The sequence below is a fragment of the Bubalus bubalis genome, chromosome 2, assembly GCF_019923935.1.
Source record: "Bubalus bubalis isolate 160015118507 breed Murrah chromosome 2, NDDB_SH_1, whole genome shotgun sequence".
In the NCBI taxonomy this organism is placed as follows: domain Eukaryota; kingdom Metazoa; phylum Chordata; class Mammalia; order Artiodactyla; family Bovidae; genus Bubalus; species Bubalus bubalis.
Window position 1 is genome coordinate 174303945 of NC_059158.1, and position 128973 is coordinate 174432917.

The 128973-nt window shown below is 43.5% G+C and overlaps 3 protein-coding genes and 1 long non-coding RNA gene across 8 annotated transcripts; 3 read left to right on the forward strand and 1 right to left on the reverse strand.

The window, feature by feature from the left end:
• The first annotated feature begins 23523 nt into the window (after positions 1–23523).
• Positions 23524–31042, forward strand: FABP3 (fatty acid binding protein 3). Of its 2 annotated transcripts, XM_025295194.2 has the most exons (5): positions 23928–23992; positions 26295–26443; positions 27094–27266; positions 29161–29262; positions 30756–31042. In XM_025295194.2, exons 1-5 carry the CDS (start codon positions 23943–23945, stop codon positions 30807–30809), a joined length of 528 nt encoding a protein of 175 aa, XP_025150979.2. In that variant the 5' UTR covers positions 23928–23942; the 3' UTR covers positions 30810–31042.
• Positions 31043–31737: 695 nt separating this feature from the next.
• ZCCHC17 (zinc finger CCHC-type containing 17) lies at positions 31738–83186 on the reverse strand. Of its 3 annotated transcripts, none has more exons than XM_006054590.3 (8): positions 83032–83186; positions 73375–73495; positions 64880–64937; positions 55718–55818; positions 54182–54273; positions 46658–46758; positions 44542–44687; positions 31738–32646 (listed from the first exon to the last, which is right to left on the reverse strand). In XM_006054590.3, exons 2-8 carry the CDS (start codon positions 73438–73440, stop codon positions 32485–32487), a joined length of 726 nt encoding a protein of 241 aa, XP_006054652.2. In that variant the 5' UTR covers positions 73441–73495; positions 83032–83186; the 3' UTR covers positions 31738–32484. The 3 variants fall into 3 exon arrangements, with proteins under 3 accessions (XP_006054652.2, XP_025134347.2, XP_044793926.1); XM_025278562.2 differs by having other exon boundaries at positions 83026–83136; XM_044937991.1 differs by lacking the exon at positions 83032–83186 and adding an exon at positions 73696–73796.
• LOC112582953 lies at positions 36789–58202 on the forward strand. The gene is made up of 2 exons (XR_003107304.3): positions 36789–37643; positions 55167–58202. It is a non-coding gene; the product is annotated as an uncharacterized LOC112582953 (long non-coding RNA).
• Positions 83187–83288: 102 nt separating the features above from the next.
• Positions 83289–108989, forward strand: SNRNP40 (small nuclear ribonucleoprotein U5 subunit 40). 2 transcript variants are annotated; one of them, XM_025278560.2, is made up of 10 exons: positions 83289–83497; positions 86324–86453; positions 88090–88183; positions 89771–89936; positions 90991–91113; positions 99046–99166; positions 101382–101464; positions 102574–102635; positions 107808–107943; positions 108474–108989. In XM_025278560.2, exons 1-10 carry the CDS (start codon positions 83354–83356, stop codon positions 108579–108581), a joined length of 1167 nt encoding a protein of 388 aa, XP_025134345.1. In that variant the 5' UTR covers positions 83289–83353; the 3' UTR covers positions 108582–108989. The 2 variants fall into 2 exon arrangements, with proteins under 2 accessions (XP_025134345.1, XP_006054650.1); XM_006054588.3 differs by having other exon boundaries at positions 83292–83497; positions 107840–107943.
• The last annotated feature ends 19984 nt before the right edge of the window (positions 108990–128973 follow it).

Genomic DNA, 128973 nt, shown 5'->3' on the forward strand with positions numbered 1-128973 from the left:
GGGAGCCGGTGGGGACAGCGTGGCTCAAATCTAGGCCATCAAGGCTCAGTGATCTTAGTGACTCCAATTGAAACGCCTTTGCCACCACTGGGACAGACGTCAGGGCTTTGACTCAGGGCTCTGCACCTCCTGCCTGGTGCTCTAGCAGCAACAAGGCTTCTCGGGGCCCCAGGCCCCCCACTCCAGCCCACCTTGGCAGCTAGATAGTTCTCAGGGTTCCAGGACTAGTGAGAGGTCAGAAGAAGCCTTGGCAGGGGAGTCCCAGCTGCCTGCAGGGACAGGAGATAATGACCTCTTGGGGTTTATGGGCATAGGACTTGGCCCTGCCAAGCTCAAGAGAAGAGGCCCAGATAGCTGCAACCCGCCTCCGCCCCAGAGGGTTTAATATTGCTAATCTGGGTCCGTCTACTCCTCCCCTCCCCTCCTGACCTCCCAGCCACAGTGACTTTCTTTCCGGCCCTTGATGAGTCAAGTTCATTCTTGCCTCAGAGCCTTTGGACTTGCTGTTCTCTCTGCCTGGAACGTTCATCCCCTAGATCCAGGCTTGCCTGCTTCTTATCATTAGTGGGGTCTTGCCTCAAACTCCACCTCCTCACTCTGGAACGTTGGAAGGGTCCACTCCAGCTGGACCCATGACCAGCCCTTCTCCACTCCATGACCTTGTTTAATTTTCAGACTGCCAGGCTCAGAATCCTCCCCCCTATTATTTACTAGCTGGGGCAAGTTTCTGAACCTCTCTGCTTCTATTTCCTCACCTATAAAATGCAGATAATAGTAACACTTATGTCATTATGTTGTTGGGAGGAGTGAGATGGCACAGGCACACAGCAGGATTCCATAAATGGTAGCCCTTGTGACCATTACCGTCTGCCCGCCCCAACTCCCCCTGAGAGGAGAGCCTGTGTCTGGCTTGCTCATAGCTGCAACCCCAGGGCCCAGAACCGTGCTTTGTACAGAAAAGCCATTTCAGCAATAGGTTTTGATGTAACTGATCTCTTTGTTTCTCTCTTAATATTTTCCCCTTTTCCTATTCTCCCCACTCCCCATGCAAGAGAGGCTGTTAAGCGGACTAAAGGCCTCCCAAGGCTAGAATGAGAGGAAGGATGGACAGAGTGATGAGAGCAGAGACATCGTGGGTGCAGAGAGGCCCCTGCAGGTGGCAGCCGGAGCCCAAAGGAGGACCTACCAGAAGGACCCCCAGACCACAGTGTGACCCCAACTCAGCAGAATGATTCTGTACCCTCCACAGAAGAAGTGGAGAGGGGTGTTGGCCCCCAAAAGCACCAAGGCGACCCATGCAGACTCATGGCTGGAAGACCCACAGGCCTACCCAAGCCTTAGCTCTATGTACATTCCTCTCCCTGACACCAACTCAGACACACCCGTGGGCTAACGAGAGAGAAAGTTCTACTTCTCACACCCTTGAGTCCTGGCCTGGCAACCATACCTGGCCCTCAGCTAGGAAGTTGCATCATTGTGGCTCACTGAGCTCTCTGGGTCTCAGCCTGTCATCTGTAAGGGGGGGCAGTTTCTCCCAGATGCTACTCAGTTTTCAGGCTTGATAAAAAGCCTGGCAAAACTTTATGTGCTATCTCATCTAAGCCTCTTAAAACCCCTGAGAGATCAGAACTACTATATTCTCTGCCTGACAGATAAGGAAACTAAGGCCCCAAAAGACTTGCAACAAAACAAACCTGGTCTGGGGTTGAGTGGCTGGTCTGACCGGAATCCACTTCACCTAACCCCAGGCCCACCCTGGGTAAGCAGAGCGTGACAATGTTTTCTAAAGCACACAGACCTGTGCTAGTGACAGGGGGCAGTGGGGCGGGGCAGAGAAGGGGGAGGGCCGCGGGCCGTACAGAACAGGAAAGAAGCAGAGTGTGACTCAGCCCTGGCCAGTGTGTTGCAGGGAGATGTGCAATGTCATGCCACTTGGGGGGTGTGGCGCCGCACAGCCTGGTCTGAGTGGTCAGCAAAAGGGCAGAGAAGCCTCGCCCCCTCCAGGCCCCAGTCAGCTGCCCAGGGAAGGCACCTGACTGGTCTCAGGAAGCCCGGATCAAGTGCCAGCTCTGCCTCTGGCGCTCAGAGTGACCTCTGCAAGTCTCTCTCCGCCCAGGGCCTCAGTTTTCCCACTGGGCCCAAGTACACAAGAACCTTGGCTGGAGGCTCAGAGAGCTGACAGCTATTCTAGTTGGGCTCTCTATTGCCCCCTAGTGGACAAACTGATGCATGCTTCCATCAGTTCCCAGGTGAGAACCTGCAGAATCGCCCCTCCCCAGTCTTGATCCCTGACCTTGAGTAGGTAGAGGCGGCACCCACAAGTCTCACTGTCAAGCCTCAGAGGAAGGGAAAGGTCCAAAGGAGATCTGGATGGGGCAGGAGAATTCCCACGCCCTGGTTCTGCTCCTCAATCGCTGTGTGAGCTTGTACTCACCTTCCTCTCTCTAAGCCTGCTTCTCTAAGGACGAGAGTTACAGGATGAAGCCTGATCTGGGAAGCATAAGGCTTGGTTTCCATCCTTCTAAGGAGCTGTGTGTGTGTGTGCTAAGTCGCTTCAGTCGTGTTTGACTCTTTGCGACCCTATGGACCATAGCCCACCAGGCTCCTCTGTCCCTGGGATTCTCCAAGCTAGAATACTGCTGTGGGTTGCCATGCCCTCTTCCAGGGGGTTTTCCTCACCCAGGGATTGAACTCTATTGAACCCGTTTCTCTTATGTCTCCTGCATTGGCAGGCGGGTTCTTTAGCACCAGCACCACCTGGGAAACTCTTAATGAGCCATGTGAGCTCAGGCAATTGCCTGCACTTCCCTGGGTTTCAGTTTCCCCATCTGCACAACAAGCTGATGGGACCACATGGTCTCAGGACCTCTCTGGCTCTGACATTTAGGGATCTAAGTGGGAAATATGTGTTTAGGGAGATTAAGAGGAGGTGCAAGGGGCCGCAAGGAGAGCTTCCTTGAAGGAAGGACTAGGTCAAAATTATCTCCCAGGGCTTATAGAGGGTCACATGGCATTGAATATATATTCAGGTTTTTTAATCTGACATATTTACTGAAAAAACCCACACCTAGGACCAGACCCTGTACTGGTCACTGGTCATACGATAGCATACAAAACAGACACAATCCTTGTGCTTGAGGAAAAATTCACAGCCAAGTCAGGGGCACTGATTAGTAAACAAACATTCACACTCTTGTCTGAACAGGGATGATAAGATTATGGACAAGTCATAGCCATAGCAGTGTTGGAAAATGAAACATCAGAAGGGAGGTAACATGTGAGTAGGGTTTTGAATGGTGAGGATGAGTAAAACAGGTGCTGAATTCTTCTAAAATTAAACAATTTTTCCTGTCACATTGGCTTGTGCAAAGATAGTGATCTTAGTGAAAATTCTGCTTTTACCTGGGAAAGAGGGACAAGCAAGTTGTTGATGGAGACAGAAAAATGTAACAAAAAGGGCTTCTTCTCTGGGTGCCTAAGTTGAAAATAGATATCAACAGACTGTGACAAATGAAGTGAGTCTCAGACACAGAGTGGGATGCAGAGAGGGGCTGAGGTCAAGGGTCAGAGATGTCTGGTGAGCCTTAATAATAAAAGAGAAACCTCATATTTTGATATGAAGGACTCAAAATGGCCAAGCCAAACTGGCTGTGTCTATGTGGCCTTGAATTTGACAGAGTCATTGCTTCAAGTTTCTTCCTCTGCTCCAAGGCACAGGCCAGCTCAGATTTTCCAGGGTAAACAGCTTCACCACAGTCTCTCTAGTCATGGGGCCTCTTTTATTGGCAATGTCCCATGGGATGTGTTTGGATGCGACAAGAAAAGCAGCACACCCAGCTGGCTCACACCAGCTCACAGGAGTCAGCTGCTAGAGTTTTGGGAATTCTGCAATTTCAGGTTGTTGAAGAGTCATTGTCTTAAAAAATTAAATGATATGAATTTACAATTAAGAGATATTAAAATACAGATAAACAACAAGGTCCTAATGTATAGCAAAGGGAGCTATATTCAATATCCTGGGATAAACCAGAATGAAAAAGAATATATATAATTGAATCACTTTGCAGCATGGAAGAAATTAACACATGGTAAATCAACTACAATTCAGTTAAAAAGAAGAAATGTTAAAATAAAGGTAATACTCAAAACTCATGACTACCTAATGATTTTACTACACTTTACTATTCTTTTAAGGTTATCTGCATCCACTGTAGCTAAATAGCGGAATTCTGGCATAAAGATGTACTTCCGCACACCTCTTTCCAAGTCAGCTTGGTGATTCATTACATTGGTAACTTGAAGTTGGCCACACTAGGAACTGGCAAATGTTATAAACTGGGACTTGATTTGCCGTTTTGTTGACTTTCTGGATTAAAGTGATGGGCAAAATATTAACAAAAGTGCTGAAGCTGAAAGAGGTCTCGGTTTAATGAATGTATTTAGAGGGGACTGAGAGAGAGTAGTGTAACAGTAGATCACATATCAGATTTAATGACAATAAATTTATTGGGAGGAGAGTTAGCCTCACAGACTAAAATGCAACTCCATTTCAAACTGTGGTTGAATTGCAACCACAGATTAACTAGACATACAAGAGTTCAGCTCTCTCTCCCGCGTGCGTGTGTGCACGTTCTCTCTCTCTCTCTCTCCCTCCCTGCACACTCCTCCACTCTCTTCTCTTCAAGTCTTTGGGTTGGCATGCCCTCACACTTCAAGAATGGATTCTCCTGCTATCTTCTAAATAAAATAGAGCTGTAACACTGATTTGCCTAAGAGCTATAACACGGTTTGTCCAAGACCCGAGAGCTGTGACGTGCCGAGGACTTTAATGTCTGTCGCTCCAATTCTTTGTTGTGACGAGACAAAGAACCGAGGAACGTACACTCGCATGACATCTATGGTGCCGTGACTCAGATTTAACCTGGCTGAAACAACCTCTGCACGGAAGAGGCCAAGCACAGCAGGAGCCCAACTCAGTAAGCTCCCGCACTAGAAGCAGAAGGCGAAGAAACCCAGCACAGGGGAAGGCCCATCGTGCTGGAAACCAGGACAGCGAAAAACGAACTCAGCAGAAAGCTCACATGGCCCAGTCTCAGATTCCAGAAGACCTCTGGTAAAGATGGGAAATAACCAATCCACTTCCCAGTAGACGCCCTTGAGATTCATCCTTGATAACTGGAAGCTGTTTGAGGCTCTAGCTCTAAGGAGAAGTTGTTTGAAATTCTTTTGTGCCACTGTGTGGCCACAGTATCCACTGGGGGACAAGGAACACTGGCCTGAGGATGGAACTTTAAATTACAATACCATCCTGCAATTAGAATTATTCTGCAAAAGACAAGGGAAATGGACAGAGATCCCCTATGTCCAAATTTTCTTCGGACTAAGAGATATGAAGGAACTCTGTCTTAAGTATGGGATTGTTGTACGCCCTAAAAGTGAGCCCACTAGGCAAATGGTGTTAGGCACAGGCAACCAAGAAAAGGAACCCCCTCGTGAAGGCTCACTTCCCACAGCTCCTGAGTTGCCTAGTGCTCCTTCCTCATACCCAAATGTGCCCCCATATCCAGGAGCACCCCCCTCCACAAAAGCCAGCTCGAGTATGTCCCTTAGTTCAAACTGGAGGAGAATTAGGACCAACCCGGATGGAAGCAACCTAGATGTCCATCAACAGATGAATGGATAAGAAAGCTGTGGTACATATACACAATGGGGTATTACTCAGCCATTAAAAAGAATACATTTGAATCAGTTCTAATGAGGTGGATGAAACTGGAGCCTATTATACAGAGTGAAGTAAGCCAGAAAAAAAAACACCAATACAGTATACTAATGCATATATATGGAATTTAGAAAGATGGTAACAATAACCCTGTATACGAGACAGCAAAAGAGACACTGATGTATAGAACAGTCTTTCGGACTCTGTGGGAGAGGGAGAGGGTGGGATGATTTGGGAGAATGGCATTGAAACATGTATAATATCATATATGAAACGAGTTGCCAGTCCAGGTTCGATGCATGATACTGGATGCTTGGGGCTGGTGCACTGGGACAACCCAGAGGGATGGTACGGGGAGGGAGGAAGGAGGAGGGTTCAGGATGGGGAACACGTGTATACCTGTGGCGGATTCATGTTGATATATGGCAAAACCAATACAATATTGTAAGGTTAAAAAAAAAAGTTCAGCAAAAATTAAAACCTGGAGAATCAATTGACTACATGGAATTTACAATCAAGAGTTCCTACATTGTGCTATTTGTACATTTTGTTCTGCTCATCCATTTTATCAGTAAAATTTATAACAAACATATGTGTATATGTATATAATGTATACACCTGGATTTCTAAAGAACCAGTTGTCAACTATTTGCTGGCACACCCTTGGACAGCCCAAGTTTAATAAAATCCTTTGCAAAGCTCATTTCTGAAACTGAGCAAAGGGCTGGTGTGCTAGCAATGCAGAAAGACAAACTCTGACAGAGGAAGTTTGCAGCAAAGTAAGGGTTTATTTCAGGGCATCAAGAAGGAGGAAGAGACAAGACTCAGATCCACCCAACATGGTCTTTGAGTTAGGGATTCTTTTTAAAGCGGAAGAACAAAGAGGCTGGGATTAATCATTGCCTAGTGAAGGTTCTTTGTGCCTCAGCTGGTCAAGAATCCACCTCCAATGTGGGAGACCTGGATTGGATTTCTGGGTTGGGACGATCCTCTGTAGAAGGGAAAGGCTACCCACTCCACTATTCTAGCCTGGAGAATTCCATAGACTGTATAGTCCATGAGATCGCAGAGTCGGACATGACTGAGCGACTTTCACTTTCAGTGACGGTTCTGTAGCATTTCTTAATTGTAGTTTCGGAAGTCAAGATGTCTCTAGTTTATGATTATTTGACCAGGTGGTCCACAGCTGGGGTGGAGGTAGGGGTCAGTTGACTCATCTTACCCTGGAAAAACAACCTAAATTTGTACATTAATGAGCATATCTTGTAATCACAACTGTAGTACATTAACAAAATGCTATCGACTACAGCAGCTTTAGTCATCTGACTCTGGTTGATGAGTGTTCAATTAGCACAGGATTGAGGTCGGAGGGAACAAGAAAGGGAATAAAGTTTTGGACAGAGAGATTAATCATAAACTCGATAAAGGAACTCGGCTTCATTTCCACTTGGGGAAGCCCTCTCCACAATGGGAAGCATTTTCAAGACAAAAGACAGATGACTTCATGCTTCCACTGGGGACACTCCCAGGACATAGGGTAGCTCTGTGGCTTTGGGATCTGTCCTCTTCAACAACGACTGTAAGACCAACACGTTCAGGGGCTTTGTGGTACTTTGCCGTTTTCCAGTTTAAACTTAAATAAGGCTATTTGGCTGCACGTAACAGCCATTTCTCAAGCTAACTCACACGACAGCAAGAGTCATCCTAAGGATGAACGTAGGGGAGGAAGAGAAATGATGGTCACTAGAGGAAGGGGCAGCTCCCCTTTCCCTCCACTCATCCCTTGGAGGCTACTTCATCCCTCTCTGCCCCTGTACACAGCTTCCTGCATCTTTTCTTTTGTGCAAACAGCAGTGAAGGTGAAGGCAGCTGGTGTAGTCTACAAGTTTACCTGTTCTTAGGTCCGAGATCATCCTGAGTGGGTTGACAGGCGGGTCCACAATTCTCAAAGGATCTGATTGGGTGGCTTGGAGCGTGTAGGCATTCCTGGACCAATCAGTCAAGGCCAGGGGTACGGGTGGGCGGGGCCAAGGCTTCAGACCAGGCCTCAAGGGCCACACTGAGTGGGGAGTGTGAGCTGGGGCTGTGCAGACTCTTAAGTGATATTTAAGGAGGCCAGTTGGAGGCCCAGGACTCACTGGCAGGGCCGGTTTCCCTTCATTCCAGTTCGTGAGAAAGTCTTCTAGATTAATTGGCCGCCACGTGGGGTCTACGATCCAAGCATGTAACTGACACCATTGTCGGTGAAAATGCCTTCATTACATATATGATGTTTTTCTTTGCAACAAGATTTTGAAAAGGAGTTAAGTCTCTAGCTCAGGCATCTTCTATATAGTGAGCTTGGAATAAAGACAGTCATCTCTATGTGTCTGCAACCTGGTGACCATCACGGGGCTTCCGGGGTTGTCCATGGATCCCAGTCAAGGTGATGCTACATCATAATCATCTTTTTTCTTCATTTCACAAGAGGCCCCAAGAGCCCTGGGTCCACAGTGCCTGGTACATTCCTGGTCCAGCACCATGGCAACCACTGACAGACAAGGCTCTCTGGAGCAGACAGCCTGGGCTAAAATCTCAGCACCCTTACTAGCTGAGTGATCTCAGACAGGTGACTCAACTTTTCTGTGCCTGAATTGCCTTATATGTAAAATGGTGATACATGACCATACCTCTCGTCAAATTGTGAGGACTAAATGAATGAATATAAAGTGTTAGAAGTGCCTAGCACATGGTAAATGTTTAACAAGTGTTAGGTATTATTGTTACTGGCATTTCAACCTCAGCTGTGCCCTTGCAGGCCGGCACACAGCATGGGTAAAGGAGCTGGCTTTGCCCTCCTATCATTCACCCCCAAGCCCGCAGGCAGAGTGGTAAGTGCAGGGGGGAGTTGTGTGGAGTAGGAAGGGTAGGAGAGATTATGCAGCCTAGATGAAGGGCGGCTGGACCTACCCAGCTGGGAGGGGCGCTGGCTCAGTGTGAAGCTCAACAACCCAGGGGCCGGTGCTCTTGTGTGTTTCTGGAGGGAGAGGTGTGTGCGCCTCGGTGGTGGTGGGTCTAGGCATGCAGCCAGCTTCCCAGGTGTGAGACCTATGCAGCCCAACAGGGCCCTGCACTCAGAAGGGCCTCCCTTGTGGTTTAATGCTTGGAATTCTTACTAATTTTATTTTTCTTTTTAAATTTTCTTAGTAACTTTTTAAACAATGGGGCCAGTTTGCATTGCTACTGCTGCTGCTAAGTTGCTTCAGTCATGTCTGACTCTGTGCGACCCCATGGACGGCAGCCCACCAGGCTCCACTGTCCCTGGGATTCTCCAGGCAAGAACATTGGAGTGGGTTGCCATTTCCTTCTCCAATGCATGAAAGTGAAAAGTGGAAGTGAAGTCGCTCAGTCGTGTCCGACTCTTCGCGACCCCATGGACTGCAGCCCACCAGGCTCCACTTTGCATTGGGCCCCACCAATTATGTCACCAGTCAAGGGTTGGGGATATGTGAGCAGGCATCTGGGTATGTATGTGAGGTCACATGCAGCTGAGTTACTGACGGGTTCCTGGACTGTGTAATCTATAGCAACTGATAAAGAGGCCAGATGAGAAATTCAGGCAAAGTTTTACTGGGACTTGTGCTGCAACAAGAGGGAGCAAAAACAAGAAACAGGTTCCCTTGCTCACTCCCTGAAGGAGGGCAAGCTGGTCCCTTAAATGGGGTGAGGGTAGGGGTAGGTTCATGGGTCAGGTCAGAGGGGTGGCTTGGGTGGTCTGCTCACCCCCCTCGGTGGTGCTGTGTGCAGGGACCATGCACAATACCCTGATTTTTGCTCTTGACACCTCAGATGTAGCAGCTGGGTTTCTGGCATTTTTGTATCTTGTTTTTCATAATTTGCCCCAACTGTGCATGTACACAGTTATTTTTAGTCTCTTATAGTTTGTATTTTGTCGCTTGAGGAGACATTTGTCCAGGTATAAGCACTGCAACAAAGGGTCTCAGGTCCCTGGTCCCAGCAGTGTGTGTCTGAGGTGTCTCTTCCTCTGGACTTGGGGACTAGAATGGTGGTCTTTGTGAGAATTTCAGAAATACACAGAAGAACTACAAAAAAGATCTTCATGACCCAGATAATCATGATGGTGTGATCACTCACCTAGAGCCAGGCATCCTGAAATGTGAAGTCAAGTGGGCCTTAGGAAGCATCGCTATGAACAAAGCTAGTGGAGGTGATGGAATTCCAGTTGAGCTATTCCAAATCCTAAAAGATGATGCTGTGAAAGTGCTGCACTCAATATGTCAGCAAATTTGGAAAACTCATCAGTGACCACAGAACTGGAAAAGGTCAGTTTTCATTTCAATCGCTAAGAAAGGCAATGCCAAAGAATGCTCAAAGTACCTCACAATTGCACTCATCTCACACGCTAGTAAAGTAATGCTCAAAATTCTCCAGCCAGGCCTCAACAATACATGAACTGTGAGCTTCCAGATGCTCATGCATAAAAAAGGCAGAGGACCAGAGATCAAATTGCCAACACCTGCTGGATCATTGAAAAAGCAAGAGAGTTCCAGAAAAACATCTGCTTTATTGACTATGCCAAAGCCTTTGACTGTGTGGATCACCACAAACTGTGGAAAATTCTTAAAGAGATAGGAATACCAGACCACCTGACCTGCCTCTTGAGAATTCTGTATGCAGGTCAGGAAGCAACAGTTAGAACTGGATGTGGAACAACAGGCTGGTTCCAAATAGGGAAAGAAGTACGTCAAGGCTGTATACTGTCGCTCTGCTTCTTTAACTTATATGCAGAGTACATCATGAGAAACACTGGGCTGGATGAAGCACAAGCTGGAATCAAGATTGCTGGGAGAAATATCAATAACCTCAGATATGCAGATAACACCACCCTTATGGCAGAAAGTGAAGAAGAACTAAAGAGCCTCTTGATGAAAGTGAAAGAGGAGAGTGAAATAGTTGGCTCAAATCTCAACAGTCAGAAAACTAAGATCATGGCATCTGGTCCCATCACTTCATGGGAAATAGATGGGGAAACAGTGGAAACAGTGACAGACTTCATTTTTTTGGGCTCCAAAATCACTGCAGATGGTGACTGCAGCCATGAAATTAAAAGACACTTACTCCTTGGAAGGAAAGTTATGACCAACCTAGACAGCTATTAAAAAGCAGAGACATTACTTTGCCAACAAGGGTCCTTCTAGTCAAAGCTATGGTTTTCCCAATAGTCATGTATGGATGTGAGAGTTGGACTATAAAGAAAGCTGAGAGCTGAAGAATTGATGCTTTTGAACTGTGGTGTTGAAGAAGACTCTTGAGAGTCCCTTGGACTGCAAGGAGATCCAACCAGTCCACCCTAAAGGAAATCGGTCCTGAATAATCATTGGAAGGACTGATGCTGAAGCTGAAACTCCAATACTTTGGCCACCTGATGTGAAGAACTGACTCATTGGAAAAGACCCTGATGCTGGGAAAGATTGAAGGCAGGAGGAGAAGGAGACGACAGAGGATGAGATGGTTGGATGGCATCACTGACTCAATGGACATGAGTTTGAGTAAACTCCAGGAGTTAGTGATGGACAGGTGTCAGGAAGCATTTAACAGGAGGCTTCCTGTGTGCTGTTTTGGGTCTGTCAGGAATTCTCTGCTCCTTATTAATTCCTGAAGCCTCTCCCAGGACTGAAGAATCCAGGCATTTCCTTCATTAGCGTTTCTATATGGTGATAAGTACCCTCCTCCTTCTTGTGAACCATACAGTAAAAGTGATTGTTCACAAATCTCTCTCTTTAATATGGATTGCCTATGTTTTGTAAGTCTGGAATTTTAATCTTTATCTTTGACGGTATATATGCCCACACCATGTTGATTAAAAGACCTTTGCTCCATCAGAGCACTGGTCCCCGTGTGTGTGTGTGTGTGTGTGTGTGTGTGTGTGTGTGTCTCTCTCTCTTGCAGGCTGATCCCTGAGTTCACTTTCCTGCCCGGGCTTCTAAGACCCTCTCGAGAAGGCGCTCTACGCCTTCACCCCATCAAGAGGGCGCCTGAGGCCTTCATGAACAGAGCAAGCCCCGTGCCAGGGGCTTTATTGGCTTTCTGCATAAACCAAGGAATATCAGCCTCTTTCTCTCCTTTACTTTCCTATCGTCGACTCCGGACCACCAGGTTCCGGTCCATTAAAGGACCTCAACAGACAGGGAGCCTGGCATGTTGCAATCCATGGGGTCGCAAAAAGTCGGACACAACTGAGCAACGAAACTGCACCGAACTGAACAAGGAGGTAACCACCCCAGCCCAGACACAGGGAATAGCCTGTCTCCAGTTCCTCCCTACACCCCCCAGGCCAGACTCACCCCCACCTCTGTCTCTGCAAAACTCCAGTGTCCCACAGCACCCCTCCTCCCACCCCTGCGGGAAGATAGGAAGGGCAATGGACCTTAGATCACCAGTCCCAGGGAGAGAGAAGCGGAAGCCATGCCGGCTGGGCTAACATTACGCGCCATCATCTCCAGATGTGTCATCTCTGTTCTTCTCATCTCTCCAGCCCCGGAGATCAGGGAAGGGCCCGTCTCCCCACTTCCCAGGTTGCTCTGTACCTCTTGATCAGGGCTTCTTATGGAGAGAAGCTGAAACAGGTGATCAGGAGTCCCTGTTTGGGGCCTGGCTTCGTCCCCAACTCATTCTGGGACCCTGGTTGCCCTTCTGGAAACCCCAAAAAGTTGATGTTATAACCCTGAAATTCTCTCCAGCAGTTGCATCTTACCTCTTGGGTTCCCATGGCCTGTGACGGCCACTCTCAGCTCTGCACAGTGGGACCCTGACCCCAGGCCAGCTCCAAATCCCTGCCCAGTCTGACCTAGATAGTCACTGACTCCTGGATCTGACAGCACCTGGTCCCCTTAGACTGGGAAAGTGTGGTCCCGAGAGGGAATATGGTGGCAGTGGCTTAGTTGCTAACTTGTGTCAGACTCTTGTAACCCTGTGGACTGTAGCCCATTAGGCTTCTCTGTCTATGGGATTTCCCAGGCAAGAATACTGGAGTGGGTTACCATTTCCTTCTCCAGGGCATCTTTCTGACCCAGGGATCGAACCCACGTCTCTTGCATGGCAGGTAGATTCTTTACCACTGGGCCATGAGGGAAGCCCCATGAGAAGAAATAAAACACACCAGTTTAGTTGCAGAGCCCAGGATCAGGGTAAATCTTCCTGCCAGACCACCTCACCCCACCCCACCCTCTCCAAGCCTCTGATGCCACACCCACCATCCCTGCCTCTGAATTCCAAGCAGGATTCCATCTCTCTTGGGAAACCCAGCGCCAACAGCACCATCTCCAGCCCCACCCCCATCTTTCCTCCAGTCACGGAGGGTTTAAGGACATCACTGCATTCATCCATTGTACAGATGGGAAAAATGAGACTCAGAGAGGGGCAGTGGCTGCTCCAGATCACCACTGGGAGTACCAGGAGCCTCCTGATACCAAATCGTGTGGCTCCCCTTCATTTCTCCTCTCATCCTCTTACGTGGGACTCTAAACCCAGTTAAGCATCCAGAGACCCTGGAATCCAAATCCCTCCCTCCAGCACAGGAACTCCGGGGTGGGGGGGGGGGGGGGGGCAGGGAACACTCTATCTTTGGGAGTGGGGCTGGGACAGAAAGGTAACCTGGGATGGGCTCTGCCTCTTCTTTGCCAAAACTCCTTAGACACCCACCTCCCCACCACCATCCCCGCCCCCACCTCCAGGCTGCAGGAAGAACAGGCAGGAGTGGGGCAGCCAGCCCTGCCAGGCCCAGAGATCCAAGTGTCCACCCTGGCACTCTTTACATCAGCCTCGCCAGCCCCCTGGACAACACAAGTACATACCAGGCCCCTTCCCGGCTTCCACCAGTTCAGGTCCCTTTTACTTGTTTCATCTCCTGGACTTCTACCTAAAAATGTGTTTGTGGTGTTCTCTGTTGTAAAATGGCTCTTAAACCACATTGCCTCCTCATGCTATTCAGATGGGGAGACCACTCCAGAAGGCAAGTGGTTTGTCCCAGGTCACAGAGCAGAGGGTGCCTTGTCTGGGACCCCATCTCCTGCCTTCCAGGGCATTCTTTCCTCCCAGGGCTGCCTTTCAGATTTTCCCCTAAGCAGAGTCTGGAAGCGTGTGTGTGTGTGTTTGGGGCAGCAGGGGTTGGGGGGGCGCATAGAGGGCTTCATGACGGCCAAGGGTGGGTGCTGAGTCAACCAACGAACTCTGACAGCAGACCTGTTTTTTGTGGGGGACTATCGGTGCCCTGGAAGAGGACAGAGGGATCAGAGAGGCACAGCGCCTGCCCTCAGCAAGCTCTGCATCTGGGCCTGAATATGGGGAACAGGAGTATCTCCAAAGCTAACTCTAGACACCTCCCCACTCACACTAAGCTTCTCATCCCCGCCCAGGAGCCCTCAATCTTACCACTCTGCCTTTTTCCTGAAGTTGCTGTATCTTCCTCCCTCCCACTCCAATCTTTCTAGGCTCTTCTCCTCTCCCTCCCACATCAGCGTTTATCCCACCCTGTTTCACAGCCAGTAGCCTGGGAAAAGGAGCACAGGCCAAACAAGGGAAGAGGTAGGACAGGCAAGTGGCCCAGCAGGACCGGACTGCAACGCCCCCCCTTCCCAGGAGGGGGCGCACTGTCATGCACAGCCACCCATCCCTCCAGGAGCTCAGCCCTGGAGGTGCAACCCAGATTCCAGAGCCAGGACCGACATCTTCACAGTCACGCGGCAGGAAGGCAGAGAAAAGTGATCCCCAGCTTCCAAATGGAAAGACCCAGGTCCAGAGAAGGGTAAAGATGGCTGGAAACCTGGAGTGACAGAGCAGGTATGAGGCGGAGTCCATGAGCCCTGCTTCAAGTGCCCTGGACTCAAAACTACCTACCTCCTCCCGGTCCTGGCAGATCTACTCCTGCGAGTGGGACTCCATGCTGGGCTGCCTCTGGAGCTCCTGGGTCCAGGGGTACTTTTTCTTGAATTTCTTGAAGGGTACGTATTCTTGAATTCCTTCCAAGACTGACCTTTCTTTTCCCAGGACCCCCCTGTCCTGCTCCCAGCATCCTCTGCCTCAGCTAAACCATGGAGTTTAAAGTGGCTAAATAGTCCTGGGTGCCCCAGCTATACATCAGCCCTCAGGGGGATCTCAGCTCTGCCAGGGGACTCAGGCAGCACCTGTCCCCCAAACACTCACTTCTCTCAGAAGCCAAAGACAGCTCTGGGGCCTATGTACCAGGCTCTGCTCCAAGACAGTTAGCTCACTGAAACCTCAGGTGAGGCACAGAGAAGGCAAGTGACCTGCCCACATGGCCAGTGAGTGGCAAAGCAGGACTAAAAACTCAGGAAGTCTAATTTCAGAGAAAGACTGTTAACCACTGTGTCAGAGACCTCTGGCCCCCAGATACCCATTCTCTCCTGTTTCTAGACTAACAGGCAGTCCAGAATAACGACCACGTTTCTCAGTCTCGCTTGCACGTGGATGCGTGGCTAACATCTAACCCAGAGAGAGGAGATGGTGTAGCTGTCAGGTCGCACCGTTAATTAGGAGAGGTGTGTCCACTCTGCTTCTCCCCTTCTGTCTGTCTGCCGGCGTGGGTGAGCAGACTGATGGCTGCCACAGCCTCACATGAGTGCCGGAAAACTCCTCCCTTAAGATGAATCAGATCGTCGTGCTGCCCTGCTCCCAAACCTTCAATGGCTTCCCATTCCTTCAGAAGAAAAGCCACTTCCTCCATGATGGGCAAGGCCTTCTCCTGCCTAGCCCTAAGCTATCCTCCCTTCCCAGATCAATCAGCAGGAAAATCTCACCCTTGTTTAACTCTCCCCATGTCCCCTGCTTTCCCAATTCCTCTCCCCACCCGGATGACTCTGATGTATTCATCAAGACCCAGCCCAAAGGGTATCATGGGGTATCATCTATGTGAAGCCTCCCCTGGCCCTACTGGCAGAATGAGCGGCTCCCTGCTGTGGTCTCTCATGGTCTGTGTACAGCCCGCAGGAATAGTGACAGTCTTTCTGTATTGTCATAATCTGTAGATGCATCCACCTCTCCCATCTCTCAAGAATGAGAGTTACGTCTGGGATATCTGTTGGTTGTCAGTGACCTGCACAGGCCCAGGCATCATGCCAGTGGCAGTCAAGTTCAATGAGTGCGAGAGAGAAGGATACAGGGTGTGAGTGTGTGTGTGTGTGTGGTGTATGTGGGTGCCCTGAGCTGGCTGAAGGCCCAGGCCAAGGAGACAAAGAGGACGCCTAGAAATAGCCCTATCCTAAGCCCCAGGCCAGGCCTGGTGCCCAGATAGGCTGACCCTGAGTAAGGAGGCAGGGGCCCAGGAGAGGTGGGTGGAGAGGTGTGGCTCCAGTGGGCTGTGGCCCTGCTGTCCTCTAGAGTCTGCAAGCCGAGGCAGATGGGCCCTGCCTGCCTGTTGTCAGGTGTCCTGGCACTTGGATTTCAGTGACCGCCCCTTCAATGACCAGCGAGTATTTCAGGCTGGGGCTAAACATCACTTGCTCCCTTGGCCCCACAACTTGTAGGGCAAAGGGGAATCTACCAGTCCATCCACTAAGGAGGGGCAGAGTTGGGGCAAATGCTGGAAAAGTTTGTCCCTTCATCCCTCTAGCCCCACCTCACCCTCTTCCCCACTTGGAAGTTCCCTTCCTGAACTACTGACTGCCAAAGGTTGAAGGATTAAAGAGATCACCTGGCCCAAGTCCTGCCATGGAGTTGGGGACACTGAAAGGAAAAGCCTAGCCCAAGGCTGCAGAGCGAGACAGGGCAAAGATGGCCACAGGGAAAGGTGATGTGGAATAGCAGTTAAGTCATACAAACTCTGATGCTGAGGCTCCAATACTTTGGCCACCTGATGCGAAGAGCTGACTCACTGGAAAAGACCCTGATGCTGCAAAAGACTGAAGGCAGGAGGAGAAGGGAGCAACAGAGGATGAGACGGTTGGGTTGAATGGTATCAGCAAATCAATGGACATGAGTTTGAGCAAACTCCGAGAGATGGTGAAGGACGGGGAAGCCTGGCGTGCTGCAGTTGATGGGGTCGCAGAGTCGGACACTACCGAGTGACCAAACAACAATATACAAACTCCAAAGAAAGTATGCCTGGGTCCACATCCTCACTCTCAGGTGTAAACGGGTGATGGAGACAATGCACCTACATCCCTGAATCATCGTTAGAGTTGTAAGAGCTGAAAGATAGAAAGTTGTTAAGTCCAGTGCTCAGCACTTAGTAAGGCTGCACTGACTTTAGCGGTCATCTTCTGCACCACACTTTACAGCATACAAAGCTTCTCAACACCCACAGTCTTATTTGCTCCTTTCGGCAACCCTGAAAGGTAGGTATTATGAGCCCCATCACACAGAGAAGGAATCAGGCACAGACACTGACTGGCCAAGTTCACACAGCTGATATGTCTCAACTGCCCACCAGTGGTCTTTCCATACCCAGCCCCCTGCCTCTGGCAGTTCATACACTGGTTCATCAAATAGAGACGGTGACATGGAGAGCCGGCCCTTGGCTCCTGACGCCTCCCTGGGCTCGTCTTACCCCTGCACTGGATGTGCAGGGAAGACTAACGTGCTCATCTGACATCCCTCCTGCCTCTGATCCCAACTTTCTAATTCTTAGTCTTGCCACCACCCGCCCCAGAATGGGAAACCTCTCACTGCGGGCTCTGGTCCTGGTAGTCCCCCAGGCAACCCAGCCCTTCCGACAAAAGGCTCTCTCCTTTTCCTCTCTAGTGTCTCTGTTCACTACAGAGCCCAGGGGTGCTGCCCTTCACTGACCCCCAGCCAACCCCAGGATCCCAGGCCCCTAAAAAAAGGCCCAGCCAGGCTGACAGCCTTGGCTCTGTATCTGCTTCCTGTAACACGCCTGGCCCCAGACTCCCGAGGCCAACAGCAACTCCCTGCCAGGCCCCCTGCCATGGCCTGCCAGATCTCCTCACCTAAGGACGCAATACAGTGGTCACACGTCTGCACCACCCAGGTTCCCTGGGCCTCCTGGAGCTGCTGAAACTTCCCAGAATCTTGGGCAAGCTACTCCTAAATGAAGTGCACTCGAGGGAGTGACCATTGAACCACCTGTTTGGTGCCAGGTCACATGGCGCTCGGACATGACCCAGAACTTAGGGTGGTGTGAGGTGCTGTTTTTAAGCACTAGGCTTACCTAATTGTACTTTACTTAATCCAATCTTAATCATCTGTAATTTTTCAGAGGCACATTTTTCATCTGATAGAGGAGTAATCTGGGGAAGGAGCCAGGATCTGGTTTATTTCCTGGGAGCCTCCCTGTCCCCAAAGAGACTCAGGCTACACCTATGTGTCCAAAAGGGCACTTCTCCCCTGAGAAGACTTGGGGCCCTACTCTCCACCGGAAATGGCCCTCAGGAATGGAATGAGAAAAGAAAGAGGAGAGGAGATGGGATACTTTGGCAGGAAGAAAGCTGAGAGCAGTAGACGAGGTGGGGGTAGGAGGGGGGCTTTTCAAACAGAGAACACTGACAGGGACAAGTGGCTTTCTTTGCTGGAGAGAGATCGTTTGTCTACTCTATAAAGCCCTGCCCATCCCTGCACCAGGCCCTGTGGGCACAGTGGGGAGCCTTCACAGGGTTTCTGGCTTAATAGGAAGACAGTGTGTGTGCATGCTACGTTGCTTCAGTCCTGTCCAACTCGTTGTGACCATATGAACTGTATCCCGTCAGACTTCTCTGTCCATGGGATTCTCTAGGTGGAGTGGGTTGCCGTGCCCTCCTCCAAGGGATCTTCCTGATCCAGGGATCGAACCCGAGTCTCTCATGTCTCTGGCATTGGCAGGTGGGTTCTTTACCACTAGCGCCACCTGGAAAGCCCCAAGAGGAAGACAGGTTCTGAAGCAAAAGGATCCCATGAAAGTAGGTTAAGTGCTATGACAGGGAGCTTTAGGGCTTCCTAGAGGCAAAGAGAATTAAGCTTAAAAGCGAACAGGAATTAACTAAAAAAGCAGAGCCTGGGACTCCCTTGGTGGCCCAGTGGCTGAGATTCCACACTCCCAATGCAGGGGCCTGGGTTTAATTCCTGGTCAGGGAACTAGATCCTACATGCCGCAACTAAAAAAAAAAAAAAAGATCCCACAGGCCACAATGAAGACTGAAGATTTTGTAATGCCGCAACTAAGACTGCTGCTAAGTCGCTTCAGTCGTGTCCGACTCTGTGCGACCCCATAGATGGCAGCCCACCAGGCTCCCCCATCCTTGGGATTCTCTAGGCAAGAACACTGGAGTGGGTTGCCATTTCCTTCTCCAATGCATGACTGGGTGCAGCCAAATAAATAAAACTTAGGAAATAAAATAAAAAAGTGCAGGGCCTGGATGGAAGAGTATTCGAGGCAGATAGCAAGCGAGAAACATGGCGCCCCTTCAAGGCACAAAAAGGGCAGACTGGCTGCTGTGTAGGGGCCACAGCATGGGCGCTGTGGGGCCTGCCTCTCCAAGCAGGCTGAGAAGAGAAATAATTAACCTTTGTAATTGCATTCCCAAATCTACCTTATCTTCCCAGAGTCCTTGGGAGGTCAGCTGGGTGGGGCTTGCTTTTTGCAGATGGGGAAAGAGACCCAGAGAGATGGTGATCTGAGGCCACGGTTAGTAGATAAATAACAAGGGCAGGAGAGGAATGCAAGCGAGTCTCACTCCTGAGACCCTAAAGCTGGGGAGGCAAACAGATTCACTCACTCACTCATGCATTCATACGCTCACTCCCTCAGTGTTCAGTAGTCATTCATTCACGCCTACTATTTGCCAGGCATCCCCCCTAGAGCAGCACTTAAGTAATAAATTAGACTTATGAGACAAATGAGATAAGGCTAAAAGAGTTTGGGCTGATTCTACCAGCAACAGGGAGGATGGCCAGTTTCTGAGAAGGAAGAGTGACTGCCCTCCACCAGGAGCTGCAGCCCATCCACCCCACCCCACCCAACCTCCCACAAGAAAACCCATTGTTCTCCTTCCAGGGAGCACTCTGCCACAGGCAGCAGTTTCTCAAAAGCAAAGCAGTGTTGAGTAAATCTCTGTCTTCTGCCATCATTTGTTCTCTCAGACCCACAGTATCTAGAACTCTAGGGGAACGAGGAAGCGATTTCCTAGTGACAGAAAGAACACTCCATTCCTCCCACTGTGGCAGCTGTCCCTCTCACACTGTAAGTTCAGGGAGTGCAGAGCTGTGGCTCTCCTGTTCCCCCTGGGTCCCCACTGAGCCCAGCACAGTGCTGGGCACAGGCAATGATCAATTTATTTAGAGAGAGACAGAAAGGGAGAGATGAGGAAACTCCTCTGCAGCATCTGAAGGCACCCAGTGACATCAGAGAAGAGAAATAGATATATTTGGATCCTCTCCTATGGGTCTCAAAGAGCCTTGGTTTATTCTTGAGCACTGCTGGGTCAACTGCCCTCGGGAGGAGACCCAGAAAGGAGAAGGGGTGAGGGGTCACCATTCATTGTGTGTGAGGCTTACCATCTGTTATTTCTTTCCATCCTCATGACAATTCAGAAAAGTAGACGGCCTCCCTCCATTTGGGAGGAAAGGAGACTCAAGAGGGGGAAGGCACTAGTTCTGGGTCTCTAGCTAGTAAGTGGCAGGCTTGGGATTTAGAAGCCAGGCCTCTTCCCAAAGATACTGCTTCTCAACAGACCATGGACCAAAGGAGGGGTATGAGGGTGTGGAGGGAAAGGTTGTCTAAGACTTGATTTCATGGCAGGCAGAGGCAGAGAACCCCACCACCATAACTAGCCAAAGAGGAAAATTCCCAGTTATTGGGGGTGGGCTGAGGGTGGTCAGCATCCACAGACTTAGGCCCTGAAGGGGTAAAGGGAGGGTCTCCAAATCCCTGGGTCACTGGAGCCTCCGAGCTCAGCTTCTTTGGCCTCTACCTCTCGCATCTCTCCTGTGCCAGCAGCACATCCCCTAGCGGAGGCGTCCAGATGGCAGGGAGGGCCAGGGAACAGCTGAAGATGCTGAGTAGGCCTCCGTCGCCCGCCTTCCCATGGCCCCACGGATCATCCGGGGCTGCCGGCCCATCTCATTGGCTCTCTCCTGGTTACTCATCTCTCCTCTTCTTCATCTTTCCAGCCTGTGGTTGCTGTGGAAACACAGAACAGTGACATCACTATAGGGCGAGGGCTGGGGTGACGCTGCTCTTGGCAGGGACTGGTTCCTGCTGCCTGCTAGATGTTAAATCCACATCTGGATTTACCAAGGGTGACAAAACGGGGGGACAGGAAGAGGGACAGAGCTCACACATTCCCTCCCCTTGTCCCGCTTTTCCCCGCTTTTCCTGTGTAGTGAGCACAAGAGGGCGGGGAGGATGCAGGTAATCTGAGGGATGAGGAGAAGGCTGCACATACCTAGGAGGGAGGATAAAAGTAAGGAGACAGGGTGTGGCTTGGGAGTCAATTCCAGTGAGCCAGGTCTGACGGTGGGGCATGGGGCGGGTGAAGATGGGGGTAGAGCTGCGAGAATAAACGGGTCTGGGGCTTGTCTAGTTTCTCAAAGCACCGTGCTGCTCAGCTTAGACAGGGCCCACGAGAGGATGCAAAAGACTTCTGAAGATCTCTAGAGCCCCCTCCTCACAGCTACAGCAGTTTTTAATCCTGTCTCATAAATAAGAAAACTGAGGATCAGAGAAGCAAAGCAATCTGCCTTGTGTGGCCCGGCAGGTCAGGAGCAGAGCTGAGAGCAGGTCTCAGAAGACCAGTTCAGCACTAACCATGGAGATAATCATTATCCTATAATGATAATAACAGCAGCAGCATTGAACACTGATTCAGTCTACCCTGCTTAGCATTTAAGAGCCTCCAACACCTCTGTGTGGTAAACACTGTCATTTCTCCCATTTTTGAGAGGAAGCTGAGACTCAGTGTGGCTTAAGTGAATTGCCCACATCCACACACTTAGCACCCACTGAAATCAGAACTGGAACCCAGATCTATCTGCCAGGAGCTGCTCACCCACCCCAGATCTCCAGCACTGCTTCATAAGGACCATATAGGGAGAGCGCTCTGGTCCCTGGCTCTCCAGCCACTCTGTTTCTGAGAGAGGAGGTGGCCCTGTGTCTAAAGGTTGTGACCTTTAGTTGGAAACCAGCTCAATCCCCTCCTCCTCCTACACCTGCTCCGGCAGTGAGGTCACTGGGGCTCTGTGCCCAGGCCTGAGGCCTGTCCCTGCAGCTTTGGCAGAAATAGGCCTGCTCAGTTCTGGCAAGTGGACCTATCCAACAGAACCAAGAACTTGGGGGAGAAAGGGCTCTTCCTCCCTGGCCTGCTTCCCAGAACGTTAGGGGAAGGGAGGCAGATGTTCTCCACTTCCACATACAGAAGCAGAGGTCCAGGGAGGTGGCCCGCCACATTGTATGTGTGTGGCAGAGTTGGAGGGATCCCAGGGCTCCTGGGCCCCACCCTGCGGATCTCTGCTGGCTCAAGTGCAGTTGGGCACCATTCCCTTCTGTTTTGCGTTTTCCTTCATAAGTGTGTGTCATGTTCCCAGTTGTCTCTCCAGAGCCTAGCCCAGGGCCTGGCACAAAGTAGGTGCTTTAATAACTGTTGGATTTAAAAAAGGAAGGGTTCCTCTAAACCTCAAGTCTGCTCCTCTGTAAAAAGGATAATAATAACACCTACTTCAGGAACTTGGTTTTAAAAGTTCAATCAGACAATGCACTTAAAGCCCCCAGCATGCAATAAACAACAACACAAGGTGGATCTTATCATTAAAAGTGCTTTGGAAACTGTGGTGTCGAACAAGGTAGATTAAGGCCAGTCTCTGAAAGTGCAGGCTGCCTGCCGGTGGAAGGTCAGAGAAAGGACGGCAGCTGGGGGCCAGTGGCAGTCAGGCAGAACGGACCTGTCCTTGAGTCTTGAAGAGCCGGCTGAAAGGACGGAATTTCGGAAAGAGAGGAGGCAACGGGCCGACAGGAGCAAAAGGCTCGGAGCTGTGCGCAGAGGTCAGAAAAGCCTGGCGCACGGGCAGGGTGGAGGGGGAGCTGGACAGCTGGGCGGAAAGGCGCGCGGTAGACATTCCGCAGGGAGGGGCGAGCACGTGTAGGGCAGACGCGGCGCGTCGGACAGGGTCACGCTTTTGCCGGGGGCGAGCAGAGGGGCACACGCTGCCCCCCGTGCCTCTCCCCGCATCGGGCAGAGTGGGGAGCGGTGGGAGAGCACGGGCTCTGGGACCAGCTAGACCAGGCTCGCCATCTGGACTCTCCACTCACCGTCTCCTTATTTCCTGCGAACTTGTCAGCCCTACGCTGAGTATCGGCTCCCCTCACCTGTAAAATGAAGATCGAGATGATGCTTGCGCCGCCAAGAGTCGGCCAGCGCTTTCCTGGCGTGCCCAAGGGGGAGTTTCCTTTCTCCTCTGGTCTCTCATCTCTGTTCTGACCCCAAGCTCCGGGAGGGACCAGGGTACAGATGTCGGTGGCCTGCGCCCCAGCTCTCGGGCACCGTGCCCCCAACTGCTTCCTTCTCAGATTCCGAAGAGCGCCTTGAGACCAGGGAAGGGAGCAGAGCTTACCAGCCCGGGGCAGGGACTCGGAGCCCGGGACCCGCGCTGACGTAGGCAAACTGGGTGCCACCGGGGCCCCTTCGCCCCTGGGAGCATTGGGGGATGGGCGACCAGCCCCGGGCGAGAAAGGGCCCGCTTGGGGCTTCCTATTTCGGGCGCGGGGGTGTGGGCCACGCCCCGTCACGTGACACAGGGGCCTTTTAAAGCGGCAGCGCGGGCTGGGAGCTGCTGGTCCCAGAGTCCTTGAACGCGTTCTCGGTCGTCTTTCTCAACCTAGCCCAGCTTCACCATGGTGGACGCCTTCGTGGGTACCTGGAAGTTAGTGGACAGCAAGAATTTCGATGACTACATGAAGTCACTCGGTGAGGACGGCTCGGGATGCTGGGCTTGGGATGGATGCTCTGCTGGGGAGGGCTGGCCGCGTGCCCGATCGGAGCAGTTCTCTAGCCCTGGCTAGATCCTGCATGCCTGCTGCATCCCTCCTGGTCAACGTTGGGGAGCCAGGGGACGCGGAGAAGGTGGCAGCCTGGGCTAGGGCATGCGAGGCCTGCTGGGAGGGGGCTTTTTTTTTTTTTTTTGCCTCCCCGTGGCGCATGTGGGATCTTGGTTCCCCAACCCAGGATGAACGTTGCCCCGCTGCAGTGGAAGCGCGGAGTCCCAACCACTGGACCGCCAGGGAATGCTGGGAGGGGACTTTAACGATCTGAACTTGGTCAGAGAAATTCGCAGGCAAGGAGGCGCCAGGGGGCAGCTGTGTCGGTTGATGTGGGGGGAGGGCAGGGAGGCACTTTCGAGGAAGTAGGGCTTATGATCTGGAGGTAGGGGTTGTGGGTAAAAGAGGAGCACTGATTGAAGGTGAGGAGGGAGGAAAAGAAGCATGGGCAGTTTAGGAACTGGAAACTGAACCGTGAAAGGGAATAGAATGGATGGGAAGTGTCCTAAGGTCTAAAGTAGCTAAGTCCCCAGGAGAAAGATGGAAGGGGGAACAGCTGTGAACAAGAGGAGGAGGTAAGATGGGCCTGCAGAGTTAGCAAGAACCCCTGCTCCTCTTTGTTGGGTTAGTTAGGGTAAAGGATTGTTGCTGGAGGTTGCCCTTTCTCACCAACCAGCCTAGTGGTAGGGTAGGGCAAGAGGCCCCATCATCAGCTGCAGCCTAAGGATAACTGCTCATTGGAGAAGTATCTGGTTAGGGGGTGCAGCAAAGAGGCCTGAAGCAAAGCCAAGACCTAGTAACAGCAGGGAGGGTCTTTGGCCTAGGAGGGTGTGGTGCCAGGATGGAGGAGAATGAAGATTCAAAGAATCTTGCAGAGTAGGACTCCAGAGATCCCCATGCCTTGGTTCAACAGATGGAGAAGCCAAGATCCAGAAAGAGTAGAAACTTGTCAAATCAGTTCCACAGCAGAGCTGATGTGAATATCTAGATTTCTAAATCCCAACTCAGAGCAGTTCCCACTACAGGCCCTGGGGGTGGGAGTAGTAAGAACTGCTTAATTCATCATTGACCTCAGCTAGAGGGAGAAGGTCATATCCCTTCTCTGGAATCTCCAACTATGAGATGATCCCAGTTCCCCAAGCTGGGATGGGGAAAACTGGATGGTTGAGCTAGGCTCCATGCCTTCCTCCCAGGGGATGGCTGGATTACAGCAGTTAACCAAGGAGGGAGGGGCTGGGGGCTCGACCCCAGGCACTTCCCACCTGTTCCTGACCCCTGAAATAAGGACAAGTGTTGACTTTTGAGGCCAAAGTGCTCAACTGCCCCTCTATGCTAAGCACTATACCCAATGACTCCAGGAAGGCAATAATTCTTGAGAGAAGTAGGAGGCCCAGGGCAGTTCTTAGGGAAGATGGGATGCCCAGAGCTAGCTCCACACCCCCAATCCCCAAAGTCTCTCCTAGCAGACATTAGAACTGAAGACCTAGGTCCCTGAAGTGAGTTGCACCATCCTTACCACCCTTGCTCCCTTATTTTGCCCCAACTTGGATTAAGTCTAAGAATCCACCCATCCTGTTTGTACAGATGGAAAAAATGAGAGGCCAAAGGGAAGAAAAGACCCTCCTCAGCTCTCAGTAAATAGCTTCAGCTTCATTTCTAAGTGGAATCTGTCTCTTCCTGGGTCTCCTAATTCTGTAACTTGTTCTTAGCTCAGTCCCTCACTGACTCCACAGTGCCTTCCTTCCTCAAACACTCTACACCTCTGGGTAGGTCCTAAGTAAACAGAGCTCCTTGCACAGTGACAAGGTCCTGCTGTGTGCTGGGGAGTGGGATTAGCCTAACTTACTCTGATAACAGGTGCGTGATCAGTTGTGTCCAACTCTGCGACCCCATGGACTGTAGCCCACCAGACTCCTCTGTCTTTGGGATTTTCCAGGCAAGAATACTGGAGTGGATTGCCATTTCCTTTTCCAGGGGATCTTCCTGACCCGGGGATTGAACCTGCATGTCTTGCATCTTCTGCATTAGCAGGCAAATTGTTTACCATGCGTCACCTGGGAAGCCCCTGATAACAGGGGGCGAGGCCAAATCCCTCAGTGGCCAGGCAGGGTGGGCCAGCAGCAGCACAGCTGCAAAGGGTGCCTGAGCCTCTTTTATGTTAAACCAAAAGTTCTCAGAGGACGAAGAGGCCCAGCCTAGTTAGTGTCAGTGATCTCAGGCACACTTCGCGGCCTCAGACCTAGATGAAGTGCATGCTGGGGGACAGGATGGCCCAGGAGGAACAGTGAACAGTTTTGGAGCCTAAATTCAAATTTAGATAAACCACTCATCCTTTCACTTTGGACAATACTTCACTCTCAAAGCCTCGTTTGTAAATTGGGGATAATAAAGCCAACTGTTCAGAGCTTTTATAAACATTAAGTAAAACCACCCGTGTAGCCAGGCATATCCAGGGACTTTCCACCCACCACCTCACCAAAGCCTCTGCCCTTGGAGAACAGCTCAGCAGAGACTGTTCGAAGGGGAAGTTGGAGGCGAAAGGCCAGATATCAGGGAAACCATGACCTGCAGGGCTCTTTGTTCCACACTCTCTTGCAGCATTGGGGAAGACTTGCTGAGGCCCAGAGGGGAGTCCCCACAGGAGACCTGGACTGGAGGTCTGACTGCCTACCACTTCAGGCCTCTCCTAAAACTGAACGCTGACACCAACACCCCCTCCTGCCTACCTCCTAGATTATGGATAAGAGGTTTTGAAAATGTCTTTGTTATCATTTATGGGGGATGAGCACCAGTGCATCTCAGAGCAAAAACTTTCAGGAGTGGAAAATCCTTGTCCATAGGTTCCAGAAGGCAAAGTCCACATTTCTTTTCTTTCTTCCTCAGCCTGTGCTTGGAAAGCTGCTCAGGTGGCCTGGACGAGAGCCTTGGGCTCCAGCCTTTTTTAGCTGAGCAGTAAAGTGAGCTCTGCAGTCAAACATTCTGGATTTGAATCCCAGATTTGTGACCCTGGGCTTCACCTCACTCTCAGTTTTTGCATCTGTAGAGATACTAGCATCAATCCTGCAGGGAGACCGGAAGAACTGAGAGAGACTTAAACGTGTGGTTTTTACCACACAGGAGGCACTTAATAGTAGCTTATTCTACTCTCAGCTCTGCCACTAACTTACTGTGAGGCACGCTTGTCCGTTAAGTTTCTCATGTCTCATGGAATCAGTAATGTCTCTTTACTGCACAGAGCTAATGGGAAAAACTGAATTACAAAAAGCCATGAAACGTCTTTGAAGGTTCTCACCCGCCTCTTCTCCCTCCCCCACATTCTGGTCTGAGTTGGTCACTGAGCCCCTTGTACTTCGCCTCTCGCTCCAGCTCATGCTCATACCCTTCCCTCTGCCCTCAGGTGTCGGTTTTGCTACCAGGCAGGTGGGCAATATGACCAAGCCTACCACAATCATCGAAGTGAATGGGGACACAGTCATCATAAAAACACAAAGCACCTTCAAGAACACAGAGATCAGCTTTAAGCTGGGAGTCGAGTTCGATGAGACCACAGCAGATGACAGGAAGGTCAAGGTGAGTTGAGGAAGGGGCCATGAGGGATGGAAGGCCCTGAAGGGGAATAGGGTGTCACCCTATTGTTGCACCTTGAGGGGTGGGCTGTTGTGGGGGATTGAAGCCAGCCTGTGGGGTGCTGGGATGTCCCAAGTGCTAAAGGCATGAGTCCTGTCCTCTTGTTCTCTTCCCTGTCTTCTTGGGAAGCATCTACCTGTTGCCTGTGGGACTGGACTGCACAGAGCCAGGATATTCTGACCTCAGTGTCTACACCAGCTCCAGTTGGGTGACCTTGCACATGGCATGCAACAGCTCTGGCATTCCTTCCCCTTCCATAGATGGCGGGGAAGTTATGTGGACATGGCTGTGACCTCGAGTACTTTAGGAACAATGCCCAGAAGTCAGGGTCCTCAACTGAACAGGTGATCCCGGCCGCCAGGAGCCGAGGAGACAGCTGAAGGACAAGAGGTGGAGACCTACTCAGATGCTTCTTCAGCCTCCACCTCCTGGGTTTGGTCAGTGACCCTGAGAAACCATTTCTAGTGCTGCCAGCCTACAGGGAAGAAAAGTTATCTTCTGGATGGAGCATTGTCTTTGGTGTGTTTGTAGTGTCTTTTTGCCAAGCCTCCGCCCCTCTCCTTCCAGGGAGGAAGAGGACATCTGCGTCCAGTCTCAGGACTTCTTGGCAGCTTGTCTGCAGGTGGCTGTCTTGGCTGCTTGCCTCAGGCTTCCTGGCCCGAGCCAGGCATGGGAGAGAGAGAACAAAGGGGTTTTGCCCTCGACAAGGTGTTCCTCTAGCAGCACCTTTCCACTAGACCCTATCTCTTCTTCCTCACAGATGCCCCCGATGACAGGAGAGGGTCTAGTATCCTCCCTGTGGAGGAAGCTGGAGCCCAGCCCAGGATCACACGGGAAGCTGGCAGCATAGAGGGGATGGTACCCCCAAATCACAGCCCACCTTGGAAAGAAGTGCTTACCCTACCATAAACCTTCACCTCCTTGAGCTAGCCTATCTTCTTGAAGGGCAAGAACCCCAATTAAACACAATAGTAGCTCTTTGGGATGCCTCGGCTAAAAATAACTTGCTGAATGGACCAAAAACTAGAGGAATGGGAATGAGGAGGAAGGGGGTGGTAAGGGTGCACACCTACCACCCCTCTAGCCCCAAACACATACACACAGCCTCTTTAGATCTGCTGGTCCATCAGGGTCCCCCAGCCTGGCTTAAAGCCCCCAGATTTCTAGAGAGACCTGAGAAGAGTTGCCAGATGAGAGCCAGCTGATGTAGGCTGGCAGCACCCAGAAAGACAAAGTGGACATTTGACCAGGGCTATGGAACACCCCAAGGACACCCAGTCCCAGTACCTGGCAGTTGATGCTCACTTATCAGCTGGAGGGGAGAAGCCATAGGATATGGACCAGGGGGCACAGGAATACGGATGAGACAGTCTAATCTTCCAACACCTTGCATCCCCAAGGTTCTTTTAGACACTATGTGTGATCACCACCAGGAGTCTCAGGATTATTCCTCCTCACCGGTCTTTCCCAGGATTAGGCTGGTACCCCGCTCCTATATCTTAGAGGGACTGGGGCTGTGGGCATCACCCAGGGTATGGGATAAGTGCCCATCTTGAAGGCTGGTGGCACTTCTCAGAGCCAGGCTGTCTGACTTCACTGTACTGCCTGCTTCTCCCTTCTTGCCCAACAGCTGAAGGCCCCTCTTCCAGCCAAGCAGCAGTGGTGAACTAGATGTCTCATGGGACTAGGTTGGAGGTGGGCTGGCTGAGCTCTGGTTCTCACACCATCAATAGTTTGGGTTAGAAACTAAGTCCTTTGTGGCCCCGGTGACCAGACCTCTTCTTGCCCCTCAATCCTAGCTCAGATCTCAGCTCAGGCCTCTACCCTCTTTCCACAGTCCATCGTTACGCTGGATGGCGGCAAACTTGTCCACGTGCAAAAGTGGAATGGACAAGAGACATCACTTGTGCGGGAGATGGTTGACGGGAAACTCATTCTGGTAAGATGGATTAACTTTGACACCTTACCCAATTGGTTTCTATTGTTCCTTCAGCCAAGCCTATTGTGCAAAGCCAAGGTCATGCCCTGTGACCAACGGAGGGCGGAGGCAGGCCTGGGTGGTATTAGGACTCGTAATACTGTGGCTTTGGGCTTTGTACATGCCTCTGCATAAATCTCAGCTTATAGGGTGCATGACTTTGGACAAGTCACCTTCTCCAACTGTAAAGTGGGTACTAATAATGACAACCTTGTAGGACTGCTGGGAAGTCTGAAGGAGAGAATGGTTGCAGAGCACAAAGCCTTGCTGGTGTGGGAGGACTACAGTAGGCACACTCTACAGCCTTCGTTTCATCCTCCGCATGGGCCCATTGCCTTGCCCAGGGAGTAGAAAGCACAGCCAAATGTGATTCGTGCCCTGTAGGAAAGGCTCCCATCTCCTAACCCTTTGGGCAGGGACAGGCTGGTGATGGGTTGGGCCCTGACAGCGCAGTCCTTTCTACTTCATTCCAGGCTCACTCACCTCCTCTCACTGCTTTCCATGCCTGGCCTATTGCAAGTACCTGACTAAGGCCTGGGTTGAAAGCAACAACCAGGCTGTTGGATCTGTCTAAGGACCTCACTCAAAGAATGTAGCCTTGACTGAATACCCCCCAGGGGTAGAGACAGCAGTCACTTGTGGTCTCTGCCTCCTTATTCTGTAGGGTCTTAGGTTTTCACCTCAGCATCTTCATTGCAGACCTTTTTGGGTCAGTGTAACCTGCTCACTGCATTCTTGCACTCACACAGGGCAGGGGTCCCTGCAGTTTAGAATGAGGTACCTGGCTCTGGTGGGAATGTGATATACAGGACTAAATACTTGCTGGGCAATCAGGCTATGGTGAAACCATGGGCCTGGCTGTATGATGCCTGGAAGGATGATGGGGGCTTTGGCCTCTGGCCCTGGCACCACCCTAAGTTAGGGAAAGAATGGAGAATTGGTGGCCTAAGATAGTCCTTTCCCAAGAGTCTCTGGACATTTTTATTCACCTTTTTATCTACTATGTGCCAGGCACCTTCTTAGGCACTAAGGATGGAAAGGAATGGTACAAGGGAAAGAGAAACACTCTGGGATCTTGACCAAGTTGCTTCCTCCCTGAAAGCTCATTTTCCAAAATCTCTGCAAGAGGAATTACAATCCCTAACTTAAAGACTTGGGTGGATTCCCTGGCAGTCCAGTGCTTAGGACTCAGCACTTTCACTGCCGTGGTCCAGGTTCAATCCCTGGTATGGAACTAAGATCCTGCAAGCCACATGGCACAGCCAAAAAAAAAAAAAAAGACTTGGTATAAGCATTAGGAAAAAAAAATCTGTCAAGAACCTGGCACATAGTAGGTAGGCAGTAAATGAAAATTATTATCATGAAGTAGTAGAGGGCTCTCCCCATCAGAATAGAGCGTTCCCAATACCTTCCATGCCCACGCCCTTGCCCTAATCTGACTGTCTTTTTTCCAGACACTCACCCATGGCACTGCAGTTTGCACTCGTACTTACGAGAAACAGGCATGACCTGCCCTCTCCTTCCACTGACTGCTCTTCTGCCAGTTGGCTACTCCTGGACTCGGCACCAGATTGCCTCATTTTTCTCCTCTGGCATTTTGTATAAATCCACCTTGACTGGGGAAGTTCTCCTGGAGTCAGGTGGCACCGGCCTGGATCCAGTTCCGTTCTCATTGTGTCTGTTTGTTTTTTTAACTGCATCCAAAGGGTGCTCTGAGGTCAATAAAGCAGAGCCAAGGCCACCCAGTTGCCTTTCTGCCTTTGGTGACATGATTCTGGGATTCTCAGTTTCTGTGTGTGTCAGAGAGTAGGCAGAAAAGACTGCTACTCAGGAAGCAGCACTGGATGAGATTGAAATGGACAGTCTCAGGGACAGTGACAGCTGATCACCTTACATGTACAAAAAATACAGTAGGTGTAGCTGTACCTACACCCTGCCTTCACAGTGCCCCCTCCCTAAGTCCAAATGAGCTAGGCCAACCTGGAATAATCACTCAGTGACAGGACTTCTGAACCATCACCCCTGGCCCACCCTGCACTGAATGCCAGGGGGTCTAGACAGCTGCTCTTCTCTGTGGAATGCTGTGGTCTCTCTTCAGGCTTGTGCCAGTGGTGGTGGGAGAAAATGCCCACTGGCCAAGATGACTGCTGAGCTTCTGCACATGTGCCAGGCCATTACTCATGGTTACAAATTCTTACTGGTTCTCCAGTCAGCCCTGGGGGAGAGGTCATCTGATCATTACAGAAGTGAGGGCTTATAAGTGATCTCCTAAGAAGGCTGTGACCTGCTAGTGCCTCTGGCTCTGTACCTTAGCTGGGCCGCTCTCCAAGGTCTAAAGTGACATATTAAATGTTTTCCTGTCACCTAATGCAGCCTCAATGACTTTTAAGTCTGTAAGTTTACAGGAAGAGCGATTATACTAATAAGGACTCTCAGTAAGTTTAAAACCAGACACACTTCCATTTAGTACCAGGAATTTAAGCAGAAACCTGAAATGGAACCAATTGACTCACACTGTAGTAAATACAAAGTAAAGCAATGATTTCGGCTTGAGCTGTCTGGTTCAGTGGTCTGCTGGAATGTCACAAGCAAGCTAAGTCACTGCAAACAATGTTTTTCTGGCTGTGACCACTGGCTGTCACTTCTAACATAGCAGAATCATGTTGGGGGGATGGAGAAAGTGAGCACCACTTCTTACTGTGTTCTCCCTCATGCTGCCAGTCTCCCTCTGCCCGTGTGCTGGATGTCACAGAGACCATCCACCAGTCAGGCCAGGGTAGGTAGGCCAATAGGCAGGGGCCAATTACGCTGTTCAACTACAGCCAGACTCCCCCGCACAGCAGTTCCTGTGGCTCTAGCCTGGACTCCTGTACAGGAATCTGGCTCTGGCAGTGGCAGCTGGAGAGGGTAATACGACCTCCTGCTGAATGAAGTTGGGTGAATGAATGGGAGAGCTGCAGGGGTCACTTGCAAAGGGCCCAAGAGTGATAAGGGAACAACTCATTCAGGCAGATGCTTTTGATACCTAACTTCCAGACTTGCCTGTGACACAAGGGGACGCCATCTCCCATGGGAGAGAAGAGGGTGGGAGGCCATATTCTTACTACTGAGTCTTTCTAGGAGCCAGGGCTTCAAAGCACAGGCTCCAGATTCCTTCTCTCAACCACCCTCTACGCTCCGTTCTCACTCCTTGTGCTTCTTCTTGTGCTTCTTCTTCTTTTTTTTCTTCTTTGCTGCCTTGCTGTCCTTTGACGTGTGTCTTGGCCTCTTGCCTGTATCACTCTCAGAGTCTGAGCTGTCGGAGTCAGATGACTTCCTGTCTCTATGTTTCTTTTTCTTCTTTTCCTGAAAAAAAAAAAAAAAAAAAAAAATTAAGAACTCAACATTATATGTGTGTATTTGCTTTAAAAAAACATGGCATGTAATCATTAGGGGATAACAATAAATTAGAAAACATTCATAATAAAATAAACTACATCTTTAAGTACTAACAAGAAAAAGTGCTCAAAACAAATGGAAAAGGATCAAGTCATAATGCAGTAGGTATTCTAAGTTCCAAGGTATATAACATATATACATACCATATGTAATATACATTTACATATATAAATTATAATATTTTGCACAGTAAATTATAATACACATATTTAACATACTTGAATATACTTAAAATCACAGAAAACAGTGAAAACGACACAAACAGGCAACAACTGTTAGCTCAGGAATGAACTGAATACAGGGAAGCTGGGGCCCTTCACTGTCCTTTTTCATTTTTTTAAAATAAGCATTTACTACTTTCATTTTTAAAAAGCACAAGATATTAATGCTGAAAGTCAAGTCCTTAGAGATCACCTGGTCTCTCAAGAGACAGTACCTCACATGTCTGAGAATAAGAGAACAATAGATTGAGAACTCCTGACTCCCAGGCTGGTTTCTATCAGACCCAGCTGCCTGGGGAAATAACAGCCATCAATTAATAAGGCCCTACCTGCTGCCCTTGAATATTTATCATCTCTAACTTTCACAACCAACCTTACAAGAGTAAACTGATATAGAACTTTCTCAACACTCCAGACCCACCCCACCGTGCTGCCAAATTAACAGCACAAATGCACACAAAGAATGAGACACAGACCCGTGGGCTTCTGTAGGGTACTCAGAGCAATTTTTAAGCATTGCATAAACCTTTTCCTTGGACTGCAAATGTGTATGTTGCCTTGGTAAGGTTTCTAAGAGATTATGGGAGGAAAAAAGAGTAGATGAGGACAAGGCTGCTGCTTCTCCCATAGGCTTCCAGTCAGCATTCTGAGAGCTGTTAAGTCTGCCTGACAGACCAGGTCTTGGGAGCTGGCTGTGAGAAAACAGTGGACCAAACACAGAACCAGGTGTTACACCGAGACTTGAATTCTGGCTTTGCCACTTATATTACTCTCATGTAACCTTGGGCAAGTCATTTTACCTCAGGGTGGCCTAGTCTCCTCAAACGTAAAACAGAGATAAGACCAGCACCTATGTCATACGGCCATGATGAAGATTTAAAGAGACAGCATCTATGGCTGGAGAAGCTGATCACTTGCCCCTGATCACACAGGTAGGGTTGGGATATGCATATAGATCATTTGACTGGAAATCTGAATTTTTCTCTGTAGCACATGGCCCCTCTTCCTGAACAGTGATGGAGGCCTCATGGTAAATGGTGGTCAGAACAAGAATTTTGGAACAAGACGGAATTAGGCTCAAATTTCAACTCTGCCACTTACTATGTGACTTAGAACAAGACTTAACTTTTTTGAACTTAAGTTTTCTTTTCAGTAAACTACAAATAATAAATACCCACTTCAAAAGATGCTATGAGGATTAAACATAGTAAGAACTGTCATTAACTATAGTGCTAAGTAAGTACTCAGTGATAGCCAGAAGTATCACACTATTAGAGAATTCCCAGGATGTTTGGACAGTCTGGCCAAGTATCTACAGCAGATAAGTCAAAGTTCTAAGAGAAAATTAAACCAAAATTCTTTCTTGGGAGTCTCCAGTGGAGCAGAAAGCAGGGAAGCTTGCCAAGCCCATGTTACCAAGCTGTAGGAACCATGGCAGGGAGAAGCTGAGAATCGACAGATCCATGATTTGGCTTATGGTGTTGCAATCTCCTGGATGGCAAGATCATGGACACCAATCACAGGCTATCTGGGCTTGGCAGCCTTGTCAGTTTTTGCCCCTCAGGTAGGACAGAGTCCTGGAAAAGTAAATAAGCAAGTGCAGAGTCTGGCACCAATTCCCCCAAGCCTGGCCCACCCTTGATAAATAAATGAGAAAGGAGAGTAACAATACTACTTTACAACCGAATACTTTAGTTTATCTAGCTTTCCACATCTCATATCTAGTAATAGTAATCTGGTAAGGTCAAAATTCAGGAATTATTATTGCCATTTTACAGAGGTGAAAACAACTGAAAGAAGTGCATTAAGCTACACCAAAGACAAGAACAGGGCTTCCCTGGTAACTCAGCTGGTAAAGAATCTGTCTGCAGTGCAGGAGACTCTGGTTCAATTCTGGGTCAGGAAGATCCCCTAGAGAAGGGATAGCCTACTCACTCCAGTATTCTTGGGCTTCCTTGGTGGCTCAGACAGTAAAGAATCTGCCTGCAATGCTGCAGACCTGGGTTTGATCCCTGGGTTGGAAAGATCCCCTAGAGTAGGGCATCGCAACTCACTCCAGTATTCTTGCCTGGAGAATACCCATGGATGGAGGAGTCTGGCAAGCTGCAGTCTATGGGGTCGCAAAGAGTCGGACATGACTGAGCGACTAAGCACAGCACACACAGCAAAGACAAGAACATTAAACTTTCTAATCCAGAGTTTGGCATTATTTGTACTTTGCTCTCTCTCAATGATGAATGCTCAAAAGGAGGACAGAGAAGAACAAATCACTAGAGAACCCTGGCATGATAGAATGTGGCCTCTAGCTAGCAAGCAGGACTCAGGAAAATGGTCTTCTAGACCTCAGTCTTGACATAGAAGCTCTTTTGCACCCTGAACAAAGAAAATCTAGTCCTCCAGTAGGTTGGCACCGTTTTCATTGTGTGTCTATAATCTTGAACTGGGGAACAAAAATTACTTCATATGTTGTAGTTCAAGAGGAAAGTTGGGAGTTGGGGTAGAGGCGAAGATGGAAAGTCAGAGGTAAAACTAGCTTCTGGTTCCTCAACTGCATTCAATGGGAAAGAGCATAAGGTAAAGGGTAGTGAACCAGGGGTATGAGCTCATGGCAGACAGGCCAGAAGGACAGGGGAAAGAAGCCACTCTTCAAAACCATTCTCTCGGAAAAGCACATATCCTGTGCTACAGCAGTTAGTCCATCCACAGTCTCTATAGTTCTGAAAAAGGATAGCAGTAAACTAGCGTGAGATAAAAACAAAAGCTGAGAAAGGGGAAATAACAGCAGTTAACACTTACTGAGTACCTAGTTTTCTAGATATTGGGCTGGGCACTTAGCGTACATACCTCATGACCTTCACAACAAACCTATTAAGTGGGTATAATCATCTCTATATTTTCAGGAAAGAAAATTATAACTTCAGAAAGGTTTATTGAGATACAGTGCCTTGCCCAAGTGGTAGAACCTGGATTCAACTCAGGCTGGGCCCCAAATCAGATGTTCTTCACATGGGCTTCCCAGATGACTCGGTGGTAAAGAATCTGCCTACCAACGCAGGAGATGTTGGAGACACGGGTTCGATCCCTGGATCGGGAGGATCCCCTGGAGGAGGAAATGGCAACCCACTCCAGTATTGTTACCTGGAGAATCCCATGGACAGAAGAGCCTAGGATGCTACAGACCATGGGGTTGCAGAGTCAGACACAACTGAGCAAATCAGATGTTTTTTATAGCTCCGTGTATATTAAAGGTGGAGAAGGCAATGGCACCCCACTCCAGTACTCTTGCCTGGAAAATCCCATGGATGGAGGAGCCTGGTGGGCTGCCGTCTTTGGGGTCGCACAGAGTCGGACACAACTGAAGTGACTTAGCAGTAGCAGTATATTAAAGGCAGCACCTAAATTAGCATTTTTTAACCCAAAGGCACTGATTGGCCAGAAATCAAGCAAGCAAACATATATTCTTTTTTATTCTTTTCTCTTTTTGGTTGCACTGGGTCTTTGTTTCTGCACCCAGGCTTTCTCGAGTTGCAATCAACAGGATCTGCTCTTTGTTGCAGTGTGCAGGCTTCTCATTGTGGTGGCTTCTCCTGTTGCCAGCACAGGCTTGAGTAGTTGCAGCACAGAGCCTTGTTAGTTGTGGTCTGTGGGCCCTAGAGTGTGTGGGCTCCAGTAGCTGCAGCTTGCAGCCTCTAGAGCGAAGGCTCGGTAGTTGTGGCACCTTGGCTTAGCTGCCCACAGCATGTGGAAACTTCTCAGACCAGGGATCAAACCCATGTCCCCTGCACTGGCAGGCAGATTCCTATCCACTGTGTCACCAGGGAAGTCTTTTTCTATTTATTCTTAAGAACCACTCTTGAGAAAGCACTGGTTATTTATTTTCTTATTCTTGAGAAATGATTGATTCTCAAGAGAAAATTTGATTCTCAAACTGATTCTCCAGGGTGAATTTCTGTACAGTAGGATGGAAGGTGATTCCTGGTTAGAATCTGCCTATAAGACCCACTTTATCAAAGCTTGGAAAGGGTAAGACTGGAAGGAAAAGGTTTATTAATCAACTCACAAATATTTACTGAACTTTACTACCTACAAAGCATTTTAGAAAGCCATAGTTACATGAAATGTTGCTTAGGAGATAAGAATACACAGATTTTTAATATAATTCAGACAAACAGAGTACCTACTAAAGCCATAGTAGCAGATGCAAAGTAAACACATTTAGTAGCTCAGTAGTAGTGACTGGCACCATTCCTCCAAACCTAAGCTAACCTCGTCAAACAAGGGAAAGAATGACTCCCTATAACCATACAGTACACTCATTCAACAAATATTTGTTGAGTACCTTCTATAAGCCAGGAATATCTACTAATTTGTCTCTTGTAATACTTGAATGACATTAGAAATCAGGGATCAGAAGCCTTCAAGGTACACACTAATCAAGGAGAAACACTAATTAAGATACTAGGCAGTCCATGGAAGTGATGTAAGAAAAGTACAAGCAACATACCACAGACACATAAGGGAAAGAAATCAATTATATCTGAGGAATTTGGAATGGTCTCATGAAGGATAGGTAATGTGTTGTACTTCTAAAAGATGAATATGGCTTTGGCAGGTGGAGTATGGTGGTAATGCTGATGGAAGAAGGGAAGTGAGGGTCTTCCAGACAGAGGGAAGACAGATAAGGTAAATGCTTGAAAGCTCCCGTGTGGCTTATTTACCGTGTACTGGGTCCCATCACTTCTTTCTTACTCAAAGACATCAGTCCAAGAATTGTCCCCTCTTTTCTGCATCAAATTTTCCTTCTTTAGTGGCTCCCAACAGTAAACAAATGTGCTCTTATAGTTCCCATTAAAGAAAAAAACAAAACCCTCCTAAGCAATTTTAACCAGGTTAAAATTGTTAACCTGGTTAACACCACTATACTGAAACCGGTCTTGTCAAAGTTACCAATGATCTCCACACGGCCAAATTCATAGTTAATCCTTAGGCCTCATTTACTTGGTCGATCAGCTGCATTTGACCCAGTCTATTTTCCGTAAAATACACTCCTCACTTAACGTCCGCCACATTTTCTCACTCTCCACCAACTTCCCTAGCTGTTCTTTTTCAGACTCCCTTGCTCCATAACCTCTAAAAATTGAAACACTCTGGGGCTCAAGTCCTCAAACCTGTTCTCTTCCCTATATTTAGTCTCCAGGCAATCTCATATATGAACTCAAATACCATCTATCTATAGATGGCTCCCAAATTTATATCTCACCTGAGCCTTTCCTTTGACCTCCAAAACTACACATCTAACTGCTCTCTCTACACATCCATGTGTGTACCTGATAGGCTTCTATGCCTCACCCCCTCCCAAACCTACTCTCCTGCCCCTCCAGTTTTCTCTCCCATTTTCATTGATGACAACTCAAACTAAACCCAACTGCTCTCCATTCCCAAACCTACTTCTGCATTCCTTTTCTTAGCTCAGTTAACCCAAAACCTTGCAGTCATATTCAATTGTTCTCTTCCTTATCTTACATCTGATCACTCAACAAATTCTGTCAGCTCTGCCTTCAAAATATATCCACGCTTCAACTCCCTTCTCACCACCTCCACTACTATCATTCTAGTACAAGCCTCCATCATCTCTCATGTGGATTATTAATACTATTAACTAGCTTGCTACTTCCACCTTTGCCTTTTGACCATCTAATTTCCATACAGTAGCCAGAATAATTCACTTAAAAGAGAAGTCAGATCATGTCATGCTGCTGCTGCTAAGTCGCTTCAGTCATGTCCAACTCTGTGCGACCCCAGAGACGGCAGCCCACCAGGCTCCCCCATCCCTGGGATTCTCCAGGCAAGAACACTGGAGTGGGTTGCCAGTTCCTTCTCCAATGCATGAAAGTGAAAGTGAAGTCGCTCAGTTGTGTCCAACTCTTAGCGACCCCGTGGATTGCAGTGCACCAGGCTCCTCCGTCCATGGGATTTTCCAGGCCAGAGTACTGGAGTGGGGTGCCATTGCCTTCTCCGAGATCATGTCATCCCTCTACTCAAAACCCCTAATGACAACCATCTCATTCTAAGTGAAAGTTGAGGTCCTCATATTCTCATATAAGGTCCTGGTTTCCTTTAACTCATTCACTTCCTATACTGGCCTCCTTGCTGTTCCTTAAAAAGGCCAAGTTCATTCCCAATACCTAGCTAGCGTACCTGTTGAAGGGCTCACTCACCACTTCTCTGAGTAGCTTGCTTTCTCACTTCCTTCAAAGATCAACTCAAATGATGCTTTCTGAGAAAAGCCTGCCCTTACCATCCTGTCTAGAATGGGAAGTCACCTATTCCCTTACCCCATTCTACCATTCCCTACCTCTCATAACCAAATTAATTTTATCCATAGCACCTATCGGGCTTCCGTGGTGGCTCAGACAGCAAAGAACCTGCCTGCAGTGCAAGAGACTCAAGTTTGATCCCTGGGTTGGGAAGATCTCCTGGATAAAGGACTAGCTACCCACTCCAGTATTCTGCCTGGAGAATCCCATGGACAGAGGAGCCTGGCGGGATACAGTCCATGAGGTCGCAAAGAGTCAAACACAACTGAGCAGATTAATGCACAACACACAGGACTTATCAGTACTTGAAATGTTAGTATTTACTTACTAAGTTCATTGTCTGTAACCCTCATTAGAAAGAAAGTGCCATGAATTTTACCTGTTTGGTCACTATTGTACCTGCAATGACTAGAACAGAGCTTGGCATATAATAGAAATTCTTTTAATGAATGAGGTTGGAGTAGAGTGTGTGACAGAAGGGACTGGTAAAGAGATGATATTGTGATGTTGGACAAATCATGAAAAGTCTTAAAGGAACTCAGACTTTTCCATAGAAAAAGGGGAATCATAGAAGGCTTTTGAGCGGACTACACTGGATGACCCTCTGTGCTCCAGCAGATCGGGCCCAGGACTGGCAACCTCTCTCGAAGGTAGGCACCAGAAATTCTCTGGATAACAGAACAGAGCCAGCACTGCAGCCAAGGGATGGCTTTCTAGTTCTGTTTTCTATATATAGTACAGCAGAGAGTAATTATAGTAGCCGAATCAAAAGATGAAAATTATATTCTGGATCAAATATATAGCTAAACTTCACTATAATAAGCAGGCAGCCTAACCCCAAGGTAGATGCCTCCTCATAATAGAGCCTGATTTAGAAAGACCCATGATGGCATATGATAAGTGAAAGAGGCTAGCAAAGCACAGACAACAGGTTCATGGAAAGAGTATCCAGGGCTTCACTATAAAAGCCTCTATACCTATTTTACTAGCCTCTTCATGGCCCATTTCTATTTGCAACACAGAGGTTCCTCTTGTTCTAATTACAGCCAAAAAAATGACTTGCAATTTTCAGACACTGGGATGAAAACTGTCATGTAATGAACAGGTATAGCACTGAATTAAACCAATGCATACTAGATTTTTGTACAAGGCTTCCCTGGTGGTCCAGTGGTTAAGACTCAGCACTTTCACTACAGAGGGCACAGGTTTGATTCCCGGTTGGTTAACTAAGATCCCACATGGCATGCAGAGTGCCCCCAGAAAGGAAAAGGAAAAAAAATTAAGTTATTTTATAAATTGTAAATACTAAACAAATGTAAGGCATAAAAGATAATGAAGGGATTAACGACAAGGTGTGAAGACAATGGTGCTAGCTGCTTTCTTGGTAGAAACAATGGGCACCAAGGGGGGAGATTTTACATGTCAATTCCCTTAGAGCACCTTTTAATCAAAGAGGACTCATGAGTCAGAAGTTCATATACACAAAGGTACTTTAAAAAGTAGTAGGTATGATGACTGTTACTGCCACTGTTCATCAGACTATTTCTCTACTAAGTGAAGAGCAACAGAAGGTTGGATAATGGGTTGACTAAGCAGGTCATAAAGAGCCTCATACCTAGCAGATCCTTAATAATTATCTTGGAGAACTAAAACACACATCTCAAAGCAGCTTTAGAAACAAAGCAATAACTAATTGTACCAGCTGTATTAAGCAACACAAAAACACCCAAAGACCCACAGCAGTGAGAAAACCACAGAACCATTTTAGGAATCTGACAAACACCATTCAAATTCTAAAAGGTTAAAAGAGAATGAAAAAAATCCCTGCAACATATAAATAGAATTCAGTTTAAAATCAAGCTCTACTAAAGAAGTAAAATTATCTGTCTATAGATATAATCTTTATGTAAAAAATCTTTAAAGAGTCCACAAAAAACTATTAGAACTAATCGATGAATTCAGAAAAGTTGCAGGATACAAAATCAACATACAGAATCAGTTTCATTTCTATACACTAACAACTAGCAATCTGAAAAGGAATTAAGAAAACAATTCCATTTATAATAGGATCAAAAAGAATAAAATACTTAGGAATAAACTTAGCTAGGGAGGCAAAAATATTAATAATTCTACAATGAAAACTACAAAGCAATGCAGAAAGAAATTATTCCCTGGCAAATAGAAGGCGAAAAAGTAGCAGTGATAGATTTGATTTTCTTGGGCTCCAAAATCACTATGGACAGTGACTGCAGCCATGAAATTAAAAGATACTTGCTCCTTGGAAAGAAAGCTATGACAAACCTAGAGAGCAGAAATTAAAAAGCAGAGACATCACTTTGCCAACAAAGGTCTGTAGGTCTGCATAGTCAAAGCTATGGTTTTTCCAGTTGTCATGTATGGATGTGAGAGTTGGACCATAAAGAAGGCTGAGTACTGAAGAATTGATGTTTTCGAACTGTGGTGCGGGAGAAAACTCCTGAGAGTCCCTTGGACAGCAATGAGATCAAACTATTCAATTCTAAAGGAAATCAACCCTGAATATTTGTTTTAAGGACTGACGCTGAAGCTGAAGCTCCAATACTTTGGCTACCTAATGCAAAGAGCCGACTCACTGGAAAAGATCTGGATGCTGGGAAAGACTGAAGGCAAAAGGAGAAGCGGATGATAGAGGATGACATGAGACGGGGACGACAGAAGATGAGATGACAGATGAGATACAACATCACCAACTCAATGGACATGAATTTGACCAAAGTCCAAGAGATAATGAAAGACAGGAAAGTCTGGCATGCTGCAGTCCATGGGGTTGCAAAGAGTTGGACAAGATTTAGCCACTGAACAACAACAGTTACAGAAGAGAAGGGAGAAATACAACAGCCACAGCCTCAGAGCAGTCCACATTCAGAGTTTAAGCAGAGGGCAACAGAGAGTCAAGCAGTGAGATAAGGGTTTGTTTGTTTGTTTGTTTTTCAAAAAAATCAGATGTCCAGATCCAGGCCCTGTGAACTTGGTACTCAAGAGGTAGAAGGGAAACATGTATTTTAAAAATCTCCATGGGCTGGGACTTCCCTGGTGGTACAGTGGACAAGAATCTGCCTGCCAATGCAGGGGACTCGGGTTCGATTCCTGGTCTGGGAAGATTCCACATGCCGCAGGCAACTAAGGCCCATGCGCCACAAATATTGAGCCTGTGCTTTAGGGCCCACGAGCCACAACTAATGAGCCCCTGTGCCACAACTACTGAAGCCCACACACCTAGAGCCTATGCTCAGCAACAGGAGAAGCCTGCACACTGCAAACCAAGAGTAGCCCCACTCACTGCAACTACAGAAAACCTGCATGCAGCAAGGAAGACCCAGGGAAACCAAATATTAAAAAAAAAAATTTTTTTTTAAATCTCCTTGGGCTAGTTCAGTAGTCTGAATATAAGTGAGAGAGGTAAGGAGCAAAAATGCACAGTAGTAGTGGGAGGGGGAGGAAGGAAGAGAATTGATATTATAAGGCACCACAGACAGGACTTGGTGACTGACTATGTACAGGATAGAAAGGAGAAAAAAATTAATTGCACACTGTTTCTTTCTTGGAGACTGGAAGGTTACTGCTGTCATTAAAACTAGAAATACAAGAAACAAGGGTTTTGGTGGTTGTGTTTTTATGGGGCTTGGGGTAGAAGTGTGTGTATAGGGAGGAGGGCCAAAGAAGAGCTAATGATAGTCGTGACAGGTAACATTAATTAAAAACGTACTTGTCAGTGCTTTATATCTAATTTGAGGAGCTGGGCATCACTCTGCAAGGAGCACAATTATCAAAGATCCACAACAATCCTACTTTGCCAGTTACTGATGTTAGCAAATAGCACAGAAAGGTCTTATACTGTGTCTGACTGGCTCCAAGCCAGAGTTTGAGGTACCACTGGGATATTACTTAGTGACGTCAAAGTTGTCAGGGCAGCTGAAGTCTTAGAAGGGATGTGATCACCCAGGGAAAGAATATACAGATTGATAAATTATCACCCATATATTGGGCTAATTCTTAATAATGGTACAATGGGCCTTTTTCCTTGTCCAAAAAATGAAGAAAATACTTAAATTTTTAAATAATGCCCACTGAGGGCAAGGACATCAGAGTTTTTATGTTCCTAGGTTTGCAATGCCTGGAACAAAATGACCACTTTAAAAGTTTGCTAAAGCTTTAAAACAAAACAAAACCAAAGAAAACTCCAAAACTTAATAACTGGCCACAACTAAAAAAAACACTACACTATATGAGAACAACTATTTCTGACCTAATTATAGCATAGTTGTTTTTTTTTTTTCTTCCCATTTCCTCTCTGTGCTGTATGCTACAAATGCACTGGGTTTTTTCCTGCACTACAATAATGTCTGTTTTATGAATTGTACAGATGGAAGATACAACGCAGTGAGACAGGCACTCTTATCCACTGCTGGGTGCAAAATAAGTACTTTTTAGAAAGACAATTTGATAAGATGTATAAAGAGTCTTAAAGCCCTTATCCAGCAATCTTACTTAGGAATTTATCTAAAGAAAGAAATAAGAGACTTGGCCAAAGACTAGGTTGAAGTCTTCAAAAATATCCCACAAAAAATACAATTAAATAAACCATCATTTAGCCATAGGGTAGAGTATCGTATGGTGCTCTTTAATCAAGTTTTTAAGAATACTTGGGGCTTCCCTGGTGGCTCAGATGGTAAAGAACCTGCCTGCAATGCAGGAGACCTGGGTTCGATCCCTAGGTTGGGATGATCCCCTGGAGAAGGGAATGACTACCACTCCAGTATTCTTGCCTGGAGAATCCCATGGACAGAGGAGCCAGGCAGGCTACAGTCCATGGGGTTACAAAAAGTCGGACACAACTGAGCAACTAACACGCGCAAGAACACTTTAGGATACTAGAAAATGCTTTTGATAAATATGAAAAAAGTAGGATACAAACTATACCTAGCAAGATGATGATTGTGCGTTTATGTGTAAACACATATATATATGTGAAAATCATATATATATACGTGATATGATATACAAATCATATCATATATATACAATTACATAGAACATTATATATTTATCTATGTATATATTTACCTAGAAAAATATAGGAATATTAAGAGTCTCACTGGGTGGAAAGATTACAAGAGATCCTAACATTCTTTACGTTTCTCAGTATTTCTAAAATTTCTGCAAAAAGTATATTTTTATTTTAAAACTCAAAAAAATATGATAAATAAAAGCAAGATAGCACTCACCTTCTTTCTTTTTCTAGAAGAATTTCTCGTGGTGTCAGGCTTTTCAAGCTCTGCTGACTTTGCCTCTTCTTTCTCCTCTTCCTCATCAGGTATCAGAGAATACTTGGTCCCACCTGGTTGCATGAAACAATCCTTTGCAAAGTGGCCTGCAGAAAAAAAGTAGAAAAAGTAGGGAGGGAAGAAGCGATCTCTCCCCTTAGCAGGTGGATCTTTTCTCCAGAAGCTCCTGAAGGGCTGGCTGGTTCAGGAGGTACTACTAAGTTCATTCACAGCAGCTGTTGCATTCAGAGCAGCTTGACGGCATTGCTCACTCAACCAGAGCTAGACAGGCAGCTGGTCCTAGAGCTGTGGGAAACGCTGGCACTGCTTTGGAAATGGCAAAGAATGTGAGGATATAGGCTTGTGCTGCCCTCATTTGCAACTGGGTTGAGTAATTTTTAAAGGTCTTGTTGTTGTTGTTTAGCTGCTAAGTCATGTCTGATTCTTTTGCAACCATAGCTATGGACTGTAGCCCGCCAGGCTCCTCTGTCTGTGGGATTTCCCATACAAGAATACTGGAATCGGTTGCCATTTCCTTCTCCAGGGGATCTTCCCAACCCAGGGATTGAACCCACGTATTCTGCATTGGTTTTAAAGGTCTATCTGGAACTTATTTCTGACAATGAAAGGCTGCTCCAGAGAGCAGAATATTTACCAGAGGGAGCTAAGTGGCAGGCAAAGAAGCCCTAAAGGAAGATAGCTCTTAGGCAGCAGGCAAGAACACAGCACTCAAATTCAAGCTAACACATAGAGAGACAGCAAAGTCACCTAGGGAAAGTCAACATTCACAGTCTGTCAGGTCCGGCAAGGCCTGAGAGAACATCAAATCCAACACTGCATTTGCAGAAGATATGAAGGCCCAGAGTAAAGAAGTACCTCAAGGTCACACAGACAGCAGAACTAAAACTTACCCTGGGTCTCATGTCTCCCTGCCCTGTTCTGTTGCACCCAAACCAACCACCTTTGGCCTGCCTGGGCCAAACTCCATCTTTCATTATTCTTTTCTGCCTCATGTAACACCTGGTGGAAACAAGTTGAAGATAAGAGAACCTCACTCTCCCTGCGCCTACATTACTATTAAGGGGCCCTTTAACAGATGCTACACAGCTGGTTTTATGTGAGCTTTTTGTAGGCCCTGCCTTAGGGGCACAAAGAATTTGATGAGATCATCAAAAAGCTATGTGTAAACTATAAGACTTTGCAACTCAAGAGTCCAGAACCTGAATAGTGCCTGGAAGGAGAATACAGCATAAAGTTTTCCAAATATCTGGAACAATCCCACAATATCTGCAAGGAAGTATTTGTTCTCTCAATTTCATTTTTCCCTTCCTCCCTCTACATTAATGATAAATCAGGACTTAAACCCCACAACCTCAACCAGGACACAAATCTGCTACCACTCGTAGAAAAGTCAAGAGAGCAAGGTAGATGAAAGGCTAGGGAGACCTGGTGACAAATTGAGGTCACTCTGAAAATGAGAAGATGGCAATCCCTCCTATTATAGCTCCAACAAGGGAAGTCAGGCTAAAAGAGCTCTTTAATATTTGAGTAGGACTGGAGGAAACTTGAGGAAACAAAGCTAAAAGGAAGTGACTAGACTATTCTTTACTATGAAAAAAATATTGTATTCAGAACTCAGAAGTTAGAGAGAGAAAGGTAAAATAAGCAAGAAAGGATTGACTTGGATCCTTAAGGAATATATTTCCAAGTCACTTAATTTTTGCAACAAAACAATAATGGTCCTTAGAGATGAAATTTAGATTGTTAATAATCCAACACTCTTACCCCTCCTGTCATAGTACATGGGGGCCCTGCCCAGGGAGGCATCGCCTGTGAGGGAGGGGAGTAGTGGTGGTAGTGTAGTACCCGGCAGGGCCAGCATTCAGAAAAGGAAACAGAAAAAGCAACAAGTCATGAAGTCTGATGTGAGTCTAGGAGGAACAGCAGATAAGCAGGTGAGGCCAACACTTGGCTAAAACCCAGGGTGATCTAAAGGCACACTAGGTGGCCTCCCTCATCCTGTAAAGGGTTCATCCACAAGGAGAATAAAATTGAAAGGGCAGAGGCTTCACCTTACCTTTACAGCCACACTTCTTGCAGGTGGTGTTCAGGACAGCCTCGAGGGTGATCTTCTGCCCAGTGTAATCCTGGAAGGACCGCCTCCGCCTCTCTTCTTGCCTGTAATGAAATGATACTGACTGTTGGCCCTCTTAAGAGATGTGGCCAGAGATACTACTAGCTAATACTCTATGTTGGTTTTTTGTTTTGTTTTTGGCAGGTAGAAGGGAGAAAGGAAAAGCACTGGGCCTAAGGAGATAGGCAGTGAAAGCAACGACATGAACTAGACAATTTTTTCATTCAGGACAAGGCTCTGAATTAATTACTATGAATAAGACTAGATTTCATCTTACTCATGCACAGGGGATAAAGATACAATTACTCACCTTGCTAGGTCCCCTACAACCCTTACAAGGTCACTCCTGGTGACCATCAAAGATTTCTTAAAAAATCAAGTCCAAATTTCTTATGCTGGTATTCAAGGCCTCTCATAGCCTGTCTCTAACCTACTTTTCTGGCCTCACCTTCACTTGTACAATATGCTCGAGCCAAACCACACTATTTTACCTTCCCCAGATGGTTCACTGCTTTTGCTTAGGCCCCTCCCTCTTCCTGAAATGCTTTGCTTCCCCTCTTTACTCCCACCTCACCGCCTAACTACACCCAAACATTTCAAGGCTCGGCTCAGTTATTGCTCCTCCTTTTATCAAACTCTCCTCCCTAAGTCCCTCAGCCAGAATTAATCTCTTTGTTCATAGTCCCATAACACTTTTAAAAAATTCTAAATATATGACCAAATAATAAAATACACACAGAAAAGTACTCACAAGTATACAGCTTGACTGATTTTTCACAATTTGAAATATCCACATAATCATTCCTCAGAGAAACAGAACATCACCAACACCACAGAAGCCCCTCTAGCCACTGTGCCTCCTCCAAGAACAACCACTATTCTAGTTCCTAACAGAATAGATTAGTTTTACATATTTTTCTAAGTTATATCAAGAGAATCAGAGTATGGACCCTTCTGTATCTGGCTTCTTTCACTGCTTTGTGAGATCCATCTGTGTTGTGTGTGGCTGTGGATCATTCATTCTCATTGCTGTAAAGCATTTTTCTGTTGATGAATATTTGAGTAATTTCTACTATGAGAGTGCTTCTGTGAACTTTCTAGCACATGTCTTTTGGTGAACTTGTATACGTACATGTGTTTCTTTTGTGAAATGCCTAATTCCAGGTAGGACTGTAACTACTGAGTTATAGGGCATCTGTCTCAGTAGACACTGCCATACAGTGTGTTTACCAATGGCAGCTACCAGCAGAGCCGAAGTGCCCCAGCTGTCTCAGCTTTTACTACACCTTTACTATAATACACAGCACCTACACAGAGTATTCTTAGACAATGTTTAATTGAAGAGTATCACCCCTGATCACTCTTCCTTTCAGACTCAAACTGCATCCTATATACACTTCAATCCTAGCACATATCACACCACATAGTTATTTCTTTCTAGATTCGGGCCTGTTTAAAAATATCTTACTTGTCTTTGTTTCCCTGGCACCTCAGCCCAAGGCTTGGCAAGCAACACATCAATGGATGCTTGCTGAAATTTCTTTGCTCTTTATCCAAAATATTTTTCTTTACCTGAATGTCTTTAACTTTGAACTCTGACTTCACCTAGGCTTTTCCAACTGTTCACTAGCGGGTCTCTCCAGAGTCCAGCAAAAGTAGAGAAATATTGTGCCAAAAGAGCCACATTACCCAAAGCAATGCAGGTTAATCAAAGCAGAACAAAGCTACTCACTTCACAGATTCTAGTCAAGTTTTATGGGCTATGTGGGCTCAAGACAGGAAACAAAGAGGATCAAGATACTCCATATTCTGTCCCATTCATTCTTCAAAGTTCAGCTCAAATATTGCATCTTCTATAAAATGCTCCCTGTTACCACAGGCAAAGTTAATACTCACTTTATTTTACTAATTTGTTTATATTTTGCCTCACCCTTTATTCCACACCTGATGCAAAAAGCCAACTCATGGGAAAAGACCCTGATGCTGGGAAAGATGGAAGGCAAAAGAAGGGAGCTGCAGAGGATGAGATGGTTAGATAGCATCACCAACTCAATGGACATGAATTTGAGCAAACTCCGGGAGATAGCGAAGGACAGGGAAGCCTAGAGTGCTGTAGCCCAAGGGGTCACAAAGAGTTGGACACAACTTAGCACCTAAACAACAACTTTATCACAACCAGGACTTGAAAAGTAAAGTCTATGTTAAATTCTTTTCTATATCTGAGCAGACAGCACACCATCTAGCATACTGTTGTCAAAAAAAAAAAGCAAAGATGTAAAGTTCTAGAATATGTCTGTACTGCTGACTACGTCTGACTGTGTGTCTATGGCTAATGAGCACTTCAAATGTGGTTTGTGATTGAGGAATTAGATGGTAAACTTTATTTACTTTCAAATAATTCACATTTAAATCGCCTATGTGACTAGTGGCTTCCCAGCTGGGACAGACCACACAAGCATATGGTTTAAGTTCTAAAGTCTGTTAATATCCCTAGCTTGTGCCCTAGAAGAATCTTACTCAAATGATAGAAGGTCAGCTATCTGGTATGGGTCACAGGAGAGGGTCCATTCAAAGAGTGAAGCTTGAGGAACAAACACCAAGGTGAGGAGCGTGAAGAAGTAAATAGTGAGTTACTTACCTAGGGTATAAAGTTTCAACTAAGGAAGGTGAGTAAGTTCTAGCGATCTAATGCACAGCACTGTACCTATAGTCAACAATACTGTATTATACACTTCAATATTTGTTAAGAGGGTAGATCTCATGTTAAATGTTCTCGCTGCAATAAAATTAAATTTAAGAAAACAAGGCAGGTTCTTGGGGACATAACTTAAACAGTCACAAAAACTCCATTGCTTTCAGATGTCATTTGTAGAGCTCAGTTTCAAGTGGCTATGAGTTGCAGCCTAAGCAAACCCTCATTATAATCAATTCCAATCCTCTGTGGATTCAAACACACCATAAGCCAAATCATACCTCCCACCTAACACTCAAGTCAACAAATATGGCACTCACTCCCTTTCTGTCCTTATTGCCATCAAGCTAGTTTAGGCTTCAGTACATTTCACTTAAACAGTAATAATTCATTTACTGGTCTCCAGCACACACAGTTAGATTAATCTTTCATTTTTAAGTTTAACTAATAAGAAGCAAACACTAGTACTAATGATGTGAGGAGTATAGTAAAGTGATAGGACATGGTAGAAAGAGATATATAAACGGATAATTACAGCGTGGTCATACATAAACGCTCTTTCTAAAGACTATACTATGCTGGTTAAACCCAACTGGAAACTGTATTTAGCCCTTTTCCGTTTGCAGATTCACTTATTAGATGACCTTGTTAATATTCAATACTTTGGGGCCTGAGGGAATGAAATATAAGACCACTAGATTTTGATGGAGAATGAAAGGTAGTTGTCAAGCTGTGGGCAGCTGGAGACAACATCAAGATATTGAACCTAACAGGGTGAAGCCAGAGAATGGGGTACCTGGAGAGTCTCTCCCACTCAAAGGCTTTAAAAACATTCATATTCTTTGACTGATATGCAAAGCTGCCCACAATCTGACTCCAAACTATCTTTCAAGCCCTACATTCTTGTACCTAAGCATACCCTCTTCTTTCCTTAAACAAGACTCTTGAATGTGCCACATGCTTTCCTGCCTCATGCCTTTCCTCAAACTGTTCCTTCTGCCTGGAATACTATTCTTTCCCCTACTGCCTGACAAAATCTTACCTATTCTTCAAGACTTAGCTCAACTGTCCCCTCTTCTTTGACCATCAAGGCCTGATATCAACTCTTCCTCTTCAAGATATTTCCTAGAATCCTTCCTTTAAACCACTCTTTTAATATTTATTACATGTTGCCTTGTATCAAAGTTATTTGCATAATTACTTCATTACACTAGGCAGTAAGGTCCTTAGACAGAAACCTTGGTATTGCCATTGTACTTCAAATAGAATAGGAGCCCAATAAATATTTGTCAAATAATAAGTAAATGGATACACTAACTAAACAACTACTAAACATCAGGCATTATGTGAGATAAGAAAGATAAGATGTGGCCTCTGCCTCATGGTTTTTATATATTTTTCAAAAGAAAGAGTGTGGGGGACTTTCCAGGTAGTCCAGCGGTTAAGACTCCATGCTTTCACGGCACAAGGCATGAGTTCAATTCCTGGTCAGGGAACTAAGATCCCTGCATGGCATGCAGAATGGCCAAAAAATAAAAAACAAAAGAAAAGGTATGATAATCTCAGATACTAGAGGAAAAATGAAGAAATATTTTAAAACAACAACTACAAGTAGTTGTTATATGTTAAATTTCTACTATAGATTAGACAATAAGCTGAAAGTGAAAGTCTCTCACTCATATCCGACTCTTTGTGACCCCATGGACTATACAGTCCATGGAATTCTCCAGGCCAGAATACTAGAGTGGGCAGCCTTTCCGTTCCCTTCTAAGCTAAGGTTCTTTCTAAACAAGATTTAATTTAAACCATACCATCATTTCTATTACACCAAGATGTAGGTGCCAGTCACTTGGTACAGTGAAGATATACCTTCACTGAGGTTCAGAGAGGCTAGGTAATCTCTTCAGGGTCATACAGTAGCTTGGGGCAGAACTAGGGCTCTTCCTGATTCGAGTCTAACTCTAAAACCTGTCATCATTCCACTACACCATGCTTCTTTCCTAGATGCAGTCTATAAATAGTTTACAACAAAAGTTCCTGTTCAGCCACTTGGTCATTACTAGAAATAGCCCATACATAGAAACATGTACAACATAAAACCAAGGGGTCCCTTCCTTCCGATTTTCTTCCCTCGTTGTAAGAAACAGATGCAGCTCTTTTATCTTGTTTTGTATTTTTACCCTTATAAGAGTGGCTTTAGGAAATTTCACTGCTTTTTAATGTGTCTGTATAGACAGGATTCTTTGGAGCAGAAGTAATCTATTACAGTGCAATCACACATAACGTTTCTGGGCTCAGAATTATAAAAAATTTCAAATGTAAAGTATGTGTCAATAATTAGCCCTACCAAAAAACAAAAAATCAGCCCTACAAACCTGTCAACATTTAGAGACTAAACTACAATAATATGAAAAACTCCGTAAGTCACATGCAACACCTGGAAGCATCATGTGGGGGAAACAATATTAGTTTTAACATCAGAGAGACCTGGATTCAACCCACCGTAACTTGTTACACCATCACCGGCAAGTTATCACCAAGTATCAAGCTAGAAACTAAGAAAATAAAGTAAAATGGAAATAACACCCACTTTGCAGGTTGTTATAAGAATTAGACACATTAATGTGTGTGAATCACCTTACGTAAGTCTGACATATAGTATGTATTCAATAAATATTACTTCCCTTCCTTCATATTCAAAATTATTTTTTTTCAGAAGGGCTTCCAAACACTGCATTGCCAAGACCCCACTCAAACAACACTTTTTTTTCTTATTTAAAAAAATTAAATAACATGATGGCCACTAAGAGCACCAAATTAGCATGAAATAAACAATGTGATATTTTATGTAAGAAGCAACAAAATAATGTCATGGTTAACCTGAGGATAAACATATGATTTTAGTTGGCTTTCTGAAACACTGAAAACAGTTCATAAACCCCTCAGCCTCCTTCAAGGGATATTAAGGATCTAGGAACCCCTAATTAGAAACCACTTGTGAAGTGAAAGTCCCTCAGTCGTGTCCAACTCTTTGCGACCCCATAGGCTATATAGTCCACGGAATTCTCCAGGCCAGAATACTGGAGTGGGTAGCCTTTCCCTTCTCCAAGGGATCTTCCCAATCCAGGGATCAAACCCAGGTCTCCCACACTGCAGGCGGACTCTTTTATTAGCTGAGCCACAAGGGAAGCCCAAGAATAGTGGAGTGGGTAGCCTATCCCTTTTCCAGCAGATCTTCCCGACCCAGGAATCGAACTGGGGTCTCCTGCATTGCAGGCGGACTCTTTACCAATTGAGCTATCAGGGAAGCCCTAGAAATCACTGCTGCTGCTGCTGCTAAATCACTTCAGTCGTGTCCGACTCTGTGCGACCCCAAAGACGGCAGCCCGCCAGGCTTCCCCGTCCCTGGGATTCTCCAGGCAAGAACACTGGAGTGGGTTGCCATTTCCTTCTCCAATGTATGAAGTAAAAAGTGAAAGTGAAGTCGCTCAGTCGTGTCCAACTCTTAGTGACCCCATGGACTGCAGTGCACCAGGCTCCTCCGTCCATGGGATTTTCCAGGCAAGAGTACTGGAGTGGGGTGCCATTGCCTTCTCTGGCACACCCTAATTTTACTGAGCTTCACAGATCCTGTGTTTTCTACAATTTGAAGGCAACCCTGAATTGAGAAAGTCTGTTGGCATTATTTTTCCAACTGTATTTGCTCACTTTATGTCCAGTATCAAATGAGGTAATTTGGCAGTATTTCAAACTTTTTCATCATCATTATTACTTCATTTGTTATAGTGATCTCTGATGCTACTATTGTCATCATTTCAGCACTTTTTAGTAATAAAGTATTTTTTAATTAAGGTATATATATTGCTGTTTAGACACTGTGATATTGCACACTTAATAGACTACAGTATACTTTTGTATGCACTGGGAAATAAAAAAATTCATGTGACTCACTTTATTAAGGCATTTGCTTTATGTGGCGGTCTGGAACTGAAACCACAGGATCTCAGAGCTAAGCTTGTATTCAAGAAAGTTTCTGAGACAGCAAATTCTGTGTATCACTGGACAGTATCCTACACAGAAAATCTTCTATTCATAAATGAAAAGTCAGAAGAGCTAGTGAAAGTAAGGTGTTGTGTTCAGGACACAGCACATCCCAAGATGCAGGAGTCTAAAACCCCACTGGAGTTGTCCCTCGTACATGGTCTCTGCCTTTTTTCAGTCCCAGAGCTAGGGGAAAGGCAATTAACAAGTACCTCATGATGAATGCTTTTTGGCTAACTGGTTCAAGGGCAGAAGCAGAAAAAGAATAAGGAGAAGGAAACTAAATCATTGACAGAGCACTTCTATGCTAGGAGCTGCATGTTTGCATTTCATCTTAGTGTTCGCTACAACACTTCCTGGGCTTCCTTGGTGGCTCAGATGGTAAAGAAGTCGCCATCAATGCAGGAGACATGGGTTCGATCCCTGGGTCAGGAAGATACCCTGGAGAAGGGAATGGCTACCAAACCCCAGTATTCTTGCCTGGAAAATCCCATGGACAGAGAAGCCTGGTGGGCTATAGTCCATGGGGTCACAAAGAGTCGGACACGACTGAATAACTAAGCACACACACACACACACACACACACATAACACTTTCTACCTCTAAAAACCAAAGAGCACATAATTTACCAATATCACAGTCTACAAACAGCGGCGTTTAAAGGTGGGCCTGATTCACTACATCATTCTGTGGTTTGAAAAGTTATTTTAACCTTTCTAAACCTTTTACCTACTCAATGATAACGTTGTTGGGATCAAGGTCCTTTCCAGTCCCTTGGTTGACAACCTTCATGGAGAGGGATACTTTTATCCTATCATTTTTCATCTGAAAAACACAAAAGGAAAATTGGCAAAAGCTCAAAGTACATCATTTGGACTGCTGGTCTAAAATTATCTAAGAATTGGAAGTTTTTATCATGTATTTAACACTGAATTCCTCTAATGGTCAAGGTCCTGTGCTAGGAACTTTTGGGTACTAACAAGCATAACAGGCAAATTCTATGGCAAGGCATTTCAGGAAATGGTTTTCTTATCATTCTTGACCCTCCTTAGGGGAAAGACAAAAATGATTGCTCAGAAATCCGGGGCCTGTGGAAGTAACCAGGCAAAAAATTAAAGCTATTTTTTTTTAATATATTTCAGTGTAATAATCGGTTCAGAGATCCATGAGCATAGAATGGATTTCAGAACAATCCAGTGGACTAGATCTCCTTTTGGACTTTGTCTAAAAGCTTCTTAAACATGAAGTCAACTAACAGTGTCTTTAAATGTGAAGACAGTTGTTAGCCACATTGGTCTAATTTTGCTTCTGTCAGCACTTGAAGGCCTCTACAGTTTGGGGTCTTTATCAGCTACTCTCTTTGCCTGCAATATGCTTTTCTCAACTTTTCACATGACTGGCTCCTTTTCCTTTGGGTCTCAGATCATATACAACCACCACCCCCCCAAAAGTCTGTTTCTGACCATTTTATCCAAATCAACCTCCACATCGTTTGACCCTACTATATAGCACTTACTGTAATCTGTAGTTATTTTTAATTATTTTAGTTTGCTTACTTCTTATTTATCTCCTCTTGTATATATTCTACACAAGAATATATATATATTCTACACAAGTTCCATCACCACTGAAGTCAGTTATATCAGATTTACTAACTCTTGCGTCCCTCAGACCTAGTATATATTAGGCACTCAAACATTGTTGAATGTCTCTTTCAGGACTGTCTCCTCTGCCATCCTCTGGAAGAAGAGCAGGTCTCAGTGTGCATGCACATCACTCCGGTGGTCTGAACAGAACCCCAGACCCTCAAGCGAGCTGCTGTTAACAGGGTCCTCCAGCATTTTCTCACTCTTCCTCACATAGCATGGTGTCAGGTATTATGAAAAATGACTGTAAACTCTATGTTCTTTTTTGTTTTGGTCCAAATTGAAGTGTATTTGGAAGTTTTCTACTAAAGACAGGCTCATAGATTTAAGTTTTCTTCTCTCTTTTTGGTTCTTTTTTTTTTTTTCCTCCACATCCATCATTTGGATGAACTACAGGGAGGGAAGTCTTATAAACAAGTAATTATTGGACCACACTAATTACAGTTCACACTGTCCTTCTGAGTTTGCATGACAGACAGATGGCCAAAAGGTTTAAATTCAGGTCAGATTATCAGCCATAGTTAACAACATATACACACTCGTGAAATATCACCATGAAAAACTGAGAAAATCCCGGCTTTACTTAATAGTTTCTAACCAGCTAAAGTTGTACAGAACTTTACCTCTCGGCCAATAAGCTTCACCCACACTTTGTCTCCAACATCTACTATCTCAGAGGGCTTATCCACGCGACAGGATGACATGTGAGTTCGATGGACCAGACCTGGGCACAAGAAGAAAAAACGCACTGGGCATACTCATACGCATACTCTAAATAACACAGTAAAGAGACAGTGGGAGTTGAGGATTCACTGAAAAAGTTTTCATTAATTTAAAACTGAAAATTAAAACAATTGAGATGACTTTTTATATGTAATCAACTAACAAATATTCTTTAAAATAATGCTTAATTATAGAGTAGAGATGTGATACAACAGCTCTATTTATATAATACTGGTAAAAATACAAGTTGGTACAATTCTTTGAAAACAAAAGGCATTAAGATGTTTATACCTTTGATGCAAAAAACACCACTTGAATTTTTCCAAAAGAAAAATTCAACAGAGGCAAAAATTTATGGCATATAAAAATACCTGCAGTATTATTATCTACAAAGGTTAAAAATAAAAATTATTACAAAATGTAAATGACCAATACTTGGAAAACAGCTTGATAAATTATGATAAATCTTTCGTAAAAGAGTAAGCAGCCATTTAAATTAGTTATAAAAAATAATTATGATGTTAAGTGAAAAAAGTAAAAATAAACAAGGTTACCATTTTTAAGCTATTAAATTAGCAAAATATTTAGAAGAGAATAATACCCGGTATTGATATAAATATAGTAAAATAAGAAATACTGCTGAAGCTAACATAAATTTTTAGAAGTCACTTAGCAATGGCTATCAAGAGTGATAGAAATATTTAATAAAATTAATAGACATCCTTTTCCTTGTCTATCCAAGGTCATTTTCTGGGAGAACCACCTTCCTTACATTCTAAAAAAATCTGGTCAGTCCTTGTAGTTTGGTTGGAGCTGATCTAACCCCCAACTGTGGGGTTATGACACGGGCATAGTCAATCAAGGTACTTCATTCCCCAGGCCACAGCAACTGACTGGTTCAGGGACAGACACAAGATACTAGCTAAATCAAATCTTTCTCAAGACTTTTGTCAGGATTATAAACTACAAGAAGTTACCAATGCCCATCTTTACCACCAGGTGGCAAGAGTCAGCCAGACGGAAGCAAAGAAGAGCCTGCATAAACAAGAGACAAAGCCCTGAAGGCATAAACTAAGCACTGGATCCAGCCCTGGTGGAAGCTAGATTTATTAATATCTTACACTGCCCAGGGAAATTAGCCAGAAATTTGCAAAATGTTTCTCCTGCATTTCTGTCCCTAGGAACTTGACCCATAATCACTTCTGAGACTAAGAAAAAAATCTTATACTTAGAAAAATCTATATGTACCTAGAAAAGTGATTTACATCAAAAATATTCAATGTATTTTTAAGACAGAGAAAAAAATAGAAACAACCAAACATCCAGCAATAGGGTAATGGCTAAGTCAACTACGGTACGGCTACTTGACAGCCCATTAAAAACAATGTTCAAAAGATTATGTAAAAATATATCAATAATTCATTCTTTTGCAAATATTTGAGTGCCTACTATGTGCCATGCACTGTAGGAAACAGCATTTCTCATTTAAATAATGAAAATGCTTAAAACAGATTCCAAAAATTAGAAAGGAATAATCCAAAATGCTATAGCAATGGTTAGACCAGGGTATAGGATTGCAGGTTAATTTTTTTTTATTTTCAAATGTTCTAATAATAGAGAAAACTCTATTCTGAGGGAAATTAATATAATAAACACTTATTCTGAATGAAAATAAACCTGGAATCTAAAGAAAAAGTAATAAGTCAAAGATTTCTGTCCAAAAAACTTGTGCTCCCTTTAGTTTCCTGAGAGAATTACTAACCTTTATTCTCAATCTCTCTCACACACAGGCATACACAAGGTTGTCAGAACATGCCTGTAACAAAGTATCTGCCATCTGTGTCTGGAGCTCCTGTTGGAAGCCACTCCTTTCTCTGCTCGTGGTTATTGGGTCTCTCAGACCTACTTCAGCTGATTCTGGAGGCTGACAGATTCCAATACTGCCAGAACTAAAATGCTTTATATATATTATATAACCCATGTTTTAAATTTTAGACCATCATATAATCTTTAAATTGGATAAAATTCATGGATCTGGGCTCTCTTCTTTTTCCTAATCAAGTAATGAGCAGAGTAACCTAATTAGAAAACCCAGAGGAAATTCAGATGCCCTAAAGGAAAGAGAAACATTTCATTTTGACATCTTTTTGGCTCCAAATGTCCTCTAATTCTAAACTTCACTTTTTTCCTGAACTGCAAATGGAAGTTGTGAAGGAAATTAATGTTGAACCTAATATACTTGAGAGAACATTTTTTTCCTGAAACAGGTCTATTTATTGGAGTACCACAAAGAAAGAATGAGTTAACCATTTGTTCTCCTATGTGATTCCAAAGTAGGATATATTTTGGCCCTAGCATCTCTTAAATATGGCATTTTGCAGAGCATTAATAATGAAAAATTATAAACAACTTAAAATGATTATGTGATACATGTGAATGATAAACTAATGCCATTTAAATGTTTACAAAAAGTATTTTAAAAGACAAAAAAATGTTAAACATTCATTAAGTGTAAAAGCTACAAAATGTATACACAGGATATAATCTTAATTTCCGTATGTTCATTTCTGTGTACATATGTGACTATAAAGAAATACACTGAAATGTTAACAGCACCTATCTCTGTGTGGTAGTAATGATCATTTGCTTTGGTAGGTTCTCTCTTATTATTCCATAAGCATGAATATTTTTAACTATAAAACATGTTAACTATAAAAACCAAATATATATATATTTATAAACAAAATCTAAACATGATATGTACACTATGATTGAAATTTTGTAAAACTATGTCTCATGGACACAGATGAAAAGGGAACACAAAAATTGTTATACTGGTGTGTAGGATTTTTATAGTTGAAACTTAATGGCTTATCTCCTTTGCTTATTGGGTGAATGAAACAAGAGAAATGGTCGAGCCCATAGTCTTGAATGTAAACGTCAGGTAGGCAGTTGGATATCTAAGTCCATAGATCAGAGGAGGGGTATGAATTGAAAACACAGTGTAGGAGTCTTCAGCGTGCAGATGCTTATATACCAAAATACATTAATCAATTTAGTGATTGGTTCAGAGATACACACAATTCACCAAGTTATTAACTTACAATGGAAGATATACTTTTCTTACACCTGGAAGGTTCCAAGTCCTTACCTGGGAAAACTACTCACTGGCCCCAGTATCATATGCCTAAAAATCAGATTAATGGTTGGAAATTGCTTCAACACAGAATAAGAACAAAAGGGAAACAAACGTTTTGAGAGGTGTTTCCTGTCCATGAAGGTTTGATGGACTTCCTCATAAGAGAATCCATCTCTCTAGTTCCTATCATCAGATTCATTTCTTCCTTAATAAGGTAAGATAAACACTGCCAACTTCAGGCTCTCTCAGGCTTTCTTTTACTATGTTCCAGAGATTGATATCTACTCATATAATCTCTTCCTAGTAGAAAGATACAATCAGATTTCAGTCTACTAAACTGCAATTTCATTCCAACTCTTTTTCCCTGGAATTAAACTCAGATTACCTTGTTGAAGTCTTGAATGTTCCCATCTCTTCAGTCAAAGATTTACAGGCAATTACCTGGTATATTTCTATCTGTGGCTAATCCTATACTCTGTATGGGGGATTCATCATTAGTTTCATTCTCAGCCTGAATTCTTGGGAAGTATTTCACTGTTAACCACACACACCACCAATAGTTGAATTAAGTATATATGGTAGAAAACCAAAATAAAACATGAGGCTCCCTCAGTTCATACTGGATACCTCACTAGATACAGTATGTCCACGCATCCATTTAATCCTTCCTTACATTAGCCCTTTGACATAGACTCACCTGAGGAACTAGTCTAGAAGTAAATTGTCCAAAGTGACAGAGCTGATAAAGAAATGCAATTTAAATGTCTTTGACATCATATTGATACTTCTCCATTATTTTCTATATTATCAATCTGTTATCTTTTCAATTAAAAAGAGAAAGACGATCCGCAACAGTAGAAACACATCTAATTCTTTTCTAGCAAAGGCTCTAAAACAGAAATCAACACAAATGCTTTGCTCATTGTGTTACATGGAGGAAGCAGTCTGTATCTGGATCTCTGACATTAAGTCATAAATGCCCAAAGGGCATATCAAGTCCATCACCATATTCAATAAACCCAATATGATACTTAAACAGAATGACTCCCAACTGAGTGTCTGCTGGTAAAAGAAGAAAAATTCTGACAACTTGGAAAGAGCTAGAATCTTAACTGCCATATGAAAAAAACAGAATTAGCCTATTACAGTTCCCTTAAAAATATTCCCCCAACTGTTTTAGGTTCACCATTAATTTTACAAACTTCACTGACAATAAAGGAAAAACGTAAAAATTACAAACAATTAGAGGTCAGCTGCAGCCAAAAAACATCAAAATAAGGTCTCCTTTACCTCTGGGACATATGAATTTCCTCTCTAGACTTTTCAAGTTAAATTACTGAGCTGGTCAAAAAGTTCATTTGGGTTTTGTTACGGAAAAACCCAGAATGAACTTTTTTGGCTAACTGAGTATCTTCAATCAGTGATTTACAACAATAATGTAGGCACATAAATTAAAGTGCTTGCACATCCTATATCTTGTGGTATTAGGGATTCATTCAGACATTTACTAAACATCCACTATACTATAAGCAAAAATGGATCCAAGGATGAGTAAGACATGATCTTGTAAGTCAAGAAACTCGAAAAATAACACACATGGTCCCATTTCACAGATAAGGAAACGAAGGCTCAAGGACTCAAGGTTCAAGGCTCAAGCAACCTGCTATAGTCAAGAAGCTAGTAAGTGGTAGAGCTAGGACTAGGATTTATTTTTTTCATTTAATAAAATTCACTGAACATCCATTATATCTCAGGCACTGTAGCAGGCCCTGACTCATCCCAGTAGCCTAACTATTACACAGGTCAGTGGATTAACTGAAACTTCACTCATTTTATTATACTACATTGTAATTTGTTTACACGTCTAGACTGTGAACAATCTGAGAGCAGCAGGGACTATGTTTTCTCATCTCTGTTCCCACGTGACACAGTGACCAAAACACAGAACTCAGTAATCATTTGTTAAACCTGAATTCACTGCTAAAAATATTTGCACTTCTACCACAAGCAAGGCACTTTAAAAGTGCAACAGTGAATAATCTCTACTCTCAAAATTTTGTAGTTCAGTGCTGGTGGGAAGAGGATAGTAGAGAAAGAAAGAACTTCATAAACATATAGGGCTGCACTGTCCACTACAATAGTCACTAGCTACAGATGTTTAAAGTTTGAATTTAATCAAAACAAACAAAATTTAAAAGTCAGTAGGCTTCTGTATTAAACAACAGATGTGGTACAATATAAAAATATATTTGGATTTTGTCCCTGCTCCCTACACAGAACAGGGAATTTCCCTAGTGATAGTGGTGTCTTTGTAATTCATAAGCCTCTTTTGATCATACTAGAGTTTATGCTAAAGAGGGGACTTTGTTGTGGGGACCCTTGATAATTCCTGGATGGAGCTGTCACCAGAAAGACCAAGTGATGAAAGGATTGGAACTTTCAGTTCCACTGACCTCCAGGAAAGAGAGAGAGGGGCTGGAGACTGAACCCTATAAAAACCCTTAAAGCATGACAGCCAGAGAGTTTACGGGTTGTTGAACACATCAACTTGTTGGAGGGCGGTATGCCAGAGGACATGGAAGCTCTGTGTACTCCCCACTCCTGTATCTTGCCCTGTGCATCTCTTCCGTTTGGCTGTTCCTACTTGCATCCTTTATAATACACTGGCAAACAAAAGGAAAGTGTTTTCCTGAGATCTGTGAGCCATTTTAGCAAATTATCAAACTCACAGAGGGGAAGTCGAGAGAACTCCTCATTCATAGCAAAGTATTGACTGGAGACATATTTAATATGTTTTTTGTTACCCAAACATTATTGACCAGAAACGTTTCAATTCCCCAACCAGTTGGTGCCTGGAGAACTGGCTGGTGTTACACAGCACATCAGATAAAGAACATTTCCATCATTGTGGAAAGTTCTATCAGACAATACTATAAGAGGGGAAAGAAAATCTAGTTTAGATCTGAATACTAGGAACCAGTCTTTAGTACTGATTTAAAAATTCTGAAAACAGAAATCTGAGAAAAATAACTCAAATTAGAGTCTACCTTCCTGACAGATGTTAAAATCTAGAGATCATTTATTTCATAACTCAGCCCTCTCAGGACTGGACTTAATAATCTTCTTCCATTTAAGGGCAGAGAAGCTAAAGTACACTGTGGAAAAGTCAACTGCTCAAGTTAACCAATAAACCTACAGAAGTGCCCAGGATTAGAACTCGTGGAGTTTCCATCTAACAATTTGGCTCCCTGAGCTCTCCCTTCAAGCTTATCTCAGCACAGTTGTTAGACTGACAGATTCACTTGTAAACTGGCAGCCACAATCAGAGGCATCATCTGACAGGGTATGGATATAAGTGAGTTGAGGACTAACTGCTGGAAGCTGGCAGGCTTTTAATCCTCACACAGTCACCAAAGTGTCACATAAATGCTCAAGTAAGGATGGGACTTTCAGGTACTGGTGGCTATGGCAAGTACACTGACAAGAAAATCTGTCTTCAGATCTAAAGAGGTGCATACCATACAGGCATAAGGATTAGTTTCATGTCATTAAATCTTAGCCAACATGAAAGGAGAAATTTTATTACAGATTGCAGATTGCTAGCTTGGAAACTGGAGAAGGCAATGGCAACCCACTCCAGTACTCTGATGGAGGAGCCTGGTAGGCTGCAGTCCATGGGGTCGTGAAGAGTTGGACACGACTGAGCGACTTCACTTTCCCTTTTCACTTTCATGCATCGGAGAAGGAAATGGCAACCCACTCCTGTTCTTGCCTGGAGAATCCCAGGGACGGATTGGTGAGCCTGGTGGGCTGCCATCTATGGGGTCACACAAAGTCAGACACGACTGAAGCGACTTAGCAGCAGCAGCTTGGAAACTACCAGTAAGCTATTTCTAATTAGCTAAGATGCAATTTGCAGCAGAGTAGTCTCCAAAGCTAAAGGCAAGATCAGCTCTTGTAAAACAACAAAAAAATTTTTTTTAATTACAAATAGCAAAAGTTCCTTTAAAAAAAATAATTTTATAGTATAGTTGATTTACAAAGTTGTGTTTAATTTCTGCTGTACACAAACTGTGAAAGCTCTCTTTCCATCTCTCCTTTAGCAAACCAAGCTCCCCAGTGGTGACCATGGCTAATTTGTTGACTATTCTTTCAGACTTTCTTCTAAATATACACAATGACATTTAAAATACATAAGTATATGTTGCTGGCGGTAAGTCACTAAGTTGTGTCCGACTCTTTTGTGATCCCATGGACCTTAGTCCAGCAGGCTCCTCTGTGCATGGGATTCTCCAGGCAAGAATACTGGAGTGGGTTGACATTTCCTCCTCCAGGGGATCTTCCTGACCCAGGGATGGAACACAGTGCTTGCATTAGCAGGTGGATTCTTTACCACTGAGTTACCTCAGAAGCCATAGGCATATGTGAACATGCCTTAAAAGGGGGAGAGGGAGATAAGCAATTTGGAGTGATTGATAATAGGTTATTGTCACATAAGCATGCTGATGCTCAGTCGTGTCCAACTCTTTGCAACCCCATGAACTGTAGCCCACCAGGCTCCTCTGTCTATGAGATTTCCCAGGCAAGACTACTGGAGTGGGTTGACATTTTCTCCTTCAGGGGATCTTCCCAACCCAGGGATTGAACCTGGGTCTCCTGCATTGCAGGCAGATTCCTTACCACGGTACCACCTGGGAAGCCCAAAATAGGTACCGAGTTTCTTTTGTATGACAAATATGGTATCAAACTAGATTGTAGTGATGGTTGCAAAATTCTGTGACTATACTAAAAACTACTCAACTGTGCGCTCTGAATGAAATGTACATCTGTGAATTATATCTCAATAAAGCTGTTAAAAATCTTATATAAATGGAACCATAATACCGGTCATCTTTCGGGATTAGTTTTTTTCACTCAGTATAATTCTTTGGAAATGAATCTAGATTATTGCGTATTTTGATACTTGATTCTCATTCCTTTGTATTGCAGAGCAGTATTCCATTGAATGGATATATCACAATTATATTTTTAATCACTATCGAGAATGAGCATCTTCTAAGATATTTATTGTTCAACTGCTGTTTTTTCTCCTATGAATTATCCTTTCATATCCTTGGTCCCATTCCTACTTTCCTCTTTTCTATTAGTCCTGTGTCATATGGACTGCAAATTCTTTTTTCTCATTTAACTTTGCTTATGATGATGTTTGAAATTATGTTTTTTACTTTTATATAGTCAAATATACTTCTAGATTGACTTTTATGTAGTCAAATACTCTTCTATATTTTCTCTTAATAATATATCTATGTACATTTTTTACATTAAGATCTTTAATACATCTGCATCAGGAGGCCTGGGTTCTAGTCCTGATCATGCTATAACCTAGCTCAAACATTCTGACCAGGTCACCAGTCTATGGAATCTACTTAACACAATTATTTGGAGAAACAAATAAGACTATAGATACAAAAAGGATTCTCTAAAAGTGTTCAATAGATCTATCAATTATGAAGAAAATTTATGTATATAAATTTGTACTGGTTACAATACTATTTCCTTTCCCTATGCCACATACTAGAAAACTCACAATGTTGGTCTTAGAGAATAAGTAGCTTGCTCTCCCCCAAATCCTAAGTCCAAAGAGGTCAAGTGACTCAACCAGGATCACAGGAGAAATTCAGGGAAGAGTCACTTCTAGAAGTGAACACAAACGGTTATGCCCCCTACCCTCCCCAGAAGTCAGAAAACACCATTCTTCAGAGTTAAGGCTTCCTAAAAGTGAACTTTAATCAATTGTCTGTATTTGTATCTTTACACTAGAAACAAAAACAAACTACTATCTGAAAAAATTAGAGCTTATAATTAGAGGTGAAAGTAGACAGAGCCAAATGAGAGTGCTGAATTTCAAGTTATTGGTTCCCACCTTGCTTCCGACAGCCTGGGATTTTGATAAAGGCTCCATAGTCCGTGACCATAGCAACCTATAAAAACACAAAAAAAGAATCTTTGTCACACAAATGAGCTCTCTCCTATAGAATTTAACCTCATATCTTCGAATTTCCACTTGGTACTGACTGCCTGTGTCTGTTGCAAAACTGCCTAAAAGTGATATTCTGTCAAACATTCTTTCTGTTCTTTTTGAGATTTAAACTGACAGATATGTATGATTCTAATAAAAACACTGGTGAGACTGGAGTTATGTCAGATGGTATGATGGTACTTGTTGTTCAGTCACTAAGTCATGTCCAACTCTTTGCGAGGCTTCTCTGTCCTTCACTATCTCCCTGAGTTTGCTCAAATTCATGTCCATTGAGTTTGTGATACCATCCAACCATCCCATCCTCTATCGTCCCCTTTTCTTCCTGCCCTCAATCTTCCCCAGCATCAGGGTTTTTTCCAGAGAGTCGGTTCATTGCATCAGTATTGAGGCTTCAGCTTCAAAATCAGTCCTTCCAGTGAAGGTTCATGGTTGATTTCCTTTAGGATTGACTGGTTTGATCTCCTTGCTTTCCAACAGACTCTCAGGAGTCTTCTCCAACACCACAATTTGAAAGCATCAATTCTTTGACTCTCAGCCTTCTTTATGGTACAAGTCTCACATCCGTATAAAGTTATAGTTTATATTCTCTGGAACAGAGGTCCCCGATCCAAATAGAGAAGTTTAATAATTTGGGATGGATCGTGTGAGGCATCTCTTTTTCCTAAACTTTGAACCAGTAAGACCATATAGCTTGCTCTGCTGCTGCTAAGTCACTTCAGTCGTGTCCAAGTCTGTGCTCTATTTCACTCCAAACCGGGGTCTTGGGTTTTATCAAGACAATTAAAGAAAAAGTCATTACACAGACAACATCTGACAGAACTTGAAAAGATATAATCAGAGAAAGAGTTGTCATTTGCAGAGTTGACCTAAAATGGAGAAGAGGCTTGATGTTAGTCACTCAGTCATGTTCCACTCTTTGCGACTCCATGGTCTATCACCAAAATTGATGCTTTCAAACTGTGGTGCTGGAGAAGACTTGTGAGAGTCCCTTAGACAGCAGGGAGATCAAACCAGTCAATCCTAAAGGAAATCAACCCTGATTATTCATTGGAAGGACTGATGCTGAAGCTAAACAGCCAACTCATTAGCAAAGACCCTGATGCTAGGAAACACTGGGGGCAAGAGGAGAAGGGGGCGACAGAGAATGAGATGGTTGGATGGCATCACTCACCCAGTGGACATGAGTTTGAGCAAACTCAGGGAGATAGTGAAGGACAGGGAAATCTGGTGCGTGGTGCAGTTCATGGGGTAGCAAAGAGTCAGACACAACTTAGCGATTGAATAACAACAACAAAAGAGGCTTGATGGATCTATGTAATATGCAGGCCATAGGTAACAGAAACATAAGGCCCAAAAGCCTTGTCAAATAAATCATCATCTCAGACTCTACCTCTACTGCTCTCCTCCCCTCTATCCTCTAACCCCCTGCTTCCAATTGTGGATTGGGATTAAAGTTGCCACTATATACTGTATTTATCACTAATTCATTATTATTTATAAAATATTCAATACAATGTTACATAAACATTGTTCTTTCCAGTGACTTTAAACTTGGTTGTTTCATCTTGGGCAATCACTGTTTACGCTTAAACGTAACTAAAACAAGGGGAAGGAAGAAGGGAAAGGGGAAGATGATTTTTGCTGCACCTCTATTCACTAACACATACTAAATACTCACTACATGCAAAACACTATTCAAAGTGCTTTACATAATTCTCATGACACCATATAATGTTGGATGGACTATTATTACTCTCATTTGATGGATGACAAAACTGATGCATGGAGAGACCAAGTGTTCAAATATACAATGTTCAAAGCTAATAAGTAGCAGAGCTGTAATTTGAATCCAGGGAGTTCTTAATGACACTACAGCTGCTCATGGGTTCCCTTTAACTATAAAACTGTTAACAGCCAAAAGCAATGTGACATTCGTTATCTTATCTGCTCCTGGAACAATCTTAGGAGTATATATAGTGGGCCCCCATGTTCCAGATGAGGCAAAACAGTTTAGATATAGGAAGAGCCCAGGCTTTGCAATGAAAGATGTAGCTTCTAATCCCAGCTCTGCCACTTCTTACTTGTGGAATCTTGAACACAACTTGCTTTCCCATTTGCACTCACTTTGCTGCTGCAAATAACAAATCAGGTACTAGTACCTGGCATCCAAAGTACATTCAATAAATTGTAGCTTTCTATTAATTTAAAGTCCAAAACACTGAAGCACAAAAATGTGAGTGACTACTGGAACCGCAAAACAATTACCTTAGATACAGTAGGTACAGAACCTAGATCCTTTGACTCATAATCCAGTGCCTCATAGTTCACCAAATATTATCACTACTCACTTCAATGTTAGGATAGAAATAGATAAAAACTTCCACTCTCCTCATTCTTAAATGGGCACTTAAACTAACTCTCCAAGATATAGCATTAAGAATGGGTTAAGAACCAACATTTCTAAACTCCTGTTTTAAAATGACGAATATACTATGTTGGGGTAGAGACCAGGTATTCCAAAAGAAACAGGTCAATGAGGCAGATACTGTACTTAAAATCAAGGCAAGGTGGACCTTAGAGATTAGCTGATCCAATCCTGCCATTTTTCAAATGAATAAAGTGAAGACCAGAGACATGAAGTACTTATCCAAGTTCACAAAGCAAGTTGTTCTCTGTAAAAAGGGCTGCATGGATAAAGAAGATAAAACTTAATATTTTTAGCTATGATAAAAGAAAATCCCTTCTTCTTTCTGGACCAACAAAAGGCACCCGGGCTTTTGCTCCAGGGTTCTAGATAGAGGGCTGAAATGATTCATATTGTGCAACATCATTATTTAAGGGCATAATTATCTAAACAACTTAAAAGCAGCATCTGGAAACTGAAGCCCAAATCACCTTACTGCTGTAAAAACAGTATCACCTTTCAGTCCTGAAACTTCACTGTCACATTATGATCTTTTGTGGAAATATCATAACAGATCTTAATTTGGCCTATCCCAAAAGAGAAGGTTAATGTGCTCCAGAATGGATGCACTCAACTGTTTACTTAGGAAAACACATTCCTGCCCATTTCTAACACCAGGTGTTTCCATCACTGTGTCTCTTAGGGTGCACTCAGACTTGAAATTAACAGAATGACACCTGCCTTAGATGATTACACAGTCTGCCTGGTGTCCCAAGAACAATTAATCAAACAGCTCAGGGGAGAAAATTCAGTAATTATCTCAACTGAACTCAGGGCTTGGGTAAAATGAATTTACCATCTTCAGATTAGACGTTGCATCAGCCTTAAAAGTAGTTATCCCCATAATGTGAACGAGGACTCTGAGGCTCAGAGACATAAGTTATCTGTCTAAAGTAACAAAGTTAGAAAGTATCAGGACCAGGTACAGAAGTTTTCTGATTTCTAGTCCAATGTTATAGTCAATTTACCAACACCAATCTCGCTTCAGCATTTCTTTGGCTATGGCTGGGTTCAGCCAAATCCCAAATCTCTTTGCTATGCTTGTACCCACTACCATGCTTAATGGACTCTGGCAGCAAGATGCCTCTCAGAGGACAAGAGAAGGATGAATATTAGCTTGTCAGCAATCTTGTCACTGGGTCCAACTATGCTGAGCCTGCAAAGAGAACTGCTAGAATATGGGGCACACCACCAGTTTCTTCAAAGGGAACTGACCCTAAAATGCTTAGATTCAAATTTAACTCAGAAATTTATTTACCAAGCACTTGTATGCAAGATACAACATCAGGCACTATGAAATAAAAACAACATAAAAAATAGAGATGCTCAGCCTATTTTTAAAAAAATTTGAATTAGTTACCAAGATACACGCGATAAACATAGCCTCTGCTCTCCAGTAACACACATTCTTGTGGAGAAGACAGACATATACACAAGAAACCATAGTACAAGATAGACTATAAATGTGATGATAGAGGTACAAACAAATGATGGTAGAACAACTAAGTTTACCATCCACCTTCCTCCTATACCACCCAATTCAGTCAAGAGTTCTCTTATGGACCTTTTGGTTCCACCACACATTGATGAACAACTGAACAAACCCAGCTGCAGACATAGAGAACTTGATTTAGAACTTGCCATTTATTAACCATCAGGGCAATTATTTAATTTCTAAGAAGTTTCATTATCCATAAAATGGGATTAACAATTTCTAAGAAGAAAGTCAATGACACATAATGTGTGAAAGTGCTGACATACATCGGGTTTACAAAATTTTTTTGAATTTTAATGTAAATACTTCTTTATAAATATTAGGCACTCAACTAAATGTTTGCTGGATGAATATTCTGAAGTTTCTTCTTTTTAATTTATCATGAAATTGCTCTTTCTCTTTCCAGTCACTTTTAGGCATTTTTCAAAATGTGTTCCTGAAATACTAGATCTATAGTTCTAGAATTACAACTATCAAGTTCTTTCTGAACACTACTCTAGCCCATCCATCCTTGACCAATAAAATATAAAACCTACACTAATTCAAGCCTCGTCTCATATAAAAAGATAAAGGTTAGAAGCCACTTTATTACAAATCTGAGTCAGTCTGTAGAAAGAGCTCTTCTCCCTTTTGTGCAATACCTCACAAGTGAGGCCTTCATGATCAGAAAAATCAGTTTTATCTCCTGAGCTACAATTTCTTCTTTTTGAGCTCTAGTATCTCACTGACCTCTGGGGATGCCATAGGCCCTAAAGAAAGAGGACAGAGATTCTGAAGAGCAGTTGCTTGCTATTTATCAGAATGTTATCATCCTTTCTCCCTTGACTTGTACATTACAAGTTAGAATCCACTTAATAGAAGTCTAGAACCACATTTATCTATAATCAACCAATAGTCACAAAGTCTGTCTTCAAAGGCCTCACATTATTAGGTGGTAAAACTTTTGTCAACTATCATAAAGAAAGTATGAATGCCATAAGAACGCCATAGTTAAAATAGGTACTCATAAGACACTGAAAACAATCTCATTTGCTTTAAAAAAAGGGAGATAACATTAATGAATTGCTGTATCTCAGGCATTGTGTTTTCATACATGATAGTTTATTTAACCATCATCACAATCCTATGAAGGTTGTTTTTATCTCCATCTAACAAATGAGAAAACTGAGGCTCAAAGAAATTAAGTGACAACCTTAAAGATTACATAGTAAGTAAAAGAGCTAGGACTGGAATCCAGGTTTTGTATGGTTCTAAAGCCTCTGCTCTCTAAACAAATACAATGCCTTCTCCCTCGAAGGCTGATCATTCTTTCAGTCATCAAGGTGTATTGAGCACCTTCCATTTTCTACTCACCTACCTGAGACTACACAACAGTGAACAGAACAAGCAGGGCCCTGACTTCATGGAGCTTAGCATCCTCTAAGGAATGTGAAGTCAAGTGGGCCTTAGAAAGCATCACTACTAACAAAGCTAGTGGAGGTGATGGAATTCCAGTTGAGCTATTTCAAATCCTGAAAGATGATGCTGTGAAAGTGCTGCACTCAATATGCCAGCAAATTTGGAAAACTCAGCAGTGGCCACAGGACTGGAAAAGGTCAGTTTTTATTCCAATCCCAAAGAAACGCAATGCCAAAGAATGCTCAAACTACCGCACAATTGCACTCATCTCACATGCTAGGAAAGTAATGCTAAAAATTCTCCAAGCCAGGCTTCAGCAATACGTGAACCGTGAACTTCCTGATGTTCAAGCTGGTTTTAGAAAGGCAGAGGAACCAGAGATCAAATTGCCAACATGCACTGGATCATGGAAAAAGCAAGAGAGTTCCAGAAAAACATCTATTTCTGCTTTATTGACTATGCCAAAGCCTTGGACTGTGTAGATCACAATAAACTGTGGAAAATTCTTAAAGAGATGGAAATACCAGACCACCTGACCTGACCTGCCTCTTGAGAAATCTGTATGCAGGTCAGGAAGCAACAGTTAGAACTGGACATGGAACAACAGACTGGTTCCAAATAGGAAAAGGAGTACGTCACGGCTGTATATTGTCACCCTGTTTATTTAACTTATATGCAGAGTACATCATGAGAAACGCTGGGCTGGAAGAAGCATAAGCTGGAATCAAGATTGCCAGGAGAAATATCAATAACCTCAGATATGCAGATGACACCACCCTTATGGCAGAAAGTGAAGAGGAACTAAAAAGCCTCTTGATGAAAGTGAAAGAGGACAGTGAAAAAGTTGGCTTAAAGCTCAACATTCAGAAAACTAAGATCATGGCATCTGGTCCCATCACTTCATGGGAAATAGATGGGGCAACAGTGGAAACCGTGTCAGACTTTATTTTTGGGGGGAGCTCCAAAATCACTGCAGATGGTGACTGCAGCCATGTAACCCTAACCCTAACCCTAACCCTAAAAGATGCTTACTCCTTGGAAGGAAAGTTATGACCAACCTAGACAGCATGTTAAAAAGCAGAGACATTACTTTGCCAACAAAGGTCCGTCTAGTCAAGGCTATGGTTTTTCCAGTGGTCCTGTATGGATGTGAGAGTTGGACTGTGAAGAAAGCTGAGCACTGAAGAATTGATGCTTTTGAACTGTGGTGTTGGCAAAGACTCTTGAGAGTCCCTTGGACTACAAGGAGGTCCAACCAGTCCATCCTAAAGGAGATCAGTCCTGGGTGTTCATTGGAAGGACTGATGCTAAAGCTGAAACTCCAATAATTTGGCCACCTCATGCAAAGAGTTGACTCATTGGAAAAGACCCTGATGCTGGGAGGGATTGGGGGCAGGAGGAGAAGGGGACAACAGAAGATGAGATGGCTGGATGGCATCACGGACTCAATGGACACGAGTTTGAATAGACTCCGGGAGTTGTGATGGACAGGGAGACCTGGCGTGCTGCGATTCATGGGGTCGCAAAGAGTCGGACATGACTGAGCAACTGAACTGAACTGGATGAAGACAGACTTTACACAAGTACAAAATAAATATAAGGCGAGCCATTTATTTATGGTGGGAAAAAGATCTCTGAAGAGATGACATTTGGGCTGAGGCCTAAAAAATGAGGAGTTGGTGAGAAAGCAGGATGGTTAGAGACAACTGCATGTACAAAAGTCCTGAGAAGGAAGCAGGCTTTAAGAATATTTGAAGCTATAAGGAGACCAGAGTGACTAGACAAAGAGTTGTTGTTTTAGTCACGAATTTATGTCTTGACTCTTTTGCAACCCATGGACTATAGCCAGCCAGGCTCCTCTGTCCGTGGGATTTCCCAGGCAAGAATACTGGAGTGGGTTGCCATTTCCTTCTCCAGGGTATCTTCCCAACCCAGGGATTGAATCCGAGTTTCAAATCCCATGGACAGAAGAGCCTAGGGGACTACAGTCCATGGGGTCACAAAAATGTTGGATACAACTTAGTGATTAAACAACAACAAAAACAAGACAATGAATAGAGAAGAACAAAACGACACCGCCAGAGTAAGCAGAAGCCAAGTGGGCTAAGGGTCATAAAAACAAATTTGGATATATTCAACCGAGAAGCGCTTAAAGAAAGCAGCTTCGTCCAATCTGTTTTTAAAATAACATTCTGGGCAATTTCCTGGTGGTCCAGTGGTTAGGACTCGAGGCTTTCACTCCCAAGGGCTCAGGTTCAATCCCTTGTCAGGGAATTATGATCCTGTAAGCTGTGCATTGTGGCCAAATAAATAAATAAAACGTTATTCTGGTTACAATGTGGAAAAACAGATTGGAAGGGAAGTACAAAAGAAGTAGAGAACCCAGGAAGGGCTAGGTAGAGATGGAAAACTTAAACTAATGGGGTGCCATAAGATGTCCGTATAGACACCAGAGACATATTTGGGAGGTAGAAAGATAGGACTTGCTAATAGACTGGAGAGAGAGGGAAAAAAAGATCAAATCAAGTGAAGAAATCAAGGATGTTGCCTGGATTTCTAGCATGGGTACCTGAATGAATAATGGGTGTTTTTGCTGAGATGGGAAAAATGAAAGAACAGATTTCTTGAGAAAATAAAAAATTCAGTTTAAAACATAAATTAGAGGGAGTTCCCGGTAGTCTAGTGGTTAGCATTCCAGGCTTTCACTGCAGTGGCCCAGGTTCAATCCCTAGTTGAGGAACGGAGATTCCACAAGCCATGAAGCATGATAAAAAAAAAAAAAAAATTCCCTTAAATTAGAGATGCTATGAGGTATCCAAATGAAGATGTGTCAAGTCTGCAGTTAGAAGTCTGGAGCTTAGAGGAGGTACATGTGGGAGTCAGATGTTCTACTAGCACTCCCCATTTAAACTGTAACATTCAAGGCATTCTCAAGTATTCAGGAGCTCCAAACCCCGCAGCTTTTCACCCTTAATTTATGCTTAATGTAAATGGTAGGATTTCAAAGACAAAAGAATATACCTCTCCTTGGAAAATAGTATAGAGAGCAGGCAAGTTCTCCATGGTCTCGGGTCTTCCTGAATTCATCCTTAATGCTCTATGGTTCCTCCATTTCTCTTCTGCTAAAGCTAATTGAAGTGTTCTGTCACAAAGAAATAAAACAAGAAACAATTAGAGACATATCTGTATAAACAAAAAAGTGTTGCTGATCTACATGTTCTCCCTACAGAATAATATCATTAGAGTTAACACCATGTACTTTTATTCAAACCTCTTTTGTCCACTGTAATTATGAGGAGTTTTGGAAACCTTGATCTTACTCCTTTTCAATTTGATACTTACCCAAGGCAATTAGCCTATTGTTTTTTGTTTTTTAATTGTTATTACTGCTATTCTTTTGCCAAGCGAAGGCTTTTGGTGGGGGAGGGAATTAATGAATGGACCTGTAAAAAAAAAGGAATAATAATAGTAATAAGAGCTAACATTTATCAAGCACTTACTATGTTCAGGCTCTGTGCACATCCAATATCTCATTTAATCCTCAAAATTTTCAAGATGTAGGTTCAATTAATTATCATATACATGAATGAGATAACCAAGGCTTCCAGAGGTCAACTTAATAGGTCTATGTCAAAAACCCAGAAAATGGTGGAGTTAAATTTTGGCTGACATCACAGTCCATGCTTTTAACAATGATGCTGTGCTGTGCTCAGTCATTCAGTTGTGTCCGACTCTTTGTGACCTCATGGGCTGTAGCCCACCAGGCTCCTTGCCCATGGAATTTTCCAGGCAAGAATACTGGAGCAGGTTGCCATTTCTTACTCCAAGGGATCTTCTCGACCCAGGGATCAAACCTGTGTCTCTTGCATTGACAGGCAGATTCCTTCCCACGGTACCACCTGGAGAGCCCTTTTAAAAATGACACTAGGCACTGAAATGACTTCAAAAAGAGAGTGTAGCTTACTTTTTTTCCCTAATGAAATTAAAAACATGCATGCTCATTTTAAAAGTATTAATAATGAAGAAAAGAAAATCATCTTTAATTCAGCCTGATTTATATCCTTTCAGACTTTTTATATCTACAAGTGGGTTTTTTAATGGAATCATGAAACCATTAATTAATCTTAATTAGTAGCCATTTTCTTCTATATTTTAATAATTCATACACAAATACACACATCTTTTTAAAATGCCTATATAATAATCCCATTGCTGGATGCACTGAACTTATTTAATTATTTATGAATCATGTTAAAACGCAGATTGCAATTCAGTAGGTCTAGGGTGGTGCCCAAGAAAGGGCATTTCTAACGAGCTCCCGGGTGATACTGATGTTGCCAGAGTATCAAGTCTCAGAACTCTGAAGTTGGAAGAGACCTTAGAAGTACTCTTGCTCAGCTTTCTGGTTTCAAACAGAGAAGAAACCAGCAACCTAGTGGCTCTTAACCATGGCTCTTTCAGGATAAATCGCTGCTGTGCCGTGTGCTGTGCTAAGTTGCTTCAGTGGTAAGTCGGACTCTCTGAGACCCCATGGACTATAGCCCACCAGGCTCCTCTGTCGATAGGATTCTCCAGGCAAGAATACTAGAATGGACTGCCATGTACTCCTCCTGGGGATATTCCCAACCCAGGGATTGAATGCACGTCTCTTATGTTTCCTGCATTGGCGAGGAGGTTCTTCACCACTCGCACCATCTAAGAAGCCCACAATACAGTATGATCAGTGCTTTAAAAAAAAAAAACAAAGTGATTAGGTTCAAAGTATTAAGAAAACAAAGAGGCCACAAAGACTTGGACACGACTGAGTAATTTCACTCACTTACTCATTAAGAAAACAAAGAGAAGACAGCCTGGGGGAAACAAGGACATTTAAAAGTTTAAAAGGTGACAAATGAGTAGAACTTTAAGAATAAATGGAAGTCCTCTAGCAGAGAATACTGTTTGTTGGCCTCATAAGAGTGTTTGACTCTTTGTAACCCCCTATACATTAAGATTGCCGGGAGAAATATCAATAACCTCAGTTATGCAAATGACACTACCCTTATGGCAGAAAGCAAAGAAGAACTAAAGAGCTCTTGATGAAAGTGAAAGAAGAGAGTGAAAAAGTTGGCTTAAAGCTCAACATTGAGAGAACTAAGATCATGGCATCCAGTCCCATCACTTCATGGGAAATAGATGGGGAAACAGTGGAAACAGTGGCTGACTTTATTTTTCTGGGCTCCAAAATCACTACAGATGGTGATTGTGGCCATGAAATTAAAAGACACTTACTCCTTGCAAGGAAAGTTATGATCAACCTAGACAGCATATTAAAAAGCAGAGCCATTACTTTGTCAACAAAGGTCCGTCTAGTCAAGGCTATGGTTTTTCCAGTGATCATGTATGGATGTGAGAGTTGGACTATAAAGAAAGCTGAGCGCCAAAGAATTGATGCTTTAGAACTGTGGTGTTGGAGAAGACTCCTGAGAGTCCCTTGGACTGCAAGGAGATCCAACCAGTCCATCCTAAAGGAGATCAGTCCTGGGTGTTCATTGGTAGGACTGATGTTGAAGCTGAAACTCCAATACTTTGGCCACCTGATGCGAAGAGCTGACTCATCTGAAAAGACCCTGATGCTGGGAAAGATTGAGGGCAGGAGAAGGGGACGACGGAGGATGGGATGGTTGGATGGCATCACTGACTCGATGGACATGGGTTGAGGTGGACTCCAGGAGTTGGTGATGGACAGAGAGGCCTGGCATGCTGCGGTTCATGGGGTCGCAAAGAGTTGGACACGACTGAGCGACTGAACCAGAGAAGGCAATGGCAAGCCACTCCAGTACTCTTGCCTAGAAAATCCCATGGATGGAGGAGCCTGGTGGGCTGCATTCCATGGGGTTGCTACAAGTTGGTCGCGACTGAGCAACTTCACTTTCACTTTCACGCAATGGAGAAGGAAATGGCAACCCACTCCAGTGTTCTTGCCTGGAGAATCCCAGGGACGGCAGAGCCTGGTGGGCTGCCGTCTATAGGGTCACACAGAGTCGGACACGACTGAAGCGACTTAGCAGTAGCAGCAGCAGAGTCGGACACGACTGAAGCGACTTAGCAGTAGCAGCAGCAGAGCAACTGAACTGATACATTAAGACCTGAAACTCTATTTTCCTTGAGTTTTCATAAGCAAATACTTCATCTTCTCCTGAACCCTGAGCACACCCCCATACTTTCAGATGATTACTTCAGGTCCTTGTTTTGGAAACTCTTTCTGATTTACAATGACCATCCATTAACTGAACGGTCTCACTTAAAAATGAAAGAATATTCTGTCAGCCTTCTAAACCCTAGTTCTAAAACATTCCAATACCCAGGAACATGCCTGTCCTTGAGTTCCATAAGACAACTCATATCCTTTATAATAAACTTGCCCTTTTTTGTTTAGGTCAGCCAGAGGTGAGTTTTATTACTGATTTGTCAGTTCCTGAGAAATGGCTGATAAACAGCTTAAATTTAAGCATCACAGCCTGATTGGATCCTGCCTCTTCCAATTTCCAAGCTATGCAGTCTCATCTCTAGTCCTTCCCTTCCCTCTGCCCAGCTTCCTCACCTCATATCCTAAAACAAAAGTTATTAACCTGAGGCCAATGACTCTATGAAGACACCTCAATTATCCCTTCAACTCTTGGGGCAGTACTGAGGTACAGACTCCATACAGGCATCAGCAGCTAGGACATCTAAATTAAATTCAAACAACCTACTCTATCAACTGTTCTTCTCTAAACAAAAGTCACAGAAAGAGCTATACAATCTTAAGTTATTTTTGACAGATTTTTGCTGTGTTAAGAGTATGAACAGCTAAGTTTAAAGCTCTCCTATTTGCTCCTTTTTTAGAACAGTAGCTTGAGAAACCCTATGAAATTCTTCAAGCAGGAAACTGGGATGCATTTTTGAGAGAAATCTTATTATACAACAGTAACAGGCTTACAATTTCAAGACTGTAAAGGGTTGCCATTTTTTAAAATGGCATTTAGATTTTTTTCAAATTATATTCTGCAGAAACCTAGGGTTTTATAATGGTTATTCAAAAGGAATCCAAACTGGAAAAGAAGTAGATCTGTCGCTGTTTGCAGATGACATGATACTATACATAGAAAATCCTGAAAACACTATCAGAAAACTTACTAGAGCTCATCAATGAATCTGGTAAAGTTGAAGGATACAAAATTAATATAAATACAAAGTAATATACAGAAATCTGTTGTATGTCTATACACTAACAATGAACGATTGGAAAGACAAATTAAGGAAACAATTCCCTTTACACTTGCATCAAAAATAATAAAATACCTAGGGAAAAATCTACCTAAGGAGGCATGGTAGTTACTGAGAAGCTTCTCAATAACTCAAGTTCATTTTTAAAAAGTCTGTTCTGAGATATCTAAGGGCCTCAAAAAAGTAGGGCCTAGGCCAACCAACCAAAAGAGAGTCTCCATACTAAAGATGAGGGAGCACAAGCAAAAAAAAAATCAGAGTTAGGAGAGGTTCCACCCCAGCAGTTGGGAAGCAAGGAGCCTCGCCCCAGTAACTAAGTAGATGTTGATCATCTTTTTTTAAAAAACAAAAAAATGTTTTATTTATTTAATTTATGACTGGGTCATCCCTGCTGGGCCCGAGCTTTCTTTAGCTGTGGCACAGGCTTCTCGCTGTGGTGGCTTTTCTATTGTGGAAGACCAGCTCTAGGGTGCTAGGCTTAGTTGCCCCACAGCATTTGGGAATTTAAGTTCCCAGACCAGGGATAGAACCCATGTCCCCTGCATCAACAGGCAAATTCTTAATCAGTGGACTACCAGGGAAGTCCTAAACACTCGATTATTGCTGATTCCTATTGCCCTCCCAGCTTTGGGATGTGTTATGGGGGTGGGGGGCGGTTTATAGGATGGGGACTACTTTTAACAGTATATTCTGCTTTGATCTGGTTTACCTATCAAGCTTTTACGTAACATTTCATTTGGAAAAAAACAGTTCTGTTGCTTTTAAAAAGTTTATAAAACATTGAGATAGATATAGTCTAGTTCAATAAGACCAAATCTGTGGACTTAAAAGAGCTAGTAAATTGACAAGGATTGAGGTATACCATTTGGAGTTGCCTTGCAATAGTTCTAAAGACAGAAAATCTCCCTTAATTGTTTCATTGACTGCTTTAAACAACTATAATAAATAGGGAAGCAATAGGGACCCAGTTATTCGCCACCTCCTTCCCAAAACAAAGGGCAGCAAGAAAAATACAGTGTGGGAATGGAAATGGGAATGGAAGGTGTAGCAGGGGAACAGTAGCCCAGAGTGAAGTTAGAGCCTATGCTGGGTGAAGAGGAAATTTGCAAAGAAGAGCAACCCAGTGCAGGGAGAAGCAGGATGATGAGTATGTCTGCACATTGGGGTAATCCAATGGGGAGTCAGTGCCCAAGGATGGAAGAGCAGGGCGTGAGGGTTAGAGGTAGTTATGTAAGGCGAATTTTCTGATTTTAGAAGTTATGTTATAGTTATACAATAGAATGTCCTTGTCTGTAGGAAAACTAATTCATGGGTGATGGGGCAACAGTCAGCAACTTAACTTGCAAGTGATTCATTAAAAAGTGTTTTTTCACATGAAAAGATGCTCAACATCACTCATTATCAGAGAAATGCAAATCAAAACCACTCTGAGGTACCATTTCACGCCAGTCAGAATGGCTGCGATCCAAAAGTCTACAAGCAATAAATGCTGGAGAGGGTGTGGAGAAAAGGGAACCCTCTTACACTGTTGGTAGGAATGCAAACTAGTACAGCCACTATGGAGAACAGTGTGGAGATTCCTTAAAAAACTGGAAATAGAACTGCCTTATGATCCAGCAATCCCACTGCTGGGCATACACACTGAGGAAACCAGAAGGGAAAGAGACACGTGTACCCCAATGTTCATCACAGCACTGTTTATAATAGCCAGGACATGGAAGCAACCTAGATGTCCATCAGCAGATGAATGGATAAGAAAGCTGTGGTACATATACGCAATGGAGTATTACTCAGCCATTAAAAAGAATACATTTGAATCAGTTCTAATGAGGTGGATGAAACTGGAGCCAATTATACAGACTGAAGTAAGCCAGAAAGAAAAACACCAATACAGTATACTAACGCATATATATGGACTTTAGAAAGATGGTAACAATAACCCTGTGTACGAGACAGCAAAAGAGACACTGATGTATAGAACAGTCTTATGGACTCTGTGGGAGAGGGAGAGGGTGGAAAGATTTGGGAGAATGGCACTGAAACATGTATAATATCATGTATGAAACGAGTTGCCAGTCCAGGTTCGATGCACGATACTGGATGCATGGGGCTGGTGCACTGGGATGGCCCAGAGGGATGGTATGGGGAGGGAGGAGGGAGGAGGGTTCAGGATGGGGAACACATGTATACCTGTGGCGGATTCATTTCGATATTTGGCAAAACTAATACAATATTGTAAAGTTTAAAAATAAAATAAAATTAAAAAAAAATAAAAATAAAAAGTGTTTTTTGTACTGTACCTCCATAATTTTGTTAACTTTTCAGGCTTTTTTTCCATGTGCCTGCAATTGGGGAAAAAAATTACCACATCCTCTTCTCCTATCTCTCAAGCAATAAGAAGTTCATAGAATATTAAATTGGAAAGATACTATATAGCCACTTTGGAACTTCATTTCATGTGTCGCCTTACTGATCTGACTCAAGATTACAAAACCGTGACTGATGGAGATAGGATTCAAATCCTATTTACTAATTTTTTTTTCTTTTTTTTTCCTAGACTGTGAAATTCTTCTAAGCATGCCCTTGTCTTGCACATCATCATATCCTTCAAATCGTCAGTGCTTACCACAGTATGGAGCACATAGAAAGGCTTAACTGTCAACTGAATTACTGAAGTACTTAATTTTACTTGATTTTAAATTGTTAGTTAATTTATCAATTCAGCACCTTCATTGATGTTTATATGTCAGGCTCTGTGTTAGGCACTTCATAAACCTCCTTTCAATCCTTATAACAATTCTACAAAGTAGGTATCTCTGTTTTAAGGGAATGAAGTAACTTGTCCAAAATTCATAGCTAGCGTTAGTCACTCAGTCCTATTTGACTCTTTGTGACCCCTGTAAACTGTAGCCTGCCAGGGTTCTCTGTCAATGCATTCTCCATGCAAGAATACTGGAGAGTGTTGCCATTTCCTTCTTTAGGGAATCTTCCCGACCCAGGGATCTAACCTAGGTCTCCTGCATTGCAGGTGGATTCTTTACCACCTGAACCACCAGGGAAGCCCCCAAATTCATAGCTTGAAAGAGACAAACCTTAGGCCATGCCAAGAGACACACATACTTGCTACTAAACCATCCTTTTCATCACCATCTCTGTCCTCAGAAACTTCCTAGTCATGTAAGGATAATGGTGACAATTACAATGCAGTATGATCAGTGCTTCAAAAAAGTGATTAGGTTCAAATTATTAAGAAAACAAGAAAGAGAAGAAGGGCCTGGGGGAAACAAGGAAGTTTAAAAGTTGAAATGGTGACAACTGAGTAGACCTTTAGTGATAAATGGAAGTCCTCTAGCAGAGAATACTGTTTGTTGACCTCATAAGCATGCATGCCTGCATACTCAGTTGTGTTCAACTCTCTGCAACCCCAAGGACTACAGCCCACCAGGTTTCTCTTTCCATGGGATTATCCCAGTAAGAATACTGAAAGTGAAAGTCACTCAGTTGTGTCTGACTCTTCGCAACTCCATGGACTATATAGTCCAAAGTGGGTTGCCATTTCCTCCTTCAAGGGGATCTTCCCAATCCAGGGATGGAACCTGCATCTCCTACATTGGCAGGCAGAATCTTTATTGCTAAGCCACTTAGGAAGCCAACCTCCTAAACTGACCTCTATTTTCTTCCAATCTATCAGCCTTTTCCTTTTTCTTCTGTCCTCCTTATCCAGCTTAGATTCTATAGTCCATCATTCAAACAACAGCCTAACTTCCCTTTAATTCTGTCTTTATAACTCACCTAACCAGCAGCAGCACCTCTACCCTGATGGAGTGCAGCAGATATCAGAACCCATTCTAACTAGGTTAAGCAGAAAGGGATTTACTGCCAGGTATTATGTGACCTACAAAATCACTGGAAGGGGTTTAAGAAGTATTGGTAGAACTTCCCAGGAACAACTCCTAACCCAAAAAACAACAGTTTTTACAATGATAAGAAAGTTATGGCTCTCACTACAGAAACTCACAAAACCAAAAAGCCTCTACTTTATTTACCAGCAAAACAGGACACCTTTCACCCTCCTCCTCTCACTTCTAAGTTCAATTTTCATCTTAGGTGCAAAGGAGTCCAGGAAATCTCTGGCTCTCAGTTCCACCAATACCCCAGTCTTCACTGCCAGCAACTCTCAACAAAGTGCTCTTTCTGCATCTATTCATTCTACTAAACCTGAGGCATCAAGCTGCCTTCCCCAAGCCACCACTCCCTCCACCCAGCAAAAAAAAAACAAAAAAACAAAAAAACACACACACACAACCCTGCGATTGCCCATTAATCTTAAAGTAAAAGCTACAAAGTCTGGCCTCTACCCGCCTCCAGCTTCATCTTGTACCACACTCCCCTTCACTCTCTGTGCTGGCCACAATGGCCTCTTTGTGCCTTTTACTCATTTTCCTCGCATTTGCCACAGGACTTCTGCACATGCTGTTCTAGATGGAACATTCTGCCTTCCTCCCTTCACCCAACTAATTATAATTCTTCCCCGGGGCTATCAGTTCAGGCATATTTTCCTCAGAGAAGCGTTCCTGTTTATTCAGGCACCCATAACACCACGTACCTCTCCTAGGTAGCACGCACTTCCGTACTTCCCATTTCCTAGTGAGATCACTGGTGAGCATCTATTTCCCCCCAACCCCAGACTTAAAGCTCTGAAGTCAGGGACCATGTTTGGTTCACAATGTCTCCCCAGTGCTCTGTATTATAAATATTAGTTGGACGACTGAGAAGAAGGCCTAGTTCACAGGTCTGAGTCCGAATTTCTCAACAAAATTGTACTCTGGAGGCCAAGAGTCGGACATTTCCTTCATCTCTATCTTTATGAGGGACACTGAGGAGGCGCTAGTAAAGGCTGCGGAATCATGGCAGTGACAAGTCCGCCTCTTCAGTCAGAGAGGACCCTGATGGAGGCCAGGAGATGGGCCTTTTCTCCCTGGGATCCGCCTGGGCCAGGGCTCTGCACGGAAGGCACTGTTGAAGAAGTCAGCCATTGAGGGCCCCAGGCTGGTGCAGAGGCTTCCAAAACTCTGCTCCAGGCTAGAAAGGGAACCCAGGCTATGTGCTAAGTCGCTTCAGTCGTGTCTGACTCTGCGACGCCGTGGACTGTAGCCCGCCAGACTCCTCTGTCCGTGGGACTCTCCAGGCAAAAAACACTGGAGTGGGTTGCCATGCACTTCCGCAGAGGATCTTCCCCACCCAGGGATCGAACCCGCGTCTCTTAGGCTTGGACCCCAGGCTACTACACACCAGAGCTAGGAACACGGGGCCCCCCTTTGCCCCTTGCAATCAAACCTGCGGCTGAGAAGAGCCAGCCTCAGCCCACACAACGGAGGCGCCGCCTCCAGATCCCACAGCCACCCGCCCCCCGACCTTCCTTACACTTACTCGTTGTCAGCTTCTGGTCTTCCCCTCGCAGCATTGCGCGAAAACACCAAAACCCAGTCAGTGAGCTTCCACCCACAAGACACAGCGCGCCTAGGCGGGACTCCAGCTCCATCCACCAATCCTGAATTCGTACTCCAGTGATGTCAGAAAGAACTGGCCAATAACAGGAAACTTCTCAGGGGGCGGTGCTGAGAGGTATATTGGAAGTCGATTGGGTTCTATCGGCCGGAAGTTCTACGGGAAAGACTAAGTCCGAGCCAATCGTGAGGTACTTGAGGGGGTCGGCGCGGTCAGTGGCGGCCTGAGGAGAGTGGCTGCCGCCATGATAGAACAGCAGAAGCGTAAGGGCCCAGAGTTGCCACTGGTCCCAGTCAAGCGGCAGCGACATGAACTACTGTTGGGAGCGGCAGGGTCGGGCCCTGGAGCCGGGCAGCAGCAGGCGGCGCCGGGAGCTTTGCTGCAAGCGGTGAGTATAAGGAGCAGGCGGCCTTCGGCCCTCAGCTCATCTTTCTCTCTCCTCAGCGCTTGCACCTGGTGATCCTGCGCGGCCCTTATCCCGCACTCCCGGGCGGAGCGGGACTCTCTCTCCTTGGAGTTAAAGCAGAAAAACACAGTAAAAGCGGCGTACACCCGGCGATTCTCCCTGCGTTTCTCCATTTGACGCTCGTTTTCAGCGTCTTGACCGCCCTGTGAGAAGGTGTTAGAATTAAGAATTAAGGATCTTGAGCTAAAAACCGGGACCAGGGTTTTGACTTCTTAAATGTTCCAGGGATCCAGTGTAGAATAAACGATAAACGTTCAGAAAACTTGGAAGATTGGATGGATGAATGAATGAATGAACGAGGGAAGGGGGGAAATGAATGCCGCTGGCTCGTTTTGGGGACTTGGGAAACTTGCTTTTCCCTGTGTTTCTCTGCACTGGTATTAATAATAACCAAAGAATAGTTACCATCCATTGAGCCCTTGTGCTGTGTAAATGAAAACTCTATTAATCTCGGTAACTTCCTAAGAGTTAGGAAATATTATTATCCTATTTTGTAGACGACTCATAGCTCAGTTGGTAAAGAGTCTCCCTGCAATGCAGGAGACCTGGGTTTGATTCCTGTGTCAGGAAGATCCCTGGAGAAGGAAATGGCAACCCACTCCAGTATTTTTGCCTGGAGAATCCCATGGACAGAGGAGGCTGGTAGGCTACAGTCAATGGGGTCGCAAGAGTCAGACATGACTTAGTGACTAAACCGCCAGGAACAGCTTTTAAACTCAGAATCCATGCCCTTAACTACATTTCCTGTAAAATTGAGGTGGTGATCACACCTCTGCCTCTATCCTGTTAGGCTCAGCTAAGGAAATATATGTCTTCCTGCCCCTCACAACTCCTCAACCAGCTGGTCAGCAAATGTTGGCACCACCCTCAAACTATATCCAGACTTGCTACCACTTCTTCCACCTCCCAGCTTCCATGGTGGCTCAGACAGTAAAGAGTCTGTCTGCAATTGGGGAGACCCAGGTTCAGTCCCTGGATTGGGAAGATACCCTGGAGAAGGAAATGGCAACCCACTCCTTTTTTCTTGCCTAGGAAATCTCATAGACAGTGGAGCCTGGCAGGCGACAGTTCATGGGGTCACAAAGAGCTGGACATGACTTAGAGTGAGTGACGAACACTTTCTACCACTTCCATCACTAGCTCCTGATTTAAGACATTAGGGCTTCCCTGGTGGCTCAGAGGTTAAAGCGCCTGCCTCCAATGTGGGAGACTCGGGTTCTATCCCTGGGTCTGGAAGATCCCCTGGAGAAGGAAATGGTAACCCACTCCAGTATTCTTGCTTGGAGAATCCCATGGACAGAGAAGCCTGGTAGGATACAGTCCACAGGGTCGCAAAGAGTCGGATATGACTGAGCAACTTCACTTTCACTGTCACTTCACTTGTCTCATCTGGCATTATTGCTGTAGGATCCTAATGGTATTCCTGTTTCTGTTTATGGACGCTCAGTCTATTCTCAATCCAGTAGCCAGAGGAATCCTTCTAAACATAAGATCATATTACCCCCTACTGAAAACTTTCCATGGTTTTTCACGTCAGTCAGAGTAAAACTGAAATCTTGACAATCTTTTGCCCTCTTTCACTTGACGTCTCTGATCTACCAGTTTTCCATTGCTCGCCTTTCTCCAGTCACAGTGGCTTCCACGCTCCTCCTACAAAGTCTTTGCATTTGCTGTGCTCTCTACTGAAATGCTCTTCTTCCAAGTGTCCACATGGTTTACACACTCAGCTCTTCCCAATCTCTGCTCAGATAACACTTTTCCACTTTCCTGACCAGCCCATTTTAAATTGCCATACCCTGTGCTCACCTACATTGCTGCTTTGTTTTTCTCCATAACACATGCCACCGTCTATATGTTTTACTTGTTTCTGCTCACCCTCCCTCTTTTCTGTCCTTCCCACTAGAACACAAGCTTCATTTTTTATCTCGTTAATACTGTTTCCTAAGTGCCTGGGACAGTACCTGACACAGTATTTCTTGAGTAAATGAGTAAGCTGGAAACTGCTAAGGAGATTTGCGGATTATTAATAGTGTACTTCTGTCTGACGAGAATATCAGCCCGGGTTTCTTTGAATTGCCCACTACTGAGACTGGTCTTAATGTCCAAGACCATAATCAAAACTACTTTCTTCAATAACCTGTACCCTGCAGGGTTGTTGGAAACATTAGTTCAATCATTCATTCATTACACGAACTAGAGACTGGGAAAACAGTGTAATGTTACACTGATAAGGTTCCTGCACTACAGAGCCTTTCTCATGGCAGAGCAGGGGAGACAAACTAAACAAATACATAAGAAACATTATTTCAGATAGTGATAAGTTATTTGAGGGAAAACAGTAGTGTTGATCAAATGCAAAAGAGAGGTAGGGTGCTGCTTGGACTTGAGTGTTCCAGGAAAGATGAGAGAAAGCACTGGAACCACACACAGAAAGATCTCAGGGAAGAAGCCTCCTGTCAGGGGCAACAAAAGATCCTGAGGCAGAAATAAGTTTAACATGTTTGAGCGATTAAAATTTGGCTATGGGAGAGCAAGTGAAGGAAGAGAGTTAGTGTAACAGACACTGGAAACTTCAGCAACAGAGTATCAAATTGGAGGCATAAGTTATATGAGAAGAGTTGCTATTCTCTAAATCAGGAGAAATACACTCCATCATTGTTTCCATTGTCTTTTCCCTGTACTCCCGGTTCCCCAACTTTTCAGTCTCCTTTGTATGTAACGACTACACTGTACTTCTCATTTTTTCAGGGTCCTCCAAGATGTTCCTCCCTTCAAGCCCCAATCATGCTTCTCTCGGGACATGAAGGGGAAGTGTACTGCTGCAAGTTTCACCCCAATGGATCCACCTTAGCATCTGCAGGATTTGACCGACTGATATGTAAGGCATAATTTTTGAATCTGGAGTAATTGCTGTCTGCCAAATACTGATTATTTTTTAAAACTTTCAGTGCTATAAAAGGTATCAATCTAAATTGGTCACATAACAAACTGTGTAGCTAATAAGCTAAAATAGAGTCATGAAAATACTGAATGATTTTGAATGTAGAACTTAGGGTCCGTGTGGTAAATACAGTAGGAGTTATATCACCTGCTGAAAAGTGAGTTGCTCTAGTTTGGGAATTTCCTCTTCATGGAGGCAAATCTCAAGCCGATTTAGCAAGCCTAAACTTTAAGATCTACACTTTAAGGCTAATGAGAGTAATGAGGAGAGAGAACTTTTTCCCCAAAGATATGAGGCTCTCTTGATCCATAGCCTCAGAATCTTAGCATTCAGGAAGGAGGAAATCCTAACATGGCAACTCACTTGGATAATGTATTTGTCTCTTATTTGGATCTGCTATCAGATTCTCAGCTTCCAGTCAGGAACACCCATTTGGGGAAAATAAGTAGAAATCATATTGAAGAAGTCATGAGAAAAAGCAAAAGAGAAGGTAACAGAAGCATCTGATGCTTCCTCTGGCATCATTTGCCACATTGTGAAATGAAATGGGTCCTTTGACTCCGTTCTTTTAACTGTGCCTCAGGGTGAATGACGGAGAAGGCAATGGCAACCCACTCCAGTGCTCTTGCCTGGGAAGTCCCATGGACAGAGGAGCCTGGTAGGCTACAGTCCATGGGGTCGCGAAGAGTCGGACACGACTGAGTGAATTCACTTGCATTTTTCACTTTCATGCATTGGAGAAGGAAATGGCAACCAACTCCAGTATTCTTGCCTGGAGAATCCCAGGGACGGGAGCCTGGTGGGCTGCCGTCTATGGGGTCACACAGAGTCGGACACAACTGATGTGACTTAGCAGCAGCAGCAGGGTGAATGATGTCTGTTTTGATTTCAGTTTCTAGTTCTGTGTTCCTTAAACTTACTGGTGGCCAAGTCTCTAGAAGGCTTAGGGATCTTAGCTGAACATACTTTAACTGCTGATATACTTAATTTCATCAAACAAACTAGAAGCAGTTTTATCAGCAGGAAAATAACTCTTAAGTAGCTTATTATGTATATAGTGTTCCTTAATAATACTTATCAAACTTCACTCTGTGTTGGACCAAGCCCCCTAAGAATTGGAACTGTCTCTATTCATTTACCTTATTTTACCCCAGCACTTGGAATAGGTATTTAGTACATGTACACTAAGTAAATGTAGTATAAAGTCATTGCCGTGTGACCTTCAAGTCAGTTGCAGCTTCCAAAGTTTCCCATAAGTACCATCATTTTGCAGTCTGCTTCTACTCATAGGAGACAACTAGCTGTGAGTGCCAACTTTTTAAAAGTATGGAAGAAAACTTAAGATTTAAAAAATTATATCCATTATCTAAAATGTTTTTATTTTATGAAATGTGAAAATGCTGCATTATTTTTGTTCTAATGTAAAGAAGATATTGTTGATAGAATTAATGGTGTTTCAAAGGAGTGTAATTTCAGAACTGTTGTTCTAGTGAATTCTTAAGTACCCTTTCCATGGCCAGTAATAGTTTTCTTTTGCCTAGTAATGTTCACAGAGCCCCTGTCTCCCTAACAGTGTTGTGGAATGTCTATGGAGACTGTGATAACTACGCTACATTGAAGGGACACAGTGGAGCAGTGATGGAGCTTCATTATAACACAGACGGCAGGTGAGTATTCTGCATTGTGGATGACGGCTGCTGCTTATATTAATTCTTCTTGGCATCCTTTCATATTTCATCCCTGAGTTTTCTCTTAGAAGATCGTGCTATCAAAAATTACTGCATTTTGAACAACCACCTTATCATCCTATCACTGTCACCCCAAGTAAGGTATTTATTGCTCCATATGAAAGTCACTCAGTCACATCCACAACCACATGGTCTATACAGTCCATGGAATTCTCCAAACCAGAATACTGGAGTGGGTAGCTATTCCCCTCTCTAGGGGATTTTCCCAGCCCAGAGATCAAACCCAGGTCTCCCGCATTGCAGATGGATTCTTTACTGTCTGAGCCACCAGGGAAGCCCATTGTTCCATGTATGTATTTATAATGTCTAACATTTCAACAGCCAGAAAATTTTTTCGTTTTTAAGACATAAAATGTAATTTCCTTCTGTAGAAATTAATTATTTTTTATTATGAAAGTAGTGAAACAATTTGTTTCAAGAAAACTAAAAAAAAAAAAAAAAAAGGCAGGAAAATGACAAAATACACTACAGCCACCAGAGAAGCCCATTGTTCCATGTATGTATTTATAATATCTATCTAACATTTCAACAGCCAGAAAATTTTTTCTTTCTTAAGACATAAAATATAATTTCCTTCTGTAGAAATTAATTATTTTTTATTATAAAAGTAATGAAACAATCTGTTTCAAGAAAACTAAAAAAAAAAGCAGGAAAATGACAAAATCCACTACATTTTTATCATTCCAAAGATAATCACTGTTAATATTATGGTATATTTTTCTCAAGATTTTTTCCTATTCAAAACAGTTTGATTTTTATGTATGTATTAGAACTACTTGTGTAAGTTCCCTGGCAGTCCAGTGTTCAGGACTCAGCGCTTTCACTGCCATGGCCCAGGTTCAGTCCTGGTTGGGGAACTAAGGTCCTGTAAGCCACATAGTCAAAAAAAAAAAAAAAAAAAAATGTAATTCTACAAAGTTAATTAATCCCATTCAGTATTTCAGTAAACATTTATTGTCTTACAGCTCTTACCTCTAAAAATTTTAGGGTTCCTTGAATAACTAGGTACATAGCCTTGTGTGGTTTTCCTGTTTGAGTAAAGAAATCATTATAAAATCAATCATAACTTAGAAGTCATTCTCAGAGGCAAATAAAAGCTTTGATTTTTAGAGAAAGAGTTAGATTTACTGAGCCAGAAATTGCTACTATCTGTCTTACTTCTGCAGCAGGGAATGATTATACATTTTCAAGTGGAAGGATGTGTGAAGTGTAGTATATCACAGAGGAAGAAAAGATTGAGAAGACTGCCGTATTAGATGTACAACATGTCATGGGGACTGACAAAGGGAAAATTTTTTTTACATTTATTAGAGTAGACCTTATAATTGGGTCTAGACTACTATTAGGATTTTGGTACATTGAGTGAGACATTCCCGAAGCAGGTGCCAAACTGTCAGAGCACAGCATGTTAGTGATCTTGAAGACTTGGGTGCATTTTGACAAGTAAGGAAGACAGATTGCTATTCCTTGTCTTCACTTTTTTTTTTTCTTCCTCTTGCTTTCTAGTATGCTCTTCTCAGCATCCACAGATAAAACTGTGGCGGTGTGGGATAGTGAAACAGGCGAGAGGGTTAAAAGACTGAAGGGGCATACTTCGTTTGTGAACTCCTGTTACCCAGCCAGGAGGGGCCCCCAGCTTGTTTGCACTGGCAGTGACGACGGTACAGTCAAGGTGGGTGTTGTCTGTCTCTGTGTTGAGGGTTTCTGAGGCGACAAAATGTGAAACTTACCTTGTCTTCCCACCTATGCTATACCCTTCTCTCCACAACTTTGTTTCATCACACATTTCCCAAAACAGACTCTCTTTAAAATACATGTCAGATAATAAGCAGTTGAGGTTTTTTTCTTTTTTTATGAATCCTACAGACTGTTACAACCATGTAGAACCGTTGTCACTTGGAATAAAGTAGATCACCATCCAAGAATAATTAGATTCTTGACTTAGTGTTTACTTAATTATGTGACTTTAGGTCACTTTTCTGATCTTCAGTTTCTCCGTCTTAAAAGTGACAGTCATATACATGTCTTACAAGGATGTTTTGAAATTTCAGTCAGTGTATTAAAAGGCCAGTGCATGTTGTTTTCAAAGCTGTTGCTGAGTGAGGATGGAGCCAGGGTAAGTTAGTTCAAGCGCTAGAAAGCCCTCTCACTAGGACCCAGCTGGTTTTCATCCTCAGTGAGTATTTACCTGGTTGCTGTAAACTGTAGTTTCTAGAGTTCTGATGCAGTTGATTCTGACAGAGTTTTGCCAGTTTTCTGCTTTTGTAGAGGGACAATCTTTGGGCACTCAGTACTCTGCCATTTTCACTGATGTAACCTCCTCTCCATATGTATGTATATATATATTTTTTTAATGTAAGTTGTAGCTGAATAATGAATTAAGATCTACAATTTCAAAACACTGGTATAATATCCTTTGTGTAGAACAAATGAACTAATAAACATGGTGAAGATGTCCACTCTAAGGGCATTTAATTAACCACATGTATTCAGACTTTTAACAAAGAAGTCTGAAAATATAACCAAAGTGATTTATTCTACCAGCGTTCAGATATATTGGCAAAATTATAGTCAGTTCTCACCATGTTGATGGGATAATCAGACAAATTTCTGAACAGGGTCCCTTTACTGATGTTTTCACTTCCACAGTCCTTAGATTTATGGGTGTACTGTGCAGTTGTTTCTTAGAGTGATGTTATTGTAGACTCTCTTGTCCTCTTTTTCAGCTTTGGGATATCCGCAAGAAAGCGGCCATCCAGACATTTCAGAACACCTACCAAGTTTTAGCTGTGACTTTCAATGATACAAGTGATCAGATTATTTCTGGTGGAATAGACAATGATATCAAGGTATTTTAGATGTTTATGTTATATTTACTTTTCACCTGTTTCCATTTACAGAGGTAAGTCTTTCCAACTTATTAACTTTGCACTTTATACCACCTAAGTGAAAGATAAACTAGAACTTGTTTTCTTTCTGTCTTGTCTTTATTGACTTCTGTGTCAGGGTTGCATTACAACTTATATGGTCCCTGTCCATCAGGGACCAGGCAGTTTATAAGAAGTGAGAAGTCCCTGTGTGGGAACTCTGAAAAATGAAGAGTGTATTCCCTGAGTAACAGCATTTGAAACTTTTTTTTTTAACCTGTATTGCCTTCATTGAGATAGCAATAAATCAGTTTGTGATTCTGTACCCTAATCTTTCAGTGTGTTTTTGTTTTTGAAACTGTAGAAAGGAAGTTTTGGGGGATCCATAGCTGAGAATGTGAGAAGGTAGTGATGTTGACAAAAAGAGACAATAGACTTCTTGATAGTATAATATAGCTCAAGCTTTCAAGTAATTGACTTGGGGTCTAATCTCAGTTCTACTGTTCTCTAATTTTTTGTGACTTCACACTAGTTCTTTAACTTCTTTCAACTTCTGTTTTATGTGTGTAGTAGGGGTTAACAATATCTATCGCGTAGAGTTGTCTTGGGCATTAATGAGCCAAATGCAGTAGAGCAGTAGAGTAGAGTTTCTGGACATAGCAGGTGCCAGTAAGTATGAAATGTGGAGGGGGAGGGGGCGGCGACTCAGTTTGTCTTTGCTTTTACTTATTGGCTTCCTTAGGTATTTCAAAGACTTTGACTTACCTTATGCTTTATCATGAGAGTAGTAATTATTGGGTAAATACTCAACTTCTTATGTTGTTTCTACCTAGAAATTGTACTGTACTCCCATCTCTCCTTGCCTCGTTTGCTGTTACTATGGATGGAATGTCTTTTTATCTACAGGGAGTCCCTTAAATGGAAAGATTTCAACCTTTCTTTCCTGTCTCTGGGACCTTATGCTGTCAGTTTTCCCAAATCCTATTCTTTTAACCAACTGTATTGCTTCTTATTAGCATTTCATCATGCTCAGGTCTTCTCTTGTTGGGGAAAGAGTCTGCCTTCAGTTCCACATTGTCTTGTTATTGCCCTTTCAGTCTTCCCCTTTACAGCCAAACTTCTTTAAAGATGGTGATAGTGGTTACAATAATAATACTGTTATCATCATCCTCTAACACTTAAGTGTGTTAGGCACTGTTCTCAATGCTTGCTGTGCGTGTTTGTCCGTAAGTCGGGTCCAACTCTTTTGCGGACCCTGCCAGGCTCCTCGTCCTTGGAATTTTCCAGGCAAGAATGCTGGAGTGGGTTGCCATTTCCTACTCCAGGGGATCTTCCTGAGATCAAACCCGCATCTCATGCATCTCCTACATCAGCAGGTGAATTGCTTACCATTGTGCCACCTGTTGTTCTTAGAGCTTTACATTATAATTCTTTTAAGCCTCACAACGGACCTATGAAATAAGTGCTGTTAATGGGCTTCCCAGGGTCGCAAAGAGTCGGATAGGACTGAGCAACTGAGCACACACACAATACCATTTTACCAATGATTCAAAACCCAGAGTTTGGGCCCAGAATCTTGCTCTTATTACCTGTGAGAAATCCCCTGAATATTTTCTACACTCACTGTCTTAATGCCTTATCTCCCTTTCATTTCTCAATTCCATGTCTCCTGACCACTGCTCATCAGTCTGGCTCTGCCTCTGTTGTTTTATTAACACTGTTCTCTTCAAGGTCACCAGTGATCTCCCTGTTACTAAATCTAGTAGATCCTTTTAGTCTTTGTTTTTTTTTAAACTTGCTCTGACAGTATACTTTCCTACCCTTTTCATCAGGCATAGCCATCAGATACCTCTGCAAGCTATTCTGTCTATGCATTTTTTAAATGTTGTTATTCCCCAAGGTTCTTTCCTCAGTGCTCTTATTATATTCCTTTCCCTGGGCAATTCCCATCTAATTCTGTGACTCTAATTGTCATGTCTATGCAGATAACTCGATGTTCTCAACCCACATCTTCAGATCCAGACCCATATATACAGCCAGCTACTCAGCATCCCCATTTGGAGTACCTAAAAATTCACCATTTCCAAAATTCAACTTCACGTCCCTTTTCCACCCTATGTCTCTTTGGAGACTACAGTCAGAACGTGGGTGCTTAATTAGATCACCTTAACAGCAAATGCATTATTTCCCTGAGTGAAGTTTGGGAACCCACTATTATTAGAATCACTAGACAGCTTCTAATACATTGGAGGTGGACTAGTGTCATCTAGCCATGGTAATTTTCATACTTTTAAGTTATTATTATTATAAAAATGTACATACCGTGAAATTAGATGCTCCCCGGTAGTCTAGTGGTTAGGATTTGGTGCACTCCCTGCTGTAGCCAGGGTTCAATTCCCAGTCAGGGCAGCCTTTCCCCTGGGTTTCCCAGGTGGCACAGTGGTAAAGAATCCTCCTGCCAGTGCAGCAGACTCAAGAGACACAGGTTCAATCCCTGGGTCGGGAAGATCTCCTCGAGTAGGAAATGATAACCCGCTCCAGTATTCTTGCCTGGGAAATTCCATGGACAGAGGAGCCTGGCAGGCTACAGTCCATGGAGTTGCAAAGGGTTGGACACAACTGAGCAACTGGGAACACATATGATATTAACCTCTTTTTAGTATATGGTTTTATGGATTTTAATGCTTATGCAGATTCATGTAACTACCAAAGACAGGACAGAACAATTTCCATCACCCAAAAAAATTTTATAGTACTGTTCTGCATCAAACCCTCTACTCATTCCTAATCCCTACAAACCGTTGATCTCTTTCTTGTCCTATAGTTTCTATTCCAGAATATCATATGAATACAATCATACAATGTATGACCATCTGAGACTGACTTTTTAAACTATGAGAATTTGATCTTTTCATAACTGTGGGGATAGACAAGCCTAAGAATAATAATCTTGTGCTAGTAAGTCCTTCTTAAATAGTGTGGCTTATTCTGGGCTCTTTGTCTAAACTGTTTTGGGACCTTCTATAAACAAGTATGCTTCCCTGGTGGCTCAAACAGTAAAGAATCTGCCTGCAGTGGAGGAGATCTGGTTTCAGTCCCTGGGTCAAGAAGGTCCCCTGGAGAAGGGAATGGCTACCCACTCCAGTATTCTTGCCTGGACAAGAATTCCATGGACAGAGGAGCCTGGCGGGCTACAGTCCATTGGGTCACAAAGAGTTGAACACAACTGAGTAATTAGCACTTTTAACTTTCATAAACAAATATATTCAGTTGTACTTTAGTTCTGAAGGGACTGAGTTTCTTTTTAGGTTTTGAAGGTTTTCCATGTCTTCTCAGATACATATATGTTACCTTCTCTTGGATCAGTTTTTTCCTCACATAGCTAATCTCAGTCTTTGTTGATATATACCAATTTTGTTCTGAAATCCAAATTTATCTCAAATATGAGAAATATATAAATAGAGTCCTATGAGTACAGCACTTAATGACTCTTCATCATAGCCTTGTAGGCTTTTTTTTTTTTGGCTAAAGTATAATTGATTTACAATGTTGTGCTAGTTTCTGGTATAAAATAGAGTGTTCAGTTATACATATATATTCTTTCTCATATTCTTTCCCATTATGTTATATTACAAGATATTGAATATAGTTCTCTGTGCTATACAGTAAGACCTCATTGTTTATCTGTTTTCTATATAATGTGTGTGTTAGTCACTCTGTCATATCCAACTTAGTGCAATCCCATGGACTGTAGCCCACCAGGCTCCTCTGTCCATGGAGTTCTCTAGGCAGGAATATTGAAGTGGGTTTCCATTTCCTTCTCCAGGGGATCTTTCTGACCCAGAATTGAACCCGAGTCTCCCACATTGCAGATTCTTTACCGTCTGAACCACTAGGGAAGCCTTTGGGTTGCCATGCCCTCCTCCAGGGGATCTTCCCAACCCAGGGTTCAAACCCAGGTCTCCCGCATTGCAGGTGGATTCTTTACCAACTGAGCCACCAGGAAAGCCCAAGAGTACTGGAGTGGATAGCCTAGTGGGTTGCCATGCCCTTCTTCTGGGAATCTTTCGATCCAGGAATCGAATCAGGGTCTCCTGCATTAAAGGTGGATTCTTTACCAGCTGAGCTACCAGGGAAGCATATAATAGCTTATATCTGCTAATCCCAAACCCCTAATTTATACCTTCCCCATTCCCTTTCTTCTTTGGTAACCATGAGTTTGTTTTCTATCTCTGTGAGCCTGTTTTGTAAATAAGGTTATTTGTGGCATAGTTTAGATTTCACACATACGGGATATATACACACACACATATATATGGCTAGTCCTTTGCCTAGAATCCCGAACATTGGATATTGCCATGACTGGCTTAGTGTTTTCTTTAAATATGAGCTCAGACATATCTTTTTAATTTTTTTCCAGCTGCCCTGGGTCTTTGTTGCTGTGCTCGGGTTTTCTCTAATTGTGGCGAACAGGGCTACTGTTTGTTGTGGTGCCCAGGTTTCTCATTGCAGTGGCTTCTCTGGTTGTGGAGCACAGGCTCTAGAGCGCATGGGCTTCAGGTGTTGTGGCCCACAGGCATAGTTTCTCCATGGTATATGGAATCTTCCTGGACCAGGGATCCATCCTGTGTCCCCTGCATGGGCAGGCGATGTATTTAGTATTTTTGGCTGTCCTGGATCTTCGTTGCTGCACAGGCTTTTCATATGTATCACTATCACAAATGATGCTGCTGTATGCAGTATATCCAATATATCTGCGTGTGAAGCTTTCCATATTTAATTACTTCTTAGAATAGATTTCTAGATGAAAATCAGTGTGTTAGCAAATATAAGGATAGTTCATGTTTTGGATACAGTTGTCAGATTGTTTTTTGATGATAGCAGTTAATAAAGATGGTATTTGAAATTAGGTTGCTTTAGTTATTTTATTTTGCTCCTGTATAACTAAGGGGTATGCTAGAGGAATGTGAAACCATCCATAGAATTTCAGTCTTCTCCCTATTTAACAGCATCCTGTTCTGACATGCTTAGGGATGAGTAACTGTTCTTGGACCCAGAAAGACTCTGAATAGTACGCAGGCCCTCATAAGTTTCTTTTTAAAATGCAAAAGGGAGGCTCCTTTTCCATCAGAAATAGACTCAGAAAATGTCAAACCTGAAAGGGACTTTAGACATCTCATCATCTCTCTAATTGTACAGGTGACTAAAGCAAAGCCCTAAAAGGTTAAGTGATTTGGCCAAGATCAAATAGTCTGTGGTAGAGCCAGGACTCTCCAGAGGGCCAGTAGTCTTACAACTCTATCATATTGCTTCTACTCAATTAACAAGTATCCTTTAAGCAGACAGGGGCTTACCACTCTTGAGCTTGCTTGACAAATCCCTGCACTGCCTTACTACGTTAGGAAGTACTCCTGAAGAGCCTGGTTTTTGTTTGCTTCTCAGTCTCTCAGAGAGCACTGCCTATTCTGGGACAGGAGGAACAAATAGGGAATGGAAGGCCCTCTTAAAATCTGGAGTGAGCAAATTCTGATTATATTTGTGAACAAACACACAGTTCCTGTTAGGCTCTTGAGATTTTCTTCCTGGGTATAGGATTGTGGAGTCAGAGGAAAATGAATAAAAGAAGAAAATGTGCTTCTGCTTGGTGGCTTGAAGATCTGGTTGGCATTTCTTGTAATCTTGAGCTCTAGTCAGAATGGGAGGTCAGCTGGTGATTTTTTTAATTTATTTTTTTAACATAGTCCCATCTGTGTTCTCATCCTTTCCAATTATTTGGACCAGAAGGCTCTTTCTAGAATCTGATCAACTCATTCCACTACTCCACTTCTGTGGCTCCCCAGTGAGGGAGGTAAAGTCCAAGCCAGTCATTCAAAACCTTTCATGAGCTGGCCTTTGCCTGCCCATCACTCAGGAATTGTCTGCTTCCTCTCTGCCCATTTCCCTACAACCCAGCAATTTTTTCCTGCCCCTCTGCTTTTATGCATCATCTTTGCCTGGGAATAACCTTCTACTTTGTCTAAATAAAGAAGTACTTCTTGGGAATTCCCTGGCAGCCCACTGGTTAGGATTCCCTGCTCTCACTGCCAAGGACCTGGGTTCGGTCCTTGATCAGGGAACTAAGATTCCACAAACTGCGTGTCATGGGAATAAATCAGTAAATTCTTTTTCCATGCCCTGCTCAAGTGCTTTATTCTTTGTGAAACCTTCCCTTTCTCACTCCCATCTGTGTACCATGGCAACATTAATCCCTCTGCCCTCTTGGCTGTTGCCCCTTGTGCAGGCCTCTCGTCACTTGTTTAGCTCCTTGAGAACAGAACAACATTTCTTTTATCTCCAACAGTGCCTGCCACAATCACTGAACAGCTGATTAGGACATCTGCAAAATATTTTGCTTAAATTACTGCCCTACTCACTCTTCTTCTGGCAAATCCCGGATACATTTTGGGTATACAAAACAACGTGTGCAGGCCCCAAAGTGGAAAGTCTGGAAATAGCTCCCAAGTGCTGTGAAGGATGATGAATTTCATTCTCCTAAAGAGCTAAAGGTTTCAACAATGCCTTCTCTGAAGAGAAGGAACAATGGCTTGAACAAAAAATGTCAGCCACTTCAAGCTTTCCTGATTATTGAGGCAGCAAACATCCTGACACAAAAATGATTGTGTATAAAGTGTGCTGGGTTCCACACATGAATGAGTTATTGATGGGGAAAGTGGAGTTGTCTGCCGTATGTATTGCTTTGACAAACTCATTTCTAGATGAGGAAAGTGCCTTAAAGGGACAGCGGGAAATTTAAGTTAGAAAAACTGTGGCAATATTAAATCAAATTTGGATGAAATTTTGTATAACAACAGTGACCTTAACAGAACTGCTGTTCTTTTTCCACATGACATTCCAGACCATTTCTGTTGCCTTTAATGTATTTCTTTTATGTAATTATAAATAACTTTTATATTTTTCTTATTTGCTTAATAATAGTTTGTTTATAAACATTTTTACATTTGATCTTCAGAGTGTTTTTAGGATTTGCTTAATAATAGCAACCAATTAGAGGGCCTGCTGTGTACCAGGCATTCTATCTGTAATCCTCACAAAAGCCCTAAAAAGTCAATGTTATCCCCATCTTACAGGCCAGAAACAGGCTCAGAAGGGTTAGTGGCCCAGTGATACAATACATAACTCATTAAGTTGCAGTGACTGATTCAGTCTGGCCCTAAACCCTCACGCATTCCACTTTGGTCTTCAAAGTCTAGCATAAGCGCCTGTAGTGTTACAGTGTGTTTATGAGCCATAACTTAATAAACCATTTATTTTTTTCTGTTTGACATTAGGTTATTTTCAGCCGAACTGTTTCTCTTACCTTTCCTAACCAGAAAACCGTGAACTTAAAATTTATTTTTCTTTTAATAAATATGCTTTTCCATCGTATGTGTGTATATGTATTATGACATTAAATGAACGTTTTTAAACCTCTGTTTTTGCATATTACTGTGTTATGTACATTTTACATGGAATCAAAATGCCTTTTTCAAATGAAGTCATTTAACTTTTTATATAGTTGTTTGTAATAGTTTGTTTCTAGTTACAAAGAATCATAGATTGTGTTTTAAAAGCTACTTTGTTTTTTTAATTCCATGAATTGAAAATAACCTCTTTAAATCCTCTTATTTTTTGTTAATATTTTGACATTCATTAGTTTATATTTTTCTAGCCAAACTTAGTAACTTTAACTCTGTTTTTAGAAAGACAGGAGTTTTTCCTTCTTTGATAGAAATTCTATATTTTGTGGTAAAGTAGTGCTTGGCCCAGAGGCAGATTAAGAAGGGATACCAGTTTTCCTAGGTTGACTCTTTAATAACTGTTTCTTTGCTGTTCACAGTTTGATTTCTGGGAGTGTCACCTTGTTTTGTTCTGTAGGTCTGGGACCTGCGCCAAAATAAGCTGACCTACACGATGAGAGGTCATGCAGATTCAGTGACTGGCCTGAGTTTAAGTTCTGAAGGCTCTTATCTCTTGTCCAATGCAATGGACAATACAGGTAACTTTGGAAAGGAAAGCTCTCCATGTCAGTTGCTGTAGACCCTAAATAAAATGGGCGTTAGGTGCTGGAAATATGTGCTGGGGTAAAAGAGAGTCCAAGGAAAGAGCCCAGGATGGCTTGCAGGTGTCCACCAGGGCAATTAGGAAAACAGGTTGTAATAGAAAAAACTTTAGAAGAGATGGTCAAGAAGCCAGGATGATTGTCCCAAATCTTCCATCTAATTCCTGAACATCTTTACACAGAGCATTTGTTCTTTCTGGGCATCAGTTTCTATACTGATAATGTAGAGAGTACCAAGCTCAGATGATCAACAGACCTATTGATATCTCACTTGTACTCTTTCTGCCAGTATATCTTCCCTCCCTACTCCAAAAGCATTGATGTGACGAGAGGTCCTCATTAAAACACCTCGATTTCTCGATTTACACTAACACACTTGTCCTTTCTTCACTTGTTTTTGAGTTGTTGGGTGGGAAGATGTGTTTTCCATAGCAGAAAAGGAAGATGACATCTTGGATTGTATGCTTAATACTGGAAGAGTTTGGAAATGCCCCTCTGGTATACTAAAATGTTTTCACTAACATTTTGTAATGAAAACTGTGCCTAACCCTCAAGGTGAAGTGAAAGTCGCTCAGTCGTGTCCAACTCTGCAACCCCATGTACTGTACAGGCCATGGTCCATGGAATTCTCTGGGCCAGAATGCTTGAGAGGGTAGCCTTTCCCTTCTCCAAGGAATCTTCCCAACCCAGGGATTGAACCAAGGTGTCCCACACTGCAGGCAGATTCTTTACCAGCTGAGCCACAAGGGAAGCCCAGTAATACTGGAGTGGGTAGCCTATCCCTTCTGCACGGGATCTTCCCAACCCAGGAATCAAACCAGGATCTCCTGCTTTGCAGGCAGATTCTTTTCCAACTGAGCTATCAGGGAAGCCTAGCACTCAAGGGGTGCTCAATAAATACTTGCTGAATGAATGAACATCCTTGCCTTCTGGCTGTATTCTCAGCTGAATAGCAAACTTTCATGTGTAGTTTCACCTTTTTATGCCTGTTTAACTTCAAGGATTGTTGGCTTTTTTCCCATACTCAAGTAAAATTACAGCACTCAAATTTCACTGTACATTTAGCTTTAGTTAACAATGGCTGTGGCCACTGCTTACTGTGGGTATTTATATCCTATTTCAGTAGATTTTTGATTGTCTAATTCTAGCATTGTTTGTTAAAAGGAAAGGTAAAAAAAGAAAAAAAGTGAAGTCGCTCAGTCGTGTCTGACTCTTTGTGACCCTTTGGACTGTAGCCTACCAGGCTCCTCCATCCTTGGGATTTTCCAGGCAAGAATACTGGAGTGGGTTACCATTTCCTTCTCCAGGGGATCTTCCCAACCCAGGGATCGAACCTGGGTCTCCCTCATTGTAGGCAGACGCTTTACCGTCTGAGCCACCAGGGAAGTCACTATAAGGAAGGGTGAGATTCCCTAAATGGTTTTTAAAATAGAAATAAGAATTTCTCATTATAGGTATATAATAAAAATTACAAATTCATTTTATTGTTTATCGCTGCCAATCTTAAAGCCCTTTTATGTATCATCTTATTTGACCTTTAAAATATTTTTTAAAAAAAGATCAAGTGGCATTCTCATTTTACAAAGGCACCCAAAGCACAGAGAATCTCACTATTTTCCTGATATTTTCCCCATATATATAGCAGAGCTAGAACTGGATTCAAAGTTCACTTTTTCTATATTGGCCTTGTTTACAATTAAACTGTCAGATTTTCCTGTGAGCATAATTGGAAGAGCTTAGTCCCGAGTTTGATTTTTATAGACTGATTGTCACAGTAGTCAGTGGTGTTTAGATTGTCGTGTTGAACGCTGCTAGATGGCACTCAGGATTGGCAGAGGAATCATTGGCAAAATGTTTTGTTGAAATCAGTATCGCACTCAACTACTTTCTGTTGCAAATACCAGCAGTGTGTTTGACATTTTCCCTTCCTACCTTCTCAGTTTTCCTCTGTGTCTTTAGTCCCTGTTAAGGAACTTCAATGCATTTCATTCCTGTTAGTAAAAGAAAAAAGGCTTATTAAATAGCATTGTACCACGTTGGTCTTTCTCCAACCACTAAATAGCATCTGTCATTGACATGATACTGATTTCAGCTGGGTTCTCAGGAAACTGCTGTCTGATAACTGTTTTGTTTTCTTTGTTTGAATTTGCAGTGCGGGTCTGGGATGTCCGGCCATTTGCTCCCAAAGAGCGGTGTGTGAAGATATTTCAAGGAAATGTGCACAACTTTGAAAAGGTGAGTTCTGCATGGCAGAGGAATTTTACTGTCCATTTGATTCAAAGACATTTAAGATGATGCTAAGGATATAGAGATTAATAGCTCTACTTAGAAGGAGCAGCATTCCAGTAACACTTTTGTCCAGCAAAACTGCTCTTGCCAGAAATAAAACTGACAGCAGCATAGGCAAGGAGACACTCATAGGCAGATGGTGATGGAGTCCTCAAATTTAGGACTTCCCACTTCAACAAGATGCTTCTGTTTTCTTAATTCTTTGGGAACTTTGAGTCTCACAGGTCAGTGTTCCATATGGGACTCAGACTCCCGTGGCTGCTACCCAGATGACCTCCCTCACCCTCCCAGTGACCAGCTCTTAGAGTCCTCAGATACATCCCTTCCCTCAGTAAGAACCACAGGCCAAGCTCTGAGAGACTGAAATTTTGCCGAAACTCTCAGATGAGCTCTTCAAAACAGCTTTTCCTCCAGACAGTTTGTTAATATAGACTAATATTTTCCTTTTGAGAACCCATTAAGGTTCAGTTTCACTGAATCTTTTATTTGATTTCAAAATCAAAGAATTTTATTTAAACATAAATCAAATTTTATCTTTTTTTTTTTTTTTTCAAATTTTATCTTTTGTTAGAATTGATTTTATTTTTATTTTCTTCAAGATAAAAATTTTAATGAGGATCCAGATAAATGAGCAAAAGAAGCCCCCATTAGTAGGCAGAACAAAATTTTACAGCCAGGTCCACTGTTAATTTACTGTAAATTAAGCAGTTTTGGTTTGAAATATATCAAAATAGGCTGTCTTGAGCCACAGAATATTAGACAATTGTTGATTATATGTTGCAGAGAATACTTAAAACTCTGCTCAAGAGGGCGATTTCTCTAGCAGTCCAGTGGTTAAGACTCCACACTTCCACTGAGGGGAGCACAGGTTCATGCCCTGGTCAAGGAACTAAGATCCTGCAGGCCATGCAGCACAGCCCAAAAAAAAAACAGAAAACAAAAAACTGTACTTAAGCATTTAAAATCTCTTAGTGATGCTATAGTCTAATAAAGAGGGGTACATACATTTGGTACATTACTGTATTCATTGGATTCCTGCCTATTCATCATTATAGAATCTTCTGAGATGTTCTTGGTCACCTGATGGAAGCAAGATAGCAGCTGGCTCAGCTGACAGGTAAGGATTACTGGACATGAGGTAAAGAATGATGTAGCTATGCAGGTATCTTCTCTTGTTTAATACATGAAGTGCCAGTACTGAGCCAGAGCAAACATTGAGTTATAGCTGTACTCAAGAGATGAAGCTGTATGTAGTGCAGTCTGAAGGGTTTAAAGATCGTGTGGACAAATACATCGTTTCTACCCTCTTTGGATACATTTTAAACCTGGAAGGTAAACCGTTTTTTTGGTTGTTAGATTGCCTTTGCCAGTGAAATAAAATTCAGACTCCTAATCTGGCTCCAGTTCTCTTCATGAGATTTTTCTGCCATGCTTCAGTTCATTCACATACATGTTGTTTTATTACATATTCCTCCCCCACCGTCAATCACCACAGTGCTTCACTCACATGGAACTTTTCCTGGTCTTACATCCCTTCCGCCGCCTCCATTATCCAAACTCCTGTATCTCCCTAGTAATCTACCTATATTGTATCTATACACTTACCTGGCCCTCTCTCTCCCTTACCTATTGGGCATTACTAATTGCTCTTTTTCTGGGTTGTAATCACATTATATACACCTAATCTTTATTAGCAGTCATTGCATCTTCAGTTCAGTTCAGTCGCTCAGTCGTGTCCGACTCTTTGCAACCCCATGAATCGCAGCACACCGGGCCTCCCTGTCCATCACCAGCTCCCGGAGTTCACTGAGACTCACATCCATCGAGTCAGTGATGCCATCCAGCCGTCTCATCCTCTGTCATCCCCTTCTCCTCCTGCCCCCAATCCCTCCCAGCATCAGAGTCTTTTCCAATGAGTCAACTCTTTGCATGAGGTGGCCAAAGTACTGGAGTTTCAGTTTTGGCATCATTCCTTCCAAAGAACACCCAGGGCTGATCTCCTTTAGAATGGACTGGTTGGATCTCCTTGCAGACCAAGGGATTCTCAAGAGTCTTCTCCAACACCACAGTTCAGAAGCATCAATTCTTCGGTGCTCAGCTTTCTTCACAGTCCAACTCTTGCATCCATACATGACCACTGGAAAAACCATAGCCTTGACTAAATGGACCTTTGTTGGCAAAGTAATGTCTCTGCTTTTGAATATGCTATCTAGGTTGGTCATAACTTTTCTTCCAAGACGCTTGTCTTTTAATTTCATGGCTGCAGTCACCATCTGCAGTGATTTTGGAACCCAAAAAGATAAAGTCTGACACTGTTTCCCCTGTTTCCCCATCTATTTCCCATGAAGTGATGGGACCGGATGCCATGATCTTTGTTTTCTGAACGTTGAGCTTTAAGCCAACTTTTTCACTCTCCACTTTCACTTTCATCAAGAGGCTTTTTAGTTCCTCTTCACTTTCTGCCATAAGGGTGGTGTCATCTGCATACCTGAGGTTATTGATATTTCTCCTGGCAGTCTTGATTCCAGCTTATGCTTCTTCCAGCCCAGCGTTTCTCATGATTGCATCTTATAGTAAGACAAATATAGTGGGGCAACCCCTACTAAATTATTTGCTCCTAGAGATCAGGGAATGAATCTTACTCATCTCTGAATCCAGGGCAGTGCTTGACCAATTCTAAGCAATATTGCATGAATGAATTCCTAGCTCAAGGATGGTCAGATTTTGTCCTGCGTATCAGCTCAGCTATTAATAATACCTGACTGTGTTGGGAATGATTCAGAGCTGGATCTGAGTTCAGTGAGAAAAGTGTCAAGATAACTTGGTGAGGATGTGGCAGAATGCGAGCTAGATATTTTTCAACCCGGAGCTGAATCAGTTTAAACTGCCTGAGGAATTAAGTGATGAATGAGAAACAGAGAAGGTAGAGAATTCTTCAGTGAGATGCTTTTATTTGGTATGCCTACGGTGACCTTATTTGGGAGGGAGTCATGTTGAATAGGGATGTTCAAGTGCCCAGGCTTTTGGGCCACAGTGTGAGATGGTAAATAATGGCGAGGCCCTGGGGACTTACCTGGAGGCTCAGTGGCTAAGACTCTGCTCCCAATGCAGGAGGCCGGGATTCGATCCCTGGTTGGGGAACTGGACCCCACATGCCACAACTAAAGATCCCTCATGTCACAACTGAGACCTGGCCCAGCCAAACAAATAAGAATAACTATTTTATTTAAAAAAAAAAAAAAAGAATGACGAGGCACTCAGATGGTAGACTCTGGGTTTAGCTCCCACTGGGAAACGTTGTTAGCCCTCTTCTGCTTAACCCCATCTTTCTCCCAACTTAGAGATTTTCCTGCTACTCAATGAAAACAGGCATCATCTTATAAGCAGTAAGCCTTTCCCAGGCTAGCTTGGGCTTTCAGCACACTTTGATCTGTCGCACACCTTTCTGACCTGTGAACAATTCTTAATAGAAGATTCCAGAATCCATTTTTTTTTCCTTGGCATGTTTAACGCCAGGGGAAAATGGGTGAATATTTGAGTATTTTATGGCAGGGGAAAGGACCCAGGTAAAACTGTGCCACATTGCTGGTTTGAGTCCTGGTGGTTTAGCAGGTTACCTTGGAGAGGGAATCTAAAGGATTTCAGTTGCCAGGTTTCTAAAGAAGACCGTGAAAAACAGGTCCACGGTTCAGATGTCTTACATTCTGACAGAGTAAGAACCTTTCTAAGTATTTGTACATGATTTTCAGTAGAGATGTATCTTTCCTGTGTGATTAAGCTTTTAAATAATGTCTACCTAGCTATTCTGAGCAGTTTGTTTCTGACACTGGCTCTTTTCTAGCTTTTGGTGTCCTCTCTTCCCTCTTTCCCTCCCCACTGTTCCTTTAAACCTTGCATGTGGAAGCATGGCTCTGGTCTAGGGAAAAGCCTGTCTGTCTACCTGCTGAGGGTTGGCCACATTTCACAGGCCACCTCACCAATTAGCCTCAAGTCAACAGCGCTGTGTTACATAAGGAGCCTGATTCCTGCCGAATGTTGCCATCCCAGAATAAGGAGAGGATAAGGCCCCTCTAAATTTAGCATCTAATTGGCAGCCATGGAAAGTGAGGCCTTAAAGTAAACCCTTGGAGATCTGGACTTCTGCTGGCTTTTATATGCCTGGATAATGTATCCTTCTCAGAAAACTGCTTTTCAGCTTGGCCTGAATTTGGCAAATTTCTCTTCCCTACTTGCAATTCACCTAGCTACTCCTGTTCAGATTTGAAACGTTTCAAGAGTTCCTATCAAGGACTATGAAATGACTGGTCAGTCTCTGCTGTGAGTGATTTATTTAGCATATTGATTTCATGTGATTCTGTTTTGATAACAATTTATTTATTCATCATAACAATAGTGAAAGTGAAGTCGCTCAGTCGTGTCCGACTCTTTGCGACCCCATGGACTGTAGCCTACCAGGCTCCTCTGTCCATGGGATTTTCCAGACAAGAGTGCTGGAGTGGATTGCCATTTCCTTCTCCAGGGGATCTTCCCGACCCAGGGATCCAACCCAGGTCTCCCGCATTGCAGACAGGCGCTTTATCATCATAACAATAGCTATCATAAATTCTGCGTGATGGGCACTTTGCATACATTATTTCATTATTTCATTTCTCTCAACCAAGCTGTGAGATCAGCATTGTCTCCATCATTACTCCATCATAAGGCCCTCAGAGAAGTTAGGTAAATGTCTAAAGGCTACTTAGCTATTAAATAGTTGAATTGAGACTTGAACCCAGAACTTAACACACTTTTTCACTATGCCACATAGCCTTAGCTGGATTAATGAGGACAGTTACTGTGTGTGACAAGACACTGGGGAAAACCTGAGCATTAGAGCCAAGGAGTCTACAGACGGAGTTCCCTCTCTTCCACCTTGCATGGAGTTTTTATTTAGTTCCTATGAGCTTCCTTGGTGGCTCAGAGGTTAAAGTGTCTGCCTCCAATTCGGGAGACCTGGGTTCGATCTCTGTGTCGGGAAGACCCCCTGGAGAAGGAAATGGTAACCCACTCCAGTGTTCTTGCCTGGAGAATCCCATAGACAGAGGAGCCTGGTAGGCTACAGTCCATGGAGTCGCAAAGAGTCGGACATGAAACTGAGCAACTGAGCAACTTCACTTTCACTTTATGGAGCCTAAACCTTGTGAGCTACACTGTAATTAAGAAGTTCTTTTTTTTTTTATCTTCATTTTAAACTAAAAATGTAATGTTCAGAACTAGGCATTTTATAATCATGTACTGTTGAGTATACCCTTTAGGTGTTGATTGAACAAAACAAATATGTGAATAATTGGTATAACCTATTTGAAAATCATCAGCCTTTTAAATGTACCAGCATATTTTCTTTGCATGGTCATGTGAAGATAATATCTATTTATTTTACTTTCAGCTTAAAATGACCCAAACAAGGCTGAAGGTCAAAGAAACTTCTTTTGGCAGGGGTAGAGGGAGTGAGAGGTGGCAAGGGACGCAAGGCATTTGAAGGTAGTAAGAGAAAGGAGAATACTGGAATATATATTAAGAATTTTAATTTTAATTCTGCCACTGATGAACTGTGTAACCATGGAGAAGTCACTATACCTTAGTTTTCTTTTCTGTAGAATAAGTTTAGCTAATATCTGTTGGCCCCTTCCCATGCTAGAATTAAGTATTTTTCTGCCCATGAATTCAGTGCAAGATCTGGATCGAGTGTATATTTGGGTTTAAGACATTCCTAGGTATATAAGAAGTTAACTACACCCTAATTATATTGGGTGCTCTTTTTTATTAACAATATTTATTTATTTATGTCTGCATCGGGTCTTAGTTGCGGCCCTCAGGATCTTTCACTGTGGCATGTGGGCTCCTTTCTAGTGGTGGCGCTCAGGCTCAGTAGCAGCAACATATGGGATCTTAGCTGCCTGACCAGGAATTGAACCCATGGTCCCGGCATTGGATGGTGGATTCTTAACCACTGGACCACCAGGGAAGTCCCTGGGTGCTCTTTAAAGATTTCTGTGTGGGAGCTATAGGAAGAACCATTTGTCTGTCTTCTCTGTGATCTTTCCTACTTCAGAAGCTTGTATTAGAAAATACCAATAATTTAGCTATTCCTGTTTCTCCACTCAGTTGCTCATGGGCAGGATCCATGCCTTATTTGTAATCTATATTCCTAGTTTCTAAACATCAGAGCACAGTTCAGTAAGTATGGAGTCACTAAATAAAAGGTTGCTTCCACTTCCCTTAAAAAGCCATACTCCTTCCTTACCCTTAGTTCCAGAAGTTCCATCTTCATGATGTTTGCAGGTTCGTCTACGTCTGGGATACCACAAGCAGGAGGATTTTGTATAAGCTACCGGGCCACGCTGGCTCCATCAATGAAGTGGCTTTCCACCCCGATGAACCCATCAGTAAGTCTGTCCTGACTGGGAGTTTACTTGCTTCAGGTCTATGATTCAGTGATATAGTTGGATAAAAGAATGATGTTTCTTAATGTTCAGATATAAACCGGAACTTAACTTACCTTTTATTGGCTAGCTCAGCTAAATAATGGGACTTGAATTTCTGAGAAAATATAACTTTTTCCAGGGCTAAGAATAATAAGCAGAAGCACATTTACAAAATGACTAGCATAGACATTGATTCTTCTCTCCTAGAATGACTGAGATCTTTTTCTTAAGGCTTGACTGACAAGGAAAATCAAGATTTAGACCTTGATAATGTATTTCCCATAGCATGGTCCACCCTCATAGTTTTGAAAGAATTCTGATTGAAAAGCCAAGCTAGTTTCCTGTGAATGGTGATTAGGAGGAGGGGAATGTAAGCTAAATCCAGTTGCTCTTTTATACCAAAATTGCCTGTTGACATAAGAGCCCTTGAACACCAAGTCTCCTTGAGCCTTCATTACTTCCAGTTACCTTCTCTGTTCTCTTCACCTCAGTTCTCTCAGCATCCAGTGACAAGAGACTATATATGGGGGAGATTCAGTGAAGATATGGAATGGAAGACTCCACAAGACTGCTTGACCCTGAGACCTCAGACAGCATAAGTGGCATCAAATGATGTCCAAGCCAGCATCCTCCCTTCAGATGAAGATTGTTAGTAGCAAGAAATGAGGAGGAGGTAGCCATGTTCCAAACCACCAGTGTCCCAGGTCACCGCGATGACTAAGGCAAGCTTCCAGTGGCCTCTAAAACCACCTGCCAGATTTTAGGGATTGTTTTATTTTTTTCCTCCTTTTTTTTTCTTTTTTTTTTTAAATAAGGTTTCTTCAAAAGGACAGACATTGGTTGGTTCATCATTTCCTATTTCCTAATCTAGGCTGAAGACAGGGAATGTGACTGAAATATATTTATCAGGTTTTTGTTTTTGTTTAGTTCAATAACTTGTATATTTTCTTTCTTTGTTTCTCTGACTCATTTTGTATTAAAAGCCAACTAGATGCCTTTTTACAGGAGCCATGTGGATTGAATTTATTGCTGTCTTTTCTCTGAAGCTTGATCACTATAAATCTGAGAGCATGGTGTGACCAGGGGATACATACAATCCACTTAAACTTCAGAGAATCTGAACATGGTCTGTGTCTACACTGTCAAAAGCACTTTTCTGAGCAGCAGTCCCTACCCTCAGGTTTCCTAAAGTGGGCAGATTTGCAGCATTCTCAGCTGGTAGCAATAGCATGGGCTGGAATGGCTCAATTCAAAAGGAATATGAGAGGACCTCCCTGGTGATCCAGTGGTTAAGAATTTGTCTTGCAATGCAGGGGATACTGATTCCATCCCTGGTCTGGGAGGATCCCACTTGCCACGGAGTAGCTAAGCCCATGCACCACAACTACTGAAGCCCACACTCTTAGAGCCCGTTCTCCACAACAAGAGAAGCCACCACAGTGAGAAGCCAGTGCACAACCAGAGAGTAGCGTCCGCTCTCTGCAACTAGAGAAAGCCTGCATGGAGCAACCAGACCCAGTGCAGCCAAAAACAAATAAATCTTTTTTAAAAATTTGTGCTACTGAGCCATGACATTGTCTAAGACTTAGTTACCTTCTACCCCCACTGCAGGTTACTGCTGTCTCTGGATTGCAGGGTGACTATGCCCAGCATACAAAAACCAGCACTAATGAAGCCCATCTGGCACTGGGGACTGGAGTCTTCTTTTCTGAATCTCCTGTCTCAATATAGAGGTCTTCACACCTCCAGGCTGTTCTGAACATGTTTGGTATTACACTTTTAGCTCACAAACTGAATCATCTATTAAAGTTAGAAAGAGGATGGGGGTTTTTTGGGATCTTAGTTCCCCAACCAGGGGTTGAACTCATGCCCCCCCACAGTGGTAGTACAGTGTCTTAACCACTGAACCACCAGGCAAGTCCAAGAAAGAGGATAGTATCCTCTTTCTTGGATAGTTTTAATTGAGCATATGTTCAAGATTTAATCGTTAATGAAGCAACCAGCAGGGTGATAAACCTGTCAAACCAATTATTTCTAATACAAAGAATAAAGTACACTGGAAACAGAAACCACTTTATTGTTTCTGAGAATTAAGGGGATTTCACAGATTATATGATTATGCTTAGGTTGGGACTTAGAGACTGAGTAGTAGGACTTTGCCAGGTGGGCATAAAACATGTACATTCTAAGAAACAGCAGGCATAAGTTTGAAAGATTGGTGTGTTTTATGAACCAAAAGAACTTCAGTATGGTTAGCGGTGGATAGTTGCAAAATTAAGTAGGAGCCACATCCTGGAGAGCTTGTACTTCATGTAATTGATCTTACAGGTTGGGGTTTCCTTAAGTGTATTCCACAGAACACTGTTTCCCAGGTATGTTAGAAACATTGGGGCATAAAGATGCCATGCTCAAATGACTTCACGAACACTTGGTTAAATAAACTGAAACAGGTTTCTTTACTTCAGGAATGCTTAGAACGTTTATTAAGTATAGAGGGATTGTCAAAAGGAACGGTGACTCAGATTTCAGATGTAAGCAATAATCATATGTATGGTTATTACATATGATAATAATATCATATCTCTTCTGCCTTTTGCCAGAAGAGATGTGGCCAAAGATGGTTTACAAGCTACTTCTCACACCTCTATCACAATCACAGGTTATTCCCTAATCCCTTATAAATACATAGTCTACATACCTCAGAATTAGTTCCCTCAACCCACCTTCATCTTTCTTGGCTTGGGATAAAACTTGAACCTTGACAGTGCTCTTTTAAAAACCTACCAATCCCTTGAGAAGTTGGCAGTGATTGGGAAAGACCAAGGCTGTGGAGACTTCAAGGGCTTTCCTCTAACCTTAGCCTCTTCACTCCTCCCAAGAGCCTTCTTCAAAGGCTGGATAGAAGCCATTAGCAGGAAACAGCAGCACCAGTTACAATTTGTGGGGAATAGGCCCTAGCCTGGGGAATAAAGTTTTGAGTGTAAAACATCCCTAGAGGGTGCAAATTGTATTCTCACTTTGGGAGAGATAGATTGCTCCCAAATGAGTAATGGCATCTCTGGTTTTCAGTTAATTTCCCTTTATGACTTCAACAGTCTCTGGCACTTAATACCATTGGCACTTAAGGAGCCAAATCTATTTTTCACTGGATGGTTAAATTTTGTGAGCTGAATTGTCCGGGAGGTGGATTTGGACAGGTTAGGACTCTTAACAGAGTTACTTCTTCCCAACAAAACTAGAGAGTTATTTGTTTCTCCTGATAGACCTAAAATCTGCTGCTTGTTAATAATCTTAAGGTGTGTGGATAGGAAAGTGAGATAAGAGAGAGCCCTGAGCACTTTAGGGCTGCAGGCAGTTGAATCCTAGGGACAGGCCATTTGAATTAGGACAGTATTTGGCCTTAGAAGAGATTTTAGCTGCATCCCAGGACAGAAGGCGCCAGACTTAAAAGATAGCCCCTATTCCGTGGGACCAGATGAGCCTACCCTCTGCCCTCTGGTCAATTGTCTCTAAATTGCAGACCCATAATGATCCTTCTTCAAAAAAATAGCCCTGGATGGGCATCCAGCCTCTCCACACCAACCCTGAGCTATCTCAAACTCCTCCTTTCTTCTAGGCTTCAACTTCTTTTCTTCACTTGCCTCCGTAACTCACCTACACTCTTAGATTCTTCTCTAATTTATATCCTCTAGAGCAGTAGTTCTCAACTCTGCACAATTTTGCTACCCAAGGGACATTTTCAGTGTCTTGGGACATTTTCAACCATCACACCTTGCCGGGGTCCAGCCCCGGTGGATCTAGGGAATTTGAAGTGGGGACGGTGTTGGCAAGGATCAGGAAACAATTGTTTAATTAAATGTTAATTAAGGATATAAAGAGTAATAGAATAAGGATAGCTCAGTGAGGAAATTTAGTGGAGAAAAGAGGCTGAATAATTCATCCAGAAGGTGAGAGAATGAATGACATGGGGAGATCAAGTTTCGGTGAACAAGGCCCACACTTTATTTTCTAAAGTAGTTTTTATACCTTAAGTTATGCATAGAGGATAATGGGGGAAGGGGTAGAGTCATGCAGTAAGCCAGGCTTTCTTCCTGTAAACTTATCATATGCAAAAGTTTAGGTGATTTGCATCATCTTCTGGCCCGCAGGCCTGTTAACACTTTAAGACCCTTTCTCCAGAAAACTTATTTTTCTCTAAAGGTAATTAGTCAGGCGCCACCCTCCAAAAGCATTAGATAAAGTTGCATTCCTATAGGGCAAAGGTGTGGTGGGCTATAACAAGAAAAAGAATTAACTCAAGGGTCCAAGGTTACAAACATTAAAGCTACTATTTACACCAATTATATTAATCAATACACTGCCAGGGACACAGTAGGTAAGGGATATGGAGACTTAGCAGCAAACATTGGCCCAACAAGTGAAAAACCCTTCACCAATACAATTTATAATCAATCTTTTAACTGCTCAAAGGAATCTGTATTTAGACAGTTTAGAACATCTCATGCCTCTCACAGTTGGGAGGCTCTGAACAATCACATGTGGCCGGAAAAACCTATTCAGGCAGGCTAGAGGACTTCCAAAGGAGTTTGTAGGTTAAAACACTATCACACCCAGGAATTATTAACTGGAGCTGTAAGTTAACTCTTTTTTCAGAGAGAGGTAGTGGGGGACAGCCCCCCATAAAGTCAGAGGTGTAGGTGAGAGCACAAAGCAGAAAGTAGGCAGACTCTGGTTTTGGGGGTAGACATTCGAGAATTTCCAGGGGGATTCCTGAGGCTTGATCCCGCCTTTGTGTATGCCTAGCCTCCTTCCTCATGACCTTTGCCACAGGCGGAGCTCCTCACGCTGGCTCCCGGCAACACCTGGAGGGACACTATGCACATCTAGTGAGTAGAGGCCAGAGATGCTCAAAGAAGTAGGTGCCTGGGACTTCCCTGGTGGTCCACTGGTTAAGAGCCCGTCTGCCAAAGCAGGGAACACGGGTTTGATACTGGGTCAGGGAAGATTCTACAGGCTGCAGGGTAACAAACCTGTGTACCACAACTACTGAGCCCTTGCGCCTAGAGCCCAAGTTCCACAAGAAGAGAAGCCACTGCAATGAGAAGCCTGGGCAAAGAAGAGTAGCCCTGACTTGCTGAAACTAGAGAAAGTCCAAGGAAGACCCAGCACAGCCATAAATAAATATGTAAGTATATAAATAAGTAAATGTTTTTTATTTTTTTTAAAAAAGAAGTGAAGGTGAAGTTGCTCAGTCGTGTCCAACTCTTTGTGACCCCGTGAACTGTAGCCTACCAGGCTTCTCCGTCCATGGGATTCTCCAGGAAAAAAGACTGGAGTGGGTTACCATTTCCTTCTCCAGGGGATCTTCCTGACCCAGGGATCGAAACCAGGTCTCCCGCATTGGAGGCAGACACTTTAACCTCTGAGCCACCAGGGAAGCCCAAAAAAAGAAGTAGGTGCTCCAAAATGTTATTAGTGATGCTGTTGAGAAACCCTGCTCCAGAGCCGTGATTCTCAAACTATGGTCTCAAACATTAACATCAGCATCTCCTAAGAATGTACTAGAAATGCAAACTCAAGAGCTCTGCCTCAGACTACAGAATCAGAACCTTCAGGGTAAGAAGGTGTTCAGCAATCTGATTTAGCAAGTCTTCCAGGTGACTTCCCTGGTGGTTCAGATGGTAAAGCGTCTGCCCTTCAATGTGGGAGACCCAGGTTCAGTCCCTGGGTTGGGACTATCCTCTGGAGAAGGAAATGGCAACCCATTCCAGTACTCTTGCCTAGAAAATCCCATGGATGGAGGAGCCTGGTAGGCTACAGTGCATGGGGTCACAAAGAGTCGGACACGACTGAGTGACTTCACTTTCACTTTCCAGGTGAGTCTCTAGTGGTAAAGAACCTTCCTGCCAATGTAGAAGACATAAAAGGCAAGAGTTCTGTCCCTGGGTCAGGAAGATCCCCTGAAGGAGGGCATGGCAACCCACTCCAGTATTCTTGCCTGAGGAATCCCCATGGACAGAGGAGCTTGGCGGGCTACACTCCATAAGATTGCAAAGAGTAGGACACGACTGAAGTGACTTAGCGTGCACACACTCGTTGACTCTGATGCAAGTCTGAGAACCACTACTGTAGTCTCAGAAAGTTTTCATCTTTCCTGGGAGAGCCATCAAGACTTCTGTTCACTTAGTGATAGTTGTCTTTGACTATGTAACTGTTCTCTTTGGCTTACGTGGTTTATCTCACTTGTTACATCTGGGACAAAACTTTCAAAGAGGAGGAGTAATAACTAAGACCAACCAGCTGATAAGTGGCAAAGCCAAGACATAAATCCAACTGGAAATCTTACCTTATCACCACAGTGTAGGGCTTGGTGACTTTTAACCTTGAATGCACATTAGAAGCAACTGTTGTTCAGTTGCTCAGTCATGTCTGACTCTGCAACCCCATGGACTGCAGCACACCAGGCTTCCCTGTCCTTCACCATCTCCTGGAGTTTGCTCAAACTCATATCCGTTGAGTCGGTGATGCCATCCAACCATCTCATCCTCTGTCGTCCCCTTCTCCTGCCTTCAATCTTTCCCAGCATCAGGGTCTTTTCCAATGAGTCAGCTCTTCACATCAGGTAGCCAAAGTAGTGGAGAGTCAGCTTCAGCATCAATCCTTCCAATGAATATTCAGAGTTGATTTCCTTTAGGGTTGATGGGTTTGATCTTGCTGTCCAAGGGACTCTCAAGAGACTTCTCCAGCACCACAGTTCAAAGGCATCAATTCTTTGACGCTCAGCCTTTCTTATTGTCCAGCTCTCACATCTATACACAACTACTGGAAAAAGCATAGCTGTGATTGTACAGACCTTTGTCGGCAAAGTAATGTCTCTGCTTTTTAATACACTGTCTAGGTTTGTCATTGCTTTTCTTCCAAGGAGCAAGCATCTTTTAGTTTCATGGCTGCAGTCACCATCTGCAGTGATTTTGGAGCCCAGAAAAAGTAAGTCTGTCACTGTTTCCATTGTTTCCCCATCTACTTGCCATGAAGTGATGGGACTGGATGCCATGATCTTGGTTTTTTGAATGTTGAATTTTAAGCCAGCTTGTTCACTCTCCACCTTCATCAAGAAGCTCTTTAATTCCTCTTTGCTTTCTGTCATAAGGGGTGGGGAATGAGTGAATTTAGTTCAGATGACCATTATATCTAACTGGACAAGAATCCCTTAGAAGAAAAGGAGTAGGCCTCATAGTCAACAAAAGAGTCCAAAATGTACTTGGGTGCAATCTCAAAAACAACAGAATGATCTTCATTCATTTCCAAGGCAAAACATTTGATACCACAGTAATCCAAATCTATGCCCCAACTACTAATGCCAGAGAAGCTGAAGCTGAACTGTTCTATGAGGACCTAAAAGACCTTCTAGAACTAACACCAAAAAGAGATGTCCCTTTCATCAGAGGGGACTGGAATGTGAAAGTAAGAACTCAAGAGATACCTGGAGTAACAGGCAAATTTGGCCTTGGAGTACAAAATGAAGCAGTGGTGGTGTTGATTTAGTCACTAAGTTGTCTAACTCTTGCGACCCCATGGACTGTAGCCTGCCAGGCTCCTCTGTCCATGGGATTCTCCAGGCATTAATACTGGAGTGGGTTGCCATTTCCTTCTCCAGGGATCTTCCTGACCCAGGAATCAAACCCAGGTCTCCTGCATTGCAGGCAGACTATCAACTGAGCTATGAGGTAAGCCAAAAATGAAGCAGGGTGAAGGCTAACAGAGTTTTCCCAAGAGAATGTGCTGGTCATAGCAAACACCCTCTTCCAAAAGTACAAGAGACAACCCTACACATGGACATCACCAGATCAGATCAGATCAGATCAGTCGCTCAGTCGTGTCCAACTCTTTGCGACCCCATGAATCGCAGCACGCCAGGCCTCCCTGTCCATCACCAACTCCCGGAGTTCACCCAGACTCGCGTCCATCGAGTCAGTGATGCCATCCAGCCATCTCATCCTCTGTCGCCCCTTCTCCTCTTGCCCCCAATCCCTCCCAGCATCAGAGTCTTTTCCAATGAGTCAACTCTTCGCATGAGGTGGCCAAAGTACTGGAGTTTCAGCTTTAGCATCATTCCTTCCAAAGAAATCCCAGGGTTGATCTTCAGAATGGACTGGTTGGATCTCCTTGCAGTCCAAGGGACTCTCAAGAGTCTTCTCCAACACCACAGTTCAAAAGCATCAATTCTTTGGTGCTCAGCCTTCTTCACAGTCCAACTCTCACATCCATACATGACCACAGGAAAAACCATAGCCTTGACTAGACAAACCTTTGTTGGCAAAGTAATGTCTCTGCTTTTGAATATGCTATCTAGGTTGGTCATAACTTTCCTTCCAAGGAGTAAGCATCTTTTAATTTCATGGCTGCAGTCACCATCTGCAGTGATTTTGGAGCCCGGAAAAACAAAGTCTGACACTGTTTCCACTGTTTCCCCATCTATTTCCCATGAAGTGATGGGGCCAGATGCCATGATCTTCGTTTTCTGAATGTTGAGCTTTAAGCCAACTTTTTCACTCTCCACTTTCACTTTCATCAAGAGGCTTTTGAGTTCCTCTTCACTTTCTGCCATAAGGGTGGTGTCATCTGCATATCTGAGGTTATTGATATTTCTCCCGGCAATCTTGATTCCAGCTTGAGTTTCTTCCAGTCCAGCATTTCTCATGATGTACTCTGCATATAAGTTAAATTAACAGGGTGACAATATACAGCCTTGACGAACTCCTTTTCCTATTTGGAACCCAGATGGTCAATACCAAAATCAGATTGATTATATTCTTTGTAGCCAAAGATGGAGAAGCTCTCTACAGTCAGCAAAAACAAGACTGGGATAATGAACTCATTATTGCAAAATTCAGACTTAAATTGAAGACAGTAGGGAAAACCAGTAGGCCATTCAGGTATGACCTAAATCACATCCCTTATGATTATACAATGAAAGTGACAGATTCAAGGGATTAGATAGAGTGCCTGAAGAACTATGGATGGAGGCAATTTGTGTGGCAATGATCAGTGATCAAATTGTAACACTGTACAGGATGTGGTGATCAAAATCATCCACAAAAAAGAAATGCAAAAAGGCAAAATGGTTGTCTGAGGAGGCCTTACAAATAGCTGAGAAAAGAAGAGAAGCTAAAGACAAAGGACAAAAGGAAATATATACCCATCTGAACGCAAAGTTCCATAGAAGAGCAAGGAGAGATAAGAAAGTCTTCCTCAGTGATCAGTGCAAAGAAATAAAGGAAAACAATAGAATGGGAGACTAGAGATCTCTTCAAGGAAATTGGAGATACCAAGGGAACATTTCATGCAAAGATGGGCTTGATAAAGGACAGAAACAATGCGGACCTAATAGAGGCAGACAATATTAAGAAGAGGTGGCAAGAATACAAAAAAAGGTCTTACTATTCCGGATAATCACTGTGTGATCACTCACCTAGAGCCGAACATCCTGGAGTGTGAAGTCAAGTGGGCCTTAGGAAACATCACTAGGATAAAACCTAGTGGAGGTGATGGAATTTCAATACTGAGCTTTTTCAAATCCTAAAAGATGATGCTGTGAAAGTGTTGCACTCAATATGCCAGCAAATTTGGAAAACTCAGCAGTGGCCACAGGACTGGAAAAGGTCAGTTTTCATTCCAGTCCCAAAAAAGGGCAATGCCAAAGAATGTTCAAACTACTGCACAATTGCACTAATTTCACATGCTAGCAAAGTAATGCTCAAAATCTTCAAGCTAGACTTGAATAGTATACAAACCTAGAACTTCCAGATATTCAAGCTGGATTTAGAAAAGGCAGAGGAACCAGAGACCAAGTAAGCTGAAACTTACAAGTTTGGCCAGGAAGCAGAAGTTGATCCACTGTGGTCATCTGTGTCTAATTGACTATTGGGCAGAAACAGTCCATTAGAAATTGGCTTTGTGCAGAAAAATGACTGTGACTTTCCTTCAAAGTATAGCATCCAAAAGTACTAGAGCCAGAAAGGACCTTACGGGTACTTAGGTCATCTAATCCAACCTCATTTGCAGAAGGAGAAACTGAAAATATATCCTTTACACAAGGTCACATGCGAATTAAGTTAGAGGTTTTGCTCATTCAGGAAACATTAATTCAACAGGCCTCTGTGGTGGGCCCTGTGCTGCGCCTGGAGAATACAGAAATGACCGAGTCATAACCTCATCTTTGAAGACTCACAGGGCAGAACAGTGGGGAGAGAAACAAAAATCATGCTTCTCAAACTTATCCACATAAATGCCTTAATGGCAGAGGAGAATGAACTGGAGCAGGAATGAAGAACTCCTAAAATTAATAACTTTGAAATTTCACCTTGAAACTACAAAAATGTATGATTTTCCCCCTCAACTTTTAAAAATGTTCTGAACATAAAAATTGAAATATTAACACAGTATTATATATATATATATGTTCCACCTAGATTCAATCCTCTCTTCTGGTAGCTATGAAATATATATACTGCCATGTGTAATATAGACGGCTAGTGGGAAGTTGCTGAATAACACAGGGAGCTCAGCTTGGTGCTCTGTGACAACCTGGAGAGGTAGAATAGGGAAGGCGTGGCTCAAGAGGGGATATATGTGCACTTATGACTGCTTCATGCTGTTGTACCACAGAAACCAAAACATTGTAAAGCAATTATCCTCCAATTAAACAAACAAAAAACACTTTCAATGACTATTGAAAATAAGATACAGTCATCATAATTCTTTATTCCCAAATATCCCTAAATACTCCAGTAGGTATCTCCTGAAAACATTCTCTTTCATAGCCACAATACAATTACCACATCTAAGAAAATTAACAGCAATTCCATAATATCATCTAATGATCATATTAAAATTTCCCCATTAAAGTATCTTTTATAGCTAAGTTTTCAATCTAGAATCAATCAAGTTTTATGCTTTGGGGTATTCTCTCTCTCCAGTGTCTCTTAATCTAGAACAGTCCCCCATATTTTTCCCCCAGTGAAACTGACTACTTAAATGCATATGATTTTGTATGTGCTTCGTAATATAGCTGTGCTGGTTTTACAATAATGAACGTTAAACGAGGAAGCGAGTAAAACCGGCGCCCCAGGAAGATGAGCCACGTTTATGTCTGCTTTGTGTCTTCTCATGTTCTGGTTTTAGAGACAAATAAGAAATTCAAATTCAGTCTAATACATACTGTCAGAGGTATGCCTGCAAACTAGGAGGCAGTGGCTATGGAGAATTTAGGCAAGGTTTTACTGAGGAAATGATGCTTTAAGTGAATCTTAAAGGAAGATGGGAGATTGAGGGGGAGAGATCTGAGAGGGGGATTAAGTACTGTCCGGGCAGCAGACAACAAACTGATGTGATCAAAAATGACACACAGCGCGTGGTGATGGTAACAGCTTATTTGGGGAGTGACAGATGAGTAGAAACCTTGAGAAGTGTTGGAGTCAGATTGCAAAGAGTCTAAAAAGCAGGTTGTCAGCTTTGGGCTTCATTTTATGGGAAGGAAACCAGCAAAGGTCTCTTGGTACTCTCTGCATAGGAGGTCAGCCACTCCTGAGGTTGCCTCAAAATGCAGAGCCAAGACAAGTGGATTATAAGAATGCAGATTTACACTCAACAAAGAAAGCAGCTGATTCAGACCCATCCACACACAGAACAGTGGAGAGGTCCTCCGCTCTGGAGTATACAAGTAGAAGCTGGGTGACCATTTGATAGGAATATCTGTGTTGTACTGATTGAGATAGTTAGAGCTGCTCATCAGAATCCCTGGGGAATATATTCTGAAAATACCTGTAACCAGGTCCCACCTGCAGAGATTTGGTTGGAGTTGAGCTGGTGTGGGGCCCTGATCTAGGTGCAGGTGGTCTGCACACTAACATTTGGAAGCCGCTCGATCAGAGGACCACTGTGGTCCTTTCCAACTCCACTGTTCTATAATTTTACATGCTGTTTACCTAAGATGGTAATTTTAGAATTCAGTGAATTGTTTGCTGTGAAAGGTTGTCTAGTTGAAGGCTTATGGAAAATGATGAGGAATTGAGAATCCCATCAGAGCATTTGGGACCTGCAGGAGGGGCCAGGCCTGAGCTGACCCCGTCTGTTTCCCTATCCCCAGTTGGCCCTTGGGCAAACCAAGCACAGCGTAATAAAGGCCCAGGGAATTATGGGGCCGACTGGAGAGAGCCTCCTGCCATCTCTCAATGTCCCCAGCTCAGCTGGCCTGAGGGCAGATTTTAACTGAAAGCCCATGTGGCCTCTAAGGGCTAGTGAAAAGGGAGATTAGTCTTGGCTGTTGGCAGATTCTGTGCTAGGATTCTGGGCCCAGACAAGGAAAGTCAACTTTCTATAAGCTTTACTGCCATCAGAGCTGTTTAGGGTTTCCTGACCTAGACCCTGCCCGTTCATATACACCCTGTTCTTCCTCTTCCTTTCTTTTCAACCATTCTTTCTTATCAGAGATTTTTCTTTTTTCCTCCAACCAATTTCCTTTCAGGAAATTGGTTGGAAAGGAGTGGTGATAGGAAGGAGGCAACAGGCAGTAAAAAGTATGTGTAGAAATCAAAGAGAAGGGATCATATCTCCTAAACACAACTTGCTGTTGAACACTTCTGTGCTGGGACTTCTATTTTGTCTAGCAGCCCACATTTCAGGGATCAGCTTTTCTCGAAGTTTTCCATCACTGCCTGTACCCAAGCAGAGTTCGTCATTTTTTCCACTATTAATTTTCTGTACTTCATTGGCACTTTGCTATTCTGTGTATCGCTCGTAACAATCTTTATTTGTCTGCCTCACTCACAGGCCCAAGAGTCACAAACTCAGATGCCATCAGGGCCCAGAGGAAAGGCAAATGGGTGAAGCTGCTGGGTTTAGGGAAATAAGTATTGTACGATGTCGTGCTGTAGGCCAGTGTGCTAACCCTCCAGACTTTAGCCCAAGGATTATCAGGGCTGCCTGATTCATCTTTGATTCCACAGTTCCTAGCTCAGTGCCTGACACTGTAACGGCAATGACCTGGAGTTCTTGAGATCCAACTCTCCCCTAATGTGCTGTGTGACATAAAAAAACTCACTCAACCTCTCTGCCCTTCTGTCTTTCAGGTTCTCTGTTTCTTTCTTTTTTTTTTTTTTTCCAGCCATATGGCTATGCAGGATCTTAGTTTCCTGACCAGGGCTTAAACCTGGGCCTAGGCAGTGAAAGCTCAGGGTCCTAACCTCTGGACTGTGAGGGAATTCCAGGGATCTCCGTTTCTTTATGTCTTACCTCTTCAGAAAAGGCATTTTGCAGATCATCTCAGCCAGTGGATTTTTCACTTGGTTCCTGACAGACTTTGGCTCGAGGTGCTGATCTGCGGCCTTCACAAGATGAGAGAGCAAACTGAGACAGCAAGCTGCCAGTCCTCTTTCTCCATACAACCAGAGGGCTCCCACATTCTTTTTTTTCTTTTTTTTTAGTTTTAGAAATGTATGATTTCTTTTGAAGAGAAGAGTCTGCTGCTAAAAAGTTTGAAAACCATAAGGAATGCAGTAGGTTCTGCCTGAATTCAAATCCTGATTCTTCCACTTTCTTGTTATATCATGCAAGTGATCTAACCTCTCTGAGCCTCAGTTCCCTCTCCTAGAAACTGCAGGTGGTGATAACAGTACCCATTTCAAAGGGCTCCTGTGAGGTTTAATGAGTTAATTCATGGAAGTGGCTCTGAACAGTGCCTGCGCAGAATGCTTAAGAGGTGTTAGTTACTGTGTCATATTAAGGTCTTCATCCCTAGTCCTGGCACAAAACTTCTAAAACTCTTGCAGTGCCCGCTGTGATAGGGAGTGTCTCTTCTTATTCACAAGTCCCTTTTGATCACACCTGAGTTTATTCTAATGAGGTGGCTTAGGATGAGACCCATAGACAGACCAGAAAGACCAAGTGACTAAAGACTGAAATTTTAGCCCCTCCTACTGAGCTCCAGGGCTTCCCTGGTGGCTCGGATGGTAAAGTGTCTGCCCACAGTGCGAGAGACCTGGGTTCGATCCCTAGGTCAGGAAGATCCCCTGGAGCAGGAAATGACAATCCGCTCCAGAACTCTTGCCTGGAAAATTCCATGGACGGAGGAGCCTGGTAGGCTACAGTCCATGGGGTTGCAAAGAGTCGGAGACAACTGAGCGACTTCATTTTCTTTTCTCACTGAGCTCCAGGAAGGAGAGGCAGTAGTCAGTGACCAAGCTCGATAACAACTCTTGAACACTGAGATCCTGAGAAGTTTCCAAGTTGGTGAATCATCTGAGAAGGTTGTGCACTCCAGCTCCACAAAGACAGAAGTGCCCAGGACCCTTCTGGACTTCACACTATACACCTCTTCATCTGGCTGTTCATTAGGATCCTTTATAATAAACCAGTAAAAGTAAGCAAAGTGCCTTTCTGAACTCTATGCACTGTTCATAGACAAATTATCCAACCTGAGAAGGAAGTCCTGGGGGGACCACCCTATAGTTGGTTGGTCAAAAGTAAGTGAGGCTAGAGATTTGCAACTAGCGTCTGAAGGAGAGGCAGTCTTGGAGGACTGAACCTTGATGCTGTAGGTCTGTGCCAACCTGGGTAGTTAGTGTCAGGATTAAATTGTTGGACCATCAGCTGGTGTTGGAGAATTGGTTGGTGTCAGAAAACATCCCAGAAACTGTAATTGGTAAGCATGTTCAGTCCTCTAACTTGGAGGGAAAAATTAATAACATTTCCTCTATCATGTGAGTGAACTTTCTCAGAAACCTTCAGTGTTTCAACCCACAGAGGGACTAATGATGGAAGATTCAGACACAGCATCTAGGCTTGTTTTAGGTCAAGGGAAGAATGTAACACCTCAGAAATTTCCTCACATTAGCTGCTCCTGATTCATCTCTCTCTGAGGCTGACCATGGTCCTGCCTTCTCACTTCGGAAGCGTGGGTATATTCTGAATCATCTCTGTCCTTTATTTCTAAATCCTGCTTCATTTCCTCCACATTCTTTCCCTAGTCCAAGGGTTAGTCATCTTTTGTGTCAACTACTCCAAGCCTCTCCTGACATCATCCTCAGCTCCTAACACCCTCAACTTCTTGCCAAAGATGTTTCTGTCTCTACAATTAGATTGCCTTCCCCCTTAACATCCTGGACTTCCAGGTGGTAAAGAGCATGGATATGCTACAGCCCGAGGCAGAAATATTCTTTCACCATGTATTTGCTGACTCCTGACACAATCCAAGCTCTGTGGGATATAGAGATAATTTATGACATAGTCATGGTTCCAAATAATAGCAAGGAGAGATAATAAAGCCCTCCTCGGTGATCAGTGCAAAGAAATGGAGGAAAATAATAGAATGGGAAAGACCAGAGATCTCTTCAAGGAAATTAGAGATACCAATGGAACATTTCAAGCAAAGATGGGCTCAAGAAAGGACAGAAGTGGTATGGACCTAACAGAAGCAGTAGATATTAAGAAGAGGTGGCAAGAATAAACAGAATAACTGTACAAAACAGATCTTCATGACCCAGATAATCACAATGGTGTGATCACTCACCTAGAGCCAGACATCCTGGAATGTGAAGTCAAGTGGGCCTTAGGAAGCATCACTACTAACAAAGCTTGGAGGTGATGGAATTCCAGTTGAGCTATTTCAAATCCTGAAAGATGATGCTGCACTCAATATGCCACCACATTTGGAAAACTCAGCAGTGGCCACAGAACTGGAAAAGGTCAGTTTTCATTCCAATCCCAAAGAAAGGCAATGCCAAAGAATGCTCAAACCACTGCACAACTGCACTCATCTCACACGCTAGTAAAGTAATGCTCAAAATTCTCCAAGCCAGGCTTCAGCAATACGTGAACCATGAACTTCCAGATGTTCAAGCTGGTTTTAGAAAAGGCAGAGGAACCAGAGATCAAATTGCCAACATGCGCTGGATCATGGAAAAAGCAAGAGAATTCCAGAAAAACATATATTTCTGCTTTATTGACTATACCAAAACTTTTGACTGTGTGGATCACAATAAACTGTGGAAAATTCTGAGAGATGGGAATACCAGACCACCTGACCTGCCTCTTGAGAAACCTGTATGCAAGTCAGGAAGCAACAGTTAGAACTAGACATGGGACAACAGACTGGTTCCAAATCAGGAAAGGAATACGTCAAGGCTGTATATTGTCACCCTGCTTATTTAACTTCTATGCAGAGTATATCATGAGAAACGCTGGGCTGGAAGAAGCACAAGCTGGAATCAAGATTGCCAGGAGAAATATCAATAACCTCAGATATGCAGATAACACCACCCTTATGGCAGAAAGTGAAGAGGAACTAAAGAGCCTCTTGATGAAAGTGAAAGAGGAGAGTGAAAAAGTTGGCTTAAAGCTCAACATTCAGAAAACTAAGATCATGGCATCTGGTCCCATCACTTCATGGTAAATAGATGGAGCAACAGTGGAAACAGTGACAGACTTTATTTTTTGGGCTCCAAAATCACTGCAGATGGTGACTGCAGCCATGAAATTAAAAGACGCTTACTCCTTGGAAGGAAAGTTATGACCAACCTAGACAGCATATTAAAAAACAGAGCCATTACTTTGTCAACAAAGGTCCGTCTAATCAAGGTTATGGTTTTTCCAGTAGTCATGTATGGATGTGAGAGTTGAACTATAAAGAAAGCTGTACGCCGAAGAATTGATGCTTTTGAACTGTGGTGTTGGAGAAGACTCTTGAGAATCCCTTGGACTGCAAGGAGATCCAACCAGTCCCTCCTAAAGGAGATCAGTCCTGGGTGTTCATTGGAAGGACTGATGTTGAAGCTGAAACTCAACCTGATGCGAAGAGCTGACTCATTGGAAAAGACCCTGATGCTGGCGGGAGGCGAAGGGGATGACAGAGGATGAGACTGTTGGATGGACAATGGACATGAGTTTGGGTAAACTCCGGGGGCTGATGATGGACAGGGAGGCCTGGCGTGCTGTGGTACAGGGTTCACAAAGAGTTGGACGTGACTGAGCGACTGAACTGAACTGAACTGAACATGGTCCTCATAGAGCTCACGGTCTATGGGGGGAAACAAAATCAAACAAGGACAGAAAATCCCAGTAAAAACTCTCATGGAGATAACACTGGTCATCCCAAAGGAGGGTGCTTCCTTGAGGCCGTATTGTTAAGGAAGGTCTAGGTTGGGTGGGGGGAGTAACAGGTGAGCTGAAATTTGAATAGGACGCCTCCTGCCTGAGCATTCAGATGGGAGATGCATTCAGATGGGAAATGCATTCTAGACAGAACAACACACGCAAAACATGGAAGTAAGTGATGGCGTGGTATGTGCGTGGTGTGGGCAAGACTTTGTCTAAATGGAATGACCCGGGGGCAGAGGCTAGTTCTGCTGATCATCAGTCCTGTTCCCACAGGACAGATTTAAAAGTAAGTCAGCCTGTCCTTGAGCAGGGTGTCACAGGCATGATGTGATACAGCCAAGAGCCTGGCAAGCACAGGTCACAGCCCCAGTGGAATCCGCTGTTATTAGGAGTAAATGAGATAGTGTATGTCAAGTACCTGGTCAAAGCAAGCACTCAATAAATGGAAGCTATTATTGTTATTATTATTGAATTGCATTGTTGAGTGTCACGAGGGAACTGGCAGATGCTGTATGTGGAAGGGGCTCCAGAGAGGATCTGCTAGAGAACCGTTACATTTGGGCTAAGACTTTGCCAGGCTGGTTCTTTTTCTTTTATAGGAAATGGACTCTGGAGAATCTGATGAAACCTGTGGACCTTCTCCCAAGAAAAAGACACATCTGTTCAGATGATGATTTGTGTATTATTTCAGGGACTTCCCAGACTCCTGGAGGCCTGTTTAGTCATGGAAACTGGTTGGACACAGCTGTTATTTGCCAAGCATGGCTGAGAAAAGAACCCACTCTTATCTTATTATTCTAAGTGAAAACCTCACCTCACGTAATTTCTTTTTTTTTTTTTTATTTTTTACAATTAATTTTTGTTGGAGTATAGTTACTTGACTAGAGAAGGGAATGGCAACCCACTCCAGTATTCTTGCATGGAGCTCCCCAGGGACAGAGGAGTCTGGAGTCCATAGAGTTGCAAAGAGTCAGACACAACTGCCATGACTGAACACACACGTAGTTGCTTTACAGTGTTGTATTAATTTCTACTGTGCAGCAAAGTGAATCAATTATATGTATACATTTGTTCCTCCTTCCCTGGTGGCTCAGATGGTAAAGAAACTGCCTGCAATGCAGGAGACCCAGGTTCGATCCTTGGGTCAGGAAGATTCCTGGACAAGGAAATGGCTACCCACTCCAGTATTCTTGTCTGGAGAATACTGTGGACAGAGGAACCTGGCAAGCCACAGTCCATGGGTTTGAAAAGAGTTGGACACGACTGAGCAACTCACATTTTAACTTGATGCATATATTCACTCTTTTTAAGATTTTCTTCCCATTTAGGTCACCACAGAGCATTAAGTAAGTTCCCTGTGCTATTCAGCAGGTGCTCATTAGTTATTTTATACATGAAGTGAAAGTGAAGTCATTCAGTCATGTCTGACTCTTCGTGACCCTATGGGCTGTAGCCTTCTAGGCTCCTTTGTCCATGGGATTCTCCAGGCAAGAATACTGGAGTGGATTGCCATTTCCTTCTACAGGGGATCTTCCCAACCCAGGGATTGAATCTGGATCGCCCACATTGCAGGCAGACTCTTTTACCGTCTGAGCCACCAGGAATGTGTGTATGTCTATCTAAATCTCCCAATTCATTCACGCATCTACATAATTTCAAATCTACCAATAATCTGTGTGGTTTTCAAAAAAATAATTAAATTTATTTATTTTTAAAATGAAGGATAATTGCTTTACAGTATTGTGTTGGTTTCTGCCAAGTATCAACATGACTCAGCCATAGGCTGCATACCTACATCCCCTCCCTCTTAAATGCTGTGTGCTTGGGACTTCCCAAGTGGGGCTTCCCTAGTGGCTCAGAGGTTAAAGTGTCTGCCTGCAATGCGGGAGACCAGGGTTCGATCCCTGGGTCAGGAAGATCCCCTGGAGAAGGAAATTGCAATCCACTCCAGTATTCTTGCCTGGAGAATCTCATGGACGGAGGAGCCTTGTACTCTACAGTCCACGGGGTCGCAAAGAGTTGGACACAACTGAGCGACTTCACACTCTAACTTTGGGACTTCCCTGGTGATCCAGTGGTTAAGACTCTGCCTTCAAATGCAAGGAGTACAGATTCGATCCCTGGTTGGGTAACTAGGGTCCCACATGCTGTATAGTGCAGTTAAAAAAAAACACAACTATGTGGCAAAAAAAATACAATAAATTAAAGTACCTAGTGGCATGCTGACAAGTGGGTAGAGGAGGGAGACCAGTGAGGGGACCGTTCTGATAATCCAGGAAGAAGACAGGGCTGGCTTCGGGGGCATGTATCCTCTGCATCACGTGGGACACACCCTGTGCTTGTTTTCCTGCTCTGCTGTGTTTTCATTCCTAATGAGCCATAGGAGCCTTGCATTTTCATTTTGCACTGGACTCCACAGATTATCTCACCAGTCATATGAGAACTTATGCATTTGAGTGCTCACTCTGTGTTGTTGTTCAGTCGCTCAGTCGTGTCCAGCTCTTTGCAGCCCCGTGGACAAGCATGCCAGGCTTCCCTGTCCTTCACTCTGTAAGCTGCACAAAAGTGGCAGAGCTGCAACTGGAACCCAGGCTGCTTGGGTCCAGAAGCATAGGTCTTATAAGGTCTATGTCATTGTGCCTTCTGTGTCCAGAGTGCTAGTGAGACTGGAGAAAGGGTGAAAGAATAAGAAACATTCATTCTTGGGGACTTTCCTGGTGGTCTCATAGTTAAGAATCTGCCTTGCAAGGAAGGGGATTGATCCCACATGCCACTCAGGCAACTAAGCCTGCAGTGCCCCAACTAATACCTGATGCAGCCAAAAATACATAAATCAAAAAAAAAAAACACATTGTTTCTTTTTCCAGAGAAAAAGAATATTCTTCACCTTGGCCTTTCCTTCTAAATCTGGGTATCAATGCCATGTCCTAAAGGAGGCTTTCCTGGTCTCCAAACGTGAATTACAGCCTCCTTATTCTTTTACTCTTCCTTATCTTTTAAGGCACTTATCAGAATTTGTCATTATGTATTTGTATGTTTTCTGGTTTTGATGACAATCTGTCTCTAGACATTCTCTCAGTGAATGCAGAGGTCGGTTTATCCCCTTATCCCCCAGTGGAGATCCTGGTACCTAGTAGGTATTCCATAGATATCAGCTGGAAGGTAAGTTCATAGAATATAATGACAGGTCAGATGGGATAGAGAAGCCCCCGAGGATAATGCAGAGATACCCACTTGAGTGATGCTGGTCCTCAAGACGACTGTAAGAAGTTAGGAGTGGTGCTGGAATGAGTAAATGGATTGGGGATGTGTTTGAGAGTTTGAGTGCTTTTCAAGGGGGGTGTCTTGGAGAAGGCAGTTTCCACTGACAAGTCCTTCACTCCCTCCCCACTGCTGCCTGGGATACGTGGACTACAGCCCCCTGGGCAGACCTCTGCCATCAGGCAACTCTGTGCTCATGCCCTTGGGAGCCTGCCTGTTCCCTAGCCTGGGAAGCTCAGTGGGTCCCGGAACAGCGCTGCAGGGCTCATTTCTGGATCATAGGGGACCCAGGGGTGTGTATGCAGTCAGGTCGGGCTCAGTAAATGTCAGTAGAGGAAATGAGAGAAGGAAGAACTCTGGAGGGAGGCTGGGATGGGGGAAGTGGAGTGGAAGGAAATAGAGACCGAGGTTGGAGCCGCCAGGCCCTGGAGACAAGGTGGACAGAGGCATGCTCCACACTCTCGGGAGACCAGGCACAGAACTAAGCGCTTGATTCACATAACTGCATTTCATCTTTGTGGCAACACGACAGCAATCATTATTGCTTCTATTTTGTTAAGAAAACGGAGGCCCAGA

What these genes read in the sequence shown, in the direction of transcription:
- FABP3 (XM_025295194.2), top strand. Translation starts at nt 23,943, where the DNA reads ATGCTGGGAGGGGACTTTAACGATCTGAACTTGGTCAGAGAAATTCGC. An exon ending in TTGGTCAGAGAAATTCGCAG is followed by an intron (nt 23,993 to 26,294) that starts GCAAGGAGGCGC and finishes ACTCTCTTGCAG; the next exon opens with CATTGGGGAAGACTTGCTGA. An exon ending in TTGACGGGAAACTCATTCTG is followed by an intron (nt 29,263 to 30,755) that starts GTAAGATGGATT and finishes TCTTTTTTCCAG; the next exon opens with ACACTCACCCATGGCACTGC.
- SNRNP40 (XM_025278560.2), top strand. Translation starts at nt 83,354, where the DNA reads ATGATAGAACAGCAGAAGCGTAAGGGCCCAGAGTTGCCACTGGTCCCA. An exon ending in GTGACGACGGTACAGTCAAG is followed by an intron (nt 89,937 to 90,990) that starts GTGGGTGTTGTC and finishes CCTCTTTTTCAG; the next exon opens with CTTTGGGATATCCGCAAGAA. An exon ending in CCACCCCGATGAACCCATCA is followed by an intron (nt 107,944 to 108,473) that starts GTAAGTCTGTCC and finishes TCTTCACCTCAG; the next exon opens with TTCTCTCAGCATCCAGTGAC.
- ZCCHC17 (XM_006054590.3), bottom strand. Translation starts at nt 73,440, where the DNA reads ATGAATTCAGGAAGACCCGAGACCATGGAGAACTTGCCTGCTCTCTAT. An exon ending in CCCAGGCTGTCGGAAGCAAG is followed by an intron (nt 55,819 to 64,879) that starts GTGGGAACCAAT and finishes TCTTGTGCCCAG; the next exon opens with GTCTGGTCCATCGAACTCAC. An exon ending in CTTCTAGAAAAAGAAAGAAG is followed by an intron (nt 32,647 to 44,541) that starts GTGAGTGCTATC and finishes TTTTTTTTTCAG; the next exon opens with GAAAAGAAGAAAAAGAAACA.